Source organism: Halichoerus grypus, chromosome 12 (genome assembly GCF_964656455.1).
Source record: "Halichoerus grypus chromosome 12, mHalGry1.hap1.1, whole genome shotgun sequence".
Lineage (NCBI taxonomy): Eukaryota > Metazoa > Chordata > Mammalia > Carnivora > Phocidae > Halichoerus > Halichoerus grypus.
Window position 1 is genome coordinate 91,335,108 of NC_135723.1, and position 121,896 is coordinate 91,457,003.

At 36.7% G+C, this 121,896-nt stretch overlaps 1 protein-coding gene across 2 annotated transcripts; it reads left to right on the top strand.

The window, feature by feature from the left end:
* Positions 1–11,325: 11,325 nt before the first annotated feature.
* Positions 11,326–120,723, top strand: TRIM24 (tripartite motif containing 24). 2 transcript variants are annotated; one of them, XM_036117206.2, is made up of 19 exons: positions 11,326–11,985; positions 60,376–60,494; positions 68,056–68,203; positions 75,145–75,277; positions 81,314–81,430; positions 84,307–84,421; positions 87,090–87,236; positions 95,631–95,748; positions 98,281–98,447; positions 103,826–103,999; positions 107,816–107,989; positions 110,158–110,293; positions 111,779–111,851; positions 112,965–113,133; positions 115,593–115,921; positions 116,821–116,953; positions 117,987–118,061; positions 118,837–118,986; positions 119,777–120,723. In XM_036117206.2, exons 1-19 carry the CDS (start codon positions 11,622–11,624, stop codon positions 119,984–119,986), a joined length of 3,051 nt encoding a protein of 1,016 aa, XP_035973099.2. In that variant the 5' UTR covers positions 11,326–11,621; the 3' UTR covers positions 119,987–120,723. The 2 variants fall into 2 exon arrangements, with proteins under 2 accessions (XP_035973099.2, XP_035973097.2); XM_036117204.2 differs by having other exon boundaries at positions 11,328–11,985; positions 98,281–98,549.
* Positions 120,724–121,896: the final 1,173 nt, after the last annotated feature.

Genomic DNA, 121,896 nt, shown 5'->3' on the forward strand with positions numbered 1-121,896 from the left:
CCACTTTTCTGACAAGTCATTTTTCCAGCACAGCATATTTTCACTCAAAAACATTAAACAAATATTCTATAAGCAGCAGTATTTCGACATTATTGGTTTTTTTTTTAAGATTTTATTTATTTATTTGACAGAGAGAGACACAGCGAGAGAGGGAACACAAGCAGGGGGAGTGGGAGAGGGAGAAGCGGGCCCCCCGCGGAGCAGGGAGCTCGATGCGAGGCTCATCCCAGGACACTGGGATCATGACCTGAGCTGAAGGCAGACGCTTAACGACTGAGCCACCCAGGCGCCCCTCGACATTATCGTTTTAAACAAAGACTCACTCACCAATTCACTTGACACAACAATTTCTAGTTAAAGAGTATCATGTGGAACAGATCTGAATGGTGTGCTATGTTTGACTTGTATTGTGTATGTTTTTTTATGTGCATTAAGTGAGAGGGATTCTTCAGTGTGCTTTGAAGTGCTTGTCTGTTTAGCCTTCATTTTGTCCTAAAGGGTTTTTTGTATTATAACTTCATTTTTAAGAGCGTCACGAGTACAAAGCAGTATGAGCCTCCAAAAGGTTCAAATATTGGTGGAAAGGAAATGGTACAGAAAGAAGAGAAGAATGAGAAACCTGGCCATTCAAAAAAGATGGGTATGAGAAGCAGAATGAAAAGGGAGAAAGAAGGCAGCTCTTTATCCCCACAGGTCCTGTCCCCATGCTTTAATAAAACCACCTTTCTGGAGGGAAAAAAGGAGAAAGAATAAAATACTTTGAATGTTTTTAAGGGGAGTTCATCATATTGTGTATAGAATTTTTGTAAATTATGAGAAGATAGAGAAAAATTCTGAATCAGTCATATATTCAGGGAAATTGATCATGTCTACAAAAGAAGCTGCTTTTCGTTGTAGTCTGAAAGAAGTGAAAATTATTATCAAGTGTGTCTCGCTCTGATCTTGAAGGTCTGGCTGAAGGTCCCTTAGATTCCCCTGCTTCCTTCTCCTCCACCCACCACAAAGTCCTCAATTCATCTTTTGGAAAGTACAATAAACCTTCATTACATTATACTTTATATACAAATCATGTTTGTTTATTTTCAAACTGTTGTTTGTTACTTATACAAATTTGAATTATTCAGTTGTTATATTTTTCCACAAAAATTATATAGGATGTTGGGCTGGGATTTAAGGCATCATAATTCTTCCCATTAAAATTAGTGAATATCATTTTATTGAAAATGGATTTTTAATTAGCACCAGTGTTTAGGGGAATGAATTAAAAATGTTAAGCAAGAGGATAGTTGTATCTGGTGTTTCTCAAACTCTGTAGGTCCAAGTCCCAACTGCGGTCTTACACTAGGAGTCCCTGAGCCTGGCCACAAGCCAGACTGCAGGGCTAGTTTACTGCTCCGTAAAAGGAGTGACCCTGAGCTAGAATAACCAAATACTTATTGTGTAAACTAGACACTTTTCAGCAGTGAAAGGGGAGCTATTAATACTTACATCAGGAAAATGGAGGTATAATGAGACTGTCCCAGGCAAATGAGGGATGTGTTTGAGTCCATCTCTTTTACCTGGAGTCAGTAATGTGTCTATAGATGTTTAACAGCTAGCTCTCGAGGGGGAGAGAAGCCCATTTCAGTGTTTGCTTCTACCTGCTAGAAAAAGCCCATTTCAATGTGTGCTTCTATCTGATAGATTTCCAGGGCCAATTTTAAGCTACTAATAGTCTAACAACCAGCTTGCAAAATTCTTGAGAACTTGGCAATCGGTTTTTGCCAGCCGAGAACCAGCACAACACAACAAGCCAGATCCAGTACATCAATGCCTGGAGTGTAGACATTAAATTATTTGCAGTTCAGAGTAGAATTCAGCTTCCCTTCATCTATATCCTATATTCCTGTTTCCTCTCCGTGGATAGAATTCTTCCTAGAAGACCAGAAATTCTATTATCTTTAGAGGAATCCCCATCCTTAGCCATAGATGTGGTCTTGCTTTTTCATCCCTCCAAACATAGTTTATTTAATCTATTCAAGAAATGTTCCATGTGTTTTCAGTATGCTAGGTATTGTGATATATAAGAATACAGCAACCCAGTATCAGTCATGTAATCAGTGTCCAGGATATTCCGTCTTGAATAAAACCATGTGCTATCAACAGTCCAGTCGGTGTTAAACAGCCCCAAGATCAGCATAGTTTCTTGAACAATTTCTCCTGCACCATGAAGGGATGACCAGGCTTGCATATTATTTCAGCAGTCTTCAGGGTTTTTTGATTTCCCGTGGGCAACTAATAGCATAAATGGTATAACGACAGATATGGCCCAGGAGTATGCAGAAGTAATTACATGGGACAATTGGAATCTAGGAAGCAAATATTTCTCTAAATGAGAATCTAAAGGAAACACAATATTCAGATACACAGTTCTTTCCAGCATGAAGACACATGTTATAGAATTATGAAGAACACTTTAGCTCCTAAGACCACAGCTCCATTCGAAAAAGCTCTTTACTTTGCCTTTGCACAACTAAAGCAAAATTAGGTTTACCTGGAACTCGGGGATGGTTCGCCTCCAGGTGTACCAAGTCCCTCCTTCTAGGAGGCAGATGCTTGTTTATATATTTAAGTGATGATTTTTTTTCAGTTTTCAGTGTCTACTCCTGCTGGATCCCAGTTTTCAGTGTCTACTCCTGCCGGATCCCAGTCTTCTTACATATCAAAATCAACTTTTTCTCTCTCCTTAATGATATCCCAAGACTTTGGGCTGTATTCTTGGCACCAAGCTGCAAAGAGAAGTGAACACAAATACTGTCCCCAGGAAGTTCACGCTTGTGAGAGAGAGACAATTATATGTATCATTAACTATAATAAAAATAAGAGAAAAATAGAGGTACAAACCAAAGACAGAATTAATGGTCATGACATAAACTAAGAACATAGGGATCATAAATTCATTCTCTACTACCCATTAGCATCTACGTGCTGTCTGCTTTGACTGCTTTCCAGTGTGCACACATTCACTTTTGCATCAGACCCATGTATTTCCTGTTCATAAATACTTAATTTCATTTTTAAAAATCACAATTAGATTTTTTATAGAACTTGACAAACTGATTACAAAATGTATGTGGGTATTGATGTGGTATTTCCCTGACTGTTTACAAAGTTTACATTATCGATCCTGACTAGAATATATATGATTGTGCCAAAAAAAAATTTGTATTCCTATTCAAATTGCTTCTGAGAAGCAAAACTCTAAATACATTATGGAAGGTAATAAAGATACTTTGTTTCCTTGCACAAAAAAATGTACATGGAGTAGTAAACATGTAAGAATAGTTTGAACAATTTGAAAAGAGAAATAAAAGGGAGGGTGGACTTACTCTTTGCAATACATATTATAAAGATATAGAAATCAAGGTAGTATTCGGGAAGAGACAAATCAATCAATGAAATAGTATCTGAAGCAGATCCATGCATATATGGAAATCTGGTATCAGCTACAGGTAGCATTTCAGATTAAGAAGAGATAGATGAACCATTTAATGATTGTAGTTGGTACCACTGGTCATCCATATGGAAACAAGAATGAATTCGCTTTTCCTTTCCTTCCTCCCCCAAATAACAAATGTTCATGTCACAGAGCTGTTACTATATTATGTGGTTGTTAAAAAGAATGAAGTACATTTATGTGTAAAAATGTGAAATGATCTTCAGACTGTAAAATAAAAACAGCAAGCTATAGAACAATCTATACAGCCCAATCTTATTCATGTGTGTTTGTGTGTGGGGTGGTTGACAAACCTGAAACCCCCTGTACACACGTATATATGAACACACATGTACAGCAAAAGGGTCGGGAAGTATATACAACCAACTGCTACCATGGTGACCTGGAGGAGGCGTGATAGAGCAGGGTGGGGGTATATGCGGGAGTATATTAGTCTTCATTCCAAACTTCCATAATTGCTTAATCCAGAAAGAAATAGTACTATGAAACAGTCACATGGAAAGGGCTGTCAAAATTATAAATCACTAAATAAGTATGTAATTATTTAATAAATGAATCTGTTTACCTAGCTTTCGTGAAGTCTTCTCCCTGCTAGTAATGGGCTGGCTCAGTGGTTTTCCGAATGTGGTCTGGGAACTCCTGAAGGTTTCTGATGCCGTCTCAGGAGGTCTATGAGGTCAAAACTATTTTAAAAATAATACTGCTTTGTTTTGTTTTGTTTTTCCCTTTTCTGCTCTCACGAGTTTACAGTGGATTTTCCAGAGGAGGAGGAGGGTCATGAGGTTAATGAGATCGAAGAGGCCGGGGTAGCAGGATGATTTTTCACTATGTAGTTTTATATTTTTATTTTTATACCATACAAATGTGTTATCCATTAAAATATATATCTTAGAAGATAATACTTGTATAATCTTTGGATGGAAGGCATTTCTGAATATGCCACAAAATCGAAGCCCAGAAAGCCAAAGAACGGTAAATTTAACTACATAAAAAGTTAACAATTTTTCCTAGCAGTATAAGAAACCTGCAAGATGAAAAGACCGATGACACAGAGGGAAAGTCTTTTTTGCAAGACATGGTGTGTGAAAAACAACAATCTCCTTCAAATCCATAAGAAAAAAGATGAGCACCCAATGGAAAAATAGGCCAAGGGCCATGATCAGGTAATCACAAATGAAAAAGATACAAATGTCCCCATATATATGAAAATAGGTTCTGTCTCAGCAGTAATCAAAGAAATGAAAATAAAATCAATTACTGGGTTATGTTTTTTTAGACGTTCGGATTAGCAAAAATTAACTAGAATAATGGCAAAGAGGTAGGGAAATTGGTATTCACGTACAACATTGGTGAGAGTGTAGTATAAATTATTCCTGAAGGGCAGTGTGGCAATAAATATAAAAGTATTAATTGTGCAACCATTGTTCTAAGAATTTCACTTTTAGGAATTCAGGGTAAGGTCACAGAGATAAGTGAAATGCTGAAAATAATCATATGTCAGATTACTAATTTCTGCCCTATCTACCCGATCCAATTTTCCCTTATCCCTTTACTAATAAAATGTCTACTTCTGCCAAGTTTTAGGATGTATGACTACTCTACTGGAAAGGACATTTCCCAGCTTACCTTTAAGCTACGTGTGGCCCTGTGACAACATAGTGTGAGTGGAAGCAAACGCCCAACTTTCGTGTTACTTGATGGAAATCACCAGTTCCTCTCTCTTCTCAGGTGAAAACATAGCGCTCTGGGCCCAATCTGGCCGTGTTGACAAAGACAACATTTTAAGAGATGACAGAATACCAAGCAAGAAGGAACTGTTGCCTTGAATGATTGAGAAGCAGAGCTGTGGACCCACACTGGGACATATTATACAAAGAAAAATAAACTAGATATTGTTCAAGCTGCTGGACTTGTCATACCAGTTTAGCCCATAACTTAATTAATACAGGTTTAAATGTCGGTCAATATAGTTTTTTAAACATAAATTTTGTTATAATGGAATCATAAGCAATCATTAAAAGTGATTTCATAAATCTATAGATGTCTACCTGCATTGTTGGATTTTTAAGACTTCTTGAGCTGCTGTAATAAAATACTACAGACTGGAGAAATCGATTTAAACAGAAACTTACTTCTCACAATTCAGGAGGCTAGGAAGTCTAAGATCAAGGTTCTAGCCAATTCAGTTTCTGATGAGAGCTCTCTTCCTGGTTTGCAGATGGCCATCTTGCTAGGTCTTCACATGGCCTTTCCTTGTTGCATGTGCTTGGGGGGCCGGGGTGGAGAATGCACTCTGGTCTCTTCCTATTCTTATAAGGACACCAATCCTGTAGGACTAGGTCTCTACTCTGATGACCTCATTTAATCTTACTTAACTCCTAAGGACCCCATCTCCAAAAACACTCACATATGGGATTAGGTTTTCAACATGTGAATTTAAAGGAGGACACAATTCAGTTCATAGCATTGATTTAAAAAAATTACTAAAATCATGTATATTATGACCCCAGTTATGTCAAATTATATATGTGTTGGTGTGTATATATAGAATATGTTTACATAGATTCTGAAAACATGCTCCCCATGAGCAATAAATTCTATATGTGGGGTTTAGGGAGGCTATGTCAGGCATCTTTGGGCTGAATTAAGAACAAGTTATAGAACAGAAGAGCAGGCATAACTAAAAGTAATCCTTGATGTATATCACCATCATAAAAGCAAACAAAAAGTTATGTAACAAATGAAGATTTGTTTCATATAGGGTAAATGTTAGGGAAAAAAACCTCAAAAGAATGATACTTTTCAAAAGTACAAATGTGTACCAGGAATTCTACTATCAAGTGAAATATTTCTTGGAAAGTAGAAATGGCTTCTGCTCTGGTTGTATGTGTGGTTTTTTAAAGATTTTATTTATTTATTTGACAGAGAGAGACACAGCGAGAGAGGGAACATGAGCATGGGGATCGGAAGAGGGAGAAACAGATTCCCCGCTGAGCAGGGAGCCCGATGCAGGGCTCGATCCCAGGATCCCAGGATCATGATCTGAGCCGAAGGCAGATGCTTAACAACTGAGCCACCGACGCGTCCCTCTGGTTGTGTTTTATGTTGGGTTGTGCTAGGATAAATTTTTTATAAGTTATTTCTTGGAATAAACTATGTCATCATTTTCAGAGTTCTTTCAAAACCCCCCTTTGGTCCACCCACTCATTTCTCACCTATTTGCCCCTTCCCCACAGAGGGTCATGAATCTCCTCATTCTCCTTCCAGCTGCTAGCTACTCCACTTTTTCTTCTCTTGTTATCTGCAAGTGTTACTCCTTTTTCCTTTTATTCCATTTGTTTTCTTTCATTTTTTCCCTTATTATCTTCCTTGTTCTCACCCTCTTTTTTTTTCTTGGTCATCTGATTGACTTGCGCTTGATCTATGAGTTTTCCATTGCTTCTTTCTTCTTTTTCCCCTTTGCAATTCCTAATCTCATAATAAAACCCAATAAAAGTGCTTCCACAGAACTGGCAGAATATTAAAATGTGAGGCTTCTCTCTGCCCTTAGATATTCCCAGAATGGTCTGCAGAGGTATTGCTCCCAGCACGTAAGTTGACTTCTCCAACCGTCTGTAACATCTCTGTCCATAAAGCCTCATGAGTCAATATTCAGTTTACAGGTCACTTCATTACTCTTGTCCTTCAGACAAGGGAAGAAATACGCCCCTTCTCCTGTCACTCCCCAGCCCTTTGGTGACTTCTTTTCCTCCACACTTCATGTTCTAAAATCAATGTTTACCTAGAAGAAAAAAATGACTACAGAGGGGAGGTAATTAGGGAAAAGGGAAATAACTGCAATTATCTCTCCTGGACCTTCCTCTTCAGCAAATGGCTCACAAGAAGCAAAAAACAAACAAGCAAACAAAACCATTGAGCAAAGGAGCTATAATTGAGGCAAATACTTGGAATGAAGCAAAGGGTGAAAGGAAAAAAGCAGGAGGAACCAAGATCTAGATTTTTTTTGCTTCCATGCGATTTGTGAGATATTAAAGGAATACAAAAGAGGAGAGATGGTTCTTAGCCCAAGGAATTACAATCTAGTAGGGGAAATGACATGCTCTTGTGTTGGCTGTCCCCAAGACCACCCTCAGTTTCAATGATTTGCTAGAAGGATTCATAAGATTCAGAAAAATAGATTCATCTATATCCCAGTTACCAATCATTACGGCAAAAGGATACAGATTAAAATTAGTAAAGGAAAAAGGCACATAGGCAAAGCCCAGGAGAAACCAGGAGGGAGCTTCCAGGTGTCTTCTGCCAGTGGAATCTCACGAGCAGGCTTAACTCCCTAGCAACTTTGTGTAATGACATGGGTAAAGTGTTGCCAGCAAGGGAAATTCACCAAGCCTTGGTACCCAGGATTTTAACTGGGGGTCAGTCACACCGGCATGGAGTACCCAGGTGACTGACCTTAGCTACTCAGTCTCCTGCCTTCCAGAGGTCAAACACACTGTGGCCCAGAGCCTCAAGTATATAAAAAACCAGTGTGAGCATAAGTCATATTGTTAGTATAAACTATGATCAAACTGATAAGAGTATAAGGCCAAAGCCTCAGGCATACAGCAACCCCCTTATCAGGTAGGATAAAGGTTCAAAGGGAATCTCCCAAGAGCCCATCAAGGACCAGTTCTTTCTTTGGAATGTGTAGGGTTTGAGTAACCCAAGCTCACTGAGTTAACCCTTTATCCTGATGGCAGAAAACTTAATCTAGTCATATTCTCAGTTACTTTAGGTTTTGTTTCCATTTTGGTTTTGGTCATCATTTGGGGTTTTAAATCCATCAATACAATATTCATTCTCCTTTCTGTCTAGGGCCAATTTGAAGATCTAAGGGTTTAATAGGGCCATGGCATACGTGGGAGAGACACTGGATCCTAGTACATCGGTTCACGATGGCATACACAGAACGTGCCTTGCTTGCATGGGTTCTTGACTGCTGCCACCTCTGTGGAAACCACTGAAATAATGAGACAGTCTTTGGTCCACGCACAAGGCATCTTGTGCTAACAATGAGGTCGCAAGTTATCCGAACCTCTCAGCTACTACTGAAGGTGCAGAAATCTTTTCCTTATTCCTCTATAGCTATAGAAGATTGGGTTAAGGGGGTTAGCTCACACCTTCCTTGCCTAGACATGTATTGTAACCTCGAAGAATTCTACTCAAAAATGATTTTGTTCAACTTTCCTGGAAGATCTGGAATTTCTATTCATCCCTGCCATGTAAGGGGTGGGCATGAGAAATCCTCACTAGCCTCAAATGCTCTTGCTCTCCTTGCAGAGTCCCTTCTCTTCTAGCAGAGACAAATATTACCCCTTCTCTCAGAGGGATGGTAGAGGTGGTGTTGGTACAGTTTAGAAAATGGCAAGCCATCCAATTAAGCTGGAGCTTAAAGTGGATATGAGCAAACAGTATGAGCAGGCAGGGAGATCAGATAGGGCTGAAATTGTGGACAGCCTTGGATGAAGTAGGGAGCCAGAGACATTACAGAACAAGAGGGGGAGATAGATGAGAGCTACAATTAAGGAAGAATCATCTATCATAGTGTGGATCCCTGTGAAATATTTTTGCAATGCACTTGGGAAGACAGTATCTAGATAAGAAATTCAAATGATAAAAACACTTAAAACAATAAATTCCTTTTCTGGAATTAAAAGGACCAGAAGCCATATATATTTGAGCAAAGTAAAACACATGATTGTTTTAACTACATGAGACTAGAAGCCTAAGAATATGGAAGATAATTTTCCCTAAAACTGATTATCCATGATGATGTGAGAAACTAAACTAGTGGGTTGTTATCAAGCTGCATGGAATTCTCCAAAAACAAGCTTCCACAATTTACCCCTTATTTTTTCCTTCTCCACCACCATCATCAAAGGGAATAAAAGACACTTGTCTTTAGTCTGCTTGAATCCTGTATACCATTTCTGTAATGAATTATTAGCATATTAAATCATTAATTTATAATGCAGAATTTGCTTTACTAGGATATAAAGATTTGCAAGGTGCAGCTACAAAAAGATGGGGCACAGAATGAATATTGGGGAAAGAGTGATGAACTTCATCTGGAGTGGTTTAGGGAGACAATTGGTAAATCTGAATTTTGAGGGAAAAGCATTCCAAAATAAAGGGAACAGCATGGGCAAAGCAGGGATTCATTAAATTTGCTGGTGCATAAAGTATGAGAGTAGAGGGAGCTTCAGCTTGAGGGGTATAGGATGAGAGAGGGATGAACTCATAGAGGGATGATAAGTGGGTTAAGAAATTTGAGATAGCCCCTGTTTTTCTAAGGGTGGTCCTAGACCACTCAGATCACAATCACCAGATGCTTCTAAAATTGAATAGGGGGATGAACCCAAGAACCTGCTTTTAAGTAAGCTTGCCAGGTGATTCTTATGCAAACTAAGGTTTAAGAAACTACCCCTATACAAAACAAATAGCTAGCCCTTGACTGCCCTTAAGAAGGAGAACTTCACTCCTGGAGGCCTACAGTGATTGGATTTAGGACCTGTTTTGGGAAAGAGGCCAGTAGGAGAGGAATAATTTGGAAAAGGTAAGGAGGATCAGGTTACCTAGAGTTTGCCCTCCCTCAGGCCATTTTTTCTTCCAGTATCATTCCAACTTTAACAAGGCCTTTTCTGACCCCATCCCTCTTTCCTCAGTGATCCAGCACTACTTCATTTGTACCTAAAAATGGCATTTCCATACAATTTTTTTACGTGTGTACAAAAGTTTTGTTTCCCCCACCCCGTTTCTATACTTCGAGCTCCTTAAAATTTGGCTTTTTTTTTTTTTTTCAATATGGGGCTTGAACTCACAACCCCAAGATCAAGAGTCACATGCTCTACTGAGCCCACTTGGCACCCCAAAGTTTGGCCATTTTTTGAGTGAAAATGTGAGTACCTTCTGATATAAGTCTGTGTGTTTTGGGGGGCAGGATGAAAAAATTTTTGAAGGAATTACTTGGACATCAGTACTGAGATTTATTTTTATTTCTCGAATTGATGTCGTATTTATGCAATAAAGACATTTTCAAACAATATATATTTGTTTCTTGAAGAAAAAAACATTTTTATTTGAAAAGCAACTCACTGACTTTAAAAATTAATCACCTTTTTCACTGGGGAAATCCTTTAAAAATTTCCGACTTTGCAAGAGAACCTCCACCCTTATTCTTCATGTTCCGTCATTCATCATGGAGAAGAGTAAATTCAGGTGGCAAATCCACGCTGCCACAATATCTTTTCACACAACATTTCTCCATTTATAAAATTCTTCCCTTGTTTGCTCTTCACAGTCTCTACTTCGTCATCCTTTGACCCTCCCACCATATTTACTCTTCCTACAGGACCCCCGTCTTCAGCAGTAAAACGGGAGTTTTCGAAGCAGTTACTTAATTAACCGCGTTGAGCCCACACGGTGGAGCTCCGCCCCATAGGAGGAGCTAACACTGGCGGACCGAAGTAGGCCGTCTGTCATTAACAAATAATCCCTTAATCTTTTCAGAGGGGCGAAACACACACAAAGGCCCAATCAGAAGCCGCGGCTCTAGGAGTTCGGTGGGAGGCGGGGCTGGGCAAGCGCCTTCCCACCTCCCAGCCTCCCGCCGCGGCCGTCGGAGCCTCGCGGGCTTGGGCAGGCCCCGCCCTCTGGCCAGGCGCTGCGGCTATTGGGCGGCGCGTTCCTTGCCGTCGCCTCAGTTGCTGGGAGAGGGAGGGTGGGGGCGGGGCCTGAGGTGGGCCGGGGGCCCAGGGAGAAAGGCGGGGAGATGAGGGCGGGCTGGGTGGATTCGACGAGCGCCGCGGCGGTTGGCGAAGCGGACGGGGCGCAGCCTTCCCGGTGCGAGGAACGGTTCCCGCTGACAGATCCCCTTCTTCCGGCCGCGCCACCCGGGAGGCGGATCCCCGGGGCCTGAGGAGGCTTCCTCGGCCCGGCCCGCCCTCCCTCCCTCCCTCTCCCGCGGGTCACCCAAGCGGCCTGTGAGGAGGAGGAGGAGGAGGTCGTCGGGGGCGGCGGCAGGCGGAGATCGCGCTCCCCCTTTCCCGGCGGCGGCGGCGGCGGCGGCGGCGGCGGGGGCAGGACAATGGAGGTGGCTGTGGAGAAGGCGGCGACGGCGGCCGCGGCGGCTTCGGCGGCGGCCGCCGGGGGGCCCTCGGCGGCGCCGAGCGGGGAGAACGAGGCTGAGAGTCGGCAGGGCCCCGACTCGGAGCGCGGAGGCGAGGCGGCCCGGCTCAACCTGTTGGACACTTGCGCCGTGTGCCACCAGAACATCCAGAGCCGGGCGCCCAAGCTGCTGCCCTGCCTGCACTCCTTCTGCCAGCGCTGCCTACCCGCGCCCCAGCGCTACCTCATGCTGCCCGCGCCCATGCTGGGTTCGGCCGAGACCCCGCCGCCCGTCCCCGCCCCCGGCTCGCCGGTCAGCGGCTCCTCGCCGTTCGCCACCCAAGGTGAGAGCCGGCCGTGGGCGCCGGGGAGCCCGGGGAGGGGCTCGGGGAGGCGAGCGCCCTTGTGCGGCGCGACCCGCTGTCATGTCGCCGCCGCCCGGGGTGCGCGGCGGGGGAGGGGCGAGGAGGAGGGTCTGTGTTGGCGGCGGTGACATGGAGGGCCCGCGCGCTCTGCGGCGTGCCGCGCGCCCCGCGAGCAACTTCCACGGGCGCTGAGGACTTGGCGGCGCCGCTGCTGCTCCTCTGCTGCTCAGCGTTCTCCTCCGGGGTTGGGTGGCCCGTGCGACCCGCACTTTTGAAAACCGCTGTTGGAGTGGGCTGCAGTGTGTATCTCGGATTCTTGGCCGACTGCGTCTAGTTCACTGCTACCCTCTGCCTCCCCAAAGCTTTGTCCGGGTCCATATGATCCTAATCATCTCGTGTATAACCACGTTATTTGAGCTGGAGGGGGGGAAGGGAGGGATGAAGATGAAGTGATGGTGACTTTCTTTGGTGATTGATTACAGATCAGATGCCGACTATTTTCTATCTTGCATGTTTCAGGTTCTTTACCTTAACGAGTCCCCGATTTTTCTCCCTTCTGCTAGGGACAAAGGAACCAAAAGAGACGGTATTTTGTTGTCTTTTCTCCTTCGAAGAATTTATTTGGAAACGGTAAAGGGTAAAGAGAAATAGAACAAAGTGATTTGGGGTGCAGGCTTTTCTTGTATTTTGTGAATGACAGCTGGAAATGTTGAAGTTACTGTTCTCTTTGTGGTGTTTGTTACTGTATAATGAGACTTTTGACAGGTAGTTCCCATTGCTAACGTTAACAGGTTTGAAACATTTAAAGTTAGTTAAAGTAAGCACAGTAATTATTCTAGTAGAATGCTTGAGGATTTTAAATTGTAATAGTGCAAATATTGGAGCACATCATTTTTAAAAATAGAAAGTAACTGGGAAAAGGGGGGTAATTAATTTTTAATATATACTTCCTTTTAGAGGGTCTAGTTGATTTGAGATAAAATGCTGATTAAATAATTGAGGCTAGGTCAAGAGGTATATGAAATTGATGCTATAAATAGTAGCGTTAGACTCTTCATTTGATTATATGTTACAAACAGTATCTAGTTGAGGGAGCCAGTTTTCCATGGGTCTCTTAAGTTTCTGCAGGTCGTGCCAGGGAGGTACTGACTGCCCTTTGTTTCTGTTTTTAAATGATGTTTGTATAAAGATCAGCCTTGGAAGATAGAGATAGTGTCTTCCATCAGAGCAAAGAGCAGGCGTGCATATGGTCCAGTATAATGTCTCTACTGGAGTAAAAGGCAGGCATGCTTACTGCCCATGACAAAAGATTGGGGTTCTCTGAGCTTAGGTTTCCTCTCGTGTAACACAACCCACTGCCTGTACAGGTGTCAGCCGGCCCTTTTCACCTGCCTGGTGGGAACTGGGGTTCTGGGAACCAGTGCAAAAATGTTGATGCTTTGGCTTATGTTATTGTAACTAATAAACTGCCCCTTGTCTCTCGTCCCTGAGTCTTTGTATCTTCTACCATGGTGAGCTAGCTTGCAAGTAGGCTGAAGTCTCAGATCTTTTACACTGTTTTCTCTGATGTGACCCACCTGTTGGAAATTTAGTACAGGTGAAACTTAAATCTTAGTTCTTAATTTTTAGACACATTTTAAGGTTTCTTTTATTTATGTTTTAATTGGTTAAGCAGGCTAGTGGCCGATTAGGATCTGAATTTTGCGTAATCCTAGAATTAAGATTTATCGTGTGCCTGGCCATGACATTTAGACCTGAATGAATGAGAACATGGGTAATAAAAGCTCTGAAACTAAACTCTGAGACAAGTTTTCAATTTCAGATTTCTCAAAATGTTCTGTGCAATTCTAGTCTCTCAATGTATTTTATCTTGGTGTTTGTATCAGCAAGAGTTCCAAGGAAGCATTTAAATTGGAAGGTAATGTTTTTTGTTTTTATACTAAGACAAAGTCTCTACTAAATGATACTTTAAATACAGTACAAAAAAAGAGTTAGGGTTATTTTCAATAAATTAAAATACTGTCTATCCTGAGTCTTATTGACTTGGATATATTCTCCCTTCCTCTCTCCTTGCAAACTTATTTAAATACTAGCTGAAGTAAAACTTGATCCAGTACATTTCATAAATACATAGGGTTCATTTGATCATCTGTACTTCATTCTCCTAATGAACTTTTGGGTATAGTCATCATGGGTTAAACTATAATACCTACAGGAGCTAAGCTAGATATCTGAGTTAGAGAACTATGAACTTGGGGGTAAAATAATAGGGAAGGGAGAGGGAGGGAATGGGAGGGGAAGTAAACTCAGCTCCAGCAGGTTGTCATGCAAGAGGGGAGGGCCAGTATTGAAGGATATATATATATATATATTTATTTTAATGAGAAGTCGGAAGCCCAGATTTGTGTGAGAGCTTTCTTAGTATTAGATATTGGCAAGTGGATAAAAAAATACACATGCACACAGGCCCATTCTATAGGCCAAACAAAACAAGTTTTGTTGAGGCCACAACCATGTTGCAGTTATGCTCTTCCCTTTTAGATTTAGTTAGTGGTTTTCAAATTTTAGCTCTACTAGAGTCACTGGTATACTTATTAAAAATTTAGATTTCTAGGGGCACCTGGGTGGCTAGGTTGGTTAAGGGTCTCCCTTCATCTCAGGTCATGATCTCAGGATCCTGGGATCCTAGCCCCCATGGGGCGGGCTCCCTGCTCAGTCGTGAGCCTGCATCTGCTTCTTCCTCTACCCCTCCCTGCTTTTGTGTGCACGCGCTCTCGCTCTCAAATAAATAAATAAAATCTTTATTTTTTAATTTGTTTTTAAGATTTTATTTATTTGAAGTAGAGCGAGAGCGAGCAAGCGAGAGAGGAGCTCCTCCCCGCCATGCAGGGCACCATCCCAGGACTCTGGGATCATGACCTGAGCCAAAGGCAGATGCTTAACTGACTGAGCCACCTAGGTGCCCCTAAATAAAATCTTTAAAAAAAAAAAAAAAAAAAAAGAGATTTCTAGGCCTATCCCTCCAGAGAGCCCAACTTGGCATAGTTATAGAATTCTAGAGTATATTAAGCTCTAGTGTTTCTTTAGTTCAAGCAGTATTATATTCCAAAATAAAATTGATCATAAGAGGATTCCTTAGGAAATTAAGACCAAAATTCAAGGTATAGAATAACAGTTTTCAACATTATCAGACCTAATTTTTCTGTTAAATAATTTTTGGTGCTTCATGTTATCCTAAATGAAATTCATAGAAAATAAATCCTTCTAAAATATTTTTTTATGAAAAAGAAATAAAGCTAATTTATAACAACGAAAAGGTATGTATTATGATTTATAAATGCCCGGACACAATTACATTAGCTCTCAAGACCTCATTGAGAACATGGGTCAAAACCATCCTTTTGTAAGGCTGCCAGTTGGAAGGAATGAGGATGAGTTACCACACGCTGAAGTTGGATGACTACCTTGGATGTGATTGTCATTTTCTTAGTGTGCAGTTATATCCAGGAAAGAAGGAAAAGCTTAGAAAACAGATTTTCTTTAGGTACATTATAGGTACCCGAAGTCAGAAGACAAACTGATCTTGGACAAATGTTACAACATTGTGCAATATTTTGTGGTGTTGATGTAGTGTTCAGCAAAAGAGTAGCAAACTCTATTTTTTTCTCTTTAATTTTTTATTTAAATTGAATTAGCCAACATATAGTACATCTGTAGTTTCAGATGTAGTGTTCAATAATTTATCTGTTGCGTATAACTCCCAGTGCTTATCACATCACGTGCCCTCCTTAATGCCCATCACCCAGTTACCCCATCCCCCAACCCTAAGCTATTTTTAAAAGAATACTGAGCATACTCTGGAAAAGGGTCACATTATTTGTCCAGGGAGAGTAAAAAATAAGAAACCATCAGTTTTCTTAGACTTCTATACTAACTGGCAGTCTATAAGATGTAACTGCCAATTCTGGGATCTGATTTCTTTGGGTTCTTGGTAAGAAGTATAAATCACCTTGTGAGTACAAGATATAATGTCAGAGAATTAATAGTATTTAAGATTGATCCATATTGCCTACCAGTTTTGTACACAAACAGTTATGTATACAGTATTCACCTGTTAATGGAAATTATACTATTGTTTTCAATTTGGGGCTATTATGAATAAAACTGTTATAAATATTTGTAGACAAGTCTTTATGTGGATATGTTTTCATTTCCTTGGGTAAATACTTGGAATTTCTTGTTTGCATCATAAATGTGTATTTACACTGGTTGTACTGTTTTGCATTCCCTCCAGCAACGTATGAGAGTTCCAGTTGGTTCACATCCTCGCCAATTTGGGTGTTAGTATTTAATTTTAGTCATTCTAGTATGTGCAAAGGGGAGTCTCATGGTTTTAATTTTCATTTCCCCGATGAATAATGATGAGCATCTTTTCCTGTGCTTATTAGCTGTTACAGCTTTTTGGTAAAATTTCAGTTTATCTTTTGTAGATTTTTAAAATTAGGTAATGGATTACATTACTGAAAAGTAAATATTCTTTATATGCATTCTGTATCCTGGTCCTCTGTTAAATACGTGTATGCACATATTTACTCCTGTACCTTGCCTGTTCATTTTCTTAATGGTGTCTTTTGAAGAGCTGAAGTTTTAAATTTTGATTAAGTCTGATTTGTCAATTTTTTTCTTTTATTTTTTCTTAATTTTTTAGAAGATTTTTATTTATTTATTTGATAGAGAGAGATACAGCAAGAGAGGGAACATAAGCAGGGGAGTGGGAGAGGGAGAAGCAGGCTTGCTGCTGAGCAGGGAGCCCTATACGGGGGCTCGATCCCAGGATGCTGGGATCATGACCTGAGCCAAAGGCAGATGCTTAACGACTGAGCCACCCAGGTGCCCCTTTTTTCTTTTATACTTAGTAATTTTTGTGTTCTATTTAACAATTCTTTGCCTACCGTAAGTTTACTAAGATTTTGTACTTTCAGTATTTTTATAGTTTTGGTTTTTATATTTAGATGTGTCATCTATTTTGAGCAATTTTTGTATTAGGTATAAGGGTTGAGATTCATGTTTTTAACCATATGTTAAAGTATCATTTATTTGAAAAGGGTACTTTTCCCATTACATCACTTTGGCGTTTTTGTAAAAAATCGGTTGAACATATGTGTATGATTCTGTTGCTATACACTTTTCTGTTCTTTTGAGCTATCCATTTAGTAGTAAGTGTTTGGGGGTTTTTTGTTTTGTTGTTTTTTTATTGCTGTAGCTTTTTTTTTTTTTAAGATTTTATTTACTTATGTGAGAGTGCCAGAGAATGCGGGAGCATGAGCAGGGGGAGAGTCAGAGGGAGAGGGAGAAGCCCAAGCAGACTCCCTGCTGGGTAGGGAGCCTGATGTGGGACTCCATCCCAGGACCCTGGGATCATGACCTGAGCCAAAGTCAGATGCTTAACCGACTGAGCCACCCAGGTGCCCCTATTGCTATAGCTTTTAAAGCAAATTTTCAATTGGACAGTTTTGTTCTTTTTCAAAATTGTCTTGCTCTTTGAAGTAATTTACATTTCTTCATAAATTTTAGAATCCACTTGTTAATTTCTACACAAAAGCCTGCTATGATTTTGATTAGAATTGCATTAAATCCAGATACCACTTTGGGGAGAATGATCTAACAATATTGACTATCCCTATCTATAAACATGTTTTATCTCCTATTTAGATCTTTAATTTCTCTCAGCACTATTTTATCATAGTAGTCTTACACAATATTGGTGAAGTTTATTCCAAAATATTTTATGATAATGTTTAATGATATTGGTGTTTTTAAAAAATACCATTTCCAATTGTTGCTAGCTAAAATACAATTGACTTTTGTATATTGATTGTATCACATTATCTTGCTAAATTCAGTGATTAAATCTTAATAGTTTTTTTGTCTCTTAAGATTTTCTTCCTAGACTATCCTGTTGCTCACAGGTAGATAGTTTTACTTCTTTCTTTCAATTCCTAATTTCTGTCATTTTCTTCCCTTACTGCACTAGGTAGGACCTCCAGTACAGTATTGAATAGAAGTTTAATTTCACTATTAAATGAGAGATGACATCCTTGCCTTATTCCTGATCTTAGGAGGATAACGTTAGTTGTTCACCATTAATATGTTAGATCTATTAGCTTTTTACAGATGCCCGTTATCACAATTAAGAAGATCTCTTCTATTCGTAGTGTGCTGAGGATTTTAATTGTGTTGGATGATGAATTTTGTCAAATGCATTTTCTGCATCTGTTAAAATGATCATCTGGGTTTTCTCTTTTTTTCTGTTGATGTTGTGAATTATGTTGATTTTCAGATGTTAAACGTATCTTGCATTCTTGGGATATACTCTACTTGGTCACCATGTATTATCCTGTTTGTGTACTTGTGGATTTGATTTGCTAATATTTTAGCGACTTTTTTATGTTCATGAGGAATATTGGTGATAGAGTTTTCTTGTATCTATCTGATTTTGGCATCGAGATAATAACTGTCCTCAAAATGAGTAAAGTGTTCCATCTCTAATTTTCTGAAAGAGGTTTTTTTAAGTTAGTATTAATTTTTTAAATATTTGACAATTCAATTAATCCATCTGGGTTTGGAGTTTTCATTATGAGAAGGTTTTTGATTAGGAATTCAGTGTCTTTACTTGATACAGGGCTTTTCAGATCTTATATTTCTTCATGAATCCATTTTGATAAGTTGAAAATTTTCTGTTTCATATAATTGGTGCATTTTTAACATATATTCTACATACTCCCTTTCCCTTTTAATGTTTTCAAGGCCTGAACAATGTCCCGGACCTCTTTTGTTTCTACTTGTAGTCTTTGCTCTTTTTTCTTGTTTGCTATTCTTAAGGGCTTATCTACTAACTTTTGGCTTTGTTAATTTTATTTATTGTTTGTCTCTGGTTTAAAAGTATAATTTTCGGGCGCCTGGGTGGCTCAGTCGTTAAGCGTCTGCCTTCGGCTCAGGTCATGATCCCAGGGTCCTGGGATCGAGCCCCGCATCAGGCTCCCTGCTCCGCGGGAAGCCTGCTTCTCTCTCTCCCACTTCCCCTGCTTGTGTTCCCTCTCTCGCTGTGTCTCTCTCTGTCAAATAAATAAATAAAATCTTTAAAAAATAAAAAAATAAAAAAAAATAAAGGTATAATTTTCTCTCTAAGCATGTGTTGGCCACCTCAAACAAATTTTGTGTTTTTATTAACATTCTATTAAAAAATATTTTAAAATTTTTCCTGTGATTTCTTCTGTGACTGATGGGTTGCTTAGAAATGTGTTAATTTAAAGGTATATGGGGATTTTCTGGATAGTTTATTCCATTGTAGTAAGAAAAAAAATACTCTGTAAGACTTAAATCTCTTTAGAAGTTATTGAGACATTTGATGTTCTAACATATTGTTTATCTTGGTGAATGTTCTATGTATATTTGAAAAGAATTTAAATTCTATCCACAGTTGTTTGGTGTAGTGTTCTATAAATGTCAGTTAGGTCAAGTTGGTTGAGAGTGTTGTAAAAATCTTTGTTTTGGTTTGGTTTTCTTCTTTTTTGGGGGGGGGTCTACTTCTTCTATCAGTTACAGAGAGAAGAATGTTAAAATCTCATGATTGTTGACCTTCTTATTCCTTTAATCCTGGTTAGTTTTTGCTGCAGATATTTTGAAGCTTTATCTTATTGATTAATTGCCTGCCCTTTTTAACACCATGAAATGTTCTTTATCTCTCATACTACTTTTTCATGAAGTCTGCGTTGTCTTAGGTTAATACAACTACACCAGTTTTCTTACCTCTGTTTGAATGGTATATTTTTCCATTCTTCTACTTTTAACCTTTCTGTTTAAAGTAGATCTCTTGTAGATAGTGAATAGTTGTGTCTTGCTTTGTTATCCAACCTGTAAATTTTGCTTTTATTCTTTAATCCATTTACATTTTAAGTAATTATTAGTATGGTCAAGTTTAAGTCTACTTTTTAAAAATTTGTTTTCTTTTTGTTCCTGCTGGGCCTCTAGTATCTTTGTTTTTCTCAATCCCTTAGCTACTGTTCTCTGGTAAGCGTCCCAAAGTCTTGCTTTGCACATGCATGGTAGCCTTCACCAAGGACTTTGAGAAACCCTAGAGAGACTACTGGCACCCTCACTCTTTGCAGCTCTCTTCTCTCTAGTGTTTAATCTCTTTCAAGCCCCAAATTTTCCTCTGGCCTTTTAAGCTATGTTCTGCTTAGGCTCTAGCTCCCTGCATTGTGGTTGGGAAATAGTCCCCTGGCAGAGAATCAAGATATGTTAGGGGTTCACCTCCTGAATTTCCCTTTCCAGGGATCACAATCCTCATTGCCTGTTTTCCAATGCTTGAAGACAGTTGCCTCGTATATTCTTCCCAGTTACATACAGTTGTTCATGGCAGGCAAACTTGTCTTGGTACTGGTTACTCTGTCCTGGTGGAAAGTTGATGTCAAAATACCATTTTTAAATTGCATTGAACCTTTTAAATACACTCACATGTGGGTAATTTGATTCTTAGATCTCTAGATTTTTATCTTTCTAATTTTTCTTAGAGATCTCACCAAGTTAAACTATCATCCTAGATGCACGAGCCCTACATTTCTTCCTATAACCTTGACCCCTTTCTCAAATTTACTTCTGCATTTTCAAGTACATACTAGACCAGTAGTCTCCAGAATGGGATGTGTGTCACACATTATGAGGTAACATAATTCATTGAGTTGAGGGAAAACATTAGAACTTCTTTAAGTTAAGCGTTAAAGTACTTGATAAGTAGAATGTCATGGTCACATGAAAAAGCATGTCAAAATGGCTACATTTCACATATGGCATACAAAGTATTCTGAGGAGGAGGAATGAGGGCTGCTGCAAGTCCTAAAGGTAACTTTGTATGAGTTAGGAATACATGTCCTCTTGACATATGTAGCACCAAGGACTACATGGCATAGGAAGTGGAATGCATATTAATCTCCATTTGCCCTTTTAAATTAAGTAGTCCCTTGTGCTGTACAGCCAATCAAACTGTACACAGCTGCCCTGGAGGTAATTGGATTTCTATACCGCAGACCCTAATGTGACCCCCACTCCACCCCTAGCGCGCGCACACACACACACACATTGTAATACAATTTACATGTTCTTTGATAAGTTGGCTTATGGATTGTAGCCTCTGTTTTTAACTAAAATGACTGTCAAAAATTGAAGATCACGGTAGACCATTACCAGGACCCTGACACAAAACCCTGTAATCTCAGTTCCTAGGGAATTCCCATATGGAGGCCACTCACAAAAGCCCCTCAGTTTCAGCAGCCTGGAGAGTCCCTAAGTTGTAGGATGTAGGGCACATGTGTAATGGCCATAAAAAGTGATCCCCAACTCCAATTAATAGCATAGAGGGGTACATTTAAGTCTGTCATCAAGGTTGGATGCTGATAACTTGGCTCCTCCCCAGTTTAGGAAAATACAGAAGGCTCCTTGGGGCTTCCCATATTTGGTGACTTCTTTAGTGTTACATAGAGGGATAGATACTTGTCATTTCCTGGAACCTGAATATGCAGTCAGTGATGGATTAGCCAGCAAGGAGATCTGTATTCTATAGAAAGCTGTTTTTGTTGCTGCTCCATTTTGTTTTTCATTTTATCAGGTGTATGGAGTTGATGGGAGTCGTGATTTTCCACCAGCCCTAAATTATTTGAATATTTGAAATCTCATTTTCAGCTATGATAAAGATAATACTAATTTGTAAGCATAACAGCATTAGAGTGGCAGAATTGATATTTTATAGGCTCTTTATCAGTCTTGTGAGGTTAACATAAGTGATTTTCTAACTAAATCTAGTAATTGGGCCTAAAAGTTTCAGAATTACTGAGAATACTCTTTGAAATTGATTGACATCCTCTGTATTAATGATGAACTATGCCTTAAATGTATATTACATCTTGGACCATTAGAGAATAGTGGTATGAAGCTATCATGATTAGCAAGCCATTTAAAAATATTTTACCCGGATTTTATTCTTTCAAAATGTCCTGTTTGTGTGATTTATTATATACAGGATATACTAGTTCCATAGTATATATACATAATAAATATATATGTAGGTGCATGTTCAAATACTTGTGTTTAAAACATGTGAACATAACTATCAGCTGAATTGCCTCAGTGTTTTTCTGTGTTTATCTCATCTTTAAAAATGGTTTTCAAATCCTCTTCTAAGTTGTAAAAATACAGGATTCCTCAAAGAACTTTGTTCCGATTTCCTCTAGTCCATAGGTACTCTTGTCATGATAAAATAAATTTAAAAGAAAACTGTCATATATAGTAACTGGGAATCATAACTACCAGACCTTTATTTTACCTTGATCATGAGAATAGTCTTTCTGGGATCTCTTGACTGTATATTCAGCATTAAGGATGACCAGGAGGAGAGCCTCTCACACATGACATTCTTAGTATCTGTCTCTTTGTACTGGTGCATGTTGATCTATGTTTCTTCTGGTCCTCATCAATCTTCTATACTTGACTTGTGTGTCATGTGCCTTAACTTGCTTTTACTAATTTTCTCAGCTCACTTTCCCACCTATCTTTTGGTATTAAGGTTTCCTCCCACTTCTCTGACCCTTCATTTTTGGCCTCCTGTTGTCCTCTGTTCCTTTCCCTTCTCTGGAGATTAGAGTGAGGAGATCACCTAGGACAAGACTTTAGGAATTCAGATATGTAATGGATGTGTAGGATGGAAACCTAGAAAGGAGATTGAGAAGAGGTACGAGAAAACCAGGAAAATGTAGAGTCATGGAAGCCAAGGAAGGAAAGTATTAACAAAGGCAGTGGTGTTTCACAGTGTGGTGTTACTGCAGGGTCAAATAAGAGAGGCCAAAAACATTTTTAGTGTTAGAAGCATGGCAGTTGTGCAAAAGCATATTTTGGTGGAGACATAGAAGGGGAAACCCTACTGGGGTAGGTTTTGCAATGGGTGGGAAGTTAAGACAACTCTGTGGAGAAGTTTAAAGGGATAAGGCAATACTTGGGGAGAAAAATGGAATTAAGGAGGGTTTCTTGTTTATTGCCTTTTTGTAAATAGGAAAAGCTTAAGCATGTTTATATGAAAGTGGAAGAGTTCAATCAAGTGAGCTATCGCATATACCAAAGAAGGGATTTGTAAGTGAGTGTGTGAGGGTTCTGAGAAGGCAGGATAGGATTGATCCAAGGCATAGGTGGAGAGAATGGTGACTTTGGATAAGAGAGACATTTTGTTATGAAAAGGAAAGAAGGCAAGGACAGGTGTATGGATAGAAGATTTGTCTGTGTGTGTTCAGAGTCGATTGCATTTTCCAGTAAAATGTAGCATGATTGCAGATCTTGTTGAGGCCCACTTGCTGCTAGAGATCATACATTTGTAGTGATACCTGTCTGCCTTATAATGCTACCCAGCACTTCTCTGAAGAAGCAGAGTATTTTAGGCAGTGCTATTCAAAGTGTGGTCCACAAACTGCTAATAGGGTCTGAAATGAGACCGTTTGCCGCTGGAAAGTATGAGGGAGCTCGGACAGCCTAGTTCCTGAGATTCTTAGAAATACTCAGTGAAAGAAAAGAGCCCCACACTGAGAAGAAACTGCTGCAAATAAACAAGATTTGATGAGAGTAGGAATTTAGGGGCGAAGAAGAGAAAATGATACATGTGGCAGGAGGGCACTGGAGGAGGCAGATCTCAGAAAGTCTTAGGGAAGTGGTTATACTAAAGTACCATAGGTTTGAATACTTTGTGATAACAACATAAGAGGAAACCTTAGAACTCTGAATCTAGGAAAGCTATCTTAGTCTGTTTACATATCCTACATAGAAAACTTAAAAGTATAGGAAAACCCATTCTATAATATGATTTATAGAAAGTACTGTAATTTTATACTACTGAAAGATAGTATAAGAAAAAAGATGACAACAGTCCTCTGAGTAACAGATTTAAAGAAATGAAGATAGCAGTATACTTTGGTCTTAAAGCAGAGACATAATGAAACCTATTACTACAAAATGAGCTGAGAAAATTAAATAATATGTTATGAAAAAACAGTATAAATTAGAAATGTTTAGAAACGAGCTCCTACGCTGTAGGAGATCATGAAAAGAAAAACTGACAGACTTGAGGAATGAATTAGAAATTTTTCAGAAATGAAGATGAACCAGAAAGTTCTTGAATGAGTAGACACTCTAGAAAGTACCATAAAAGAAATGATGGAAAAGAACAAGTGAAAACAAATCAAGTAAAAAGATAAAAGAAATTCATAAAGTGACAAGAAGATGTTATATGCATATGCACATAAATATATGGACATTAATAATAGTACCTGGAGACTATTTGAAAAAAGAAACCGGAAAAAAACAAAAACAAGAAAATGTTGTTAAAACAAAGATGAACATCTGTATTATAAGGGTTCACCGTGTGCCTAGGAAAATTGAGACAGCCACCACTGAAACATGTTTCAGGGCTTTAAAAGAAAAAAAATACTTTGGGCATCTACACACAAAGACTATATCAGTTAGATGGAAAGAATGCCAGATTATCATTAGACTCTCCAACATTAGTACTTGAATCTGGAAGACTGTGGAGTAAAGATTTTTAAGATTTTCATAGAAAAAAATGTGAATTGAGACACATACCCAGCCAACTGATGTTTAAGCATAAAGACCACGTGTAAGAACTTTGAAAGTACTGTTCCTATGAGCCCTTCCTAAGGATTCTAGATTTTGCTGCATTTTCTTTATTTCTCACGTCAGTATACTTAGTGTTATTTTTTCTGATTTATATGGGAGTAGGTTGTAGACATGACACTTGAGCCCCAAATATGTCAATGTGTCTCTGAAGTATAGATTCTCTTTTTTAGAAGGTTGTTTTTTTTAGATTTACTGAGATAAGGTTAACATACAGTAAGCTGCACATATTTAAAATGTACAAGTTGATGAGTTTTGATATATGCAAGGATAATCCTCTATAACCACAGTATAATTACCAAATTCTGGATATTTGACATTAATACAATGCTATTATCTAATACATAGTCTATATTCAAATTTTGCCAGTTGTCACAGTAATGTCCTTCACAGCAGCTTTTTTTCCCCTTTGGTGGTGGGGGAAATCAGGACACAGATTGCTAGCATGTACCATAGAATAGATTTGTGGATAAGCTCCAGAGGGTGAATTTCCAGCAGATCCCACGGATACAGAACCAAAGTGTGAGCGATGGGTGTTATCTTTTCTAACAGGGTCTGATATCAGGTCTGAAGGGAAAATTCTTCCTTGGGCACTCTGTCCTAGCCTTAGAGGTAGTGGCTATTATGTATCATAATTATCATATCTCCTGTTATACTTATATTCTTGAGCATTGTCTCAACTTCTTACTAGCCAATCCTTGTTAATCCCAGTTCCTTGATGTCGTTAATAATTATTTATGTCAAACGTTGTTTTTTCAAACTTAATGTTTGACTTCTCTCCTTATTGTACCTAGCCTGATGCATCATTTTTGGCAAATGTAATGTGTCCTCTTAGGTGCTTTACTTTAGGAAACCATGATGTCATTCTGTCCCATTGTTGTTGGGTGTTTGGCTTTGATCACTGGTTTGAACAGCCAGATTTCTCCACTTTACAGATATCTTTTTCCCCCTTTATAATTAATAAGTAACCTCCTGTGAGATACTTTGGGGTCTGTGTGAGTGTTCTATTCCCAAAAACCATAGATAGCATCCACTGTTGATTCTTCCCCTCATCATTTATTATTGTGATGTTGCAAAATGGTGATTTTTCTGTCACTCTCTGCTTATTGATATTCTACTGTATGGATGAGATTTTCCTTTTCCATTTATTTATTGTGGGCTTGTTAAATTTTTTTATATGTTATAAACCATTCCCTTCATTATTTATTTTGATAACCACATTGTTCCAATTTGGGCAGTAGAAACCCCTTCAAGTTGAAATCTTGTCCTTTGACATGCCCCTATTGACTTTTGAGTACGTCTTACCTAGCTGGCAAACCAAAGAGTTTCTAGGTTCATCTTGTACTTTTCTGTACCAGCCTTGGTTGTTTCTCTAGGGAGCCCCAATTCCTTAGTGAAGTCCAATTTATCTTTATGAATTTTTCTTTTGTTTGGTATCTAAGAAATCATTACCTAACATAAATGTTTTCCCCTTGAAGTTTCATAGTTTTAAGTTTTATGTTTAGATCTATGATCCATTTTGAGTTAATTTTATATGAGATATGAAGTATGGATCCAAGTTCATTTTACATGTAGATATTTAATTTTTTCACCACTGCTGTTGAAAAAACCATCCTTTCTCCTACTGCATTGCCTTTGTCAATTATCATTTGTCCATGTACATCTGGGTTTATTTTTAGGCTTTCTGTTCTGTGGATCAGTTTGTTTTTACCACCAATACCATGCTGTTGAGTTTTTATATTAATGCCAAGAGATCTTTTAGCAGGAAAACAATAGGCAAGATGTTCTGCAGGGAATTCTTTTTTTTTCTTTTCATTTTTTATATTAAGTTTTTTATTTTAATTCCAGTATAGTTAACATACCATGTTATATTAGTTTCAAGTGTACAGTATAGTGATTCAACATTTCTGTACATTACTCATTGTTCATCATGATAAGTATACTCTTTAATCTCTATCACCTGTTCACCCATTCCCCAACCACCTCCCTTCTCGTAACCATCAGTTTGTTCTCTATAGTTAAGAGTCTGTTTTTTGGTTTGTCTTTTTTTTTCTTTGTTCATTTGTTTTTTTAAATTTCACATACGAGTGAAATCATATGGTACTTGTCTTCCTCTGACTAACTTCTTTCACTTAGAATTATGCCCTCCAGATTCATCCATGTTATTGCAAATGGCAAAGATTTCATTCTTTTTTATGGCTGAGTAATTTCCCATTGTGTGTGTGTATGTACCTTTTCTTTATCCATTCATCCATTGGTGGACACTTGGGCTGCTTCTGTAATTTGGCTATTGTAAATAATGCTGCAGTAAACATAGGGTTCCATATATCTTTTTGAATTAGTGTTTTTGTATTGTTTGGTTAAAAATCCAGTAGTAGAATTATCGGATCATAGGGTAATTCTGTTTGTTTTTTGTTTTGTTTTGTTTTTTTTAAAGATTTTATTTATTTGACAGAGAGAGACACAGTGAGAGAGGGAACACAAGCAGGGGGAGTGGGAGAGGGAGAAGCAGGCTTCCCGCGGAACAGGGAGCCCGATGTGGGGCTCGATCCCAGGACCCCGGGATCATGACCTGAGCCGAAGGCAGACGCTTAACGACTGAGCCACCCAGGCGCCCGGGTAATTCTGTTTTTAAATTTTCAAAGAAACTCCATACTGTGTTCCACAGTGGCTGTAGCAATTTGCATTCCCACCAACAGATGTTCCTTTTTCTCTACATCTTTGCCAACACTTGTGTTTTCGATTTTAACCATTCTGACAGGTGTGAAGTGATACCTTATTGTGGTTTTGATTTGCCTTTCCCCAATGATGAGTGATATTGGGCACCTTTTCATGTGTCTTTTGGTAATCTGCATGTCTTCTGTAGAGAAATGTCTGTTCATCTCTTCTGCCTATTTTTTAATTTTTTTTTTTTTTTTTTTGAGTATTGAGTTTTAGAAGTTCTTTTATTTTGGATACTAACCCTCTATCAGGTATGTTGTTTACAAATATCTTCTCCCATTCTGTATATTGCCTTTCAGTTTTGCTGATTGTTTGCTGTGCAGAAGCTTTTTATTTTGATGTAGTCCCAATAATTTATTTTTGCTTTTGTTTTCATTGCCTCAGGAGACATAGCTAAGAAAAATGTTGCTATGATTGATGTCAGAGAAATTACTGCCTGTGCTCTCTTCTAGGATTTTTATGGTTTCAGTCTCACGTTTAGGTCTTTAATCCATTTTGAGTTTATTTTTGTGTATGGTGTAAAAAGTGGGCCAGTTTCATTCTTTTGCATGTAGCTGTCTTTTCCCAACACCGTTTGTTGAAGATACAGTCTTTTTGCCACTGGATATTCTTTCCTGCTTTGTTGAAGATTAATTAACCATATAGTTGTGGGATTGTTTCTGGGTTTTCTATTCTGTTCCATTGATCTATGTGTCTATTTTTGTGCCAGTACCATACTTTTATGATTACTACATTTTGTAATATAACTTAAAGTCTGGAATTGTGATACCTCCAGTTTTGCTTTTCATTTTCAAGATTGCTTTGGCTATCTGGGGTCTTTTTGGTTCCATGCAGATTTTAGAATTTCTTGTTCTAGCTCTGTGAAAAATACTGGTATTTTTGGTATTTTGATAGGGATTGCATTAAATCTGTAGATTGCTTTTGGTAGTATAGACATATAACAGTATTTGTTCTTCCAACCCATGAGCAGAGAATGACTTTCCATTTCTTTGTGTCATCTTTGATTTCTTTCATCAGTGTTTTATAGTTTTTAGAGTTCAAGTGTTTCACCTCTTCGGTAAAGTTTATTCCTAGTTATTGTTTTTGGTGCAGTTGTAAATGGGGTTGTTTCTTAATTTCACTTTCTCTGTTGTTTCATCATTACTGTATAAAAATGCAACAAATTTCTGTACATTGATTTTGTATCCTGTGACCTTACTGAATTCAGTTCTGGTACTTTTTTGGTAGAATCTTTAGGGTTTTCTATATTTAGTATCATGTCATCTGCAAATAGTGAAAGTTTGACTTCTTCCTCACCAATTTGGATGCCTTTTATTTCTTTTTATTGTCTGCCTGCTGTGGCTAGGACTTCCAGTACTTTGTTGAATAAAAATGGTAAGAGTGGACATCATTGTCTTGTTCCTGACCTTAGGGGAAAAGCTTTCAGTTTTTCCCCATTGAGTATGATGTTGCCAATGGGTTTTTCATTTAAGGCCTTTTATTATGTTGAGGTTATGTTCCCTCTAGACCTAGTTCGTTCAGGGCTTTTTATGGAGAATGGATGTTATACTTTGTCATGTGCTTTTTCTGAGTCTTTTGAAATGATCATATGGTTTTTATCCTTTCTCTTAGTGATGTGATGTATCACATTGATTGATTTGTGAATATTGAACCATGCTTGCATCCTGGGAATAAGTCCCACTTGATTGAGGTGAATGATTTAAGTATTGTTGGATTCAGTGTGCTCATATTTTGTTGAGCATTTTTGCATCTAGTTCATCAGAGATATTGGCCTGTAGTTCTCTTTTATTTTGTGGTATCTTTTTTTTTAAAGATTTTATTTATTTATTTGAGAGTGAGAGAGCATGAAAGGGGGGGAGGGTCAGAGGGAGAAGCAGAAGCAGACTCCCTGCCGAGCAGGGAGCCCAATGTGGGACACCATCCTGGGACTCCAGGATCATGACCTGAGCCGAAGGCAGTCGCTTAACCAACTGAGCCACCCAGGCGCGCTATTTTGTGGTATCTTTATCTGGTTTTACTTTCAGGATAATGTTGGCCTTATAGAATGAATTTGAAAGCCTTCCTTCCTCTTCTATTTTTTGGAATAGTTTGAGAAGAATAGGTGTTAACTCCTTAAATGATTGGTAGAATTCACCTGTGAAGCCACTTGCTCCTGGACTTTTGTTTGTTGAGAGTTTTTTTGATTACTGAGTCAGTTTCATTGCCAGTTATTAGTCTGTTCATTTTCTTTTTTTCTTATTTCATTTTTGGTAATTTCTGTATCTAGGAATTGATCCGTTCCTTCCAGGTTGTCCAATTTGTTGTCATATAATTTCTCATAACATTCCCTTATAATTGTATTTATGTGATGTTGGTTATTTCTCCTCTGTCATTTGTGATTTTATTTATTTGGTCCTTTCTCTTTTTGATAAGTCTGGCTAGAGGTTGATTGATTTTACTAATTTTTTCAAAGAACCAGCTCCTGGTTTCATTGATTGTTTATTTTCTGTTTAGATGTCCTGTCCATTGATGTAAGTGGGATGTTAAAATCCCCTATTATTAGTGTATTATTATCAATGAGTTCCTTTATGTTTGTTACTGTTTTATATATTTGGGTGCTTCCGTGTTGGATGCATAAATATTTGTGATTGTTGTATCTTCTTCTTGGAATAGTCCCTTTATTATTACATAGTGCTCTTCTTTGTCTCTCGTTACAGTCTTTGTTTTAAAGTCTAGTTTGTCTGATATAAGTATTGCTGCTTTGGCCTTCTTTTGACATCCGTTTGCATGATAAATGTTTCTACATCTCCTCACTTTCAGTCTGCAGGTGTCTTTACGTCTAAAATGAGTCTCTTGTAGGCAGCATGTAGATGATTTTTTTTTTTTTTTTTATCTATTCTGTCACCCTCTGTCTTTTTTTAAAGATTTATTTCTTGATTTTTGGGGGGGAGGTTGTGGGGGGATGGAGCAGAGGAAGAGGGAGAGAGGAGCTCAAGGAGACTCTGCATGCTAAGCATGGAGCCCGACATGGGGCTCGATCTCACGGCCCATGAGATCATGAACTGAGCCAAAACCAAGATTCAAACACTTAACCAGCCAACTGTGCCACCAAGGCGCCCCACCCTATGTCTTTTGATTGGAGTGTTTACTCCATTTACATTCAAAGTCATTATTGATAGTATGCATTTAGTGTCATTTTATTACTTGTTTTGTGGCTGTTTCTGGAGATTTTCTCGGATTCTTTCTTGTGTTGCTGATTTTCTTTAGTGATATATTTGGAGTTCTTTCTCTTTATTCTTTGCATGTTTATTAGTGGTTTTTAATATACGGGTGCCATTAGGTTTGTGTACATAGCATCTTCTGCACACAGCAGTCTGTATTAAGTTGATGATCGTTCAAGTTTGAACCCATTCTTCTCTCCTCCCCAGCGTTTTAGGTATATGTTATTATGTTTTATGTCCTTTTTTTGGGTGAGTTCCTTGACTGATTTTTACAGAAATATTCATTGTTACTGGTTTTGTGTTTCCCCCCTTTATGCTGTCACTTTTGATCTTTCCTTTCCACTGGAAGAGTCCCCTTCAATTATTTCTTGCAGTGCTGGTTTAGTGATCACGAACTCCTTTAATTTTTGTTTGTCCGGGAAACTCTTTATCTCTCCTTCTATTCTGAATGATAGCCTTGCTGGATAGAGAGTATTCTTGGCTGCAGATTTTTCCCACTCAGCACTTTGAATATATCATGCCACGCCCTTCAGGCTTGCCAAGTTTCTGTTGAGAAATCTCCAGCTAGCCTTATGGATTTTCCCTTATAAGTTAAGGGCTTCTTTTGTTTTGCTGCTTTTGAGAATTTTTTCTTTGTCACTGTATTTTAGCAATTTCAGTTACAGTATGTCTTGGTGTTGGCCTGCTGTTGTTGATTTCGATGGGAATTCTCTGTGCCTCCTGAATCTGGATGTCTGTTTCCTTCCCCAGATTAGGGAAGTTTTTAGCTATTATTTCTTCAGATTAATTTTCTGCCCCCTTTTCTCTCTCTTCCTCTTCTGGGATTCCTATAATATGAACATTGTTAACGTTTGATGGAGTCACTGAGTTCCCTCACTTTGTTCTCATGTTCCATTATTCTTTCTCTCTCTTGTTCAGCTTGATTAATTTCTATTACTTTGTCTTCTAGGTCATTCATTCATTCTTCTGCTTCTTACAGCCTGCTGTTCATTGCATTAAGCATGTTTCTAACCTCGCTTATTGCACTCTTCGTCTCTGATTGATTCTTTAACTCTTTTATCTCTGTGGTAAGGTTCTCACTGATGTCTTCCATTCTTTTCTCAAGCCCAGTGAGTATCTTTATGATCATTAGTTTAAATTGTCCATCAGGCATGTTACTTATATCCATTTTGCTTGGGTCTCTTGCTGTGGTTTGGTCCTGTTCTTTGATTTGGGAAATATTCCTCTGTCTCATTTTGTCTAACTCTCTCTGTGTTAGAAATGTCAGCTATGTCTCCTGCTCTTGAAGGTAATGGCTTTCTGAAGAAGAGGTCCTCTAGTACACTCAAGTGCAGTGTCCCCTGTTCCCCAGGACCTTGAACCTCAGGGAGTGTCTCCTATGTGAGTTTGTCTGTTCTGCTCTTGAGAACTGGTCAGTTTTTCCTTCAGTCCAGTTGTCTGTGGAGAGGCTCTTTTTGCCTATTGTGGATAGTGTTTGGTCCCCAGCTGGATGAGACATGTTTTAACAAGGCATGTACTGGTCTGTTTGGGAAATGAGACCTGCCACTGCTGCTACTGGAACTGAGGTCCTGCAAAATGCTCCGGTCAGGAGACAAGGTGTTGGTAGGGTTTGCACCAGTCTTGTGGGGGAGGTAGCCCGCAGCCCTAGGACTGAGGCAGGCATCACTGGGAAGGGCGGATCCACCAAAACATGGGCGGTAGGGGAGGTGGCTTGGCAGGTTAGGTAGAGTGTGTGCCCTGCGGGTTCCCGCAAATGATCATGTGTTTATTCTGGGGGGCAAGTGAAAGAAATGGCCATTTCACCTGCCAGCTCCTTTGTTCCTGGAGGGGTCGTCCCAGGATCCCTATCCCTCCAGGTCATGCTCTGAGATGAATATATAACTCTCCCTCCCATGTGCCCCTGGTGTTTTTCAAACTGTTGCTGCCATGCTGTATCACTGCTGGCTCTTTATCTTGCTGTGTCTTTAAGAGTGGGAACTCTGCTTTTTAGTACCCTCCATACTCTCCAAGAGCAGAGCCCACCACCGATTATTAGATTTCCAGGCTTTAAGTCCTGGTTGGAAGAACTGATAAGATTCATCCCCTCTCACTTTCAAAGCCAAATGTTACAGGGATTCGTTTTCCCTGTGTGGGCTTCCTGGTGTGATGGTCTGTTTTTTGCCCTTTCTTCGTGCCATGGGCATCCTCCCTACTAGTCGACCACAGTCCATTTCACTCCCAAGCCATGTTCACCCTTCCAACCTTCTTTAAGGTAGCCTTTTCTCTGCCTTTAGTTGTGGACTCTGTTGTGTCAGTCTTTGAGTGGCTTTCTGGGTTATTTATCTGATGTGAGTGTTAAGCTGGTTGTATCAGTGGGTCGAGGTGAGCTTAGGGTCCTCCTCCTCTGCCATCTTCCCAGCCTCCTCTGCAGGGAATTCTTATGTGTAATGGTAGAACTTAATTCAGTGATAGGGATAAGGGGTGACAAAGTAGTATATACTCATTATGTGCTCTGACAATGGAGATACAATGTAATTATTCAAGAACTTAAGGAATATAGTTCACATGAATCTTTCCTGAGGAAGCTATTAGATACTAAATTTCAGACAACAAAGAAGTGGCTTAATAGGTTCATTGGTTGCCTTAAAGAAATTCACCAGGGCATCAAAGGATATTATTACTTTAAATAGATGCTGGGGGTGTGTGCTGCGGGGATGGTATAAGGGGAAGAAAGGAGCTAATTTCTGTATTTATACTAGGAAATCAATAGGCCATATCTAATAAAGAGAGGACTAAGGTCACATAAAGGTACGAAGATAACCATTAAGACAAAAACCCAAACCTCTGTAGATGTCAAAAGAAATATGAAGGGGAAAAAAAGAACAAAAGAAACACACAGTGAAATAATTTTTATATTTACTCCAACGGAATTGAGACCATATCAGTAAATGGGCTTAATTGAGCTAATAAGAGAAAAAAAATATTTTCAGGTTAACTAACATAGCAAAATCCAGTTCTGTCTTCTATGCATATAACCACAAAACTGAAAGTCTCAGAAGTGTTAAGAAGAAGTTAGGCAAAGATGTACCAGACAAATCAAATAAAAAGAAAACAGAGGCCACTATGTTGATGTTGCACAAGGTAGAACTCAGGCCAGAAAGCATTAAAGAGGTAGGACACATTACAGTGCTACAAGCTGCAAGTCTCAATGAAGATGTAATATTGGATACATGGATATTGATGACAACTTAAATTTTTGCAAAGTTTTGGAGGAATTGATAAGAATGAGAAACATATTAATAATAGAAGACTTAAAATCTCTCTCAGTTGTGGATAGATCAAGTGGACAAAAGTTTTATAACGCTACTGAAGATCTAAAAAACACAACCAAAAGGTGGATCTCATGGTCGTATATTGCATTTTAGAGAATAAGCCTTCTTTGCAAATGCACACAGAACACTGATTAAAAATGATTGCAGTAGTTTCCCTCATCTGTGGTTTGGCTTTTCATAGTTTGAGTTACAATCAGAGGCAGTCCACAAGCAGATGACCCTCCTGTTGACATATTGTCAGAAGGTCAGTAGTAGCCTAACACTATGTCACCGTGCCTGCATCATTCCCCTCACTTCATCTCATCACATAGGCATTTTATCATCTCACATCATCACCAGAAGAAGGGTGAGTACAGTACAGTAAGATTTTTTTTTTTTAAAGATTTTATTTATTTATTTGACAGAGAGATAGACAGAAGAGCACAAGCAGAGGGAGTGGCAGAGGGAGAGGGAGAAGCAGGCTCTGCACTGAGCAGGGAACCCGATGCGGGACTCGATCCCAGGACCCTGAGATCATGACCTGAGCCGAAGGCAGACGCTTAACCATCTGAGCCACCCAGGCGCCCTACAGTAAGATATTTTGAGAGAGACCACATTCACATAACATCTATTATACTGTAATTGTTCTGTTTTCTTATTGGCTGTTATTAGTCTCTCAGTGTGTCTAATTTATAAACTAAACTTTATCACAGATATGTATAGGAAAAAAGCATATATAGAGTTCAGTACTGTCCATGGTTTCAGGAATCCACTGGGGGTCTTGGATAAAGAATGGTTGGGGGTAGGGGGACTACTGTATTTGTTGATATATATAAAAAAATTCCTTCACATTTCTCTCCAAAATATATAGCATTTTTTGACCAAAAAAAAAAAAAAAAGATTAGAAGGCCGTCTACCTGGAAACCAGCAAAAAACAAACATGCTGCCAAACAACTCTTGGCTTAAAGTGAAAATGTAAACAAAATTGCTGGGTTTCCTGACATGACACATCAGGATCAATAGGTTACAGCATGGTTGAGAGGGATGGATAGTAAACATTTTAGAGTTTGTGGACCATGTGGTTTCTTTTAACTTTCAAACTTTTCTGTTGTAGCAGAAAGCAGTCATAGACAATATAGAAAGCAGTCACAGACAATATATAAAGTCAGGTGTGGCTGTGTTCCAATAAATCTTTATTTAACAAAATGGGTGGCAGACCCAATATGGCTCACGGAGTATAGTTTGCCAACCTCTGTGTTAAAGCCAAAGCAGTTACCATTAGAAAATTCTTAGTGTCAAATGCTTACATGAATGCAAATAAAAATAAATAAACACTCAGATAGAAAAGCAACAAATACAGGGGTGCCTGGATGGCTCAGTTAGTTAAGCAGATGCCTTCAGCTCAGGTCATGATCCTGGAGTCCTGGGATCAAGCCCCACATCAGGCTCCCTGCTTAGCGGGGAGTCTTCTCCTCCCCCTGCCCCTCACCCCACTCATGCTCTCTCACACACACTCTCTCTCTCAAATAAATAAAATCTTTTTTAAAAAAGGCAACAAAAATAAATGAAAAGAATGCAGAAGGAAAGATTTAATACTGGTAAAAGTAATAATAAATTTTAGATAACAATAATAATAGAATTTTGGTTCCTTGAGGTTTGTTTTGTTTGTCAAACAACTTATCAGCTAACTAAACTTTTAAAAAGAAGAAACCTTAGGGCGCCTGGGTGGCTCAGTCCGTTAAGCGGCTGCCTTCGGCTCAGGTCATCATCCCAGGGTCCTGCAATTGAGTCCCGCCTCGGGCTCCCTGCTCTGTGGGGAGCCTGCTTCTCCCTCTCCTCCCCACTTGTGCTCTCTCTCTCACTATCTCTGTCTCTCTCTCTCAAATAAATAAAATCTAAAAAAAAATTTTTTTTTAATTAAAAATAAAAAGAAGAAACCTTAAATATAATGGGAAAGGAAGCCTCAAAACAGGAAATTTATTCACAAAGGTAACTTTATGAAAATGTATGCAAATAGATTTGAAAATTATTGATGAAAAGGATTTTATAGGAAAAAGATTTATCCCAGTTGACCCAGAAGAGAGAAGCACTTTAAGTAGACCAGTTTCATCATGACAGAGATTTATTCTAGGGATACAAGAGTCAGTATTTGGATTTTAGAGCCAAGGAGAAAAATTGTATGATTGTCTCCATAGTAAAAAAAAAAAAAAAAAAATTCTCATTTGGCAAAATTCAACTCTCTTTCGTGTTAAGAATAATTAATAGAATAGGAATTGATAGATACTTAAAAAAGAAATCAAATGTAGTTCATCTCAACAGCCAGCATTTTAATGAGGGAAACTCTGGAGACTTTACCTATAAAATCAAGGGTAGAATTAAGTTGCAGGATATGAAATTATAGAGCAATCAGTACCCTTCATGTCACCAGTTAGAAGATATAATGGAAGAGAAGGTTCCATTGTAATTTTAAGAATTCAAATAAAGTCTGGAAATCTAACTCGTATATAATCCACATGATGAAAACAGGACACTTCTTTGGGGGGTTATTTTTTTAATTTAAATTTAATTAATTAACATAATATATTATTTGTTTCAGGGATGCAGGTCTGTGATTCATCAGTCTTATATAATACCCAGTGTTCATTACAACACATATCCTCCCCAATGTCCATCGCCCAGTTAACTCCATCCCCCCACCCCCCTCCCTTCCAGCAACCCTCAGTTGAAAACAGGACACTTCTGAAAGACTTAGAAGCAGATTTGAGCCAAATGAAAAGGGATTCCTTGTTTATAATAAGGATGAGATATTAAAGCATATAAAAGTATGTAATTAAAGTAGCATAGTACTGGTGAGTGAGTAGACAGATGCAAGGAGCATGAGAAAAACATCCAAAAACAGACATAATGTATATGAAAACTTAGTATATAATAAAAGTGGCATTTCAAATCATAGGGAGAAAAGAAATACTTTTAATGACTCTTACTAGGACAATTGCTTAGTCATCTGGAAAAATATTTTATCTAATTCTACAATATACCAGAATAAGTTCCGTATTGATCAGAGGTTTAAGATGTAGAAAATGAAATACTGGAAGAAAACAACAATGGATTCCTCTTTACCTGGGAATAGAGGGAAAGTTTCCCAACCATCCTCTCAAATCTAGAAACAATGAGGGAAAGATTGGCAAATTTGCATATGTGAAATAGAAAACAATTACACTATAATAAGCACCATAAGCAACTCTAAAGGCAAATGGTAAACTCAGAGAAATATTCCCAACTTCTATCCAGAGAGCTAATCCTCCTAATATTTAAAGTACTTCTAAAACTTGTGAAGAAAAAGACCCACAGCCTCATAGAAAAAGGGTAAACTTACGTTGAAATCCCATGAAAAATAAGTACAAATTGTCCTTATGCTGATGTACTTATAGTAAGAGAAACACAAATTAATTGTGATGAAGCACCATATTTTCACCTACCAGAATGGAAAAAAAGAATTGGCATTATACTTTTTGGGTGAAACTGTCGGGAAAGTAAGTCATTTGGTAATATTGTCAGTGAGAATGCAGAATGTTAAAATTCCTATGGAATGGAATTTGGCAACATCTAGCAGAATTAGAAATGCATTTCTCCTTGACCCAGCAATCTTCACTTTTAGAAATATATCCTGAAGATAGAATTGCAAAAGTATAAAATGAGGTATGTACAGGCTGCTTGTTGCATTGTTTGCGATAATGAAAGGTTGGAGTGACCTGCAGTAGATAACTAGTAGAATAAATTATGGTATATCACTGTGCAGATATAGAAGAGAAATGAGAAAGTTCTGTATAGACTGCTATGGAGTGAATGAATTCCAGGTTGTATTATTGAGTTAAAAAATAGGTGTAAAATATGTATTAAATGACGATTTTTGTGGGAAATGGGGTGAAATTGTGTGTTTCTTAGCTCTTTCCACTCTTAGGGCCTAAATTAGCAGCAATATCTCAGTAACAAAAAATAAGAGAATGTATGCATATAATCTAAAAGAAACAATAAAAAAACTAAAAATGGCTACTGAGGGAGGCAAGAGAGAACAGGGAAGATATTAAGGATGAAAACCAGATCTGTGTATTGCAGCATTGATTTTGGAATAATATAAATGTGTTGTATAACAAGTAAAGACTAAAGTACTAACCCTACTCCCCCCCCCCCCCAAAAAAAAACCCCACCCTGAAACAAATGAACATTATATATGTTCAACCAGGTATAAAGTTTTACTAACATAGTAAAGAATTTTGTTTTTAAGATTTTATTTATTTGACAGAATGAGAGAACACAAGCAGTGGGGAGCAGCAGAGGGAGAGGGAGAAGCAGGTTCCTCACTGAGCAGAGAGCCCCATGTGGGGCTCCATTCCAGGACCCTGAGATCATGTAAGGCCAATGCTTAACTAACTGAGCCACCTAGGTGCCCCGTAAAGAATTTTTTGAACTGATTTTAAATCACAATATTAGTTATCACTCTAGAATGCTGTATCTAAACCCAAAAACCTTGTATTTCATTCAGTGGCCTCTTTTTAGTGATCATATTGGTATGATTACTTTGAAACTATTTAGATTTCACATGGCATAAAACAAATAGATAATTATGTTCATGTCATTAGGCGAAAGAATTCCCAGGATGATGATGAAAGAAAAGTCCAGGATGGCAGCTTGCAACAGGCTTGGGAAAGATTGGAGCTTGAGGAAGGACTTCAGATTTCAAGAAGGATACATCTTAACAAAAGTAAACTTCATAGGTTACTTGATGTAGTTGAACATATTGAAAGGGGTTTGCGGTTCTGTTGGAAATTTTTGCGCTGATTTGGTGGTGAATACGTAAAAACAAAGCAAATAAATGCAGAAATTGTTTATTACTAAGAACAAAATTGGAGAAAGGAAATATAAGGGTAGTATGCTCTGTGGGTCAGTTGTGAATATTATTAAATGGTTATAAATGGTTTGATTTAATGGAAAACCAATAGAAATAAATTTTTAAGAGGATGAAGAGGGAAGTATTTAGAATAGCACCATCTTCTGTACAGTTGGACTAGTGATTGCTGTTTTTTATAATAACTTTAGTAATACTGTAATTTTAAAAAGAAGGTATGTGCATTAGTAAAATTAAAAAAGAAAATTGTCATGCATGTTGATTAATATATCAGGGAAAATTACTTTGAAAGTAGAAAAAGTCTTAAAATCATACCTGTGATAGTATTTTAGTAAAGCTCAGCTTAAGTAATATTTAATTTGACTGTGGAGATACTCATTATTTATATGCTCTCTTTTGCTGTATACCCAACGTGGGTTTTGAAAGTACTAAGGCAGAGGGGCACCTGGGTGGCTCAGTCATTAAGCGTCTGCCTTCAGCTCGGGTCATGATCCCAGGGTCCTGGGATCGAGCCCCACAGTGGGCTCATTGAGCTCCCTGTTCAGCGGGAGTCTGCCTCTCCCTCTCCCACTCCCCCTACTTGTGTTCCTGCTCTCGCTCTCTCTCACCCTGTCAAATATATAAATAAAATCTTAAAAAATCAAAAAATAAAAGTACTAAGCCAGAAGTTAAAGCTTCAGCTTTGACTTTGTAAAGCTACTCTCCCAAACAAATTCTGTCATCTCTCCTTTTTACCTTTGTCAGAAATCTGTTCTCTTCTTTTACCTTCTTAGTTCAGGCCTTTTTTACTTCTCATTATTGCTACTTCCTACCTATTCTTCCTGCTTTCTCAGTTTTGTTGAAGAGGCTTTTTTCCCCCCTCCTCTAAAACTAGGACTTTTAAATTATGTAAAAAATGTGAGGGAAACACATGTACAATTAACAATTTAAGTGAACACTCATGTAACCACCTAGGTTAAGAAATGAACGTTGACAGAAGTTCCTTGTGTGTTTCTTTGTCGTCACCCTTTTCCTCTCCTATCATAGGTGATAACCATCTGCCCAGTAACTATGTTAATCATTCTCTTCATTTACCTTATGGTAAATAATGTAATTTAGTTTTGCCTGTTTAGGGACTTTGTGTAAAAGGAATAATATTGGGTATATTTCATTTCATTTCTTGTTACTTTCATTTAACTTTGAAGGGATCATCCATGCCATTGCATATAGCTATCATTCATTCATTTTTAATGCTGTACAATAGCACATTGTCCATATATGTCACACAATTTTTATTCTCGCTGGGCATGTGAAATGTTGCTTGCTTTTGGCCTTTTAAAGCAATGCAGCTGTTATTCTTGTTGATGTATCCTGCAGTTCATGTATATGAGATGAGTACTGAGTTTTTCGACTGAAACTAGAATCTTAAGTTCAACTTAACTCTTACCAACTCTCATATACCTACCAGCAGTTAATGTGCGTTCTGTTTGCTAACATGTGGCTCACCAACATTTGGTGTTACTCATCTTTTTATCAGTCTCATGGTCAGTTTCTTGTAAATGTCATTGGGTCTCATGCTTTTCCCAAGTACCAGTTAGGTTGAGAATCTTTCATATGCATATTGACCATTTGGATTTCAGCTTTTGTGAAGTGCTTATTCAAATCTCTTTTCCATCTTTTTATTGGGTTTATTTTAATAGGAGTTCTTTAATATTTTAGATATCTTCTCTGATTGTCTTTTTTTATAGCCTTTGACTCAATTAATTTTATGAATCTTACTATGTGGTTAGTGCATTAGTTTTAAGAATCTTTCCATACCCCAAAGTAATGAAATTATCTTCCTCTGTTCTCTTTTTAAAGCTCTATAGTTTGGCCCTTTACATTTAAATTTTTGTTTCAGATTGCATTTGATTTATGTATTGGAATCAAGTTTCATTTTTTACCAGCTGTCCCAGCACCATTACTGAAAATACCATTCTTTTCCTAATGCACTGCCATCCTTATCAGTTATTAGGTATTTATGGATGAGTGAGTGTTTCTCAGCACTTGATCTGTTTTTCAGCCAGTTTTCCTCTGTTGGTCTATTTGTTACTCCATGAACCAATGCCACTCTCTCTTAATCACTAAGTCTTTACCATAGATTTTGATAAGTGGTAAAACATGTCTTTATGTAAACCCTGGCCACCACTTGTTATTATTCTTCGGAAACAGTTTTTGATTATTTTTAGCTGTTTCAATTATTATATAAATTTTGGAATCCATTTTCAGGTTTCACAAAAAACCTGATAGGATATTGATTGTGGGAACTGTTAGATCAATTTGGGTAGAATTTATATGTTTGTAATAGTTTTCTAATCCACAGCTATGCCATATCTCTTACTGTGTTTTCTTTACTGATTCATTAAATAGGTGTAATTATTACCATAGGGCTTTTGCACACATTCTCTTAGGATTTTTCCTGGGTACTTGATAGTTTTTGATGTTCTTATAAATGGTGTCCTATTTTCACTCCATTTTTACCTTTTTGTTCCTGGTAAATAAAAATATAAATGTGTTTTAAGTATTAATTTCTTTTCAATAACTTTGTTGAATCTTACTAATGCTAGTAATTTCTTTATATATTTGTTGGGCTTTTCAACATTTATAGTCGTATCTACATATCATATCATAGCTGTGAATAACAACACTTTTTCTTTCATTTCTAATCCTTAAATCTTTTTTTTTTTTTTTTTTTGCCTTACGGTGCTTCCTAAAATCTCTAGTGTGTTATATCTTCTATAAAATTATAGATGTTGTTTTAGTATATGAAACATACTGTTTTAATAGCCTACTATTTAGCTTATTGGTATGAAAAATTCCTGCCATAAGGTTATAAGAATGACCCCCCCACGCAACACCCAACACTGGACAGATGAGATTGAGAGCAGTTTATTAGTCGCATATACTCATGCCCTGGGGGGAAGACACTGCATGCCATGCAAGGCCATACGGGGGTTGCACTGAAGGCAGGATGAAAAACCAGGTACCATTGGAGGCAGGCTTTGTATATACTATTAGGAAATTTGTATATACTATTAGGAAATTGGAGTGCCCACTCATTCCCACAAGAGGATGTGATTGGCTTGTTTGAATAATTCTGTAAGCTGGCAGGGAATTGAAACCCACTATTCAAGGATACGCTGAAATTGTGCCTGGTCCCTTTGATACAGGAGGCATGTTTTGTTAGGGGACCTTCTCTGTTCCCACTGGAGGGGAACTTGTGGTTAGGCTATTCAGGGCTGTCCCAATTTTACCAAAATTGAGGCAGCACATAATACTAAGCCTTAATTTTAGGCCTTCTACCCCATTTATTACTAAAACCCACAAAAGGCTTTTGGGTTTCTTTTTTGTTTTTTTAATCATGAAGTTGTTTTTTTTTTTTTTTTTTAAATCAAATGCCTTTTTTGTATCGAGTGAGGATAATTTTTTCCTTTTATCTGTTGAGTGGTGAATTCTAAGAATTGATTTTTTTTAAAAAAGATTTCGTTTATTTATTTTAGAGCATGGGTGGGGAGGGGGGAGACAGAGAGGGAGGGAGAGAATCTCAGGCAGATCCCATGCAGACCACGGAGCCCCATGGTGGGGAGGGGGCCTCCATCCCAATACCCTGAGATCATGACAGGAACTGAAACCGAGAGCCCAACACTCAACCGACTGAGCCACCCAGGCGCCCCTAAAATTAGTTTTCTAATAAAATAATCTTCATTCTTAGTCAGAAGACTACTTACTGATAGTATTTTATCCTTTTTACATGTTGCAGAATTTGGTTTGCTAACATTTTAAGATTTTCGCTTCTGTGTTTATGAGTTATATGGAATTTTTCCTTTTTTACTTCCTTTTCTATTTTTTGGAATAGTTTAAGAAGAATAGGTGTTAACTCCTTTAAATGATTGGTAGAAATCACCTGTGAAGCCATCTGCTCCTGGACTTTTGTTTGTTGAGACTTTTTTGATTACTGAATCAATTTCATTGCTGGGTATCGTCTCTCCAGGTTTTCTGTTTCTTCCTATTTCATTTTTGGTAATTTCTGTTTCTAGGAATTGATCATTCCTTCCAGGTTGTCCAGTTTGTTGGCATATAATTTCTCATAGTATTCCCTTATAATTGTATTTCTGTGATGCTGGTTGTTATTTCTCCTCTCTCATTTGTGATTTTATTTGGATCCTTTCTCTTTTTGATAAGTCTGGCTAGAGGTCGATCAGTTTTATTAATTTTTTCAAAGAACCAGCTCCTGGTTTCATTGGTTGTTTATTTTCTGTTTGGATGTCCTGTCCATTGATGTAAGTGGGATGTTAAAATCCCCTACTATTAGTGTATTATTATCAATGAGTTCCTTTATGTTTGTTATTGTTTTATATATTTGGGTGCTCCCGTGTTGGATGCATAAATATATGTGATTGTTACATCTTCTTGTTAGAGTGTCTCCTTTATTATTATACAGTGCTCTTCTTTGTCTCTTGTTACAGTCTTTGTTTTAAAGCCTAGTTTGTCCACTCTCACTCTTTGCAGATGACATGATACTCTATGTGGAAAACCCAAAAGATTCCACCCCTAGAACTCATACAAAAATTCAGTAAAGTGGCAGGATATAAAATCAGTGCACAAAAATCAATTGCATTCCTATACACTAACAATGAGACAGAAGAAAGAGAAATTAAGGAGTCAATCCCATTTACAATTGCACCCAAAACCATAAGATACCGAGGAATAAACCTAATCAAAGAGGCAAGGGATTCGTACTCAGAAAACTATAGAACACTCATGAAAGAAATTGAGGAAGACACAAAGAAATGGAAAAACATTCCATGCTATTGGATTGTAAGAACAAATATTGTTAAAATGTCTGCGCTACCTAGAGCAATCTACACATTTAATGCAATCCCTATCAAAATACCATCAACTTTGTTCAAAGAAATGGAACAAATAATCCTAAAATTTGTATGGAACCAGAAGAGACCCAGATTAGCCAAAGGAATGTTGAAACCAGAACTGGTGGCATTACAATTCTGGACTTCAAACTGTGTTGCAAAGCTGTAATCGTCAAGACAGTATGGTACTGGCACAAAAACAGACACCTAGATCAGTGGAACAGAATAGAGAACCCAGAAATGGACCCTCAACTCTATGGTCAGCTAATCTTCGACAAAACAGGAAAGAATATCCAGTGGAAAAAAGATTCTCTTCAACAAATGGTGCTGGGAAGATTGGACAGCTACATGCAGAAGAATGAAACTGGACCATTTCCTTATACCATACACAAAAATAAACTCAGAATGGATGAAAGACCTAAATGTGAGACAGGAATCCATCAAAATCCTAGAGGAGAACACAGGCAGCAACCTCTATGACCTCAGCTGCAGCAACTTCTTGCTAGACATGTCTCCAAAGGCAAGGGAAACAAAAGCAAAAATGAACTATTGGGACTTCAAGATAAAAAGCTTTTGCCCAGCAAAGGAAACAGTTGACAAAACCAGCAGAATGGGAGAAGATATTTGCAAATGACATATCAGATAAAGGGCTAGTATCAAAAATCTATAAAGAATTTATCAAACTCAACACCCAAAGAACAAATAATCCAATCAAGAAATGGGCAGAAGACATGAACGGACATTTCTCCAAAGAAGACATCCAAATGGCCAACACATGAAAAAATGCTCCACATCCCTTGGCATCGGGGAAATACAGTCAAAACCACAATGAGATACCACACCAGTCAGAATGGCTAAAATCAACAAGTCAGAATGGCTAAAATCAATAAGTCAGGAAATGACAGATGTTGGCAGGGATGTGGAGAAAGGGTAACCCTCTTACACACTTGGTGGGAATGCAAACTGGTACAGCGACTCTGGAAAACATTATGGAGGTTCCTCAAAAAGTTGAAAATAGAGCTACTCTGTGACCCAGCAATTGCACTACTGGGTATTTACCCTAAAGATACAAATGTAGCGATCTGAAGGGGCACGTGCACCCCAGTGTTCATAGCAGCAATGTCCACAATAGCCAAACTACGGAAAGAGCCCGGACGTCTATCGACAGATGAATGAATAAAGAAGACGTGGTATATATATACAATGGAATATTACTCAGCCATCAAAAAAAAAAATGAAGTCTTGCCATTTGCAACAATGTGGATGGAACTAGAGGGTATTATGCTAAGCAAAATAAGTCAGAGAAAGACAATTATATGATCTCACTGATTATGGATTTTAAGAAACAAAACAGGATCATAGGGGAAGAGAGGAAAAAGTAAAACAAGATGAAACCAGGGAGGGAGACAAACCATAAGAGACTCTTAATCATAGGAAACAAAGTGAGGGTTGCTGGAGGGGAGGGAGGTGGGGGGATGGGGTACCTGGGTGATGACATTAAGGAGGGCATGTAATGTAATGAGCACTGGGTGTTATATAAGACTGATGACTCACTGATCTCTACCTCTGAAACCAAAAATACATTATGTGTTAATTAATTGAATTTAAATTTTAAAAAAATTGGAAAAAAGAAAATGAAAAAGAAAATAAAGTCTAGTTTGTCCAATATAAGTATTGCTGCTTTGGCCTTCTTTTGACATCCGTTTGCATGATAAATGTTTCTACATCTCCTCACTTTCAATCTGCAGGTGTCTTTACGTCTAAAATGAGTCTCTTGTAGGCAGCATGTAGATGGTTTTTTTTTTATCCATTCTGTCACCCTCTGTCTTTTTTTAAAGATAGAGATTTATTTCTTGATTTTTTTGGGGGGAGGTTGTGGGGGGATGGAGCAGAGGAAGAGGGAGAGAGGGAGAGAGGAGCTCAAGGAGACTCTGCATGCTAAGCATGGAGCCCAACACGGGGCTCGATCTCTTTGAGTATTTTTCTTATTGTGGTAAAATATACATAATGTAAAATTCACCATTTTAGCTTTTTTTTTTTGAGAGAAAGAGTTGGGGGGTGGGGGGCAGAGAGAGAGGGAGAATCTTAAGCAGGCTCCATGCCCAGCGCGGAGCCCAACTCAGGGCTCAATCTCACAACCCTGAGATCATGACCTGAGCTGAAATCGAGTCAGACATATAAACTAGTGAGCCATCCAGATGCCCTCCATTTTAATCATTTTCAAGCCTACAGTTTCATGTCATTAGGTACAGTTATTATGTTGTGTAACCATCACCACCATTCCCAGAATGTTTTTCATCATCCTAAATAGAAATTCTGTACTCATTAAGCAATAACTCATTTCCCCCTCCCTGTCCCTGGTAACCTCTGTTGCACTTTCTTTCTGAATTTGCCTATTGTAGATACCTCATATAAGTAGAATTATATATCATTTTCCCTTTTTTGTCTGGTTTACTTAGTATTTTAAAGGATTATCAGTGTTGTAGCATGTATCAGAATTTCATTTCTTTTAATGGTCAGATAATACTCTATTTTACCAATACAACCATTTTATTTATTCCTTCATCTGTGATGGAGGCAGCCACCATTCCACTGTTGTGAATAATGCTTCTGTGGACAGTGGTGTACAAATATATTTTTGAGTCCTGTTTTCAGTATTAGGGGGCATATACCTAGGACTGGAATTTCTAGATCATATAATTATTCTACGTTTAACTCTTTGAGGAACTACCAAACTCTTCTTTGCATTGGCAGAATTTTATCTGCTGTATGCCACCTGCAGTGTATGAGGGTCTGGTTTCTCCACATCCTCCATCCTCTGCAACACTTTTATTCCTTTTTTGGATAATAGCCATTCTTGTGGTGTGAAGTGGTATCTTACTGTGGTTTTGATTTACATTTCCCTGATGACTTAATGATGAGAATCATTTCATATGCTTACTTGTTGTTTGTGTATCTTTTTTAGAGATATGTCTATTCAAGTCCTTTGCCTGGTACTGAATTTTTGTTGTTGAGTTGTGGGGTTTCTTTATTCTAGATATTAAAGCCTTATTAAATACGTGATATGGAAATATTTTTCTCCCTTTCTGTGTGTTGTGTTTTCACCCTCTTGATAGTGCTGTTTGATGTACAATAGTTTTAAATTCTCATCCAGTCAAAGTGACATCATGCATAATGACACAGTAGGACTTCGTAGGGGTCAGTCTCTTCAGTGAAACAACCAATAAGCTGGAGAAAATGACTAGAATCAACTATTTTAGACTCTGGACCTTGGTCAGACTCTTAAAAGAACCAGCAGAGTGTTTGATTGAAGGGAGGGGCTGTTGCTCTTTGGTGGAGGGCTCCAGAAATTTGGCGTTGTGTGTTTTGATTGATCTAACAGATTCCTGAGGACTGGACATTGATGTTTGCTGAAATTTAAAATGATCGTATCTCCTTCACCTTTTGGAGCTAGACATTTAAGGAAATCTTCATCAGGTTACCAGCTGGCCACCAGACAGCATGGAACAGAAACTTCAGTGACTACACTCAATAAGGAATATATACATACTTTGCAATATAGTTTGGAAAAGTCAGAAATGAACTGTTTCCTCCGTCAACAAGGAAAAATCAGCGATCCATGAGCAGTGGGACCGTCAAGAGTTCTAGAGTTACCATAATAACCAGATATCTTTGTGTTTAACTTGCTTGGAGTTCCCTCCACCCACCCACCCACCCCCCACCCCCCCGCCAGACCCCCTACTTCTTAGATAGGTAGATTCATGTCTTTCATCATATTTAGGAGGTTTTCAACCATTATTTTTTTGGATTATCCTGCAGGTCCCTCAGGTTCTGTTCAACTTTCTTCATCATTATTTTCATTCTTCTCTTCGTACTGGATTGCTGATTATTTCTTCTTCCTGTTCAGATCTGCCATTTCTGTCAAATTCTTGTTTCCTATGAATGAATTATATTTCCTGGTTTCTCTGAATGCTTTGTAATTTTTTGTTGTTGAAAACAACATTTCGAGCAGCATGTTGTGGTAACTCTGGAAATCAGGTTCTCCTCAGGAATTGATTTTGTTGCTTGTTGAGGTCTTCAGTTGTCTATTTGTATAGTGACTTTTCTAAACTGTTTTCTCAAAGCCTTCCTTGTGCCTATTACTGACCTGTTATCTTGGCAATCATGCTGTGACATCTCAGAGGTTTTTTTTGTTTTGTCTTTTTTTTTTTTTAAGTGTGGATTTTTTTTTTAAGTGTATATGCCTCTTTAGATGTTCTGATAGATGACACCAAAGAAGCTGTTGTTTCCTGGGGATGCTAATTAAGCCAGGCATCCTAGCTGACCCTCAGGGAGCCTCATACTACCCAAATCACACAACTCCAAAATTTTAGAGTACAAGGTCTTTACTGTCCACCTTGGAACCAGCCAGCCACTTGAGGAATGCAGGCTGCTGTCCCCACATTGCAACAGGATTAAGGAAGGAGGCATGGTAATTGGTTTACCCAAGCAGCTCTTTTACCAAAGTTCAGCAGCATCTGTCTCCATTAAGCATTTCTCTGGTTGCTATAAATGTCTGAGTGAGCTCCAGAGTTCTGAAATAGTGCAGATAGTGTTTTTCCAGCTTAATGTTTGTTTTGGTGGAGAGAGCAACCCCAGAAGCTGCCGTTGTTTGTTTTGTTTTGTTTTTTTTGACATCCTTTGCTGCCATTTTTATTGCTATTTTTTATTTTATTTTTAATTATTGTTATTATTATTTAGGTTTTAAGTTTATTAGAGAGAGAGCAAGTGCACAAGCAGGGGGAGTGGGAGAGGGAGAAGCAGCCTCCCCACTAAGCAGGGAGCCTGATGTGGGGCTTGATCCCAGGACCCTGACATCATGACCTGAGCCGAAGGCAGACGCTTCACTGACTGAGCCACTCAGGTGCCCCATTTTTATTGCTATTTTAAAGTAAATCACAGGGGCTCCTGGGTGGCTCAGATGGTTAAGCATCTGCCTTCGGCTCAGGTCGTGATCCCAGGGTCCTGGGATCGGGCCCCACATCGGGCTCCTGGCTCAGCGAGGAGCCTGCTTCTCCCCCCTCCCTCTGCCTCTCTCCCTGCTCGTGCTTTCTCTCTGTCTCTCTCTCTCTGTATCTCTGTGTCTCAAATGAATAAACAAAATCTTAAAAAAAAAAAAAAGTAAATCACAGATTTGATTTGGCATTTCATCCTTAAATACCTTAACATGAAATAAGAACAATCCGCCTGGATAATCTCACATCATTATCATGGGTAACTAAATAGCTATTATTTTCTAATATTCTAAGTCAAGTGCAATTTCACATTTACCATATTGTCCTCAAAATGTCGTTTATGGCTGTTTTGTTCAAACCAGAATCCAGTCAAGGATTAACCACATTTAGTTACTATGTTTCTTAAGTCTTTCTTAATCTAGAATAGTTCCCTCTGCTATCCCTGTTTCTATTATTTGGACTTGGTGGAAAGAACCAATCAGTTGGATTGGTAAAATACTTTGCATTCTGGATTTCTGTGGTGTTTCCTCATAGGCTCTTTAAGTCATTCCTCTCAACTAGAAGTTTAGGTGATTAAATTCAGGTTGAACCTTGTTAGATAATAATATTATTATATTCTTCATATCGCATCCCATCAGGAAGCAAAGAATGTCTAGTAAAGATTTGCTAGTAGAATAGTATTGAGGTTGATTGGCCAGATCATATATTATAAAGTTGTTTATCTCTCAAGTAGTGCATCTTAATTGATCTTTAAAGATACTTCTGCTGGGTTTAGAGGTCTGGCGAGGCAATTATTATTGTATTTAACACTTGGAAAATGTCTTTCTACTGTCTTCTGATTTCCATTGTTGATGAGAAGTAGGTAATAAGTCTTACTTTCGTCCTGTTTGATAATCTATCTTTTTTTCTTTGCTTTTAACTCGGTAGGATTTATCATTTTTATAAAATTCTTAGTTGTATTTGCTCTCGATCCTTTTTGAGACAATGATTAAATAGTTGTATTATATTCTATATGTATATGTCTATTTTTGGAGTCCCTTCTGTTCCATTGTTTGTATTTCTGTCCTTACATAAATACCATCCTGTCTTGATTACTGTAGCTCTATAGTAAGTCTTGAAATCAGATCACGTAAGTCCTCCAAATTTGTTATTTTTCAAATTGTTTTTGCTATTCTTTGTCCTTTTGCATTTTCATATAAATTTTAGCATCAGTTTGTCAGTTTCTACAAAAAGCCTGCTGGGATTTTAATTGGGATTCCACTGAATCTTTAGCTCAGTTTGAGGAGAAGGAACATCCTAGCCATATTGAATGTTCCAATCCAGGAACATGTTTAATGTCTCTTTTAAGGGTAATCATTAATTTTCTTTCTTAATTTTCATTATACAGGTCTTACATATAATTTGTTAAAAGTATTCCTAAGTATTTCATGTGTTGTGTTTTTGTTTTTATGTGTGTATGCTTTACAATTTTTTACATAGGTGATTATGTTTCCTGTGACTTGAAACAATTTTACTTCTCCCTTTCCAACCTGTTTACCCTTTATTTCTTTATCTTGACTTTTTTGCACTAACTAAAACAGCTTGGAATAGAAGTTGTGAGTGGAAGTCGTTGGTTTCTTCCAAGTCACACCAGAAAGCATTTACTATTTCATCATTAAATATGTTTGGTATAAGATTTTCATATATGACTTTTATCAGGTTGAGGAAGTTTCCTTCTATTCCTAGGGTGCTGAAAGTTTCTTTATCTTATATGGGTGCTGAATTTTTCAAGGATGATCCTATGCTATTTTGTTAATATAGTGAATTACTTTAATTGACTTGAATGCTCAGCCAGCCTTGCGTTTCTGTAATAAACTTAACCATGATGGGTTATCCTTTTTATATGTTTCTGAACTTGATATTCTGATATTTTGTTAATGATTTTTGTTCATCTTTGTTCATGAGACATACTGATCTGTACTTTTCTGTCCTGGTAATGACTGCATCTGATTTTAGTATCAGGGCATTACTGGCCTTATAAAATAAGATGAGAAGTGTGTTCCTTCTCTGTTTTCTAAGAGTTGTTTAGAGTTAAAATTATTTTCTTTAAATGTTTGCAGAATTCACCAGTGGGAAGTTCCTTCTAGAGGTAGACTTTTCTCTTTGGGAAAGTTGTAAAATACAAAATCAGTTTCTTTAATTGATACAGGGCTATTCAGGTTTTCTTTCAAAAAATTAATACATTTAATCAAGTTGATCATAATATTCCCATACTATTTTTTTAAGGTCCACAAAATCTGTGCAATGGCCTCTATTTTTATTTCTGATTTTTTTTTTGATCAGTCTAGCTAGAGTATTAATTTTAACAACCCCCCTCCCAAACTGACTTCAGTTTCATTGCCTTGTTTTCCTTTATTCCCATTTTCTTTTCTTCTTTTTTTTTTTTCCAGTAGTTTCTACTCATTTCCTTCATTCTACTTTCTTTAGGATTAATTTGCAATTCTTTTTCTAGATTCTTGACATGGAAGCTTCATAGATCATTGATTTTTTTTTTTTTATGCCTTTCTTCATTAACATGGAAATCATTTGTTCAATTTCCACAGAGTTGGGGATTTTCCAGTTCTTTCTGTTTCTAATTCCCAAGTTTATCTCATTGTGGTCATGGAACATATTTTGTATGTTTTTAGTTCTTTTAATTTATTCATACTTGTTTTGTTGCCCAGCATATGGTATGTCTTGGTAAATATTCTAATCACACTTAAAGAATATATATTCTACTAACATTGGGTATTCTTTAAACATCAATTGCATCAAGTTATTTGATTCTTTTGTTCAAATCTTTTATATCCTTTTTAAGTCTACTACTCTTACTGATTTCTGAGAGGAAAGTTAAAGTCTCTATCATGTGGATTTGTCTGTTTCTTTTTTCAGCTGTGTCAGTTTTTACATTGTGTTATGAAGCTCTGTTAATTAATTAAATGTGCATTTAGGATTATATGTCCTTGTAGGGAATTGACCCCTTTATCATTATGCATTGTCCCCACATTATATTTGGTAATAGTTCTTGTTCTTTGTGTACTCTGATATTATTACAAAGTCCTCCAGGTTTTATGGGCTTATTGTTGAATGTGTATCTGTTTCTGTCCTTTTCCTTTTTAAAACTGTGTGTGTATTAATTGGGTTTCTTGTAGATAGTATTTAATTAGGTCTTTTGTTATATACATGTGTATGTATGCTTAAGTAGGAAACCATCAATGGTATTGATAGGACCATGGACAGAGCATTATTTTGCGCTGTATATATCCTCTACTTTTTAAAACTCCAGTGGATGTTGGACTGTAGTTTCCTGATTGGTGGTGATCCATCTCGTGATACTGTCATTCAACTCACTTGTGTCTCTGATCCAGTGTTTAGTAAAGAGGCTTTAGGGGCGCCTGGGTGGCTCAGTCATTAAGCATCTGCCTTCGGCTCAGGTCATGATCCCAGGGTCCTGGGATCGAGCCCCGCATTGGGCTCCCTGCTCCGCGGGAAGCCTGCTTCTCCCTCTCCCACTCCCCCTGCTTGTGTTCCCTCTCTGGCTGTCTTTCTCTCTGTCAAATAAATAAAACCTTTAAAAAAAAAAAAAAAAAAGAGGCTTTAAATCCATATATGTCTCTTTTGTGGAGATGAGTAGTCAGAGTTGCCAGTCATTCCTGGTACTTAATGTCAAAGCATAAGTTCTGCATTATGCTTAGGTTTAGAAACAAAAACTTCACAAAAAAAGAGATAGCAGATAATACTCCTATCTCAGAACCCAAAGCTATAAACATTTAATTTGTGGAAAAAAGAATAATACCAAATCTTAGTAAGTTCATTTTAGGTCCACGTGCTTTTATAAGTGTATAATTTATGCTGTCATTAATTTCCTGTGATTCATGTTTTATAACCTTATAATTATCCAAACATGTTTCATGACTTCATTTAGTAAACATAGAAACTTACATTTAGATGGATAATGAACATATAACTTCAGTCCTTTTCCTTTAAAATGCAGAAAAATATAATACTGAAGTGTTAATTGTTTCAGTAAATAGGTGATTTCCTTGTTTAGCTTCTTCCCAGGACATACTCCATATTCTTACTTTTGGTATTAGCTAAGAGAAGCAATTTATAGCATTTGTGAGATCCATTTGCTTTACTCTTTCTCTTTAATTATAAAGTTGACTCCCTGCTTGTCTTTTGGATTTCAACTTTTCCCTTTCCAGAAATGGGGGTTGAATTGTTTTCACAGTATTCCCACTCTTCCCAGGATAGTGTGTCAAAAGAATCACTTTCTTCATATAGGCGTTCACCTGTTTACAGTATGATATACAATGTCTGGTTTTTTTTGTACTAATAAATTGTGAGCTTGGAATGAAGTTTGGGTAGAGACACAAATTTAAGATACACCCAACATTTAGTCCCATTGTTACTTTTATTTTTGTATTTGTTTGTTTTCCTGTTGTTATTTTTAGGTAGACGTGCATTTATAACTCTGAAATCATTTTTGTGTACTCTGATATTACTTTGACGGAATCAGATAGATGAGGTCATGCTGATCCTTTCAGAAGGAGTCACTTATTACCTGATTTTAATTGGAAGGTACAAAGATTATAATACACAGGTTTGCCAGGTACCAGCCTGACATCATTAGGCCCTTTTTATACATTTATTCATATAATCCTTACAACAGTCCTGCCTCAAATTTGTTCTAATGAGTGTGAAACATTTAGCACAATAACTGGAACACAGCAAACTCTCAATATGGTAACCATTATCATGATTATCATTTACTGTTGTTTTACAGAAGAGGAAATAGAGGCTCAAAAGGATTTAAGAGTTATAGGGCAATCAATAAAGAGGAATAAGCTAGGTCTATATGGTTTTAAACTCCATATTCTATCTCTTTTATTTAAATGTGTTCCATGTGGAATGTGTACAAGATATGTCATGAGGCAGGATTGAAATCCCAGATTTGCCACTTAACAGTTTTATGACCCTGGGCAAGTGATGGTGGTCGGTTTTCTGATCTGTAAGGTGGGGATTATATTTAATTAATTTGCTAGAGCTGGTTTGCTCTGAGGGTTACTAGTCATCTAGTAACTAGTCTAGAGTTAGAGCTCTGACAAAAGCCAGCAGGTGTTTCACTGGGCCTGAGGTCTCATTTGCACCCATTCGTCTCCCCTTGCTTTTAGGCCTTGGAAGCAGTTTAGTTCAGAAACAATAGATGGGTTGAAGTTAGTACTGAGTGGAGCTGCTGCTGCTTTCCCTTTTCCTAGGCCTGGCCACTGTCCAGACTTGTGTGCTAATCATTCCCTTGGCTTTTCTTTATAGTTGATCATCTATGTATGCTTTCCTATATAATATTTTATTTGGATTGTATTTGGATTTTTGAACTTAAATGGTGAATGTATTCTTTTAGGACTTCCTTTCTTCACTCAACATAATATTTTTTGGAATTCAGTCATGTTGATATCTGTAGTTTAATTGCATTGATTTCATTGCTGTATTTTATTATTTGAATATATCACAGTATTTTGTTTCTACTGTTGATGGACATTCAGATTGTTTCCAGTTGTGCGCTTTTATGAAAAATGCTGTGATGAACGTTCTTGAACATATCTCCTGATGCTGAAGTATAAGAGTTTCTCAGTATTGAAATTGTGAATCATAGGGTATGTGTATTATTAAAGGAGTTTATTTATCATTCACCAAATACTTACTGAGCACTATGGCAGGTACATTTTTAGGTGCTTTGGAATATTGGTGAACTAAAGAGAGAAAAATCTCTGCCCTCATGGGATTTACATTCTGTTTGAGATCTCCAGACAATAAATAATAAACATAAATAAATAGAAGGATAAATGCCAGGAGGGAAAAGAGAACAAGGTAGGAAGGTGGGTGGGGGTGCAGGTGTCATCAAAGGTTAACATTTGTAAACAGACTTAAAGGAAGTTATGTACCACTTAAAAAATTTTCAACCTAATTAACAAAAAGAAGCAACTGTGGCCATTAAACACACAGTGATGAATGATTAAAGTAAAAATCTCCACAATTCTTAGGGAATTATTTTTTCTTTAGTTAATCAGATCTTAATCTTTCCAGTTTCTGAAAGGATATATTGTAGATGCTAATGTCTTCCAATTTGTGCAGAAGAACTATAAATGTACTCAGACTTGGTTGAATAAAAGTTACATTTTCTGGGGCACCTGGCTTGCTCAATCAGTAGAACATGGAACTCTTGATCAGGGTTGTGAGTTTGAGCCCCACTTTGGGTGTAGAGATCCCTTTTAAAAAAAAATTGAAATCTTTAAAAAAAAATTACATTTTCCTCTTCACTTTATGGTTAAAAAGGTATTGTTAAGTTAGCATTTATTTGGATTTAAACTCATTTAGGTCAAATTCAGCACCTTACACAACTGGGATTCTTTTTTTTTTTTTTTTTAAGTTCTTAATTTATTAATCCTCTCATGAAAAATCTGCAGAATCACCACAGGTAAAGTCACTGCAGAATTTTTACTCCTTTTTGCCAGCACCAACACTGGCTTTTGCAGTCCACCTGACTTTCTTCATTCTGTCCTTGGGTTCCTTGTGAGGTTTTCTTGACGTCTTTTTCATCTCATATAGGCCATGTCTTGCAAGTCTATGTTTGGGTTCAGTTTTCCTTGCATAATCCAAGGAATCATAAATCATGCCAAAGCCAGTTGTCCTGCCACCACCAAAATGGGTTCTGAATCCAAAGAAGACATCTGGTGTGGCCTTGTACATTCTGGCTAGTTTTTCCAGAATTTCTGTCTTTTCCAGGTGAAGAACATCAATGACCATCTGTTTCTGCTGAAGTAGTCGGTTGGTCATGAACTTCCCGGTCCACGTGGTTATTTTGTCGTTCATGATGGCAGCTGAGCTTCAAGCAGCCAGGAAGGAAAAGAGAGCCACAAATGGGATTCTTGATTCGTGGACTAATATCTTATCTATCAAAATGACATGACCTATTAACCCATGGTTTTCTAAACATTTTTGTAAAGTGTAGTAGTACAGAGCCTGCACTTGGGTCCGTCAGCCAAGGGTTCAAATCATAATTCCAGTGCTGTGTGACCTTGATCAGGTTAACCAGAGTTTCTGATCTGTTTCCTCTTCTTTATGAGGATAATGCAGTGCATATAAGGAGAACGCTAAATAAATGTTAGTTCATTTTAGGGTGTTTTTGTTTTGTTTTGTTTTTTACTTTATATTTTGATAATAGATTGATGGGAATTTACAGAGAGATCTAAGGTACACCGTTTTTCCCAATGATTACATCTTCTGTAACTAGTACAAATCAAAACAAGAAAATTAACATTGGTAAAATAGTGCCTATAGTTCTTTGCCACTTTATCACATGTGTAGATTCATATATCCATCATCACAATCAAGATAGTTGTGTTCTTGTTTTATTCCATCACTACCAAAGCTCTCTTTGTAGTCATATCTACCCTTTCCTTTCCCCATACTCCATCATCCTTACCTTCAGGCAAAGCACTAATTTCTATAATCCTGTTATTTTGAGAATATTATGTAAATGGAATCATTCATAAGTGACCTTTTGAAATTAGCTTTTTTCACTCAGAATGATACTCTTAAGATCCATTCAATTTGTTGCATGTATTAATAGTTATTTCCCTTTTATTGCTGACTAGCATTCCATGGTATGGATATATCACAGTTTGCTTAATCATTAACTTCTTTAAGGAGATTTGGGTCTTTTCAAGTTTGAGGCTATTTTGAATAACACTGAATTAAGCCAGTGTTCACATTTTTTGTGATTTAAGTTTATTCCATTGGAATGCCCAGGAGTGAGATTGTTAATTCATATGATAAATGTTATGTTTAATTTTTAAGAAACTGCCAAACTATTTTATATTCCCACTGAGAATGTATGAGAGATCCAAAATAAAACATAGTGACAATAGCTTTGTACTCGTATCTCATCTTGATCTTAATTTGCATTTACCTGATGGCTAGTGATGTGGAACTTCTTATTGCGTGGTTATTTGCCATGTGTATATCCTCAGTGGTGAAATGTCTCTTCATGTGTTTTGCCCATTTTCTAATTGGGATGTTTATTGTTTCATTGTTGAGTTTTGAGAGTTCTTTATATATTGTAGATATGAATCCTTTGTCAGATCTGTGCTCTGCAATATTTTTCCCAGTGTGTAGTGGTGTTTTGTTTTGTTTTGTTTTTTTCATCTTCACAATTCATCTTTGTCTATCCCTTGATCAGTAACAGATATTTTTCGTTATAGTAGCTATATAGTATCTTGATATTAGATAGAACAGTTCCTCTTTCTTGTTTTCAGTACTGATTTAGCTACTATTGTACATTTGCCTTTCTATATAAATTTTGAAATCTTGTCTATATCTACAAAAAAATGTTGCTGGGATATTAGGAATTGTGTTAAACCCACAGTTCACATTAAGGAGAATTGACATCTTTACTACAGTGATTATCCCTATCCATGAACACTCTGTGTCTCTTCATTTATTTAGATGATTTTTGATTGCTCTCGTCAGCATTTTGTAGTTTTCAGCATAAAAGTCCAATACATGTTTTGCTAGGTTTACACCTAAGTATTTCAGTTTGTTTGGAGCCAATTTCCAAATAGCTATAGGGCTATTCAAATTATTTCATACTGGATAAGTCCTAGTAGTTTGCACTTTTTGAGTAATTTGTTTCACTTGTTAAATTTCTGTGACTAGTGTTAGTATTCCTCTACTATCCTTTTGATGTCCACATCATCTGTAGTGCTCTTCCCTTTTTCATTCTTTGTTTGGTAAATTGTGTCTTCTCCTTTACCATCTTCAGTCTTGTTGAAGGTTTGTTAATTTTATTGGCCTTTTCAAATAACCAGCTTTTTGTTTGTTTGACTTTTCAGTTTTCAATTCCATTGTCTCTGCTCTTATATTTCTTATTTTCTGTCTCCTGTGAGGTTGAAATTGAAGACCGTGTTCCTTACACTGCCTCCCTTGACATCTGGAAGGGGAGGGCCTCCTCCTTACTACTGGTGGATGGTGTGGAAGTGTCTTGATACCTCTTGATACCTCCCTGGGTAATAGGGGCGTGGGTGTCTGTTTACTGCTTCCCATTGTTCTTCATTGACCCATTTAAGGAGTGAGGACAGAGGAGGTTACTGGTAGGCAGTAGTAAAAGTTCTGAGTGTCCAATAATCCTTTTTAACGCCTCCCCAGCATAGAGGTAGAGGAGTACCTCATTACTGTCATGGAGGGGCAAGATTCATGCTTTTCCCATGGTCTCTGCTAATACTGCAGGGGGCCTCATTAGTGCCCAGTAAGGATGAAAGCCCCAGCTCCCCACCAGTCTACTCTGACAGACACAGCAGTGTGTGGTTGGAGTACTTGGTTTCTGCTTGGCCAGGGTGGAAGTCTAGACTTCCCACTGGGCCTTTGCTGGTGGGAAAAAGGAGCACAGTTTTATCTGCGGTGTTTGGCTGGAGTAGAGCAGTTATTGTCTAAAAGTTTTGTCTTGGTAGGCTGCCCATTTCCTGGTCCTTAGGATAAAGAGAGCAGGTTTCTGTGGATTTTTTTGTCTATTTGTTTACACCTGTTGATATTCATAGGATGGTGACTTCATGACTGCCGACTTTGGAATATATGGGGCTAAAAGAAAATCCAGTGAACTCACCACTGTATCGTTCCTTGGGTCCTGAGGACTCTAGCTAGTCTGCTGCCTTCTCTCTACCTTTCAGTCTTCTTACGATTGTTTCATATAGAACACCTAGAGTTTTTAGCTGTATTTATATAGAGGAATAAGGAAAAATATGTTTACTCAACCTTACTCTTTTGTGAAATGCATTGTCACATAATTTGCAGATTTTTATTATTAATTCTTTGTTAGTAGCACATACTAGGTATATCATTCCCAGTTTGAACCTTGTCTTGTCACTTTCTTCATGGTAATCTTTTGGCTAGCTATAGTTCTGAATGTAAATGAAATCAAATTCATTAATCTTTCCCTTAATCTCTTGCTTTTTGTTTCTTGCTTTAGAAATTTATTCCTGCTCTAAGTTTACACAGATGTTCTCTTATATTTCTTTGTGAAAGTTTTAAGGTTCTTAATCTTTTAAAAGAACTCTCGTTTTTAATTGAGTAGTGATTTAATTCATCCCCCTCCCACTTTGGAGAACTGTAGCACCATGAAAAGTTCATCCCTTTTCCCATTGATCTCTAGTGCCACATCTACCATGTATAAAATGTACTTATATGTGAGCCTGTTTCTGGTATGTGTATTCTGTTCCACTTTTTTTTTAATCCTTACATAAATTTCACACCATTTTCATTACCGTAGCTTTAGAATAAGTCCTTTACTTGGTAGGCATATCCCCCCAGCTTGTCAAAATTCTATTGAAATTCCTGTTGGGATTATTAAAATTGCATTGAATCTATAAACATGTTTGGGGAGAATTGGTATCTTTACCATCATGAACATGGTTTTTCTTTACTTAGATATATTTTAATATTTCTAAATATAGCTTAACATTTTTCTCCAGAATGGCCTTATATATTTAAAACAATTACTTTTGAGTACTCAGTATATTTTTGTTGCTATTGTAAAATGGGTTCTTTAATTTAAAAAATTTGTTTATTGCTAGTATATATAAATGAAATTGACCTCTGGATTACTTTATATTCATTCTTATGCATTTCATTTTACAAAAAAAAATGTACTTGGGAACCGTATCAGTCTCCTTGGTACAAATTATAGCATCAAGTGAATATTAGATTTTTAAAATTTTAATCAAAAATTTAGATTTTAATTCATTCATAGTTACTACTTACTGTTTTACCAAGCACTATGAAAGATTATTCCCCCCCCCCCCCGCCAAAAGAACATATTTGCACTTGTTAAAGGAAGCACAATAGTGTTTCTTAATCTCCCATGGAGATTTTAAGCAAAACAAGTATTTTTGTACTCCCCTTTCAGAAATCCTGGTCTGTACGTCCAGAGAAAACCCGAAGTCTCTATTTTTTAAAAAATCTCCACGTGAGATTTTGAAAACCACTGCCAGGGGAAGTTGCTAAACAATAAAAAGAGCAGCCTATGGGGTTATTGGAGGAGCATCTCATTTAAAATAAACTTTTATTCATTATTAAATAAACTAGGTGTGGGATATATCTATGTGTACATAAACAATTGCTTTGTGTTAAGTAACAGCAGATATGACTTTGAAGAGAGTGGGCGTTGTAAAAGAACCCAGTTACAGTTTGGATGAGATGTGCTCGTTTGTGTTTAGTATATTTATATTAAAACTTAGAATGAGAGCTCAGTTGGTGGTTGCCTGAGGTGTAAAGGGTCATGGGTGGGTGAAAGAATGAAGAAGGGTCAAAAGGTACAAATTTCCAGTTATAAAATGAATAAGTCACTGGGTTGTAATATACAGCCTGGTGACTGTAGTTTATGCCATATTACATATTTGAAAGTAGCTAGAAGAATGGATCTTGAAAATTCTTATCACAAGAAGAAAACTTTTGTAACTATGCATGGTGACAGATGTTAACTGAACTTATTGCGGTGATCATTTTGCAGTTATATACAATCAAATCATTATGCTGTGCAAACCAAAAAAACTTAGAACACAATTTTGTTTTCCCCAGTTGGAGTCATTCGATGTCCAGTTTGCAGCCAAGAATGTGCAGAGAGACACATCATAGATAATTTTTTTGTGAAGGACACTACTGAGGTTCCCAGCAGTACAGTAGAAAAGTCTAATCAGGTAAGTGTACTAATTAATTCTTAAATGTTTTGCCTCCTCTTAATGAGGCAGCCTGAATTGTTGAAGGACTCTAAAAAGGTGTCTGACATTGACCATTATGTCTATCAAATTATGTAATATTTTAAAAGGTAATAAAGAATAATAAATAATTCATCTTATTGAATAAAACGGTGCCAATTCAGAAGCCTTGATTGTACCCCCACCTTCCCTATCCCTTCAGAGAAAACCATTATTCTATATTTGACAGTATTTCATTTTTTTGTAACTTTACTGTGTATTGACAATTAGATTTTTTTATTTCAAGTCCCACCTTTTTCATTTTTTTCTGTTTTAATGATGAACTCTATAATGATATGACAGATTCCATGTCTTTGATCAGTATGGTTTCTGCATTTTAAGAACGTCTTCTTTTCTGCATGGTATTTCTTTGAAAGCCTCATTTAGTAACATTGTCCAGGGTGTTGGATTTAGAGACCCAATGGTGTTTTTCTTTTTTCCCCACTTCCATAACCCACATGTAGAACATCTCTATTGGCCCTTTAAATCTAAATGTCTGGTCGCTGGTGGGTGAATTGTAGTACTCTGGTGGAGGTGAGCTATGATTAATTCTGTACTAAAGTGTAGTGTATTAATCTACTTTTGAATCATGATTCATTGATGATTTCTCTAGGAATTTCCTTAAATTTGGAACATAAGGTCTGTGAAGGAACAGAATCTGACAATGGAAAAAATCATTATTAATCTAAAATGTAAAAATCAAAAAAGTAATGTTTAGGACACTTCAGGAATCACAAAGCTAAGTTTCTGTACTTTTCATTTTCAGCTTTTTGTTTCTTGGGGGAACTGGGAATTTAGGGTTCATTTAAAATGAATATAGCCATTACTAACTAAAATATCCCTTTTGGGGGTGCGTGGGTAGCTCGGTTAGGCAGCCATCTCTTTATTTCAGCTCAGGTCATGATCTCAGGGTTGTGTGACTGAGCCCCGTATGGGCATGGAGCCTGCTTGGAATTCTCTCTCTCCCTCTCCATCTGCCCTTTCCCCCTTCCATTGTGCACACATGAGCTCTCTCTCTCTCAAAAAAAAATTTTTTTAAATATCCCTTTTGTTTCAAAAGTATCCACAGTTCATCAAAGGCCAAAACAGGGCTTGGTGCAGGGAATAAACTTTCTAATTGTTGTGAAACCAGCTTTAAAGCATGAAAATGCAGTTATTTATGTGAGGACAGTGTCAAATACTTAACACCTCTGAAAGTTCCCCTGTGAATACCAATGATTTTTTTTTTTTGTCTACTAGAGTGTCATGTCACTTTGCTTCATATGTGATTATATTTATACTAGATATACTTTGTTAGTCATATCACTCACCAAGTTATGCTTCATCAGATGAACTCTAAGTAGTGCATGTGAATGCTCAATCCAGAAAACTCAAAAGCAAAGCAGCATAAAAAATCAACAGGGTGGAGTTATGATCCTATATGAATTGATGGTGATAAGAGATGAGTATTGAAGGGATTCTAATCTAAAGGACAAATTTAAGAGGCTGCTTTATGCCTCTGTATAATCAATTAGTTTTACTAAGTTTATCTACTCTGTTTTGTCACAAAATAATCGGAAGAAGTTATAATCAATTAAACTAAAGATAGTCCAAATTGACATCTTCATTTTAGGTAAGTGAGGCTAGGGAGGTTGTTAAACCTGGTTCAGGAGTAGGGTACTTGAAGGGATATTTTGGGAATGAAGACAGGAGAGGTGATAATGTGGGATGAAGGAAGCACTAGGCAAGAGGTAATGAGAGCTGAACTAGCCTAGTACCAATAAGGAAGGGAAGGGGAGAAGTTACAGTCCACATAGGACTTGATATACCTGATTGGATGTGGAGGTGAAAGGGACCCCACTACCAGGATGGTAGGTACTTTTCACAGAGAGAAAGAGGGCAGGGAAGTAGATAGAGAATTGGTTTTGAATGTGACTGAATTTGCCTATAAGACTAAGGTAATGTCATCTGTGATCAAACTGGAGCTCAGGATAGTTTATAGCCGAAGATAAAGTTTTAAAAACTTTTTGTTACAGATAATTTTAAGCATTACCAAGAGAAGGGACAGTTTCACATAACAGACTCCCATGTACACATTACCTAGCTTAGTAGTCACGAACTCATTTTATGTTTAACCTGACACTCCCCCACATACACACACTATATTATGTTGAAGTTATTCCCAGGCATTATATCATCTAATCCATAAACCTTTCAATATTTCTAGGGAAAAATAATTTTTTTATAAATGTAACCACCATATTAATTTAACATATAAAAGAAATTTACAGTAATTCCTTAATATCATCAAACATTCAGTGATAATGTCGCTAATTGTTGTGGTTCTTTTTTTAAAATAGTGGTTTGTTTCTGTAAGGATCCAGTAAGGCCTACACAGTGCATTTGGTTGATTTGTCTCAACCCTATCTTTTAATTAATCTCAAATTACCCCTTCACTTCAGTGGCTTTCTTTTTCCGCCCTTTTTAATATATTTGTTAGATAAACTGGGTGTTAATCCTATATAGTAAGCCTTATTCTGCCTTTTGCTGACCATCTTCATAAAGTCATTTAACATACTTTTCTGTCTCCTGTATTTTGTGTACACTGGCAGTAAAAATGTGGAGGCTGATTTAATTTCAGGTTCCACTGGGTGGGGGGGTATGAGAATACTTTCATCCGTATGTCTGTGTGTACTTCAGTCAGGAGGCACAGGAGTTTGGTTGTCTTTCTTTTTCCTGATGTCAGTGGCCATTAACGATCGCTGCCATGATCCCGTATTATATTACGGCCTTGGAAAACTATGACCTTCTCATTCTGTCATGCCCCTGTATTTCTTAACTGGAAGAGAAACCGAAGGCTTCCTTCATTTATTCTTTGGTTATAAAGGAAAGGTAGGTTAAACACTGGATTCTTTTCCTTTAGTTGCTCATTTTTAGAGAGTAACTTAGTTTCTTAGCATTCTTCAGAGGTTGACTAATGAGTGGTGTGTTTGTATGTCATTATGAATTCGTGGGTTTTTAACATGAAATATGTTCTAGTAGTTGTTAGTGATGCTCCACTTGTGCCATCTTGGCAACAGGAGCCTCACATTGATTCCTGAGTCATGCTGATAAAATCACAGTACTCAGTGCTGTCTCCCCTGCTTTCTGTTTTGACATATTGTTAGAGGCTTTGGTTCCTTTTAGTCGGAAATGGTATCTGGAGACCAGTATGGGTGCTGGGGATACTAATCACCATTGGGTTGGTCATCTGTCTAGGCCTTGCAGGAGAATGATTTAGCAAACACTTTTTATTGAAAAAAGAAAATGACTACACTTATCGTGTTGAACACTGCGTGATGTATAGAATTTTTGAATCATAAAATTGTACACCTAAGACTAATATAACACTATGTTAATTACACTTGAATAAAAAAGAATAAACAAGTCTATCTGGCTTGGTCTTGAATTTAGGCCACATAGTGTCTCTTGGGGCACAGACAAGGATCCTCTCTAAGGCATCTTTTTTATTAAGAAGCTCATCAACCTCAAACACATGGAATTTTAAGGAACTACAGTAGAGTCTCTGAAATCTTTATTAAGGGAAAGGGATAAACAGAATACAAAGTAAGTATTAGGTGATAGAAAACTGTCAACCTCAGTAAGGAAACTAGTGTTTTTAAGAAGTCTAAGATTTTAGAAAAGTAATGGGTGCAAATTTTTAACAGAAAAGCAACCAACTTTAGTATTGGTGGTCAAAGTGTATTTACCAAGTGAACAAATTTCTGTAGCAAAAATGTGAGAAATGACCCCAGGAGCTCAGACAGCAAGTGGCTATTCTCTACACCAAAAAAACCTGAAACTGCATCCCCCTAGTGCGAAAACCACCAGCTGCTAGCATAAAAATTCAGTGTATAGATATTTGTTCTATATGATACCAAATGTCCAATTGTCATGTTTTTGTTGCTGTTATATTTCCACAGAACAGATTAATAGTTTGACCTGGTGTCCTACAGAGTATGTGAGAAATTAGGGTTGTAGCCATGCCTTCTGGGCTGTCCCATAAGATAACCAGGATCATCTCCAGTGCAACCAGTCTTTGACGTTCTACCTTGACCCTGCTGAGGATCACAGAACGCTCCCCATTTCCCTTCCCTGCCCTGACTGTCATTTGAACAGCACCGAGAAGACTGCTCAATTATCAGGAGAGTGGTGGATCTGCTGAAAATTCAAATTCAGCAGAGGGAATAAAGTCTGTGATTACTAAATGTGAATGTATTCCACCCCTAAGCAAACTGACAGCCTGATTTGACGCTCATGAGAAGTTACTGAGGGAGGATATAACATCTAAGATTCCTGTAACTAGAAGACTTTAAGAAGAGAAATAGATTTCATTTGGCTCAATAGTGCACTCTCCAAAGATAAAATGTGCTTCCATGTGAGGTAATGGGTGCCTAATTGTTGAAAATACACAAGCAGCAACTGCCTAGGAAGGAAAAAGCAAATATACCACAAGTATATATTGATATTTATAAGTCCAATTTAGATTTGTAGGTTTTACTTTTTTGATTTTATGTTTATCTCACTTATCTGACATTGGAAATCTTGGTACTCAATTACGTTGACATAATTATTTATTTTCTCCAAATATATCTACATTATAGGGTATATTGTATCGGTTTTGGTACAATCAGGAGCCATCTTAATTCTTAAAATTAAGAATTGTTAACTAGATACAAACTTGTTTACTGAAAGGATAAGTAAAAAATATTTAAAGTATCATAGAGATAGCAAGTATAAAGAAGCAGCTCAGAGAACAAAGAGAAAAGGTTGGAATTAGTCAAAATTAGAGGAAGGGTCTTGTGGAACATCAGTTCAGACATACGAAGAGGCAGTGCTGCGTGCCCCATGGTGTCTGAGTGCTTGGCCTTGGGATTGCGGACCTCAGGAGCAGGAGGCCTGTGGTGGCAATACCTCCAAAGCTGGTTCCAGGAGGATTGGAAAAACTGCAGACTAGAGCTCAGTGCTGCTCTGGAAATGAAGTGCCTGTGCTGGAGTGAAGTAGCATTGATTGGCATGATGTTCACAGAAAATGCAAGCAAATAGCAAGACAGCTAAGATGATGGAGTACCTTCTTCCTCTGGCATTGCAGTCTCCCTCCAGCACCATCTGTTGTTAGAATCTAATGTGGAACCAGCTCATAAAGCATAAATACGGTTTTCAGAGTAAGAGTATGGAAGAACAGAGTTGGGCCTGAAAGTAGAAATTGTAGAGCTGTTTCTGTCAAAATAGAAAGCAAGGAAGACAGCAGTTACTGCATGTATGCACTGGAGATAGTCAAATCATAATTTTTTTCAAGTTTTTATTTAAATTCCAGTTAGTTAACATACACTGTAATATTTAAAGTTACTTGAAATAAATAATTCTCTGAACAGTCAAGCCACCCGCTTGATAGGCAGATTCATTTGTTTCATTTGCTTTTGTTTTTTAGGGATTTAATTTTTGTAATTTTTAGGACTACATATAAAACATTCATAAAGTAAAATCTATAAAACACAGTGTATTGAGAGAACTCAAACTATGGCTGTTTAATCTACCCATGTACCTTATTTCTTCTCTACCCTATAGGTAACCATTTAATTTCCTTTATTCTTCCATTTAAAATATTTTATATATAATTTTAAGTAATTTTATGTCATTTTTTTTTGTTATTTTTTTTTTTAAAGATTTTATTTATTTATTTGAGAGAGAGAATGAGAGAGAGAGAGAGCACATGAGAGGGGGGAGGGTCAGAGGGAGAAGCAGACTCCCTGCTGAGCAGGGAGCCCGATGCGGGACTTGATCCTGGGTCTCCAGGATCGTGACCTGAGCCGAAGGCAGTCGCTTAACCAACTGAGCCACCCAGGCGCCCTATGTTATTTTTAAAATATTAGCAAATGTTATTTCACCCATCCCCATCTTTCTTAGAAGAGCAGTAGCATGATTTGCTTTTCCACTTTGCTTTTTTTGTTTTACTTCATATACTATAGATCCCTCATCCTTTCTTACAGTGTGGAGATTAAATTTTGGGTGACATCCTTAAAGACAGGATAGCTGAAGCTAAGGGAGTGTGGATGAGACAGTCCCCAGATCTAACAAAAAATGTACAGAATTGGAGGGGGGGGGTGGGATCCAGAGGGCAATCGGGGAGATAAGAGGAGCTGGAGGTATCAAGGAACCCAAATGATTTCTAGGAAGTGGGAGTCAATAATGTTAGAAAGGTTAAAGATGATAAGAGCTGAGAAAAGGCAGGTTTGAAACATTAATGAAAATGTTATCCAGGTATTTGGAATTTGGCTAACGTAAAGCACTAACTGAGGGGAATTTTTTTTTCCCCAGCCACAAAAGGTAACATGAGGACTACTTACATGTAACTTTAATATCTTTTCTCAGAGAATAGTGCCACCCTCTACACAGTTACAGAAGCTGGAAACAAAGGAGCTGTCCCTTCTTCATCTCCCATATCCAGTGCATCCTCTGAACCAGTTTTGCCATCAGTCTTCCTCATTCATTCCCACTTCCACCTAAACCACTGAAAAAGCCTCTTACTTGTCTCTGCAGAAAGCACTTGCCCCTTTTATAATCTGTTCTCTATATTACAGTGGCAGTGATTTTTAAAATTGCAAGTCTGGCCATGTCACTTACTTAAAAGCTTTTAGAAGACTTCTTCAGACAAGGACCAAAATTGCCATGTGATCATGCTTGATCTGGCCCCTCTGCCTGCCTTGCCCCTAGCTTCTTCTCTTGCCAGTCTTCCCTTGATCTCTGCACTTCAGTCACACTTTCTGTCAGTTCTTTGAGCCTGCTGTACTCTTCTTGCCAGAGGCTTTTGTACATGCTGTTCTGTCTGCCTAGAAGTCTTTTCATCAGTAATTGATGACTCAACTTTCATATCTTAGTGTTAATATGATCTCCTTAGAGAAAGCCTTGCCTGGGTAATCTCTCGCTTTCTCCAACACTCCAACCCCACTAAAATGAGATCAGTTTCCCCTGTCATATGCTTTTATAGCTTCTCATACTTTTCCTTTATGGCACTTCTCAGTTTGTAATTACATATTGGTGTGATTCTTTCAGTAATGTTTGTGTGCCTCACATTTAATCTCAGCACTACTCAATAAAATCTGTTACTAACCTCACTTTAAAGATGAGCGTTCTAAGTAACCTGCCCAAGAACTACCTAGCTAATAAGTGGGGAATGGGGATATGAACGCACACTCCCATCTATGAGACTCGGTATCATAAGGGCAGGAACCATGTTTGCTTTTCCACATTGTTATATCCTCAGCACTTAGCATAGTGCCTGGAGTATTTGATATATTGAATGAAGGACAATGCCGTATTTCAATTTCATATGTTTATAATTTAAAACATGTCAGTTTAAATTTACAAACACTGTTAAGATAACTGATAGAGGCAAGTATGATTGGTATATCAATTTTATATGACTAGTTGTTTGACCACCTTTGCATTTTTCTTAAAACTTGCTGTGACATGTTTCTCTTATTAGGTGTGTACAAGCTGTGAGGACAATGCAGAAGCTAATGGGTTTTGTGTAGAATGTGTTGAGTGGCTCTGTAAGACATGCATCAGAGCTCATCAAAGAGTGAAGTTCACAAAAGACCACACTGTGAGACAGAAGGAGGAAGTATCTCCAGGTAATAAATTGGTTTTAATCTCTTTTTGTCTCTATCCTTCCCACTCTTTTCTCTCTTCCTGTACTAACTTTGTTTTAATACACTTGTAAGCATTAAATACACTCTTGTTTTTTAATATAAGGAGGTCTGTATTGTAATTGAAATTTGAATACTTAAAAATGTTAAATATGAATAGATACAGAATATTTCTGCCTTATATTCATACTCCCAACCCCTGTGCCCCCACTTCCTGTAAATGCTTTAATTTGGTGTAAATATATAGCAAATGAAAAAAAAAAGTTCCTTTTTAAACTTATGTTCTCTCATCAGTTCTCTTATTTCTAAGGTGTTGACAAGAGGTGGGCTTAACAAAAGTTTTATAACTCTTTCCCCTCTGATATTGTTGTGATAAACCTGGTTCATGATATTTGATAGGTAGATAACTAAAGAAGCTCTGCTTTTTATGTAATTTACAGCTTCTCAGTTTTTATTGTATTGCTTATAATGTAAAGTTTACTAATGTATTCTTTTATTGTAGTAAAATATATGTAACTTACAACTTGCCATTTAAACCAGTTTTAAGTGTACAGTTCATTAAGGTACACTGTGTATTACATTACATTCAGTTCATTAGTGTATGGTGCATTAATGGCATTCACAGTGTTATGCAGCCATCACCATTGTTTCCAAAGTTTTTTCATCATCCCAGAAAGAAACAATACCCAATAAATAATAATGCTTATTCCCCTCTTTTCTCTGCCCCTGTGAACTTCTAATCTACTGTCTCTACAAATTTGCTTATTTCTGCAAGTGGAATCCTATAGCTTTGTCCTTTGGTATCTGGCTTATTTCACTTATCACTATTTTCAGGGTTTATCCATGTTGTAGCATTTATCAAACTTCATTTGTTTTTATGGCTCATTAATATATTTTTGTTTAAAAATAATTTTTTGCTTTTAATCCAAGTCAACCAGTGTTTGTATGTCTATTCAATATTCCAGGAACTTTGCTAAGCATTGGAGATGTAAATGAATCAGATACTTTTGCCCCACAGAAGTTATAAGTATGATGAAGACTACAAACAAATTAGCAATCATAGTTTGTCCTCCTAAGTTCTATGAGAACACATGAAAGAAGCACCAAACTCAGATTTGGGGATTTAGGTTGGAGGCCAAATCTGGGGCTTGAAGGAGGAATAGAAGTTCATCACAGGAAGGAGAGGGGTAGGGAAAACTGAAGTACACACCCAGATTTCCAGAGGGAGACAGTTGAATGTAGCTGGAGAGTAAGATTCAGGAGAAGGAATCAGAGATGAGGCTAGGAGTCTGGTGACACGGGAAAAGAAGATATAATTTCTGAGGACACTAATGAGGAAAAGACAAAAGAGAAGAGGCCAGGTACAGATTCAGATAAATTGAATAGATAGTGCCCGAAAGAGTTCTCTTTTTTGGTGGTTCAGTCATCTATTGAAAAATTGAGCAGAGAAATATAAGATGAAAAGATCAAGAATGTGTGGGATACTTGAAATAACTCCGGTAAAAGAGAGTTCCAGCTTCAGAAACAGATTGTTTGGTAGCATCCAGGTTACATTTGATGTATAGGCCTTAAAATTTCCTCCATCGGGGAGCGCCTGGGTGGCTTAGTCCGTTAAGCATCTGCCTTCCGCTCAGGTCGTGATCCTGGGGCCCTGGGATCGTGTCCCACATCCGGCTCCCTGCTACGAGGGGAGCCTGCTTCTCTCTCCGCCTCTGCCTCTCTCTGTCTCTCATGAATAAATAAACAAAATCTTTTTAAAAAATAAATAAAAAATAAAACTTCCTCCTTCAGGCCTCAGCAGTATGCATGTGGGTACAGAGAAGAATTGAACTTATTTAGGGTTGGAGTTTAGCTGCATAGGTGTTGCAGAAGTTCAGTAGAATGAGAGGTACAAATCATGGCATTTACTAAATGAAAGATTTTTTTTTTTTAACTGTATAAAGGAAATGAAGTTGATAGTGTCAGTTGATAGAGTGAAAGAAATTGTTAGGAACCTAGAGATCTTTGAGGCACAGTAAGAGTAGTTAACTAAGAATTAGAAGGTTAGAAAGTAGAAATTATTAGAGTGGATGTTTGAATTTATGATTGTAGAAATGGAACAGTTATGGACAATCAAAAGTCTAGGGTGGGACCATGATGTGAGGAGCTAAAATGGAGTATAGGTCTCTGGAGATAGAAAGTCTGAGAGCCTTGTTTTTATGTGGTAATCTATGTGGATTTCTAAATCATCCAGAGTGATGGTGACACTGAAGACTAGGAGGATGACCAAGTCAGGATCTAAATTCTTCAGTAAGTAAAGGAAGTCTATAAATGGGTGATATGATGTTCTAATTACCTAAATCAGAAGCTCTATAGTTATTGTTGAAGAGCAGGGACAAACCCAGAATGTCCTAAGCCAATTAAAGATGTATGGTCACTCTATCTACTGTGATGCCTACATGACATGCACATCAAGGAGAAGGGTACAGGGAAGCTGTGAAGATTTCACATTACTAATACTAAGCCATTGTTGCATTGCTAGAATTAATTGCATTTGGTCTTGATGTGTTGTGCTTTTAATAGTCTTTTACTATATTGCTAATTTTCTCTAGTTATTTTCCTTCTTCCGTATGAGTTTTATGCATTTTTGCCTGCTTTTTTTTTTTCTTAACATATATTGCATTATTTGTTTCAGAGGTACAGATCTGTGATTCAACAGTCTTGCACAATTCACAGCGTTCACCATAGCACATACCCTCCCCAATGTCTATCACCCAGCCACCCCATCCCTCCCTTTTGCCTGCTTTTTGATCTGACTAGATAGTAGGTTATCTTTTTGTTTTTATCCACAGAAATGGCTCTGAAATTTATTTATCTAATTATCCTTTATATATTTTAGTTCATTATTTTTATCTTTAATTTCTCCAGCTTACCCTGATTTTAAAGTTCTATTACTAACTTAATTGACATAAATACTTGATACTTATTTTTATCTTTTGTAGAATTAATAAGTGTTTAAAGCTTGATATAATCTCCCACTTACATTTCTACTATTTTTTAAATATTCTGCATATATGGGGGCACCTGGCTGGTTCAGTGAGTAGAGCATGCAGCTCTTGATCTCAGGATCATGAGTTCAAGCCCCACGTTGGAACCTACTTAATTAGAGAAAAAAAAATCTATTCTGCATTTATGACCATGCAGTTGAAGATATACAAATTTTTGCATTTGTTATTTTCTGGTTCGGTAGATTATAAATAATGATATGGAAAGAAGGCCATGATGTATATTAAATGCAAAAAGCAAGTTGCTTAACAGTGTGGTTATTATGAACCCAAGAATTCATTAAAAGGAAAAAGGAAAATGTTCCCATTACTTGGATTTTTTTGTTTCCTGTTTCAACTTCATAGTTTTATTATGATCAGAAAATGTGAGTCTGTGAACTCATTCTGTGTGCTGGCATACATGTAAGATTTTGTAAATATTGATAGTACCACTGAGCCTTGAATAACATGAGGCTTGAGGGGTGCTGACCCCTGCGCAGTCGAAAATCCATGTAAACCTTTGACTCCCCAATACTTAACAACTTAACTACTACTAATAGCCTACTATTGACCAGCAGCCTTACTGGTAACAGTCAATTACACACTTTTTTTAAAAAAAAAATTATTTATTTGGGAGGGAGAGAGCGTGTGAGTAAGTGGGGAGAAGGGCAGAGGGACAAGCAGACTCTCCACTGAGCAGGGAGCTCAACTCAGGGCTGGATCCCAGGACTCTGAGATCATGATCTGATTTGAAGTCAGATGCTTAATCAACTGAGCCATTCAGGTGCCCCAGAACACATTTACACATTTTGTAGGAAGTGTGTGTGGGAGTGTGTGTGTGTGTGTATTGTATACTGTGTTCTTACAAAGTAAGCTAGAGAAAAGAAAATGTTAAGAAAGCCATAAGGAAGAAAAAATACGTTTACAGTAACTGTACTGTATTTATCAAGAAAAATCACGTGTAAGTGGACCCGTGCACTTAAAACCCATGGTGTTCAAGGGTCAACTGTATATGAAACGTCAGATAAATACAAAATTTATATTTAAAAGAGAAACCATAAAATTTCACTTATAAGAAAAAAAGTAAACATTTTTATAATTAGGAAAAAGCCTTTCTAGAAGAGGTTCTCTAAAACTAAAGCCACAAAAAATAAAAACAGATTAATTTTTCTATAAAATGTGTTAAGGATCTACTTGGAAAAATACCATAAACCAAGTCAGACTGGAGAAAATATTTCTAAAATCTTTGGCAAGCAGTATTATCAAATGTGTCTACAAATTGGTAAGAAAGACAATTGGAAAAATGGCAGAGGTTATGAACAGACAGTTCTTAAGAGAAATACAAATGGTTGATGAATGTGAAAAGTTGTTCTATCTCAGTTATTCAAGAAATATGTCCAAAGGTAGTGAAATCTTTTTTTTTTATAAGATTGGCAAAGATTAAAAATACTGACAAAATGCTGTTAGTAATGTAGGTAATAGCCACTCTACACTGGTAAGAGTACAAATTGGTACAATTTTTTTTTTGGAGGATCATGTACTTATATTTGTATAAATCACCCTTTGACCCAACAATTCTAGTAGGAATTTATCTGTGGAAACATTCAATGACTTATACATTTCATATGTTTATTTCAGCATTATCATACAATATTGAAAAATGAGAAACATTCAAACGTCCGCTGCAGGGGTTATATTCATTTGATGAAATACTGTGCAGTTAATAAATAAATTGATATATTTACTAACCCAGAAAGGTATCTAAGAGGGGCACCTGGCTGGCTCAGTCGGTGAAGCATCCAACTCTTGATTTTGGGTCTCAGGTCATGATCTGAGGGTTGTGAGCCCCACGTCTGGCTCCACACTCAGCGTGGAGTGGGCTTGGGATTCTCTCATTCCCTCTGCCCCTCCCCCTGCTCCAATGTGTGAGCGCGCACATGCATGTGTGCGCGCGCTCTGTCTCTCTCTCTCTCTCTCAAACTAAAACAAAGTAAGAAAGGTATCTAAGAGTTCTTAAGTAAAGAAATCTTATAAGATAGTGTGTGTAATGCCGTTTTTTTAAATTCTATAAAAGAAAGTACCTACTAATGTATGTAGTTATATACATAGAAAAACAACCAGATGAACACATAACAGGTTATTAATAGTGGGTATTGCTGGAAGTGGAATTATTTCTGAAATGTTTGGATTTTACCTTTGATTATTAGTGACATAACTGATGTTTACTGTTTAATCAATAATTATATTTATTTGTATTCTTTTTTTTTTTATTTAACGTTATAACATAAGCATTGCTCAGTTTTATTGTCACTCTGGGTAACTATTAAGAAGTTAAATGGCTGGACCCCAGTGTTTATAGCAGCAATGTCCACAATAGCCAAACTACAGAAAAAGCCCAGATGTCCATCGACAGATGAAGGGATAAAGTAGATGTGGTATAGGTATACAATGGAATATTATGCAGCCATCAAAAAATTGAAATCTTACCATTTGCAATAACATGGATGGAATTAGAGGGTATTATGCTAAGCGAAATAAGTCAATCAGAGAAAGACAATTATCGTATGATCTCACTGATATGTGGAATTTGAGAAACAAGGCAGAGGATCACAGGGGAAGAGAGGAAAAAATGAAACAAGAAGAAACCAGAGAGGGAGACAAACCATAAGAGACTCTTTTTTCTTTCTTTTTTTTTTTTTTTTTAAGAATTTTATTTATTTGACAGAGAGAGACACAGCGAGAGAGGGAACACAAGCAGGGGGAGTGAGAGAGGGAGAAGCAAGCTTCCCACTGAGCAGGGAGCCTGATGCGTGGCTTGATCCCAGGACCCCGGGATCATGACCTGAGCCGAAATCAGACGCTTAACAACTGAGCCACCCAGGCACCCCCATAAGAGACTCTTAATCTCAAGAAACAAACTGAGGGTTGCTGGAGTGGAGAGGGGTGGGGGGATGGGGTGGCCAGGTGATGGACATTGGGGAGATTATGTGTTGTGGTGAGTGCTGTGTATTTGTAAGACTGATGAATCACAGACCTGTACCCCTGAAACAAATAATACATTATATTTTAATAATTAAAAAACTAAAAAAAAAAAGTTATATGGTTGGGGCACCTGGGTGGCTTAAGTTAAGCATGGACTCTTGATTTCAGCTCGGGTTGTGGTCTCAGGGTTGTGAGATCCAGACCCCTGTCCTGCTCTCTCCCTCTCCCTCTGCCCCCACCCCCACTTGTGTGCTCTCTCTTAAAAAGAAAGAAAATTAAAAAGAAGTTACATGGAGGACTATGGTATATAGTGAAAACTTTATGATTATTTCTGTGTTAATGGGTAAGGATTTTTACAGAAGTGGGAAAATAACTTTTCGATCACACTGTTAATACATTTTTATTAGATTTTCTGAATTCCATTTAAAACTATCTCCTGCCATATTTGGAGTAGAAAACATCCAGTTGATTCACACTCACTTACCTGGGCTATTTTCTTAAGACTTTTTAATTTCATAAAGCATATTTTTAACTGTATACTTTCTTTTTCTCCTGAGTTAATTTGAATTTCTGGGAAGAAAAGCTTATTTATCTTTTCCTTCTAAAATGCTGAGAATACTTAATATTTTATTTCTTTTTTTTTAATTGAAATATAGTTGACACACAATGTTACATAAGTTTCAGATGTACAACATAGTGATTTGACAAGTCTATATATTATGCTGTGCTGACCACAAGCATAGCTACCATCTGTCACCGTACGGTGCTATTTTAATATATATAAAGCCTAGTAGTAGTGATAGTGTCAGAAACTGTTTATAGCTATTTTATATCTCAGTAGATTCGAATTTAAATTAATAATAATTATGTAGTATTCAGTTACATTAATTTTCTTCTTTTTGCCTCCCATTGTTTCTACAGAGGCAGTTGGTGTGACCAGTCAGCGACCAGTGTTTTGTCCTTTTCATAAGAAGGAGCAGCTGAAGCTTTACTGTGAAACATGTGATAAACTGACATGCCGGGACTGCCAGTTACTAGAGCATAAAGAGCATAGGTACTGGCATCTTTGATTATATACTTACATTTATAATAAGCTTTATGAGGAATAGAGGACTGCTGGCACCCCAGCCAAATGGCAGTCAGCAAAAAAGTTTTGTTTGGCCAGCAGTATGTTGGCTTGTTCCAGGATTTTTCAACTTAGGTGCTATTAATAGTTGTTGTGGGGGCATTTCTGGTTCATTGTATGGTGTTTAGCTGCATCTTTGACCTGTATTCACTAGATTCCAGTAACATCCTCCCAGTTGTGACAAACAAAAATGTCTCCAGATGTTGCCAAATGCCCTACAGAACAAAATCACCCTGAGTTGAGAACCACTGACCTACACACTATTTGAAAATAAATGTAATTTGTTGCCAAATTGTTGTTTGTAAAATGAGGAGATTTTACAATAAGAAAAAAGATTTAGATCTTTGGGTTTTTGAGAAAATGGAACCTATTATGGCTTTGGGCCCCATACACTTACATGTCAGCATTTGGGTGGAATTCATTTTAGTGTTCTGTAGAACGAGGCATGCCTTTCCCAATTCATTATAGTTCCTACCAAAGCTTATTTTTAAATCTGACCTCCCATAGGCATTTGAGTCAGCAACCACTGATTTATTTAAAATAGTAAGATTCTGGGGGCACCTGGGTGGCTCAGTCGTTAAGCATCTGCCTTCGGCTCAGGTCATGGTCCCAGGGTCCTGGGATTGAGCCCCTCATCAGGCTCCCTGCTCGGCAGGAAGCCTGCTTCTCCCTCTCCCACTCCCCCTGCTTGTGTTCCCTCTCTCGCTGTGTCTCTGTCAAATAAATAAATAAAATCTTTAAAGAAATAAATAAATAAAACAGTAAGATTCTGATTGATACAAATAAAATTGCTTAAAATGGTCTAGGCTCACAAACTGCTGGTTATCAGAGGAGAGGTGGGTGGGGGGATGGATTAAATAGGTGATGGGGATTAAGGTGTGCACTTTTTGTGATGAGCACTGGATGTTGTATGTAAGTGTTGAATCACTAAATTGTACACCTGAAACTAATATTATTTACTGTATGTTAACTAACTGGAATTTAAATAAAACTAAAAAAAAAAAAGAAAGAAAAATTGGTCTAGGGTTCCAATAATGGCAGACTAGGCAATTTAGACCAAGCCATACCAGTGAGAATAACTAGAAAACCTGGACAAAATATAGAAGTCATTGATAAAAAATTTTTAGAGCTTATTAGTAAAAAATTACTAGATCAGGTTGGAGTGGGAACAGGGAATGGTAAGAGCTTTTTTCCCCTTTGAGGCATTGACCAGGAGATTGGGGAACACTTCTGATAGGCCACAGGGCTGGGAAGATAGGAATTGGAGTTCAGGGATTACAGGGGTGGAAGGCTTCTCCTTGCCTTGATTTGGAATCCTGAAAGTCTACACTATTACAGTAAAGATGAACTAGCTACTATACTAAATAGTTCCTGACTGGGACTGAAGCCTCAGCATCAAATTTTTTCAGTACCCAAAGACAGTAAATTGATATCATACTGCTGGTGCCCTGGTAGAATCAAATGTAAATCCTTCCTGAAGAGAGAAAACATCATCTTCTGCCTTAGATTTATTCAGTAATGAATTTTGCAAAATTGTCCAACACATAATTAGAAGTAATCGAATATTCTAGGAGATTGAACAATGTGAACAAAATCTAGCAGATACAACAAATAATATAAAAAGACCCTTAGGGCTACATCTTTCTATACTGAAGATAAGAGACAAAATGGAAAATTTGGGTAGAGAACTGAAAACTATAAAAAAGAATGAGATGGAAAATCCAGAATTGAAAATTGCCATAACTGAAAATAACTCATTAGTGGCCGTAACAGATTTGACATAGCAGGAAGTGAGAATTAATGAACTAGAAGAAAAGTAAGAAAATATCCAGAATGAAGCATGGTAAATAGAAGGATGAAAGTAGAAGTAGTAGTAATACAAGGTGTAACTGGGGCCCAAGAAGAGAGAAGGGGGAGGGAACGGGAAGGAAGCAACATTTAAGGACAGAATATAATGGCTTAGAATGTGGTAATACTGAAGAAAGATGTCTAGCCCATGTTAAGGAAGCCCCATAAATCCCCAGCAGGATAAAAAGAAATTTTTTAAGGTACAAAAAGAAAATAATTACAAAACTAAAATTTTATACTCCATGAACATTTTTTAAAATGAAGATTAATGAAAGACATTTTCAGACAAAATAAACTAGGATAATAAATCCCCAGTAAAACCTCACTAAAGTATACCTTAGGCAAAAGAGAAATGGTTGTTAATGCATGGTGGAATGAAGAGCAATTAAAAAGGTTAAGGATGAGTAAATCTGGATAAATGTTGACATAGGTAACAAAAATGTTTTATTGGTGTGTGTCGTGTGTGTGTTTTGTGTATTACACAACAGACATGTTAGGAGGATATGGAATTCGTGTTCTAAGACTCAAAAGGGTAAAAAAGTACAAATTAATATTAGATGGTGAGTCCAGATCTGTATTTTGTAATGCCTAGAGTAGTCACTAAAAGAATAGTAAAAGTGTCTGTGATTATCAGAGTTAACAGAGAGGGGAAGTGGAGTAATTAATCAGTCTGAACATAGGCCAAAAAAAGACAACAGATGGGATTTAATAAGGGCTGGGTAAGTTGGTAAATCTATAAGTATATTTGTAATTATAATAAGTGTAAATGGGTAAAATGTTCCAAATTAAAAGATTTCATCCTGGATAAGAAAGAGAATAGAAAATCTGCTATTTACTGGTTTTATAAGAACAACAACTGAAACCTAAGTATATGGAAAGAATATTAGGAGAAGATGCGCTACATAAACACTAAGCAAAGGCAAGCTGTTATATCAAAGTGACTTGTTTGAGACAAAGGACACTTAGAAGGCTCTCCATTTAAAAGATATAACAGTTCTAAATATATATATGCCCATAGGCTTAAAATATATAACAAAAAATGACAGAACTTAGAACAAATAGACAAATCCATGGAGTGGGAAATTTTAACATACTTTTTTCAATAATTGACAAAACAAGCAGATTAAAAATCAGGATATTTCAGTAAGATTCAAATAACCTAATTAGCAAAGACTGTGTGGACATTAAGGAACACTGCACCTAATAATACACATTCTTTTCAAACATCAAAAGAAAAAATTTAATTGGCAGTCTTAAATTTCAGAGGGTTAAAATCATACAAAGTCTAACATAAACTCAATGCAATTAAATCTAGAAGATAATAATAGATGAGAAAATTCTCCAAAAATTTGAAAGTGAAGAAATGAAATTCATACAAAAGCTAAATGCAGCAGTGCATGATCCCATACTGCAGCCTGGACTAGAAGGGGAAAAGTGATTTAGAGGACATGACTGAAACAAATGATGTAACTAGAATATGATGTGTAGAGTAGGTAAGAGTATTATCTTGGTGTCCATTTTCTTACATTTAATTATTATACTGTAGTTGCGTAACAATACCCTGTGTTTAGAAAATGCATACTGATTATTAAGGTGTTAAAGAGTTATGATGAGTCAATTTTTGAAAAACTAAGCTGTGTAAAGGTATAGATCTCTGTACCATTGCAGATTTAACTCAGAAATTATTTCAAAATAAGCAGTTAGAAATAAATGTAAATAAAGCATCAAAGAACAAATCCCAATGGATATCAGAAAATATTTTTATCTGAATGATAGTGGAAATAATATCCTAAATATATTGTTAAGGCCATGATGAGAGGAAAATAGATATCATGAAGTGTATATAGTAGATAGTAAGGATAAAAAGTAAATGCACTAAACAGTTACCTCAAATTAGAAAAATGAATATATTAAACCTAAAGTAAATGGGAGGAGAGGACATAATAAGGATAAGTACAGACATTAATGAAGTAAAGTCAAAAATCAAATCATTCAAAAGACTAGTAAATTGACAAATTCCTTTACGAGTGACTGAGAGCAGGCCCACCCAACTGATGCTAGGAGCAAAAAGGGGGCATGAACACATCTCTAAAGGCATTTAAAATTACGAAAAGGTTATCTGTCAATAGATTTGAAAATTTTTACTTGAAAGAGGATAATTCTTAGAAAATAAAACTTGGGGCGCCTGGGTGGCTCAGTTGGTTAAGCGACTGCCTTCGGCTCAGGTCATGATCCTGGAGTCCCTGGATCGAGTCCCGCATCGGGCTCCCTGCTCGGCAGGGAGTCTGCTTCGTCCTCTGACCCTATCCCCTCTCATGTGTTCTCTCTCTCTCATTCTCTCTCTCAAATAAATAAATAAAATCTTTAAAAAAAAAAAAAAAAAGAAAAGAAAACTTAACCAAATTAACACAAGATAAGCTAGAAAATCAGAATAGTCCTTTAATGTAAATCCATAATTTATAACTTTCTCACAAAGAAAACTACAGACCCAGATGACTTAATTGATGAATCAACAACATAGGTGCAGTAAAAAGAACACCTTTAAATACATATAGCCTTGTCCAGAGAATGATAAAAGAATGAATTCTCTCCAACTTGTTTTTTGGGGAATAAAAATAGAAAATTGTCGACAGACTAGTCTCACCCATGAAATGAATGTGAAAATTCTAAGAAATAAAGTAGGAAACCAAATCCAGTAGTATTGTGATTTTTGGACAATATAATTGCAACCAAGTTGGCTTTGTTTTAGGTATACAGAGTTCATTTAACATTTGAAAATCATTCATGTAATTCATATTAAAAGAATAAAGGGAAAATACATGATGATTTCAATAGAGACAGAAGAACCATTCTGTAAAAAAAAGTGTGTATGCACCCATGATAGAAGATCTTAGCAAATGAGGAATAAAGGAAATTTCCTAAACCTGATAAAGATTGTCTATAAAAAGGACTAGATAACATCATAACTGGAATATTGAAAGTTTTTAGACGAGTTTAGGAACAAGACAACAATGACTATTTTAAGTATTTCATTTAACGTTACACTATATCAGGGTCCCAAAGAGTGTGTTATGTACGAAGGAAATCCAACAGAATTATTAACTGTGTTCCCCTTTTTTTCTAATGCTGGCAACCCTATTTATAATACTTACTGATTTAAGTGCACTTGCACGTTTAAATCATATTATGTAAAATACTGTATTTTATGCATTTTATGAAAAAGTAATAAAACTAGTTCTCCTTTTTTTTTTTTTTTTAAGATTTTATTTATTTATTTGACAGAGAGAGACACAGCGAGAGAGGGAACACAAACAGGGGGAGTGGGAGAGGGAGAAGCAGGCTCCCTGCCGAGCAGGGAGCCCGATGCAGGGCTCGATCCCAGGACCCTGGGATCATGACCTGAGCCGAAGGCAGACGCTTAACCATCTGAGCCACTCAGGTGCCCCAAAACTAGTTATCTTCTACATTACTATTTCCCTGGAGCTACTCTTGAGTTATCTACGTAGTTTGTCAGAGGTTATCATGTTGACTTCCAAGTTAAATTTTTTAAAGTGCTGTATGTTACATTGCTTGAAGCCTTATTGCATGCAAGGCATAACATCAAGAGTTTTTCTTACTCTTTCCATTTTTCCCAAAGGCATATATTTGTGACCTCTGTGGCACAACCACCTAATGTTTAAAAGTAATCTTTGAAATGTGTGTTTACAGCATCAAACTCTCATAATTATGAAATTGCAAAATAGTAAATAAATCTACTTAAATATCTGTGACTACTTTTTGCCAGGTCAGCCAAGTGAGCTCTCTAAGACTCTAAAACTATAAATGATAAATGTGTAGCTTCCCCAAATTTCCAAAATAATTTAGAGTATCCATGAATAATATCTGTAAAGACTCCCTCTTTCTAAAAAAAAAAAAAAAAGACTCCCTCATTTTTAGGGATAATTTTGAGAGCATGAAAAACCTGCCTTCTAGAGATATATTAAAATGTTTTTTTAAAGATTATTATTATTTACATCTTTTATAATCTTGTTATCTTAAATTGTTTCTATCTGGGGGCTTTTCCTCATTTTAGATATATTAGCTTGAAATAATTGGCTTGTTTACTTATCTTTCCAGATACCAATTTATAGAAGAAGCTTTTCAGAATCAGAAAGTGATCATAGATACACTAATCACCAAACTGATGGAAAAAACAAAATACATAAAATTCACAGGAAATCAGATCCAAAACAGGTAAATTTACATTTGTGGTGTTATAAAAAATCATCTTTATATAATGTATTAAGTATATTTACTTTTAGAACAGACATTTTACTTAGCTCATGGTGAGATAGGTCCAGGTAAGCTGTTAGATGGCTCTAATAACATGTAGTTCATAAGACTTCTCCAAAAACTGAGTTTCTGGAAATTGGGCTGGAAAACATTCTTTTCAGCCATGAAATTTCAAAACTGTTATGGTAATAAACTACATTGAGTAATGGCTCATTTATCTGGTAGGTATTAATAATTTATAATTATCTGGTGTTTCAAATTTTAAAGAAATGCCAGGATTTAAAAACAAAATCAACTGTTTTTACCAGTATGGTAAAATACTTTACTTGATTATATATATAAAATTGCTTTTTTAAGTGTTGGCCAACTTTGAGATGCCTTCTCTGTGCTTTCATCTTTTAACTGCAATAAAGTGGAGATCTTAGGACACCATTAAACAGTTTCACACACGTTTTATTCCTTATCAGATACAATACTTACATAGTTTCTACATGTTACCTGTTATACTTTTTGTTTTCCATAGGAGTCCTCCTCTTCAACTGTACAAAGGCTCATATCTCACAATTCAGTGATTAGGGGAGTAAACCACTAACCTCCACATGGAAGAGGGAGTTTGTCTGTCTTCCCCATTTTTTTATCCCATTTGGAACCCACACTGACATATTTACAACCTTTACAACACCTATGAAATCCCACATCTCCCTTCTTTTGTTGTTTTAGGTTTACAAAAGAAACCTATCACTACCTAAATAAATCAAGAAATGCTTTTTAGAAAGAGGCTGAATAAGAGAGTCCTCACAGGGTATTTGAATCACTCATAGAGAAAAAATCTTTCGTGGTGCATCTTCCTTAAGACCAGTCATCATAATCTGTTATACTTGTCATTTTGGAGCATGGCTATGGTGGGAATTTTTTCCAAGTAATTCCCTGGTTTAACTGAATTCTTTTAAAGATATTCTTAAGCATAATTTACCCTCTTCTTGATGCTTCAGTATTATTATTATACCCATTTTTATTCATTGTGATAATACAGTTCTATTGTGTCTTTTGTTTTTATTGTTCTTATCAGCTCTCATTTTACCTTTCTCTTTCACATAACAAGTGTATTAGCCAAATACTGTTTCATTTACCATATTCTAATCACAATACTATTTTTACCAAATAGAGTAAGTGGTGGGTTTAAAAGTTTTTTATCTGAGTAGTTGAAAATGTGTAAAGCATATTTACAGAATGATAGAGATAGTTCTGGGTGCTTCTACCATATAAATGACAAATGGTAGCAATTGTAAAATAACTAATTTTGTGTAAAAGATCCACCCTTGACAAAATGTATTCTTGACTTTTATCTTATTCTATCATGTATATGGTGTGAGCTATAAGCCAAAGTTCACTTTTTTGTAACATACAGATGTCCATTTGTTCCTACACCTTTTGTTTAAAAGACTGTATTGTTGCTATTGAATTGCCTTGGTTCCTTTGTAGAAAATCAGTTGACAACATATGTATAAGGTTACTTCTGAACTCTATTCTTTCTGTTCTCTTGTGTTTTTCTTTTTTGCCAGTACCCCCACTTTCTTCATGACTGTAGGTTTTTATAGTAAGTCTTCAAATCAGGTAGTGTGAATTCTCCAAATTTGTTTTTTTACCTTTCTGTTAGTGGTTTATGCTGTTTTTACAAAGTCATACATTATTGAATGGAAGGATTTTGGTTTTTGAATTGTGGTAAGACTTAAAGAATCCTTGAATTAAATGCTAATTGCTCATATCTGTATAGACTACCTGATTATAAAAGGATTACATTTACTGGGCTGGCTTACTTTGGTATTAATTCATTTTTATGCATGTGCAAACATAGCATTGCTTGTCCTTTTTTCATCATGTTCAGCCATCATGAGGATTTTAATTAGTTTTGGGGGGTTTGTTTCGTTTTGTTTCAGGGGGTTATTTGCTTCCCAGATCTGTCTGGGTTTCTTGATCTCATAGCCAATATTGGTGCCAATTAAATACCTTAAAGAATTTACAACAGAGAATAAAATCCATGCCCTATTGGTTTTAAGTTTCACTGGGTAACTTTTGGAGAAACAGACTGGAGAAATGAAACTTTTTATTTATCTCAAAATGTTTAGTGTGGGTGTCCCATTATTCTCTTCTGTTTCTGTAAGATGGTCTGGTGTGATGCTGTGTATTTTCTTTCTGTCTATCTCAATCTCCATGAAAACAGCATTCCATTTTCTCTAATCAAAGGAGAAACTGTACATGGTAGTTGATGAAACATAAAGTAGTATTTAGCTGCTTATTTCAAGACAAATGTGTTATTAAAAGTAGCAAACTACTATTGTTCTCTTTGCCTCTGTGCAGGTATAATGAATGCTGTACCAGTTCAGATGACTAAGGGTGACACATTTATACTTTCCTACTTCTTAGTTACAGTGGATACAATCAAACACTTTAAGAGTCATGGTTTTCTTGTTTATAAATCATTTTTTTTTTTTTTTTTTGTCCACCCTTTTAGGCCAAGTATTGATTTTCTTGGGTGATTTTCATCATGATCTTTCCAAACCATATTTTCTTAAAATGTGTTCATTCTCTTGCAATTTTATACATTTTGATTTTAAGATTGAATTAAGTGACTGTGTCTTTCAGAAGAATTACATTTCTGCTATGTCATCTTCAAGAAAGTCGATTCAAACTGAAGGACCCTTAGAAACAGCTGAGCTTTTAAGAGTTTAAAACAAAACTTGGCCTAAGTTACATTAAAAAATCAATTTTAAATATTAGAAAACAATATTCTGCCTTAGATTTTAGATTTTTTTTCCCCTCTTTCATTTAATTTTCAGGATAATCGAAGTAAATCAAAATCAAAAGCAGGTGGAACAGGATATTAAAGTTGCTATATTTACATTGATGGTAGAAATAAATAAAAAAGGAAAAGCTCTACTGCATCAGCTTGAGGTAAGTTACTATTAATGGGTCAGTATGTTGTAGCAATTTAATATAGTATTTTTTCATGTATTTGTGAATTTGGAATCCCTTTTTCATATAATTGTTTCCATTTATGACTCAATAATACTTTTCCATTCCCAAGTTTTCTTTTGCTCAGTTCTACATTGTAGCTGACAGTTTATGGCTTAGTGTGTACTTGGTAGCACAAAGCACAATGCCTTGCTTGAAGAAGGAGCTCTGTAAATGTTGAAGAGATTAATCATTTTAGATTCATTGAAGTAACAACTTTGGGTCCCCGAAGCGGTGCAATTGAGCAAAAATTCTTAGAATGATAACAAAGCTGTATTTCATTTTCAGACATACACATTTAATTAACCTTTTGAGAAATTAGGTAAAAGGATATGCCTTCTGCTTTCAACATTTTATAGTCTTAACTGTGAAAGCAGTATGTAGCGAGGGTTGTTCAAGGCACTTAGGATAGTTGTTTCTCACCATGGTAAGAAAGATATGGTCTTCGGGGGCTTTATTACACTCATGAAGGTCAGGATCCAAAGTCAGTGTTTGAGGTTACAACTTCTCCATGGTATATTAAAATAATATTAATTGCATGGTATTTTAGTATTCTTTTAGTACATTGGTGCAGAAAGAATTCACAGTAAAGCAGCAATTTACAATGAGAAGAGAATAAGAATTCTGATGTTTAAAGATGCAAAAAAGAAAAAAAAGAAAAAAAACACTCCTCGAAATAATTTAGTTCAAACTCTTTATTTTGTAGTTGACAAAATTATAAGGTCTTTGTCAGAGAGTCCTATCCTTCCTGGGAAAGCATGGTCATTCCCATGGTTTATCAGACATACAAGAAACAAAGACTAAAATAATTCTCTGTTCTTCTGGAAACAGATACTTATTTAGTGAAGAAGTGTTCTGTCCAGGCAACCTCATTTACGGGAACTATTTTTTCAAGGTTCTTTGATTCTTTTTTTTTTTTTTTAATAGAAGCATTTAAACAATTTAAAAAGTTTTCCAAGCTCTGCTTAAAATCAAACATCACTTAGATTTGCTTTCTCAGAGATTAGCAGTGTACACATTGCTGTGGCTCTTTCCAGACTTCTCTGTAAATCGGAATCACTTGAAGATAACAAAAGATGACCAGATCCCAAATCTCTGGGAATGAACCTAGTCATCAGTATTATTTGTAATCAACTTTATTGACTTACAGTTCTATACAGTTTTACTCTGGTCCTCATATCCATTCTCCTGGTTTACAGAATCCTCCTAAAACAAATGTAGCCACTTTTATCTAAGAATCCAGAAATCGGCCCAAATAGTTGTTACCATAGAAGACCCAAGTAACTAGGGCTTCTCGTTGTCAATATGCAATCTCTCCCAAAGTCAACAGAACTTATATTCTTTCTAGTATGTCTCCAAAGAAACATTTAGGATATTTCTGACCTCTGTAAAAAATAAGTAATCTCTAAACTTAAATTAGACGTGACAAAGCCATTGACCGTCATTGCAGTTTTTCCCTTAATTCACTTCACCTGTGTATTTTCCAAATTTGAAACTGACTAGGGTCAGGAACCAGGTTCCTTTTTTTTAATGAGAATGTAAATCTATATTAGAGTGTAGCAATTTTACTGTTAAACTTCAGGATCAGTAGAAAACTCTATTGTCTTCCCCTTTCCTTGCAGACAAAGACTTTTGGGTAGAGAACTCTAAAACAACCCAAGTTCAGTGCGCGCTCTCTCTCTGTCTCTTTTTTTAAGATACATTTATTTATTTTAGAAAGAACGTACACACGCAAACAGGGGGAGGGGCAATGGGAGAGAGAAAATCCTAGGCAGACTCCCCACTGAGCACAGAGTCTGACGCAGGGCTGTATCCCAGGACCCTGAGATCATGACCTTAGCTGAAACCAAGAGTCTGATGCTTAACTGACTGAGCCACCCAGGCACCCCCAATGCTCTCTACTTTTGATTAATCTGTGTTCTTGCTTGTGTACTTCGCTTAGAGATATTCTGTATTCTGCTTTTATGTAGTTTTTCTGAGAATGCATTGGCTCCTCTAGTCATCTTATCAATTGGCTCCCAAGGTAATTCTCAATAGACAAAAATCATATCCCTTTCTAACCACATACAAAGTATAAGTGTTGTCTACCATATGGCATGACTGGGCACAAAGTGGTTGCAGTCAAGACTGGAATGCCTGAAAAGTGAAATCCTGTGATTGCACAAATTGTGTGATCTGGTAATTTTATTAAGATTGCTGGATGATACTTCTAATTTATTTGTGAATATTGAATTTAACAGGCATTTACTCTGTCATAGTTAATCCATGGCTTTTGTCCCTTTTTGGATATTGGAAGTTGCATGAACAGAGACCTAAATTCCCAGAACCTGTCAAACTAGACCAAGGGCCTGGGGTGGAAGTGGGGATGCAGAGGCAGGAATGGCAGTGGTGATGGTGGTGGCAGCAGCAGCAGCTCTGCAATGTTGGGGCACAGTTTTTTGTGGCAGTGAGAGTGATCCTTTATACTAAGGGAGAAAAACACTAAGCATATTTTAAGTTTCTGTTATTTGGGTTCTCAGAGGTGGCAGTTATTCTAATTTGGTAATCTGAAAATGACCATTAAAGTATGTTATATGCAGGACGAATGTTGACATTTTCTTCTTTTCAGAGCCTTGCAAAGGACCATCGCATGAAACTTATGCAACAACAACAGGAAGTGGCTGGACTTTCTAAACAATTGGAACATGTCATGCATTTTTCTAAATGGGCAGTTTCCAGTGGCAGCAGTACAGCGTTACTTTATAGCAAGCGACTGGTAAGATAGACTAAGTAATGCATTTAACGTACCATCAAACCGCAGAGAAACAGTGGGGGTATTGGAATACTTGAAATTCAGAAATGTTCATTATTAGTCTGTTTGTACTGCATTGCCCTTTACCTATTTCTAATCTTTTACCTATTTCTAATTTTAATTGGTCAAAATATTTTGGTTTTTAAAAATATATTTAACTGTCATGGTTTAGGTATAACTTCAGTTTTAATCTACCATTGTCATTCCTGTTTTATTCTTTTCTAGGTTTTCTCTGAGTGGCTATTGAACTTAATACTAAAAATAATGATAATAGTAAATATTTCCTGATCACCTATAGTGTGCCAGGCACTAATTCTAAACATATTCCACGTAATATTTCACTTAAACTTATGCATCATTTTGAGGGGTGGGGGGGTATTGTTTGTTTGAAGTTTTTATTTAAATTCTAGTTAGTTAACATACAGCATAATATTGGTTTCAGGAGTAGAATTTAGTGATTCCTCACTTACATATAACACCCAGTGCTCATCAGAACAAGTACCCTCCTTAATCCCCATCACCCATTTATGCCTGTCCCCTGCCCACCTCCCTCCCATCCACCCTCAGTTTGTTCTCTATAATTAAGAGTCTCTTAAGGTTTGCCTCCCCCTTCCCCTATGTTCATTTATTTTGTTTCTTAAATTCTTAAATTCTACATATGAGTGAAATCATATGGTATTTGTCTTTCTCTGACTGACTTGTTCACTTAGCATACTACTCTCTAGCTCTATCCATGACATTGCAAATGGCAAGATTGCATTCTTTTTGATGTCTGGGTAATATTCCATTATGTAATATATGCACCACATCTTTATCCATTCATCAGTTAATGGACATTTGGGCTCTTTCCATAATTTGGCTATTGTTGATAATGCTGCTATAAACATGTGCCCCTTTGAGTCCGCATTTTTGTATCCTTTGCACTACCTAGTAGTGCAATTGCTGGCTCATTTTTTATAGCTAGGGGCACCTGGGTGGCACATTCAGTTAAACTTCTGACTCTTGGTTTCGGCTTAGGTTGTGGTCTCAGGGTCGTGAGGTCAGGCTGCAAATAAATCTTTAAAAAAAAAAAGGCTAGGTATACCGTCCATCCTTATTGTATGGATGATGAAACCAAGGCACAGAGTTAAGTCACATGCCTAAGGTTACAAAGTTAAGAGGTATATAACCAGAATTCTATCTTGGACACCTGAGCTTAGAGGCTGTGTTTCTCTTGTCGACAGTGCATTATTTACTCTGGCATCCATCTGTGGTACTGTATATTTCAACCCCATTTGCTACAGAAGAGTGGCTGTGTTATTAGATGAACAATTTTGGTAGTAATCTATAACCTTACTACTGAAAATATTCAGTCACTGCATACTACTAATCACCCAAGAATTCTGGTTTAATAGTGTGGAGTGGAGCCAGATTCTGTATTTCTTACAAGCTCCTGGGAGATGCTAATGCCACGGATCTGTCAACTATGCCTTTAGTAGCAAGGATCTTGAAGATATTTAGCCACTGGAAGTTGAACCATATAAACATTCTGAAAAATTCCCGCCTTACCTTCATTTTATTAAGGATCCCACAGAGAATTATCCTTTGAAATCAAATTAGGACATCCAAATCAGCTTTCCGTTCACCTATTCCATTTCTAGAATCAGGTGGCAGAATTTTTCTGTAACCATTTTGAAATAAGGAAATGTACTTCTGGATAAACTTCTATAAACTAGGTTCAAACATTGAGTTCAAGACTTATTAAAAAACTGATTTGTAACTCTTTCTAAAACTATTCCTAATCATGCATTGTATTTACTCTTAGAATTTTTTTCTTTCATAATATTCAATGATACACTCTTTCTTGAGTCTTCTTTTTTAAACTGCTTTATTGATGTATGAAAAACGATTTCTATATAGTACTTATCTTCTCTGTTTTCCTGAATGTTTTTCTGAAAGTGAAACCGAAAAAGAAGAAAAGTAGAAAATGAGAGAATTGTCTTTTTTCAATTATGAATGAAAAATTAGGAATATTGAATATTGTTATTACATATGTGTAAGACATTCATACAGATAGTCAATCTCTTCTGTTTAAAAATTTCTCTGATTTTATTCTATGATTTTGTTTACAATTATAATAAGAGAAAACAGTAAAAATAGAAGATGGTTACTTAATTTGCACAATGATTTCTTAACATAGGAGAGAAGGAGATTGTTTTATTTTACATGTAGGAGAAAATGGGTTCAGCAAATTATAAGGAATCAATTATAAGGAACCAATACCCAATTGACTAAATCATTTTTTTCTAATTTTTAAAAGCCTATGGAACCCAAGTGGGCCTTAAGGCATTACCAGTAGCCAATGTAGTTAATAAAATAATTTGCCTATAATGCATACAGAGCTGAGGCTCATGATTATTTGTAAACACTTATAAGGGTTTCCAACCTAGAAAAATTTGAAATTGGCTGTATCCTACAGCTCTGTTCTTCATAGTTCTTATGCTTGGTACATATAGCCATGTTTACTCAGGTTATCCTTTAAATGATGGCTTTTATGTGCTTAAAAAAATAAGAAGAAATGCCTTGCAGGTCTGAAATTTCAAGCTCGGCTTGGAATTCTCAGTTCATCTTTTTGCTATAGGAATTATGGTCAATAAAAAACAAAACCCAATGCAACAGTGGAATCTTTTCAGAAGTCCAGTTTTAAATATATTTTGAAACATTTTCACAGTATTTGCTCAGGTTTCTTCTGTCAACCTGTTAACATTGAGTTTATCCTTATATAATTTAGAAGGAAGGCAAGAAATATTGACAGAAGAAAGACCAGGAGTGTAAAGCACTATCATTCTTTTTACTAGCAGTAAATATTTCTATAATAATAGCAATTAGGAAGCTATTAAGTTATAAGTAGTAAAAAGGAGTTCTACAATCTTTTTTCTCCTTTTTCTTCTCCTCCCATCTAATGATTCTTTGAAGACCTTCTTTATGTTTTCCTGAATGTCTCAATGCCAACACCTTGCTTCTAATCCTTGGGGCTCACAGTAGATGATGCTCTCTTGCCTGGGTACTGGTAGATTTCTTAGAATGCCTCTTCTTTCTCCTGAATAACTAATGTTCATCTTTTTAGAGACTACCAGCTTCAGTTTAGGTTTGTCTTCCTTTCTTCTTGGCAGCCTTTCATGACCAAGACTGGATTGAATTTCTCTTCTCTGTTTGCAAATCCTTTGTGCATATGTCCATCATACTATTACTGATTTTTATCTACTATTATATTTGCGTATGTTTCTGTGACTCTCATTAGATTTTATACTTCTTAAAGGTAGGAATTTTTGTTAATGACTGCTTGATGTATAGGAATGAAACAAAAGATTGACGGGGAAAAAAGGGCAGATACGACATCTTCTGTCAGAAACTCTCTGCATGTTAATTTTTACAGGATTGGAAATTCAGATACTTAATTTCTTCTTTATTTTAACTTCAATAGAAAGGAGATAATATGCAGCAGTGCTATTTTGAAAGCTGTTTTGATGTCTTTTATATTTTAAAAAAGTTTTTTCATGTTTTGCTTTTTGAACAGTAGCTAAGTTTTCAGTGTGAAACCTGAGTACATTTAAGTTCAGATATATCTGAAAGGATTAACAGGTATATTTTATGAACTGTTGGGGTGCCTGGGTGGCTCAGTCAGTTAAATGTCTGCCTTTGGCTCAGGTCATGATCCCAGAGTCCTGGGATCGAGCCCCACTTCAGGCTCCTTGCTCAGCGGGGAGCCTGCTTCTCCCTCTCCCTCTGCCTGCCACTCCCCCTGCTTGTGCTCTTTCTCACTCTCTCAAATAAATAAATAAAATCTTTAAAAAAAAAAAAAAAGTATATTTAATGAACCATTATCTTCTACACCAGCCAGGTTTTATGACTTTTCAGAATTATCTAAAACATGTATCAGGAGATTTGACAAGGTTTACATTTTAGATGGGTAATAAAATAATTTGACAGTAAGAGAGGTCTTACATCTTGACAGCAAAATACATCAGGAAAAAAAAATGTTACTTAATGAATAGTTTGCCCAAGTTTGATATTACTTTTAGACCTTGGCACAACTTAATTAGCAGATAGTAGCTATCTGAGTTGTAAATAAATGTGTCTTTTATTTTCTCAATAGCAAAAGAAGGGATTTATAGTGTAGTTAGTACCGGAAGGAGGGAAAGGTATGTCCCAAGGGGTTTACCTCATAGTTCCCTTTATTTAGAGCTGATTTTCTTTTAAGAAAGTGCTCACATTTCTGATTTTAACCATTTTTTCTGCATTAATGATAAAGAAGGGAAAAGTTTATGTCACAGTGTAAATCAGTAACTGTAGAATAGTATATATGAAGAAGCATATTTGGTCACAATCGTAGAGGTAATTAAGGAGTGATCAGAGTATACTAATCTAGTGAGTAGAGAATTGATGGAACAGGATTTCAGTGTAATCCTAGAATACCTCTTTGCAAAATACTAATCAGTTACTAAGGGGGGAATCCAGTGAATTTAAGGTGGAGAAACTGGGCAGCAAAATTGCCAGGTGATAAGGATTTGTATCAGCAGTTGTGGGACAGATTGACATCCTGAGCTTCCTGATCTGATGCACTAAGAAATGCACATTATCATTTATGTGGAATTCCTGACAAGAATGCTTTACTAAGTCTGATCAGGAGGAACTACACTCAGACCCATGTTGAAGGTCATCTTGCAGAATATAAGACCCGAACTCTTCAAAGCCATCAAGGACATAAATGACAGGGAAAGACTAACGAACTGCAGAGAAGTGACAACTAAATGCAACCTGTATTCCTTGATAGCATTCTGGGAAGTGACCCTGTTGGGAGAGTTGCCATTTGAATGAGGCCTTTGGATTGGAATGTAGTGTTGTGACAAACCTGCTTTTAGAATTTGGAACTTGCTGCTTATGTTAAGAGGATCTATGTTTTAAGATACACTCACTGGAGTGTTTGGGGTAGACAGAACCTCATGTCTGCAACTTGCTGTCAAAAGGTTCAGAAAAAGACAAGTAATAATAGTGCAGAAGCAGTTGGGCGGGCGCTCGAAGAAATGTGCTAATACATTAACAGTTGGGAAATCTGGGTGAAGAGTTCAGTTTTCAACAATTTTAAAATTATTTCAAAATGATTAAATTTTGGGAAATGGTAAAACATGCATGTATTTATGAAGGAAAATTCTTGGAATAATTATTTTGGTTAGCATTTTTACAGTGAGAACTGTTAGAGGATGTAAAAAATTAAAGGGAGGAAAAACTTAGGGAGAAGAGCATTGTGTTGCGTGCTGTTTGCTAAACACTGTGCCATGTATTCCACACAGTCCCAAAATAAGTTCGTGGTTTCTTATTCAGGATTTAGTATAGCTGTTGGACATAATTTAGCAAGTGAAACAAATGTATTCAACACTTACTTACTGAATACCTGCTACATATCAGGCAGCATTCTAAGCACTGGGAGAACAGAAAACAAAATAAAATCTTTGCCCTCAAGGAGTTGCATTTTCGTGGAGAGAGACAGTGCTGAAATAAATAAAATGTGTATACTGCTGCATGGTGTTAAGTGCTCTAGAGATAGGTAAATTAAGGAAAGGAGTCTGGGAACATTGAGGTGGGGGTTGTAGTTTTAGTTATGTAAGTCTATCTAAAGAGGGTGATATTTGAGCAAATACTGATGGAAATGAGGAAGCAAGCCCTGTAGGAAGTAAATACTCAAGGGAAGTAAATTCTGGCAGAGCACACAGCAAGTGCAAATATAGTGGTGGAAGTTTTTGTGATATGGATACAAGGAGGCCTGAGGGGCCAGAACAGAGTGAAGGAGCAGAAAGTAGTACGAGTAAGATCAGAGAAGTAATGCAAAGTCAAATAGCACAAGCGTTGTAATTCATTATGAGGACGTTAGTTTTTAATCTAAGATGGGGAACCAGTGGAGAGACGGACTTGAAGAGAAGAAGGACAGAATATGATTTATATTTTAACAATCACTGGCTATTGAGAATAGATTAGAGGTAGTTGAGGGCAAGAGAGAAATAAGGGAGACCAGTTGAATCTTACTGCAGCAAGGTGGCTTTTCCAAGGTGGTAGCAGGAGAATTAATAGAGTTGATGGGAAAACTGGTAGGGTTATCCATGTCTTTTAAGGATAGAACCAGTAGGATTTGCTGACAGGTTGAATGTAGGGCTTGAGAAGTAGAAAGGAACCACGGACTAACTCAGCAGTAGGAAAAGTAGTGCTACCAATAATGGAGATGGAGAAGATTATAGGACAAAAAGACTTGAAGAGAAAGATCAGAAGTTCCCTTTTAGACATACTAAATTTGAGGTGCCTGTCAGACAGCCAGGTGGAGATGTTGACTAAGAAGTTTGAAATGCAAGTTCAAAAGAGAGATCCAGACTTGGGATACAAATTAAGGAGTCATTTGAACTATGAGAATATATGAGATCACTAAAACTATGTGGGAATAGGAGAAAAGAGGGCAGTTGCAAGACAAAGAACCAACACTGGAGGCTGTGATGGTGCATTGGAACCCAAACCTATTCTCAGTGGCCCCAAAAAGTAGCAGCTGCTAAAATAAAGGCAAAACCATGAGAGTATAGTATGCTGAAAGCCAAGTGAAGGAAATGGTTTCAGAAAAGAATGGGAGGAGGGGAACAGGGGGCAGTAAAAATAGATGAGTTTTTTTTAAGAGTTTGCTGTAAAAAAGCAGAAAAATGGGGCAATGGATGGTAGGAGGAAAGGAGCCAAGAGTTTTGTTTTTAGCTGGGAAAAGTTAAAGCATGTTTATATGTTGATAAGAGTGATCCAGTAAAATGGAAGCCTAGGTGATACAGGAGAGGGAAGAAAATTGCTGAGCAGTGTCTGTAAGTAGGCAAGAAGGGTTGGATACTGTTGCACAAGTGGAAGGATTGACTTTAGAAGCATGGCCATTTAGGGGCACCTGGTGGCTCAGTCAGTTAAGCTTATGGCTTGATTTCAGCTCAGGTCATGATCTCAGGGTCCTGGGATCAAGCCCCACATCAGGCTCCGAGCTCCTTGGGGGAGTTTGCTTGAGATTCTCTACACCCCACCCCATCCCCCAACACCAGCTCCGTGTGTGCACTCTCTCACGCTCACTCTCTCTCTCTGTCTTTCTCAAATAAATAAAATCTAAAAAAAAAGAAAAAGAAAAAAGAAACATGGCCATTTAATCCATTGTAATAGGAGGGAACACTAATACAAGTGGTGAGAATTTGTAGAAGGCCCCTGATTGTTCCTGCCTTCTCAGTAAAATTGTAAGCAAAATCATCAGCTGAGATTGAGAATGGGAGAGGAAGGAGAGCTAGAGATTTGAGAAGAAAATTCAGTCATTTAGGAGAGTAGGGAAGTAAAGTACCAGAAAAATGTCATGATAGCCAGTCAACCTTAGGGGCCTACTTGAAGTAAATTGTCATGTGTTTATTAAAGTCCAGTTATATCTGCAGAGGCAAAAGTTGGGTTTAACCAGGGTTGTTTTATTTTGTTTGGGGAAAGGTTGAAAGGGAAGGGAGTATGTGAGAGAAAGAGGTATCAGGGTATATGCAACGTGATTATGGTGATTGACCCTGGGATTTCAGCCAGGTAAGGTTAATGGTGAGGTGAGATCAAAGGACAGGGAAAAATTATAAGAGCACTTATAGGACCTTCAGGTTTATAGGATTATTGGTACTTGGGCGCTAGAGAAAGATGGAAAGAAGGATCAGCTGGTTGGATATTAAAATCGTCAAGAATTATGACAAAAGTAATGTTAGAGATGGTGATAATGAGCCAGGAACTAAATTCTTCAAGGACTGAGGGAGAATGACCAAGTATTCACTGAGGACAACAGTGTGGAAGGAGGTGGGTGGTATGGTGTGATGACATGAGATTGAAAACATAGGAGCAAGAAGAACCATCCCTAGCAGGCCAACTTATGGGCTGAGATTAATTTGTACTTTCCATAACTCATCAGCCCCCTAATCTAAATTTTGAATCCTTCTTTAAAAGAGTAAGTAAAATAAATAAAAGAGCAAATGTGTTAAAATTTATTTTATTTTACAAATATTTAGTTGGTGCTTCTCTGAAGTTTTAGTAATTCAAAAAACTGCCTTTAACCAACCTATCACTTTAAGATACTTTTCAGTTTTGTATTCAGTAGTATAGCTAATTGAATTATATCTCAAAACTTTTAACATGTTTAAAAAAAAAAAACTTATCCACGTTTATAACTTAGATATGATCACTTATTTTGTGTTAGCATACATACCAGAGACTATTTTTTGTGTATTTACTGGGAACTTAATAAATTATTTGCCTGATTAAAGACACCGATGTTTGGTTGTCTCTCCTTTCTTCTAGATTACATACCGGTTACGGCACCTTCTTCGAGCAAGGTGTGATGCTTCCCCAGTGACCAACAATACCATCCAGTTTCACTGTGATCCTAGTTTCTGGGCTCAAAATATTATCAATTTAGGTAGGCCCTTATGTCCGTTTTCTCAAAGTGCCATTTGTTTCTGGAACTCTTCATGATTATGATATGTTATTGAAAATGTATTCCCTTCCACCCCCGAAGTGTTTTTATTACCTTGTTTTGAAGACATGGAATTTTTGCCAGTATTTTATTAATGTTATGTATATGTGTGATGCATGCATGAATACAAATACACATGTAAATAAATGGATGATATGAACATCCTTTATGTCGACTCACAGGGTATCTAGACTTTGGGATTTAGAAGTTCTTTTTTCCATAGAATCTTGTTTCTATTGTTAACTATAGGTTTATCAGAATGGGGTAATAAAACTTTTGACTCATGACTGCCATCGATACAGGATTTTTGATATTTGGAATGTTTTCTGATAAAATAGTATTATTTCTCCTATTGGCTTACTTCCTCTTTATACCCAGTCATGAAGCGCCTAAAGGTTCATTTGCTTGATCTTGCTAGGGAAGACTTCTCATTTTTTTATTCTGCCTTTTATGTAATAACTATATATTTTTAAACTTCCTAATTAGAGTGTAACATGCACACAGAAAAGTGCCCCAGTTTTAAGTATTAGAGCCCACTGAATTATCACAAAGGGAGACTATCATTTTGGCAAGATTAGGAGCTCAAATATCTTTGCAGGCAGTTCAGCAGAAAGTTATTCCTTTAGCTTCCTTACAGTATTTGCTAGTAGAAAAAGTCTTCACTTTTTGCCTCTTCATTTCTCACAGGGAATCTATAGAAGTAGAAATTTAAGAATTCCCTATACATTCTTCATCAACCACTAATGCAGTCCCTTTGATGACAGTTTTTGGTCTCATTGACTATGTTTCAAAATCATCAAAGATGGTTGCTTTCCTTCCCTAGGCTAGATTCTGGGTAGGAAAGGAAGTAATGGCTAGAAAGGGAGAGAGCCAGTGCTGTCATAATATACCAAGAAAGGAAGCAATAAGTTTACGCAAATCTCATCCATACAACAGAAGAACAAAAAGGATGGTGATAGGTGACCCCTGTGGCTCAGTTTCAAAGTGCATGCAGCAACGTATTTATTGATAGGTAGCAGGCATCTGGAATCACACACAGTCTCACCTATATTACTAAAAAGAAGCATCTTAATACAAAGTGTGTTTATAAGTAACTATCTCTTACCCTTCCCCACTGAACCACCACACAGTCAGCTCTACAGAGTACCTATCCACATAATATGTCATATATGGAAATATATGTACTTAAAAGCATATTGCTTATACTATAAAACCACATGATGTAGACATAGGTAAAATTAAGAATATGTGTGTAACTATACACACATAAGTGGGATATAGTTTTAGATAAATCTGTATCAGCAAAAACAAAATAAAAACAGCATCCCTATTTGTGAAGTTTGTGAAAATCCTATAATAAAATTAAACCGTATCCTTTACTGTAAGTCTTCTCAGAGCTATCATTTACAGCTGTGTAAATTGTCGTTTACAATGAGATTTGCATTTTAAATATTCTAAGAAGAAGACAAGTTTCCCAAACTTGTTTATCCATGGCTTCTGAGAAATAGAAGAGTGTGAGGGAAAAATATTGATATAGATGAACATTCAATTAATGTCTTGGTGAGTTTGGGTAAGTTGTTCAATCTCTCTGAACCCTTAGATCCCTTATCTATAAAAAGGACTTACAGATATACATAGACTTAATATCATATTGCCTAACATAGAATGAGTATTTAATGAATGATAACCATATTTTTTTTAGGATGTTTATGCTTAGTAAATCAGAAACATTTGAGTCTCTACTGTTGAAGAAGTCAAGCTTTGCCTTGTGCTTTAATCAGACCTATTTAGAGGCACCTTTAGATTCTAAAAGTGTAACTGTAAGCCAGAGTATTGTCTGTAGAGAACTGATGTATTATGCACTGTGAAGACATAAGGAATTTGAGAGATTACAAATTGCTCATACTAAAGAATCAGAAATAAACTGTGGAGTTTTAGAACCAATGTCAGGTTTGCCTGTTTTGTTTTGATAAACAACAGCAGTTACGATACAGTATGAGGCTCTTTGAGCAGACTGCAAGGCCTGCCTTTTTCAACTACACGTCTGTTTGTGGCCGGTTTTCTTCAGGTATTTCAACCCAAACAATATATAATGACAGATAATGCAAAAACTGTAGATAGGAGAGTTCAACTTTTAGGCGAGACATGTTAAAGAGATTTTTTAAAATACTAAAACAATCACTAATATTTTTGGAAAAGTTATTTTTCATAAAAATGTGTTAATATGAGTCTGTTATTTTTAAATGAATTAATAATAAGTAAAAAATGTTTTTAATAGTTTCTAATATGGTAAAATTTGATAGCTAGAACTTACATAAGCAAAAGCTCTTTGGGGCCTTCTATTTTTAAGAGTGTAAACTGTTTCTGAGACCAAAAAATTTCTTGGCAATCTGGACCTCAGCAAAAATAGCCTTACAAAATACGGTATTTCACTATCAGGAAAACTTGAGAACTTAACTTTTTCTCTTTGATTAGGTTCTTTAGTAATTGAAGATAAAGAGAGTCAGCCACAAATGCCTAAGCAGAATCCTGTCGTGGAACAGAATTCACAGCCACCAGGTGGTTTATCTTCAAACCAGTTATCCAAGTTTCCAACACAGATCAGCCTAGCTCAATTACGACTCCAGCATATGCAGCAACAGGTAATGGCTCAGAGGCAACAGGTGCAACGGAGGCCAGCACCTGTGGGTTTACCAAACCCTAGAATGCAGGGGCCCATCCAGCAACCTTCCATCTCTCATCAGGTAAATTTGGAAGCAGGCCTGTCCTAACTTAGATAATTATAGTACAATTGTATTCAGCATCTCTTAAAATAACCAAGACATCTGTCATCTATGATTTAAATATATGAATCTATAAAACTTTATCAAAAGTATCCCTGGTTTAACTCCTAGTTTTTAGTCCTTCGCAAAAAGAAATTAATGGTTTATTGAGCTGGTACAACTATTTTCATCTACTCTTTGTTGTCTTCAAATTATAACCGAGGATAAATCGTTGCATTCCTAAACAACCCATGCCTATGGCTGATGGTAAAGTTGTGTATCTGTAACTCATCATTCCTGTATTAGTGCTTCAGAATGATTCATACTTCAGTTATCTGGTATTTGTGGGGATGCAGTGTTTAGGAAAACCACCGCGCATCTTAGAAATTAGGGTAAAATGAAATAGGAAAGGGTTGGGGAGTGGTTCACTAGAAATCTCCCTTCTTCAGACTCTATTTCTGAGCAGGTATTCCATGAACCATTCTTATTTTTACTAGATATGAAGTATTCCATTTACTTTTTTTTTTTTTAATTTTTTTATTGTTATGTTAATCCCCATACATTGCATCATTAGTTTTAGATATAGTGTTCCATGATTCATTGTTTGTGCATAACACCCAGTGCTCCGTGCAGAACGTGCCCTCCTCAATACCCATCACCAGGCTAACCCATCCTCCCACCCCCCTCCCCTCTAGAACCCTCAGTTTGTTTTTCAGAGTCCATCGTCTCTCATGGTTCTTCTCCCCCTCCGATTTCCCCCCCTTCATTCTTCCCCTCCTGCTACATTCTTCTTCTTTTTTTCTTTCTTAACATATATTGCATTATTTGTTTCAGAGGTACAGATCTGAGATTCAGCAGTCTTGCACAATTCACAGCGCTTACCAGAGCACATACCCTCCCCAGTGTCCATCACCCCATCCCTCCCACCCCACCCCCCACTCCAGCAACCCTCAGTTTGTTTCCTGAGATTAAGAATTCCTCATATCAGTGAGGTCATATGATACATGTCTTTCTCTGTTTGACTTATTTCGCTCAGCATAATACCCTCCAGTTCCATCCACGTCGTTGTCCATTTACTTTTAATCTGATTTTTGAAGATAAGTTTATATGCTCTGTTAAGGAGTTTCACCATCCTGCTCAAGTTAGATCTGGTCATAATTACTAAAAATTTACTCAGGAATGTAAAGTCTTATTAATTCATACAAATTGTTATTTATTAATTTACACTCTTCCTATTTCTGAGAAGGATCTGAAGTGGTATACTTCAAATGGATTGACACGAATGAAATGGAACAGGGTTTAAGAAGAATTAAAGTGTGCAGAAGTAGGCTAAGAATTCTTTTACTTGAGAACAAGACTTAGAGCAGAATTCTTTTCTCAACCAAAGAAAACAAGAAACAGATATAATATCTATATTATTTGGTAAAAAGGAAACATGCCAGTTAACTAGGGAAGAAACTTTTTACTAGTATTTTTCTAGCACTAAGAGGAATGTATAATGTGGTTCTTTATGAAAAAGTAATTAAATGGCATAATAGTATTTTTTGTAGCAGATTTATAAAACGTGAAATTGGTCTTCATAGGGCTCTTACTTCAACCCTGAATAAAGTTATGGACATGTGTAGATCCTGATTTTGGCAAGTTGCTTCTGTGAAGACCTAAAGCAATTTATTTCAGGCTTATGGTTTTGTAGAATTTGATTAAGAAGGCCTGTCAAATCCAGGGGAATATTAATACACCCTGTAGATTATTCCTCTAGAACTTTGTTTTAACTCACGTTTTCACAGGAAGTAATTAATAAAGAATTTAAGAGGTCTTTGGTGAGTGTTCCATGGGAAAAGACTTGTACACTTTAGATACCAGGAGCACAACTGACAGAGTTGAAATTTTAAGAAAATTGAGGAATAATTTTGTCATTACCTCTGCAGACTGATACACTGCAGGTAGACTTCAAAGAGTACCAAAATATTTCTAAAGATAAATTTAAAAAGAAGAGAAAGTTGAGTGCCTAGTACTAAGCATTTGCATGATTAATATTTATCTTAAGTGTCTGGGAGATAGAAAAGTGATTTTTATATAAGTTTATTAACATGAAAAAAAAGGATAAATTCATTATTTGTGTTAATTGCCGTTTCACTAAGAAGTAAGGAACTGAGGCAGTTAGTAGATTCTGTGTGACTTTGTCCCTCTATCATTGTTATTTATAAGCAGTGACAAAGAAAATGATCTCTGAGCCTTTGGTCTACTTATCTCAGAAATTTGCTTTTGATCTTATTTTTCCTCTCTAGGATTTACTGCTATATAATCTATATAATACACAATCTGTATTATGAAACCTATTTTTCCCTCTTAGAAATAAAGTAATTTTCACATCTTTTGGTCGTTCCCTCACACAGTATTGTTTTTCTACTACTTTCAGTGACTCCTGAATCTTCTTTCATACTCTCATCTCTCATTTTTATGTGTTCTCTGCCAAATACTCATACATTTTTCACTCATCAATTTGTCCTCCTCCATAAGCTTTTACACTGCTCTGCCTAGCTATATACTTAGTTTTCTACCAGTTTATTTACATATAGGTGTGGGAAGGTGTCTGTCTATAAGGAGGTTGTGTGTGCCTCTGGCTTTGTGGATATGCTCAAATCATACTCTACATCTGTCCATAGGACACAGTTAAATTTAAAGGACTACTTCTCAAAATTGCTTACATGAGAGTTCCTTATTTCTTCTTCCTCTGAATATTAACCATGTAATCTGCATGGGTAAAGAGTTGTGTGGTGCAAAGGTAGGATACAGAACTAAGTGATACAAACCTAATAGACTGTGCATCTGTTTATTCAGCAATATGCAGTCTACTCCAGTGGACAGGTCGCAGTTTGTTAGAGAGCACTGTCACCTGTGTTGTTTTATACATAATTCACAGCAGTGGTTCTCACTCCTGAGTCAGATTTACTGCTGTGGACATACTCTTGTTCATATGTGTACATTAATTTTCCTGAACAGTGGATGGATGTTAGAAGGACATCTGCTATCCTTCATGGTTATTACGCACAGCTGGGGACTACTGACCTAGAATACAATCAAAACCTATAATCATAAAGGTACTTAGAGTGAGGGTGAGGATAATGATGTTTATATGTCAGTTTGCTTAAGTGCTCAATTATTTCTCTATTCTCTTTTTTCCTTCTGTATCTTCCTTGCAAATTAGTTGATTCCATTTAATTAAAGTAGCACTGGTTTTGCTTTTTCTCTTATGCTCATAACTAGTTCCTAGTCTTATTCTTCAAAGTTGCCTCCCCTGCTAACACAATCAACTATAACAGTTTAGGAGAGGGGAAGAAAAGCACCTCACGTCTTATCAAACTCTGAGCTCCTTGATGGCAGGGTTGACATCTATTCCGACGCCAATTTCTCAGAGTACGTTATTCTAGCATCAAGTGTCATTTCTTGACTTTATCAGTGTATAAATCTCAGTCTGGGTGGGGCTGTGAGAGTGGGGTAGCAAAGGGCTAATGTAAGTTCCTTTATTCTCTCTTAAGGACCGTTTTGGATGATTTCCACGCTTTTTAAAAAGTTACCGCTCTAGATAAATTTAGAAGTTTTTCACTATTTCCACTGTAATTCCCCAACTGTTTTCTGTTTGTTTCTCTGATACAAAACCCTTCCAAGTCACAAAAGTTTAAAAATCAAAGAGAATTGCTATGGCTTCAGGCTTATGCGTCCGTACAGTTATGACATTTCTTCTAATACTTTTCTCTTCTTCACCCACTGAATTTCCCTTGGTCTTGAAACAGTATCTAAATCTATTTTTCATTGGGTCCATAATTGCTGGCCGTTCTTGAGAGTTACTGAGGGTGAACCCAGTGCCAACTAATTTGTAAGAGAGGGGAAAGAGAAGCATTTACCCAGGAAAAGAAAGTAAATTCCACAAATGAGAAAGGAAAAGCAAAGATAGAGGGCAGGGCTACCTTTTATAGCTGTCTTCCTTCAGAGGACCAAAAGTTAAGGTGCTGTTACTTCAGCCCTACAAATTTCACGTTTGTCCTCTTGTGAATATGGAAGTTAATACTTCCCTTTCTGAGAAGTTCTAATCATATACAGTTTAGAGAGCTAAAAATAAGTACTTGCTTTACAATAAGTTGCCAACCTTAGAATTGGTTCACCACGAGACTGCGACTGGCATATAAGGTTACCTTTTTCTAGAACACTGGTCTCAATTTCCAGGGCTAGCATTTAGGCACGAAGTGGGTTTGCCTTCCCAGCCCTTCCCTTATCGTGTAACCCACCAATGTTGTCCTTGAAGAGTTTCCATTTGAAATCTATTTTTCTTTAGGGAAATTCATCCTCTTAGCTCTAATGAGTACCTTACTCCACCCCCAGGTACACCCAGCAGGTGTTTTGGTGATGACATGGCAGAGTAGATTTGGATTAAAGATCTAGTGCTGCCTTTTACTAGCTGTGTGACCTTTTTCAAGTTCTCTAAGCTTTCTAATGTTCAGTGTCCTCATTTATAAAATGAGGGGAAGGTAATAATGAAGTAACACACGTAAAATGCTAATCATAATGCCTGGCATATGGTTTGACCTCAGTAAGATCTAAAACTCATTAATTTTTAAATGTTATTAATAACAACTGTTTTCATTATTCATGATTTATTGGTTAAGAGTGCAGACCTTGGAGCCAGAGTGCTTGAGTTCAAGTTCCAGCTTCATCTTTTATTATTTTCATTAATCTGAGGCAGGTTATTTAAATTCTCTATACCTCAGTTTCCTTTTCTGTAAAATGAAGAGAATCCCTACCTCATAGTATTGTTGTGAAGATTAAATGAATTAACTCATGTAAAGCCCTTAAAGCAGTACCTGGCATGTAACAACTGCTCAGTAAATGCTAGCAATTATTATTCTACTATCACATTATTTTAGGAGATCTGAAGAGGGCAGTTCTTTGCAAAATGTAATCATCGGGGACTTATAAGGATACCAAACACAAATTTTCCCTACTTCCTAACATGGCCTATGTCCAGTCCTTTGGTAACCTACTTAAAGTTGGAAACCCCTCTCCCAAGGCTTTTCCTAATAAAACTTTTCACATAGTTATACACATTCTGGAAGGCTGCCTCCTTCCCCCATACCCTTGTTGTAGTATTAATAAATTATTCATCTGTGACAGAGGTGCTTTCTGTGAAAGTTACAGAGTTCTCTATAATTTGTCTTACAAGAGATGATTGTCACTAAATTGGTTTAATTTCTTTTTTCCAGCAACCCCCTCCACGTTTGATAAATTTTCAAAATCACAGCCCCAAACCCAATGGACCAGTTCTTCCTCCACATCCTCAACAGCTAAGATATCCACCAAATCAGAACATGCCACGACAAGCAATAAAGCCCAACCCACTACAGATGGCTTTTTTGGCTCAACAAGCTATAAAACAGGTATATATATTTACTTTCTTCGGCTTCTTGTTCTGCTTCTCTATTTTCAAATCACATTAAATTTATAAATAAAGCAATGAAGAGCCAGAGAGAGCATTTTTTTTTTTATTTGAGAGAGAGAAAGTGCGTGAGTGGTGGGGAGGGGCAGAGGGAGAAGGAGAGAGAATCCTCAAGCAGATTCCCTGATGAGCATGGAGCTCAACGTGGGGCTCAGTCCAGGACCCTGAAATCATGACAGCCGAAACCAAGGGGTTGGGTGCTTAACTGACTGAGCCACCCAGGCACCCCCCTCCTTTTTTTTTTTTAATAAATGTGAGTTACCAAGTTTATTATACATAGACTTAAAGAGACAAAGCTAAGAGAAAAGGTCTTGATTTGTAATTAACAAGAAAAATCAAGCCACTTACATTGATATTAGAGTGAAGTCCCAGAATAATCAGCAAGTCATAGGTATGAATTTTGGCAATACTGATAGGTATAGTTTTTAGTAGAGTGCATTAAGACAGAAGTATTCTAACAAATACAGGTTATATTTCTGCAAAAGAGAACATAAATGAATCTTTAAATTGTTACAAGGAGGGGCACCTGGGTGGCTCAGTCATTAAGCGTTGCCTTGGGCTCAGGGAGCCCCTCGTTGGGCTCCCTGCCTCGCGGGAAGCCCGCTTCTCCCTCCCCCACTCCCCCTGCTTGTGTTCCCGCTCTCACTATCTCTCGCTCTGTCAAATAAATAAATAAAATCTTTAAAAAAAAAAAAAAGAAAGCTGCAGGGAAGGCAACTCCCCGTGGCATTCCTATAAAAAAATAAAAATAAATAAAAAATAAATAAATTGTAACAAGGAGACTTCCTAAAAACAAACTGACAGTTTTAATATGGGGTACATATATATCTGATTAAGTTTAATATTTAATTATATATTAAATCCGATAAAGTTTAATATTTATCTTCTTAATGTCTTTGGGTAAAAATATTTTTTAGATATTACTTTTTAACAAGTAAAAGTTCGGGGCGCCTGGGTGGCTCAGTCGTTAAGCGTCTGCCTTTGGCTCAGGTCATGATCCCAGGGTCCTGGGATCGAACCCTGCGTCAGGCTCCCTGCTCTGCGGGAAGCCTGCCTCTCCCTCTCCCACTCCCCCTGCTTGTGTTCCCTCTCTCGTTGTCTCTCTCTCTGTCAAATAAATAAAATCTTTAAAAAAAAGAAAAAGTTCTCTCTTTGTCTTCTCCAAAAACTCGTGTCAAGTCTTTCCAGCTTAACACTTGTAGATTGAGTTCAGTTTTCAGTTTTTTTGCCAAAGCCAAAATAAGGAATATGATGCTATTTTCATAATTCTGTGACATTCATTTATGAGAATTCTATTCTAAAAAGTACACACACTGTGTGTGTGTGCGCGCGTGTGTATGTGTGTGGTTATAATTAAGTTTGGCTTTGCTGTAATATCACCAAATTTTTTTAAATAATATTTAATAAAAATACTTTTAAATAAAAGTCATACCTTTCTCTATTCCATCCGTAGAGGGAGGGACAAGGGGCCCAAGCTACAGTTAGCCTTAAATTCTGTTTAGTTTCCGAATAATTTTGTGACCTTGTACAAGTTTAATCTTTTAAATGTCATTTGCCCCAGCTGTACATTGAGTACCTTGCAGAGTTGTGCTGAAACTGAGTGCTAACATGTACAGAAACTTCTAGCACATTCTTTGTACATAAATGTGTACTTTCCCTCTTCCTCATTTATTATTTTTAATGGGTAGACACACGCTGTAAGAATGTTTTTTAAAATGTTTCCTGATCAAAAATGTAAACATGAATGAATAAATGAGCAAACTAGGAAAATATAGTGGGGAATTGGTTTTCAATTGGTTAATTTAATAAACTATAGCATACTTGCACAGTGAGAACACTTTCAGCTCTTGAGAAAGCAGTAATCTATATGTGATTATGTTATGTGGGAAAAACCATGTTCTAGAATTTTTGTGGGATATTATCTCATTTTTCTGGTTGTGTATGTTTTATCATATATATATGACGTATGTGATATATATATGTATATACATCATATATGTATGACATGTATGATATGTATATATATATGATATATATAAATCTGGAAAGATACACATTTTCTGTAACTGTGATTATTCTGTGGGAGGGAAGGAGGATTAGGGTCCAAAGAAAAAGATGGACGGATGGATGGATGGATATGAGGGGTGGGTAGGTGGTGAAGAGGACATTCACAGGTTTCTTTACACAATTTTTTCAGTAAAGAATATAAATTAGATTTTTCAAAATTGGAATGCTTCTGACACTATCACTCTATATAGGTAGTCTATATATAAACAGTGTGTTTGGAGATTTTTTTTCGCTTGCATAGCCTTGAGATACCTCTTAGTTGCTTTCCTTTTCCCCTATATTTTATTATGAAAAATTTCAAACACAAGTTGAAAGAGTTGTATAGGAGACAAATTGTTCTATTTGCCTTCTCATTTATTATTCCATATACCTATCTATTCATCTATCAAGTGTTCTTATTTTTTGATAGGTTTTTAAGGAAATTGTAGAGAGCATCATGGTTCATCTCTATACTTCTCATTCCTAATATTCTCTTAGTTAATGTATTTATCTCAACTTTTTTAACATAAATGACGAAGAGTTTCCTCAGATGTTTGTTGAGGTTTAATTATCTGTTCGTATATAAGAAGCGAGTTTTAAAAAAGTCCTGAAAGCCTGGCCTGGAGCTAATGCTTGATGATTAAGATTTCACGGTAGATTGAAGGCTACGAGGCAGATTTATTGGGAGAATTCCTAGTGTTTCCATCTTTAAGTCTTCTTAGGCTGGCCCAGTTCCCAGAGGATCTTCCTGTCCTCTGCCTAAAATGTAGGGCCTGGCTGCTCCTTGAAGCCACATGGGTAAGAAGAGTGGTAGGAGGCCAGTGGCAGAGTGAGGGAAGCTCAGCATTCAGTGTGAGTATGGTTTCTTAATCTTCATTTTCAATGCAGTACTTTTCTGCCTTCTGCTGAACCTGGTGCCTTTCAGTCAAATGACACTGTTTTACCTGTTTTAGAGAATAAACTTCCAGCCTTCATCTGTGGAGGTGGAGGAAGTCCATATTATCTTGGGGTAACTACAGGTAAAGTAGGAAAGGAACATGAGCTTCAGTGCTGCTTAAACAGACTCGCAACAGATTATCCTGTTTTCAGCCCCAGATTCACCTCTCGTGCTTCTAATTTCCAAGCCCTTAGGGGTTCTGCAGTATATGTTGACTTCTCTGTTTTCCCACTGCCAGCTTAGGTTTCAGCTTTATCAAATTGATAAGTGGTTTGCTGTTTGTCCATCTTCTTTCCAGCTTCCAAAATGGGATTTCTGTCTTCTTTCCTATGTTTTTTGAGTCAAAAGCCTTTTTAAAAAATTCCCCTTAACTGTTACTTTAGTTTCAGGTGTCTCAGGTAGGGACAGAAGAAAATATAAGTGTTTAGCCCTCCATCTTTACCTCAGAGTTGCTGTCTCTGTGTGTATTTCTTTACCAGTATATATAAGCTTTCCAAGATGGGGTATTTTGGTTTTCAGGTGCATACTAACTGTTTTCTGGTTAAAAAATCAGTGCTTTGTATTTTATATTTTTGGATAGGATTAATGAAAATTATATATATCTGTCCATCTCCTTCCTCCCTCCCCCCCCCCCCCACCTTTCAATTCAAATTATCGTTGAATTCAAATAGCAGAATGTGTCTTCTGCTTTGGTTTGTAACAGAGGAGCAGGGATTAGTTGGACATTGCATGTTCTGGCTGACAGACACCCTTTCTCCTCCCTCGCTGCTGCAGTGGCAGATCAGCAGTGGGCAGGCCGCTGCGTCAACCGCCAACAGCACGTCCTCGACTCCTTCTAGTCCTACCATTACTAGTGCTGCAGGATATGATGCAAAGGCTTTCGGTTCACCAATGATTGATTTGAGCTCACCAGTGGGAGGTTCTTATAATCTTCCTTCTCTCCCAGATGTAAGTATACACAAAATTTATACTAAGAATGTTTCGAAAATTTTAAGTGAACTTAGATCTGGTAAAAGGCTTGAGTTAGTCAGATTATAGGTTGTGTGTTTGATTTTAAAAGTTACTTTTATTCTTTAGAAATACAACAGCAGAGAAAATAAAAAGACGCTAAGCATTTAAACATACTATGGAACATCTTTCATGGCACTGCAGTTAAAGGTGTCTGTCAATGAATGATTATAGTGATGGACTAGGGAAGGCAGGGAAGTAAGGATCTGGGTAGAGGTACTGGAAAGTTGAGTTGCTGGAATGTGCTATAACAGAATAAGGTTGGCGGGGGAAGCTAGAATTGAAGACATCAGAAGAGGTGGAGACAAGTTTAACAATGAAAATGAAAACATTTCCTCCCAGATCATACTGGCCAGTGCAGAATTACCTCTGATTTAGTTTATATTTAAATTAAATACATGTGCTTGCTATCTTTGTCAATGTGACTTTTTAAAAAATCTTTTCCAAAGGCAGAAAATACAATATTCTATAGACAGATCTCCAAGTATAAGTGGATACTTCCTTTACCTTGTCTTACCCTGTAAGGTTAGACAGTTGTGACACAAACATTAAAAACTTGTAAGAAATATCTTGTCAGACTGTAAACTAATTTTTTTAATTTTCATTTAGTTGGTTTTTCAAGTTACTGAGATCATCTAATATTTCCTAAGAGTTGCATTGTTAACCTTACCAGAGTTACTTAATTTTGTAAAATAATTGCATATACTTTAAATGGGTAAAGTACATGTATTCTTCATACATAGGTGGTACATAGGAAAACTTCTTTTGTCTCACTCCTACAATTTTATTTCAGCTTTTAGGATTACCTTGCAATGTAAATAACTTTTCTTACATTAAGAACCAATAGATCCAGTCACATTCCAGTATGTTTTACACTCTGAAAAGTATTGGCCAAGGTATTGCCAGAAGAATATTAACATAAATGGCCCTGTGTACGTACTCCCTGCCCTAAAGAGGACCCACAGAAAGTAGAATTGTCCTTCTGCTCTTTTCTCTGCCGTCCTTAGATACAGGTGACCCTTTGTCTCCCAGCCTTGCTCAACTGAAATTCTGTATCTGAACCATAGAATAAAGGAGCTGATTTGAGTGACCATTTTCTCAATCACCTCAAAGATGGTTCATAATTAGCACCATTGTAGATGGAGAGTTGAAAAGTAAATTCATCATACACACTCTGTGCCCTAGGAAGTAGGACTTAAGTCTCTTGTAGAATCCTGATTGAGAAAGGCTGGAACTATGTTAGAGAATTAAACTTGAACTTTAATCACAAAGACATTTTGGGGAAATAAATGGTCTATTTAAGCATGGAAAGTATTCGTTTTGGGGAAATAAATGGTCTATTTAAGCATGGAAAGTATTCGCATCTAAAGAATAGTCTTATTCAGTAGAAATTTATCAATATTTTAGCCGAGCAATCAATTAAGAAAGAAGTGTTTCCTTTATACCTGTTATATTAAAGCAAGAATCTAGAAAGGATCCATTCTTCCTACCAAATAGTTGTAACGTACTTAAGTGAGGTTAGTGTTCTAGAAATGTGTTATGTGTGGGCCTTCTTGATCTATGTAGTGCATACCATAGCACCAGTTCTCAATGTGAGCCAAAGACATGGGGGTCCTTTGTAAGGCCAGATTTTCTTCATATTCTTCAACAAAAACCACACATCATAGCAGATTGTGTGCAGAAGCAGATATAAGAATCCAGTTGGCTGTTAGTAAGCCAGACACTAAAGAGGTTTGCTAAAATGTGAAACTGCTATTTTTCTCATCAACTTTTTTTTTTGGCTACCTTTTGTTATTTTTAAATACGTTAAGATGTATTTTTTTGTTTCAATTTTTACGGGTGTGAATGACACATGATACTCTTTATCCTTGCTCATAATTTCTGAACTAGTATGTCTTCAGCATATTTACTAAGATGGAACATTAAGAAGAATGAAAACTTTTTTCAAGATTGTTTATGGGGAAAATATGCATCAGAACTTCTCAAATAGGATATTTACATATTTTATTATTTGACAGTAATTAAACTATTTAAGTTTTCTATTAAATTTAAACTAGCTTTTAACTTGCAAAGTCAGGATGCCGTGAAATAATTTCTTTTCTTATAAGATTGACTGTTCAAGTACTATTATGCTGGACAATATTGTGAGGAAAGATACTAGTATAGATCATGGCCAGCCAAGACCACCCTCAAACAGAACCGTCCAGTCACCAAATTCATCAGTGCCATCTCCAGGCCTTGCAGGTAAAGTGGGCTTCTTTTGATTTTGTGAGTGTTTTCCCATTTTTTACTCTACTTGTAATGACTCCCCACCCCTTTTTGTTGGATGATTAAAATGAGTCTGAGTTTTTGGCACTATTTAAAATTAGTGTACTTTCAAAGTGGGAGGCAAAGGTTAAACCTCTGTACCTTTTCAATTTCAATAAAACATAGGCATTAGAGCATTCCCAGGAGGAAATTAGTACTATACATTCTCTTTTTGGTAAGTTTGCCTGTGTTGTGGTCTCTTTCTTGGATATAAGTTGCCTAGGGTCAAAATTTATCAGTGTCAGTCACTTCTTGGTGGTTTTGTTTGGTATTTAATTAATGTTTAAGGATTTCTAACGTACCTGCTCATTTCCTTTGAGAGAGAAGCACTCTAATACCTATTCCCAGAGACCTTGGCAAAATAGGTGCCTTAGAACAAAATAAGGAAGGAGGAGAATTTAAGTCATTCACCAGTCACACACGTTAATAAGGCAGTTATGCAATTTAAAAGGAGATGCTTATTTAAAACATAAACAAACTTAAAATACAAACAAACTGGAAGAACACTGTTGACAAAATATGGCAGAGAAACTGTTTAATTATAAAACAAGTTTATACAAATATATAAGGAAAGTACTCAGTATTGCCAAAGGACATGAGTAGATAACGCCCTGAAGAGGAAATACAAATAGCCAGTAACTTGGGGGATTCAGTCTCACTCGTGCTCAATAAAAATATCAAAACAAGATATAATTTCTAACTGTTGAATTAGCAAAGACTTAAATAGAGAAAATACTCATTGATAAGAATTTGATGAGAGAAGTACTCTGATACATGGCTGGCGGGAATATAAGTTGACAAAACATTTCTGGAAATCATTTTTACAGTATTACTAAAGCTAACATTTGTCCTTTGCTGACTGTGCTAGGCATTGGACGAAGTATCTTAAATGCATTGCCTAGTAGAATATTTGTTTCAGTATCTCCATTAATTGGTCTCTGTGTGGCTTTCTTTCTTGGACTGCTTTTATATCAGTACCTACCACTTTTTATTGTCTTCTGTAGCTTTCACTGATGCTAGTGTCCTCACTGAGATTTTACCCTGGTTACTCTAATGTGGGACATTTGACAGTATTTGGAAACATTTTTGATTGTCACACCCTGGGTGGGAAATATAGAGGGCTACTCCTAACATCTAATAATTAGTAGAGGCCAGGGATGCTGCTAAACATCCTACAGTGCACAGAGAGCTCCCCGCCCCCCCACCAAAGAATTATCTGGCCTAAAATGCCAGCAGTACTGAGGTTGAGTACCCCTGCTAGTCTAAAGGAGTTAGACTTTGCTGCGAGTCCAACAACTGCTTATTGTATATAATTTCATTGTGTTCCAGTTTCAGTGTAGTATTAAGTGAGCACATTCAGTAGGAATTAAATACATAATTATTAATTCATTTTATGAATGTGAATGATTTCCTCTTCTTCAGGACCTGTTACTATGACTAGTGTACACCCACCAATACGTTCACCTAGTGCCTCCAGCGTTGGGAGCCGAGGAAGGTAAACTGACTTAACCTTATTCTCTCATATATAAAATCTCTGATTAGATTTCTCTTGACCGTGCTCCAACGTGCTCTCGGTAACTCAGTGCATTTTGAACAACTTCCTTCATTTTTAACTTTTAAATTAAAATGTTAATAATTATATATTAATTTGATAAACTAATTAATGGATCAAGTAAATAAAGTACAGTTTTGTCTTTAAAGGTACAGAAATTGGGGTGGGGGGTAATATGTTGAAAATAAGAAAATACATTTGACTTTAGCCTAATAGCAAGGAAAATTTAAATGAAGTAGGTATCCCATACTGTACTATATAGGAATATGTACAAATACAAGCTTAGTGGGGAAAGAAACAATAACTTTATACTAACTTCAGTGTTCTCTGGCTTTTTTAATGGCCAAACATTAATTCTGCCTTAAAATAAATAAACTCATAGTAGTTGAAATTCTATCTTAGCTTACTGCTTTGCTTGTCTATTTCTTACACTTGCGAATTTCTCCTAGATAATGAACCTAGTTCTTAATTTGCCTAATCATATGAAAGAAGCATTCTCTGAAGAGAAAAAGGTTGCCTTTAATCCTATGAGAACATAGTGGCTATCTGTAAAAGGTTTTTGTCCCACTACACTTTTAAATATCAGAACACCAATAACTTAATGTCTGTAGTTAATTGTCTCCACACTTTGGGACAACAAATCGTTAATGTGAGCCCAGAGTCTCTTTGTCACTGACTAGAGAAGGAAATGGGAAAGCCTAAAAAGAAGATGCTAGCTCTGAGATACTGAATCTGGCTGCCCAGTTGTAGAGCCTCAGAATATTGAAGTCAATTTTTTTTAATTCAGGTTTTATTTAAATGTATTTAAATGTCTTTCCAGAAGTGTAATGTAACTATTTAGATAGGCTAATATGTAAAACATTTTTTATACATGAAGCTGTTTTGCGTGTAGCAGTTGCATTTCAGTTATGTATCATTTATTGATAATGGAACATAGTGACCATTGGTGTGAAGTTACAGCATTATTCCTGAAAACTGTTGTTACACTTTGTCTTAAGATACTTAAGGTAGCATTCTTTGATTTTTTTTTTTTTTTTTTTCCTTTCTTTCTTATAGCTCTGGCTCTTCCAGCAAGCCAGCAGGAGCTGATTCTACACACAAAGTCCCAGTGGTGATGTTGGAGCCAATCCGAATAAAACAGGAAAACAGTGGACCACCTGAAAATTATGATTTTCCTGTTGTTATAGTGAAACAAGAATCAGATGAAGAATCTAGGCCTCAAAATGTAATTTTATTAATTTGGGGGATACTATGCCTATTTGGGGGATAGGATGAAAGAAACTTTTAAATAGCAGATAGGAGGTTATATATTTGTTATATTTGAAAACTGGGAAATAGTCAACTTCAAGGTTGAAAAATTTGAGGAAATCTCTCAGTAAATTAAAAGAAAAAGATGGATGGAAAACAGGGAGAAGGGGCGCCTGGGTGGCTCAGTCGGTTAAGCATCTGCCTTCAGCTCAGGTCGTGATCCCAGCGTCCTGGGATTGAACCCCGCATCTCCCTCTCCCTCTGCCTGCCTGTCTGCCTACTTGTGATCTCTCTCTCTCTCTCTCTCTGTCAAATAAATAGATAAAATCTTTAAAAAAGAAAACAAGGAGAAGAGTTTGAAAAATCAGAGGCTCAAACAAGGAGGTTGGGCATTTGAGTAAAACACGTGGAAGATAATTGCCCACAAAATAATACAAGGAAATTTACTGTAGCTGGAAGCATGATCATTTGAGTTGAAGGGACCTACCAGGTACTAGAACATTAAATGAAAAAAGGACTCAAGTTATATTATCATCAGTTTCAGGATACCAGGATTCTAAAAGATTCCAATGGAAAAAAACACCTTATACAAAGGATCAGACATCATAATGGCGCCAGGTCCTCAAAATGGACACTGGAATCTGAAAGATAGTAGGGAAATATCAAAATTGTGAGGGAAAAATATTTCATAGCCAGAATTCTGTACCCAGGCAAATTATCAGTCGTGTGTAAAGATTAAGCATTTTTAGACATGCATGCAGGGTCTCAGAAATTTTAATTCTCATGCACTCATTCTCAGATATTTAAGAATATGCTTCATCAAAAATGGAGTGAACCAAGAAAGAAGAAGGCATAAGATCCCAGGAATGGGATCTAACACAGAAAAGAGTAGTTCCCAGTACAACTTCTCTAGTACACCATGTAGCAGAGGACAGAAGACCCCACAGGGGTATATGAAAGGGCAAAAAAATGTTTAGCAGTATTGAGAGGCATCTTATCACCCTGCTGGAGGTTGTGAGAATGACTTAGAGATAGGGACCTAGAGAAGTAAGCAAACGAAAGGGAGGGAGGGAGGGAGGGAGGAACAAATGAATCATAGTAAGAACAATAAGACAAAAAAGGAAGTGTAGTCATGGTACATTGTGTGGTTATGTAATGAACAATAGAGTCCTGATTATATAAACAAACACCTCTATTACACAAATTTGACTAAAAACTAGACATAATCAGGATATAACCTGAACACGCATTTAACCAAAAATGGAGTTTTCAGGATACTTAAGCAGTGCAGCAGTGGTCCTGACTCGGAATAGATGTTGGCCATAAAGTTATCCCAGTACCTAACGACTTAAAAAAATAAATAAATCAGTATTTAATAAAGCATTAAGAGGGCGGCATGAACGGTGTGTGTGTGTGTAAGGAGGGGATGGAGAGGCAGGAAGGAAAAATCTAATCTTCCGTACTAAGATATATATATACAGATATTTAAAACAAAATATATTTGAAGTTGAAAATCTGGGGCGCCTCAGTGGCTTAGTTGGTTAAGCATCCGCCTTTGGCTCAGGTCATGATCTCGGGGATCCTTGGGATCGAGCCCCGTGTGAGGCTCCCTGCTCAGTCTGCTTCTCCCTCTTCCTCTGATCCTCCTCCCCACTTGTGCTCTCTCTCTGTGCCTCACATAAATAAGTAAAATCTTTTAAAAATAAATAAATAAAATTTAAAAAATAAAATTGAAAATCTGAGAAATTACAGTATAAGTGTATCATTTAAAAATGAATAGCAAAAGAAAAAGCGAAATAATTTGAAAATAATTGACTCCAAGGAATGAGATTATATAATCATGCTTTTAACCAAATCTACATTTATTACTTCGAAAAATTTTTTTAAAAGTTTAAAGGAGATAACAGATTTTGTTATTGATCTAAAATTTTTTCTATCCTAGGCCCCAACATAACATTTAGATTCATCTTAAAGTTATTAATGACTCCTGCAGAAGTGAAATTCTAGGATTTAAAGCACTATACTTTTCTATGAATGATGGTAATTCAACAGTAGGCATAGTTTGTGTCTGAGTATAATTTGAACTAAGAGCTCAATGTATTTACAATTCATATGGTTGACTCTACTACCCACCTATTCTCCCATTTCTATAGCTGTCAGCAAATAAAAAGAGGTTTCTTATATTATCTACACTCCCTTTCTGCTGATTGTGTATTTTGAGGATAGTTTTTAGTAGAAGTTCATGTCTTCTTCACCACTGGGGACTCTTACAACAGTTAGCAGTAAACCTGTTCTGTTCTCATGCACATTCACAGACTCTTTTGAAGTAACCAGGTGCCTATGAGAGAGGAGTCTACGGTCCAAAATTGCAGTAGTACAAATAAAGAATGTCGATTTTGAGAAATAACACATACTCTTAACTTCTTCCCATTGCAGACCAACTATCCAAGAAGCATACTCACCTCCCTGCTCTTAAATAGCAGTCAGAGCTCTGCGTCTGAGGAGTCTGTGCTAAGATCAGACGCCCCTGACAGCACAGGAGATCAACCTGGCCTTCACCAGGAAAGTTCCTCAAACGGAAAGTCTGACTGGCTAGACGCCACCCAGAAGTCACCCCTTCATGTTGGAGAGACCAGGAAAGAGGATGACCCCAACGAGGACTGGTGCGCAGTTTGTCAGAATGGAGGAGAACTCCTGTGCTGTGAGAAGTGTCCCAAAGTATTTCATCTTTCTTGTCATGTGCCCACTTTGGCAAATTTTCCAAGGTAAGATGGTACTTGCTTCCCTTTCCCATATTCTTGCACTATAAATAACAATCACTGATCATTGTAATGCAATATAAAACCTTAGAAACGTAAGTAAAAGTCCACTTCGCACAAACGCATATTCCAAAACCTTCAACATAGGGTTTTCAATATTCTGCTTCCCATTCCCTATGCATCTCTCAAAAACCTAGTCTGTTAAAGAGGGGGAAAAAAAAAATAGCCAGTCCTTCAAATTATTACAAATTGTTACCCTAAAGAACAGTGATCCTTATGCATAATAATTGCCACTATTATTCCATCGTATTTGCCAAGCATTGAGCTGTATCATTTACAAATATCTCAAGTACATTTTCAAACCAACCCTGTGAGATGCTGCTGCTGCTGCTGATGATGATGACGCTGCTGCTGATGATGATGCTGATGATGATGCTGTTGATGATGATGCTGATGATGAACAGCAGCCACTGGGTTGATTTCTTTAGTTCTTCAAAAGCTATACTTTTTAAAATTTAATTTCACATTTGAAGTTGCAAGAATAGTACCAAGAGCATTTCTTTTTCGTGCATCATTTCAGGGAGAATGCCAGTTTTGCCTCACATCAGCCATAAATTAACGTGTGTGTTTATTTGTGTTATGTGTTTATTTCGCATATGTGTTTCATGCCTCTTTGACTAGACTAATATTTACCACTTTGACCCTCGCACTGTATTGCTGCTGTTAAGCTCTCCCAGAATGGTGCTGTGTACATAGTAGTTATGCATGCAGTAAATCCGCAGTGATTAAAATTCATGCCAAACAAACAAATCTGTATCATAGATGGTGTGGAGGAGGTGGGAAAGGGAGATGGTGAAGAGAGAAACAATGCATTAGGAATTCAGAAATACTTTACCCCCCAACAGTGGAGAATGGATATGCACTTTCTGCAGAGACTTATCTAAACCAGAAGTTGAATATGATTGTGATGCTCCCAGTCACAACTCAGAAAAAAAGAAAACTGAAGGCCTTGTTAAGTTAACACCAATAGATAAAAGGGTAAGTTTTTTTGAAAATTTCTAACCTAGACTGTTAAACACTTTTTTTGGTTAGATGGGGATTATTGTAATACCGGTGTGCCTTTCATCAAAGAAGTGTATATTCAATCACATTTTATACTGATCTCTTTTTCCTTTAGTTTTTCCATAAGAGTATAGGAATCTTAAATAATATAACTTGTAACTTTTTCTGGTTAAAAAAAAAATTACAGTACTGTCCATACATTTTCTAGAAGCTTAAAAGACTGTACTTGAACAAGGTAAAACACGTATCCTCTATGTGGTCTAGAATTTTAGTCTACCTTTAGTAAATTTGTTTTCTTTCTACTGTAAATAAGTTTTCTTCCTAATTTATTGAGAATTGGCACCAAAGAGATGGGTTTTTCTATTTACTCTTCCTGGAAATAATTCCATTCTTTTACCAGATGGTACTGGGTTTATACCTCAAAGCCAGCTAATATAGTTAACTCTAATTGACAGAGCTACTACATCAACACTTCTTTAGTAGTAAAGAAGTTCTTAGCTAAATTATTAAGTAAAACACTCAGTATGGGCCCCAAACATACACTGCCAGTGCTACCCCATATTTACTGGGATTAACCCTCAGCAGAGAGGTAGCCAAGTGCGTGGACAGCACCATGTGCATTCCCAGAGGCACCTTTGGACTGGACACACCATAGAAAGGGGTCCCTCTCTGGATCTCTTAACATACATATACTCTTCTTTATTGACTATTAATAATCAATATATAAATTGGAGAGATAAGTGGAAATTTGTTTTTAAAGAGCTTCAGATAGATTTCTCGTGATACTGCTTTTTGTTCCTATAAAAACTGCTCTCATATATCACATACACCCCAAACCATTAAATAGTACAGTTCAGTAAATGACCGAAGAGATCAGAACTCTAAGTATTGATATTTTTCTGGTATTCATCTGGTTTTAATTTTTATTGTATTTTGAGACCCATGACATTGGTATTAAAAATAAGCTGTGCTTCATTATTTTTTTTATTTATTTATTTTTTTTGCTTAGAAGTGTGAACGCCTACTTTTATTTCTTTACTGCCATGAAATGAGCCTGGCTTTTCAAGATCCAGTTCCTCTAACTGTAAGTATTAACATCATTTTGTGCATTTTTACATAGTAGGATGATTTTTGTTATTATTGTCTTTTAGAGCACGCACAAGTGGGGGGGTAGAGAGAATCTTAAGCAGACTTAATGCCTAGTGCAGGGCTCAGTCTCATGACCCTGAGATCATGACCTGAGCCAAAATCAAGAGTTGGACACTCAACCCGCTCAGCCACCCAGGCACCCCACACAGTAGGATGGTTTTTTTAAACTTGATTTGTGAGGATGTAGTTTCTCTACCATTCTTTAGTAGTCAGTTTCCTATATCTAATCCAAATCCTAAAGCTTTATTAACACAAATGGAATACTTTGATCTTGAATACACTTTTATGTTCACAAATTGGCCCCAAACTTGTATTCATTTCTCATATATTCTTCTCATCTCATGTATTTTACCTACTATTCTCTGGAATGATTTCTATTAATTGTTTCTCTTTCAAGAGGCTTAGGCATATATCCTAAGCTATTGGGAAAAAACTTATAATTTGAGATAAAGACTCCTGAAATTCTTTGTACATATTTTGATTTGTATAGGTCCAGACTTAAAGTACTAAATAAACTTGTAACAATAGAGGAAGGGGTGTGGGTGTGGGTGTGTACCACAGGTTCGCTGTATAGGTTCCTTTATTAATGACAAAATAGTACACGGAAAAGCAATGAGAACAATCTGAATTTTATTCTCCTGCTTGTAGAATTTATTTAGGACGGGTAGAATTTAGTCATTTTTATTATAGCATCTCATTTATTTTGAAAGGTGCCTGATTATTACAGAATAATAAAAAATCCAATGGACTTGTCAACTATCAAGAAGAGACTACAAGAAGATTATTCCATGTACACAAAGCCTGAAGATTTTGTAGCTGATTTTAGATTGATCTTTCAAAACTGTGCCGAATTCAATGAGGTAAGAGGAAAAAGAAAAAACAGCAATGGGAAAATAATATTAAACCAGTTTATCAAAAAAAGAGATGAAGATCTATGATAGCATAAATTTCTAGAAGTTCAAGTTTGTCAGGCAATGAAAGGTAATTAGAAAGACTGTATCCACATTCCTATTCAAAGGTTTATTATATAGTAAGTGGAAATGCAAATTACAGCTGACAACTTGAAAACAATTGTAGAAAATATTTTTACCTAAAAGCATCCTTTGTCATTCCTACCTTTATTTCTTAAAATATGGCACTTCCGGACTAAAGTCTTCTTGATGTTGATCTTGAAATATTAAGGATGTGGTCTAAATTGCTCTGTTTAAATTTTCTCAATTTTTGACCTGTCAGTTTATCTAAACATCTGTCGACTTACAGCCTTTTGTTGATGGTTTGTTCTCTGTATTGGTTACTTGTTCCAGAGATCCACATTTTATTTAATTTGCTTTAAAAAACACCTGTTCCATGATTCTGTGATTGTGGCATCTCTTCCATAATCTCAATTTAGTAATACAGTCATATGGCTATCACTACCTTATAGAATAATCCAGATGATTCCAAGCCTTTTATTTACTTATCTGACCTTCTCTAGACTTTGTCTAGCCCCAGACTATTATGTACTTCATATCAGTGATGGTGCATAAACATTTTCCCAAAACTTGAGTTAAAAGAGAACAAAATGTGAGAAATTTACTTTTTTTATTAACTGTTGACTGTCTAAAATATTGGTGTTTGTTTTTAATTCATATTTTCATTTTTATCCAACAGCCTGATTCAGAAGTAGCCAATGCTGGTATAAAACTTGAAAGCTATTTTGAAGAACTCCTAAAGAACCTTTATCCAGAAAAAAGGTTTCCTAAACTAGAATTCAGGAATGAATCAGAAGATAATAAATTTAGTGATGACTCAGATGATGACTTTGTACAGCCCCGGAAGAAACGCCTCAAAAGCATAGAGGAACGCCAGTTGCTTAAATAAGCAACACCATTGGCGTGTGCTGGTTTTTAGATTTTTTGTTTTTGTTTTTAAAAAACATTTTGTCGGTAATTTTAACATCATTACAAAAAAGAGTTTGTGACCACTCTGATCTGTAAGTTTTTGATGTTTACTAGATTTTGATTTCCTTAATAAACCATTTCTTTTAATCTTCTTATTAAGAAAGAGAGTAGGGAAGTAAGGAAAGGAATAAAAGGGAGGGAGAAGGGAGGGAGGAAGGAGAAAGGAAGGAAGAAGTATCAACAACAAAAAGACATTCTTCCCACTTCGTGGATTTCAAAACTACAATTTGGAGTGATAGCAACCATAGAAAGGAAATAGAGTGTGTATGAACTCTTAAGTTGAAAATTTGACGTGGTTTGGATGTGTGCATTAATCCATTTTTAGAAAATACCACTACCCATTAATTATGGCCCAACCATGAGTTTAGGTGTACAGTACTTAAGAACAGTACTCCGTGAACATGAGTGGTAATAAGAGTTCTATCCTAGAATGCTGACTGGTGCAACAAAAAAGTAGATTAGATGCGATTAAGAAGGCACCTAACAGTATATCATGTAAGATGGCAACTGTATTAAAGAAAAAGCAGGAAAACAAATGTTTGATTTTTGTTTTGTTTTCTCCTTGTCTGTAGAGGTGTTTGGTATAGCAGGTGTTCAAAGCCATTTTTCGTACATTTCTAAATATAACTTCTTCCACTGAGGAAGTAAGTGTACACATGTTTGGTTTGCTGTGTGTCTCTGTGTGGTTTGTTGTTTGCTTCTTAACTGTGCAGGTGATCCTTTTATAACAGGACTCATTACTTGCAGTATGGCTGTTAGTGGAACTACCTAGAACATGAAATACAGCCGTGTGCGCCATGTTTGACGTGAGGATTCTTCAACATATACCCTATTGGGCATTAAATATAAGTTCCCCTGTAAGGGACTAGTTTTGTGGTTTTCATCTTTCTTTATAATTTGGCATAAAAATGTGTTGTGGAATTTGGGAGCAGGCAGTTGGAGGGAATTAACAATGAAAATTTAATTTTTTCTGAAGCTTCTGTTTCCTGATTTTAAAAGTCAGAGCCTGAAATTGAATCTTTTATCTGACTTGATTTTGAATTTCATTTTCATTCTCCCAATAGAGGTACAAAAGACCAATCTTCTGAGAGTAAGCATAGTGTTAATGAACCAGACCTCGCTAGTTAAACTGATACTCATTTATTCCTTTTGTTTGTTCAGTATCAAAGAAGGAAACTAAATTAAGATAGAAGAAAAACACTGTGCCATTTGCTGATCTAACATTTGACAAAATAGTTACACATGAAGTTTTTCAAAATAACCATTATAAAACATTAATTGAATGAGGAAATTTTTCTCTTTAGGCTGATAGAATATAAATAAGGCTGAGCTGAAAGAACTTTAATCTTCTTTGGATGGTATCACCTCCCATGAATTACACCTAGAGGACTTGATTTTTTCCATAAGGCATTACTTCTTAAAATGGACAATTTGAAAATATCCTGGAGCTAATTCATTGGGTTTTCATATATTGCTAAGGATAAAATATGAGAAAATTTAGGAACAATAGCTTCTCATTGTAGACTTAGGTCTTGTCCATAGTATGTCAGTTACTCATTAATAGTTAAAGAGTCTTAATCACTTTTCCAAACATGTGTTTCAGAATAGTTGTTGTATTAATTTGTGAATATGCATTTGACATTTATTCTCCAAAGGCTGAACAAATTTTGATAACAGTGCATATACCATTTGTCTTTCTTTTTTTTTTTTCTCTAGCGTTTTTTAGCACAGCAACTGTGGAGGTTTTGCTTGTAAGTTTATTGTTGATATCTCAGAATACTGTTCTTCTGGCCATTTGTTCTTCCATACTTGTCTGCTGAGTTAAAACAG

What these genes read in the sequence shown, in the direction of transcription:
- TRIM24 (XM_036117204.2), top strand. Translation starts at nt 11,622, where the DNA reads ATGGAGGTGGCTGTGGAGAAGGCGGCGACGGCGGCCGCGGCGGCTTCG. An exon ending in GGAAATCAGATCCAAAACAG is followed by an intron (nt 81,431 to 84,306) that starts GTAAATTTACAT and finishes TTTAATTTTCAG; the next exon opens with GATAATCGAAGTAAATCAAA. An exon ending in ACTTTGGCAAATTTTCCAAG is followed by an intron (nt 115,922 to 116,820) that starts GTAAGATGGTAC and finishes ACCCCCCAACAG; the next exon opens with TGGAGAATGGATATGCACTT.